This window comes from Rhodamnia argentea, chromosome 2, assembly GCF_020921035.1.
Source record: "Rhodamnia argentea isolate NSW1041297 chromosome 2, ASM2092103v1, whole genome shotgun sequence".
NCBI lineage: Eukaryota > Viridiplantae > Streptophyta > Magnoliopsida > Myrtales > Myrtaceae > Rhodamnia > Rhodamnia argentea.
In genome coordinates this window covers 35,411,930-35,514,086 of record NC_063151.1, presented here as the reverse complement: position 1 = coordinate 35,514,086, position 102,157 = coordinate 35,411,930, and the positions used below count along the sequence as shown (strand labels likewise).

Genomic DNA, 102,157 nt, shown 5'->3' with positions numbered 1-102,157 from the left:
GAGTTTTAGTCGAGCATCATCTTCGACGAGTCCCGACACATATTTCGCCTCTCGCCACCCAACAACGCCATTGCTTGCCATTTTCGACGACAGCCGCGTTCTTCCAGCTCCGAGATCTTGAAGGGAACTATAACGTGTATGTGAGTAAGATTTTGTGTAATAGAAGGTAATCCTTTCCATCTCGATCTACAAAAATGTAATCGTTTGGTTTGAACATTTGTTTGTTTATTTTAGACACGCCACGTGTTCCAAATTTTAGCATTATTACATGTTAATTTATTTTTATAAATACTCGTGACTGGCTGCGTTTTCTTTCTTTCTAAATCACCCATGGTGTATATCGTACAAAGTTCAATGTTTTACATCCCCATAAAAAAGAAGAAAAAACCAAAAAAATTGCATCTTTGAATTTCAAGTAAAATCCATCAAAATTGCCAAATCAAATATTTTTCATGAAAATGGTACCGAAAGGGCGTTAGAGTAATCTAGCGTAACCAAATCCCCGAATTCAAAATCTCTGGTTCGCGGAAATAAGATAGTTTTCTCCCGCTATTTTATTTAGGTTTCTAATCAACCTACCGAAAATGATTAGTGGCGACTCCAAATTCAAAACACATTGCATGTTAATTATTTGAACCTTAAGTTGCGATTTGGTATGGACTTGGGAGAGTCCGAGTTAGGTTAGTTAATTAATTAACCTGATAATCCATTAGCCCGAAAATTTAACTTGTTTATTTTTTAGGTCGCGACAGCTTGGCGACTCCACCGGGGACCCAAAGAGGACTTAGGCCAGATAATTTCATGAAAAAGAAATCACTTGATTTGGTAAACTTTGGTTGAATTCTCATTCTTAGGTGTTAAATGTTTTTGCAGATTGGGAGTTATAAGGGGAGGAGCGATCGGCTAACCCTTTGTTTTGCGAGCTTGGTGAATTGGAATTGTGATTTAACTTTTGAATCATTGAAGCGGTGTTTGCCTTTAATTGTTGTGCATGATTTATCGTATTTGCACTACACCGCACACAACCCGTGACCGGACTCGAGTCACACTAATAGTTTTAAGATGGTATTTAGATGGTCCTTTAACCTTGGCGGTAAGGCTTCGCTAAAGGTTATCCCATCCGGATCCCGAAAATTTTTTCAAAAAATGGCTCAAGGGTCATTCTTATGCACGTGAGGCTACGATGCATGAGAATTGCCCTTGTCGACCGAACCAAGCCGAAGTGATTGAACCCGACTAGTCATGACTATTGTACGCGAGGCTGCGACTAGTCATGATGATTGCGCGCGAGGCTGCGACATGTCGTTTCGTTCATCATTTCACTTTGCAAAAGCCTTTTGGATAGATAGAATAAGATTTAAATTCACAATTCATGCGCATGTCTTTGTGATTGGCATTTTCTTCGTATGAGAGGTAATTTCTTGTCTCTTGTACCCTGTTATCTCATTTTTATTTTGGGCCGGTCCATGGTTTAGGTTGATTGTTTAGAAGTTTCATTGTCTTATTTTCAATTTCGCACTTTGCTTCCGTAGCTTTTACAATTTCATCGTTTGTCCTCAATTTTGATTTGGCTTATTCCTGTTGTGTGATTTTTACTAAATTCTACGATCGAGCTTTGAGTAAGTGCCAAACACGAAAGTTGTAGACCTATGTTTCAACTAATATTTTGCAAAATTTCAGAATTAAATTCATAATTTAAGATGGCCCTTCGTTTTTTCAACAACATGCGGTTATAACAGTTTTCTGAACGTGATTGTTTTGGAGAGACACATTAAACTGATTTGATCCGTGCATTTCTAGTCTGATTGGCCAACATAAAAGTTGTTCATCATCTTCTTAATTATAAGCTCGTAAAATTTGGACATGTTTTGATCAACGTGCAAATTGATACGGATTTTTTCGTAAAAGCGGACAAACTGAAAATTACATGTTTCAATCCTTTGGTTATGATCACTTTGTTCGTTTGAGTCTAGAGGGATGCCATGGACCGGCTCGCTGTTCTTACTCCCCGTACTCATTTTGCGCTTGTTACTGCGTACGGGTAATTTATCACGGATCCTCCACATATTACTCGATCGGTCGCGAGGAAGATGGCCGACATCAACGCCACCGTCGGTGCTGCCCTAGACGAGAAACTTGGCTCCTTGACCGAGCGCTTCGAAGGGATGATGTCCCGAAAGATGGAAGAAATGATGGCTGCCTTCGCCGCCAAACTTCAATCATCCACCGCCAGCCCGCCGCTAACCATTCCTGCTCTAATTCCTCCTATGGACAACTCCGGTAAAGCCCCGGAAACCGCTCCCAATCAGACAATGCCGCTAGAGGATGTGATCATCACGGGCGTGAACTCGAGCACGCCGCCCGTAGTCCCAATCCCTCAAGCCAACCCCAGTGGGCCCCGGGTTGAATGGTGATACGGTCAAACTGTTGGCCCAAATGGAACAGAGGATCCGAGAGGTTGAGGGGACTCACAACATACCCCAGATTGACCCGTCTGTCTTTTCAAAGGTCACGGTGCCGGAGAAGTTCAAGATGCCCGACTTTGAGAAGTATGATGGAACTTCCAACCCGGTTCAAGCACGTCCGGATGCACCGAGGCAAGAATGAATAAGCATGCGACCAACGGTCCCTTAATGGTTCGAGACCTTCCAAGCTAGTTTAAAAGAAGCTGCCATGAGATGGTATACGAGACTACGAGATCTACCGGATGGATGATTGGGAGAAGGCAGCTAATGCTTTCATCAAACATTTCAGCTTTAACTTGGACGTGCTCACCACCGAGAGAGGACCTTGAGCAACTTGAGATGAAAAAGGAAGAAACAATCAAGCAATATGCCACTAGGTGGAGGAACGTGGCATCTCAATGAAACCAGTCCCTCCCGAAAGGGAACTCATGAAATTGTTTGTTTCCACCCCGCCGCCGATTATGAGAACTCGAATTTTGGGATCTGCTTTGCCACGTCATTCAGCCATCTCATCGCAATGGCTGAAGAAATCGAGAACGGCATGAAGAAAGGTTGGTACGGTGATGTCGCCATGACGACTAAGAGGTTTGTGGTAAGGAAAGACAAGGAGTCGGCCCCACGTGTCAACATGACCTACGGCCAAAAACCCACGACCCGGGCGCCGGCCGTCGTGCATTCCTAATCGGCAGCGAGGCTAATTTCGGCATGCAACGACAAAGAGGGAATCAACGGTCTCCTCGGCGGTTTACCCCTCTACCAGGAACCCCGTCGCAGGTACTTGCGGTTCCGCGTAAGAGAGGTTTACTGACTTCCGAGCCTCTACGACCCAAGAATACGAGCTTGCCGAGATATGATCCATCGAAGAAATGTGATTACCACTGCGGGGAGCTTGGACATGACACCGATGGCTGTTTTGTACTGAAGCATCGGATTCAAGATCTCCTGGATTCTAAAGCATTCTCATTCCAAGGCAACAAACAGCCAAATGTCCAGAATAATCCTTTGCCGAATCATTCCGGTAAAGTTAATGCTGTATTCGAGCTGGGAATCAGACAGGTTGGTGCTAGTAAGGATGAAGGAGTCTTCGATATCGCCGGTTGTTTTGATGATGTAACCATTGCTGCTATATCCGAAGACGGAGCGCATAAGGAGGAACCTTACCCGGCGCCTAAACCTTCCAAATCATTCATTAATGCCATATGTGATGATCCACTGGAGGGTTTAGATTCAGAGTAACATCTTTATGTTTATGCAATCCCCTACGTGGGACATTTTCTGTTTCCTTTAGGTTTTGGATCGCATTTGGATTTCTATTCTGTCTTGCACTCTTGGATTTTCTTTCCTAGAAGATGTAATTTCATATCAATAAAATTGCACCATTTTTTGAATCTTGTTGAAGTATCCCAAACCAACCCGATGACGATAACCAACGACCAACAAGTTTGTCATCATGGTAAGAACCGAGGGTTGGGCTTCTTCAAGAATTCATGTCCCACGGTTTTGAAAAATAAAAATAAAAAAAAATAAAAAAAAATAACAAAAATAAATAAAGTTCTTCAAAAAAAAAATCAAAATCACACCGCAATTAAACCCCGTTTGTTTTTCCGATTTTGTTACTTTATGTTTCAGGGGGATACATGAGGAGGGAAACCTAGTGGATTTAGAAGTATACGACCTAGATGAGTTCAGTACAGATTATGAGGAAATTCGTCGGGATTTCGAACGACATGAGGAGATCAAGCCATTGACAGGTGAACAAACTATCTCGGTCAACCTAGGCGATGCGGAAAACCCTAAAGAAGTTAAGATCGGGGCAAACCTTTCCAAAGAGATGACTGAGCGCTTGATTAAGCTCCCGAAGGATTACCGGGACATTTTCGCCTGGTCCTATGCGGATATGCCCGGTCTTGACCGTTCCATTGTCGAACATTGTTTGCCAATCGATCCTTCGGCTAAGCCGATAGTGCAAAAATCAAGGCGACCGGACCAAAGTTGATTGGAAGATCAATACCGGGAAAACCTATCGAGCAAAAGGTACCCGGCCACTTCCCAATCAAGAATACAGGCCATACCAACCTTCCGCTGGTGGTTCTAGCAACAGACCGGTTGATCATCCCTACAAGTTTCCGAGCAACGGCGGAAGCTCAAGCTCAAGGAGTCGACTCGCTCACGGCGAAAACAAAGTGGGAAATGCTGCCGCGTGTTAGCAAGTAACACCGCCCAATTCGAGTATCAATTGCTCGAAAAATCAGAAGATTACTTTGATGATGAGCCCACCACCTTGATCAGCCGGTTCGGAGCCGAAAGACCTCCAAAGTTGTGATCCGAAGCAAGTGATTATGGATCCTCAAACAACGATCGTTGGTGTATGATCCAAGACAAAATCGATCGATCATTGGAATGGCCAGCAAGAGAGGTGGAACCAATCTCGCATGAATACTTCTTTGATTCCATGTATAGTTCCCCTGCGTGGGATATTTTTTTACTTTCTAGCTGTCTAGAATTTACCTAGAGTTAAAAGGTGAATTTTCTCCTCCCTTATCAAATGCGTGAGTTCCTTGTTAAGCTAGGCACGTAGCAAATCAATTTGTGGACGACGCCCCTGAACGCCCGTAAAGAGAGATTCCGAATAGCCTTACTTGGGAGAATACGAGTAAAAGGCCAAGCGGGCTCAAAGATGGGTAACTCCGTATCGTCCCAATTGGCTCTCGGTCATTTCAAACTCTGATTTAAGCTTATTTCATTCTCGACGGGGGATTGCCAACTGTTTTGAGAACAATATAGCAAAAAGCGAACCAACCGTGGACGCCAACATCACCACGGCCTAGTGGTTGGGGGAATGACAGTGGTCCGAGGCGTCCCGGGTTCGATCCCGGGATTTGGCATCAATGTACAAAGACTAATAAAAAACCTTTTTTGCTTGGCGATCTAGTATCGGTTGAAGTTTGGCCCGGATGGTTACAAAACTTGAAGAGATAACATCCCGGACATACAACCCGATCTAGATGAGCCGATCTTTTCAATTCAAAGTTCGCAAGAAATGCATACAAGGGTAAAGCGGTATCGTTTCAACTCATTTAGAACATGAGGACATACATTGATGCTTTCCCTTTTGATTTTTACGAGGGTCACTGCCTTTTCGGATAGGAAAGTATCCATTCTCCCTAAAAAATTAATGAAATGAGAAATTCCTGGAGCCTTTGACAATCTCATGTCTTGAACCAGATAATGAAGTTTTGCAACTCATTTGCATGAGCGAGGGCAACTCCCGATCCACGCCCCTAAGAAGTTTCTTATGTGCTTGCGAATTCTGTCCACCAAGATAAAAAGTTGCTGCATTTTAGATGCTCAAAAACACTCATACATTGCATAGTTTGCGCATGACTGTTTCTCATGTTTAATTTACCAACTCTGAATAAGGAACATGAACTACATAAGATACATCGAATGTGTGGAATGGGGCAGGGCGGGATGATGAAAGGCAATCCTTTCCCAAACACGTCCCATTTTTTCGGGAGAGTTGAACGATGGCTAAATTCCGCATTTCTCGAGGTTATCCGTTGATTGACCCATTTGAGCGGAGGTTTCACTTCTACAACCCTGTCAAGAACCACCCCACATTGGGGCAAAACAGAGGTGATTCCATTAGTATCACGAGGCAAAATGGTTAGAAATTTTCTTGTTTGGACTAACATTAATCTTCGGATGATTCTTTGCATTTATACTCGAATTTTGATTCAAGTGCCTTAGGATGATGAAGAGCATTCATTTCTCTATCCTACACACTATGTCTTTTGCATAGCCCACTTGAGCCTGCAAATTCATTTCTTGAACCCTTGTTGGTGATCATTTGCTCATTCCAAAGACGAAAATAGCATTTTCCCAAGGATTAGAATTGGAGATGGTCGGGTCAACAGAGAATTCCCGAATGGACTCATTTCTTGTATGCTAGATTTTTTATGTTTACATAATTTTTCTTTGTAAATGTTTATGTTTGTTGTAATTCCTGGTTCAAAATCATGGGATTGTAAAAAAAAGGAGAGGCAAACTCAGCTTAAAGGAGAAGGGCCCGCTCTCGAAAAAAAAAAAAAAACAACAAAAAAAAAAGTAAAATAAAGAGATGTCGAAGAGCTCTCAAAGAAAAAGGAAAAGAAATCTCTTCTCGAAAAAAAAAAAAGAAGAAAAAAAGAAAAATGAGAGTCGGGAGTAAGAAAAGCAAAGGCGATCTCATACGAAAATTTCAAGCATAGGAAAAGCAAAGTGCCTACCAAAAGTAAGGCCAATGCACATTCATTTGTAAAGTACTTCTGAATTTTGAATGTACGTTTTTGCCATTAAGTTGTAAATTCCATGTACATGTTTGCATTGTGTCTCTTGCAAATCCTTGACAGACACTTGTTATGAAGAAGACTCCCCAAGAAATCGGTTTGCAAAGTGCAATTTTCGGTAGAAATCTACCATCCCTCATTCAATGATGGTATTCTTTACGAAGACATTTCCAGAAGACCAAGATCGGTGACTAGTCAACGATGATCACCAACGTCAAGCCCCTTCTCATTTAATTTCGAGCCAAAACGAGCCTTTTCGTTCCTCGGTCCCCAATCCTAGCCTACGTTATAACCCTCCAAAGTCTCTTCGATTAGGGCACTTGAGTTAACGTAGAGTTAAATGATTTTAAGCATCACTCGAAGAAGTTCGAGCAAGATTATTTCTCTCTCATTTTTGCAGGATTCTTGACTTGTAAATCCGGAGCAAATGATGAAGAAATTCATTTCAGCGACCTTGACTCAACTGGAGTCCCCTTTGTAAACCTTTGACCTAGCTCTCATTACGGTCCTAATCAAGACCTCCCGGATCGACTCGGTCGTATCAATTGCGAGATTACTTGGATCCTTATCGAATGCGATGATGGAAAGATTGAGTGATTTCTCTTGGATCCTGCAGACAGGATAAATAGCTTTTCTCGAGAGTGAGAGAAAGCCCTTTCGGACCGAAGTCCCCCCATTCAGCTCACATTCGAGGTATTCGTAATGTGAGAACCTCCCTGGACAAAATTGGTAATGCAAACTTGACAGAATGGTTATGCATGAACCATAGTTTGAGTGATTGCATTATACTCATTGTTGAATATGTTTGTGTGTGTTACCTCTGACATTCTATGATAGGTAATACATTCCCGATGTTCGAGTTCCCTCCCAAGGTCTCGAAATTCATCCAAGGATTATTGAATGAGCAAGTTTTGCTGGCAAATGTCCGCCAGGTAATCTTTCAAATCCTCGGGTAAGTATATCTTCAACCCGAACCTTTCCATGAGATTGAGTGGAAGTCCTTTCTGATTAAAGGTTCCTCATTTGATTTGATCAAACTCGTCAAAAGGATTAGATTGCTTTCCTCATTGACAAATTCCCGGTGGAGCTTTGCAATGTAAACAAAAAATTCAAGAATTTATGGACGTGTCATGTTGCGTTAACAATTGATCATGTTCATCTCAAGTGATTAAACAGGTGCGATACAAGCAATCTACCTCGTTCCTTGGTTATTCGTTTGGAGAACCCAAGCAATATGCCTCTTCTATCAGGTCGCGAAGACATATGCACTGGCGATCTTGACATCTTATCAAATCATAACGACGTAGCTCTTATGATTTCGGTCTCGAAAACCCGGGTAAGTTTTCTGAACCCCTTTTCAAATTAACAACTCTTCTGATGATAGTTGTTATGATTCAATTCGAGCAATATGCCCCTTTTGTACTTATCGATTCCATTCGGTGGTACTCCTCTCAAATATTGTTCAAATCGGGCAATATGCCTCTCCTCTCAGATCGTGAAGACATATGCACTGGCGATCTTGACATCTTATCAAATCATAACGACGTAGCTCTTATGATTTCGGTCTTAGATCACGAAGACGTATGCACTGGTGATCTTGACCTTTAGTCGACTCATAATGACATAGCTCTTATGATTTTCGGCTCCTTTATCAAATCATGAAGACATAAGCACCCATGGTTTTGATCCAAACCAAATCATAATGACGTAGCTCTTATGATTTTGGTTCCCCTTTATTGAATCGTGAAGACATATGCACTGGCGATTTCGACATTTAATCAACTCACAACGACGTAGCTCTTGTGAACTTGATTTCACTTCTTTCGACTCACAACGACGTAGCTCTTGTGATCTCAAACGACACACATATCTTGCGCTGTCTTGCATTAGGGAGAAGTCTCTGATAACAGATAGGCCAAATACCTTAAAATCCTTGCATCCGCAAAAAGAAGCTTGGAAATTAAGAGAACCATTAGCTTACGAGAAATTTGGTAAAACAGGTATTCTTGTATGCGATCCATGTGCAGGTTTCTCTAACATGAAAAAGGGAAATTATGACACATGTTATTTACGATCTTGCATATCATGCATCACTTCATAAAAATGGGATTAAAACTCCCGCCAAAAAGTTCATCCATAATTTGCACTGTCAAAATTTAGGATTCAATTTTGTCTTTGAGCGGAACCTCTACGAGCCTCCACTCAAAGAGGGGCAGCTGTTGACGCCTAAATTTTGATTAATCTATTTTTTGCATAAAAATTATAAAAAATCATCTCACATATTTATTTTTAGCGTACATTGCATTGGCATATAATCGGGCAAAGCAGAACACTTAATTTAGCATGCGTCTAGACTAGGCACGGGATGGAAAAATACACCGAGAAGATTTGAAACTTCAAGGACTGTATTGCAAATACTTAAAATTTCGAGGGACCGTATTGCAAATACTTGGAACTTCGGGGACTGTATTGCAAATACCAAAAGAAGATGAAGAAGGGAAGATGATGAAGGGAAGATAATGAAAAGAAGATGAAGAAGGGAAGATGATGAAGGGAAGATAATGAAGGGAAGATGAAAATGGAAGGTGAAGAAATGAAGATGAAGAAGGGAAGATGAAAATGGAAGGTGAAGAAATGAAGATGAAGAAGAGAAGATGAAGATGGAAGGTGAAGAAATGAAGGTGAAGAATGAAGGATGAAGAACTTTGCCTATAAAAGAGAGAGCTCTTGAGAAGAGTTTTAGAAGGGGGGGAAGTGGAAGAGAATTTTTGTGATAGAGAAGGTAGAGAGCTCTTGAGAAGAGTTTTAGGAGGAGGGGGAGAGTGGAAGAGAATTGAGAGAGTTTTGAGAGAGTTTTTGAGAGGAATTTTTAGAGAGGAAAAAGAGAGTTCTTGAGAAAAATCAGAAGAGAAAATTCGAGAGTGAAGAAAAGAGTTTTAGTCGAGCATCATCTTCGACGAGTCCCGACACATATTTCGCCTCTCGCCACCCAACAACGCCATTGCTTGCCATTTTCGACGACAGCCGCGTTCTTCCAGCTCCGAGATCTTGAAGGGAACTATAACGTGTATGTGAGTAAGATTTTGTGTAATAGAAGGTAATCCTTTCCATCTCGATCTACAAAAATGTAATCGTTTGGTTTGAACATTTGTTTGTTTATTTTAGACACGCCACGTGTTCCAAATTTTAGCATTATTACATGTTAATTTATTTTTATAAATACTCGTGACTGGCTGCGTTTTCTTTCTTTCTAAATCACCCATGGTGTATATCGTACAAAGTTCAATGTTTTACATCCCCATAAAAAAGAAGAAAAAACCAAAAAAATTGCATCTTTGAATTTCAAGTAAAATCCATCAAAATTGCCAAATCAAATATTTTTCATGAAAATGGTACCGAAAGGGCGTTAGAGTAATCTAGCGTAACCAAATCCCCGAATTCAAAATCTCCGGTTCGCGGAAATAAGATAGTTTTCTCCCGCTATTTTATTTAGGTTTCTAATCAACCTACCGAAAATGATTAGTGGCGACTCCAAATTCAAAACACATTGCATGTTAATTATTTGAACCTTAAGTTGCGATTTGGTATGGACTTGGGAGAGTCCGAGTTAGGTTAGTTAATTAATTAACCTGATAATCCATTAGCCCGAAAATTTAACTTGTTTATTTTTTAGGTCGCGACACTTCCTCTCTGCATCAAAAGTTAAAATTTGTGGTTAAGGGTCGGTTAATCACCGTCCATGGCGAGGTGGGACATCGAACGGCTTTAAAAGGGATGGTTCCATACATTGAACCTTCAAAGGAGGAGGAGCCGAGTTATCACACCTTCGACATTGTATCAGTCATGCATGTATCACCGGATGCAAAAATAGCTATACCGGAGCTTTCGAGACCTGCGACTATGGCGGGGAGAGTGCTACTCTCAAACGGTTTTATTCCGGGTGCCGGATTAGGGAAATATGGTCGGGGAATCCTTAACCCTCTGGATTTGAGCTCAAATGACCACAAGGTCGGTCCGGGTTATAATGGAATGGTAAAGAATAACGCAGGTCGAGGTCGAGGTCGAAACAAGTGTTATGGAGACCGTGGACGCCGTGGACGCCAAGATGGCCATTTTATAGGCACCGATGCATGGAAGGCCAAAGGGAAGATGTTCCTAAACCCCTTATTCGAGGTATTCTCTAAGGGAGGCAAATGGCTGGAAGATGAGGACATCTCTGAGGATGCAGAGTCGGACTTATTCAACCCGTTCCTAGATAATCGGGTGAACGTGATAATTGAGTGGGTTGGATGATGATTTCCCCACCCCCGAGTAAAAGGCTCTTTCTGAACTTTATCTTTTAATGCATTTTGATTACTCGCATTTGTTTTTGAAGCTTTTCGCTTTTTAGCACCTTTTGGGTCACATCTTTGTGATCCAGGAAGTGCGATCTTGTATTGCTCTTAATTGTATCTATTAATGAAAATCATCACAAATTTGATTACAGACATGTGGAGCAACGGATTGGTCCGATGATGACAATTGACTCTACCATGAGACTTGAGGCCCGATCCGCCATATGATCTTGGGTTTTAAATAGCTTTTGAGAACCAGGATGTCCGGAAGATTATGGACTAGTTCTCTTCCCTTTTTCTTCAAAATTGGAATTTGAAAAATGTTTTCATGATAGAAATCATGCATCCTTCAATTTTATCATCTTTGAATACTAACCTTTCATGGTGCATTTCGGGCATGTCATCCCACCCATACATAACAAGTTAATATGTGACTCGGATCAGCTCGATGACTATGCGTGCGAAGTTGATATAGACGAGGTTGATGTGAGCGATATCAAGAAAGAATGGGATTGTTTTGAAGAATCTAAACCCCCTATTTCGAAGAACCCATCACTATTAATGCTGGGAGATTCATTGCGTCAAGGAAGTGAAAATAGGAGGACACCGTCCGCAGCGGATGTTTTAAGAATGACGGTATTGCTCAAGGAATATCAAGATATTTTCGCCTGGTCATATGTTGACATGCCAGGTTTGGATCGTGAAATTGTAGAGCATGCTCGCCCACCAATCCTTCTTGCACACCGCAAATCAATCACCCGGAAGAATGAATCCTGAATCGGGCGGATAAGATCAAGGAAGAGGTCATGAAGCTCCTTAAAGTTGGATTTATCGAGGCTGTCCCATATGCTGATTGGGTCGCCAACATCATACCGATTAAGAAGAAGGATGGGAGAATTAGAATATGTGTGGATTATCGAGACTTGAACAAAGCTAGTCCGAAGGATGATTTTCCCTTACCGCACATTGATGTACTCGTCGACGATGCAGCGCGGGCTTTGAATTATTCTCCTTTATGGATGGATTCTCGGGATATAATCAGATCATGCTGAAGGAAGAAGATAAAATCAAGACCTCATTCACTACACAATGGGGAACTTTCCGCTACAAGGTAATGCCTTTTGGATTGAAAAACGCAGGGGCAACGTATCGGAGGGCTATGGTGACCCTTTTTCATGATATGATACATAAGGAGATTGAGGTCTATGTGGATGATATGATTGCCAAGTCCAAGCCTGGAGAAGACCATGTTAAAGTGCTGAAGAAGTTATTTGATCGATTGAGAAAGTATAAGCTCAAGTTGAATCCGGCAAAATGCGTATTTGGCGCAAGATCCGGAAAGCTGCTAGGGTTTGTGGTGAGCAGTTGTGGTATTGAAATCGACCCTTCCAAGATCAAGGCTATATGGGAAATAGGGACTCCCTCTCTTGTCAAAGAAGTAAGGGGTCTACTGGGAAGATTAAATTATATATCCAGATTCATATCTCAACTATCAGAAACGGCGAAACCTTTCTTCAAGCTGTTAAAGAAAGGCGCAAAAGTAAAGTGGGATGCGGAATGCCAACAAGCATTTGAGAAGATCAAGGAATACACTGTACAACCTCCAGTGTTGGTACCTCCTATCCCTAACGTTCCTTTAACTCTATATCTGACGGTTAACGATGAGTTTTTGGGAGCTTTACTTGCCCAAACTAACCCCAAGGATCATAAGGAACGGGCCATATATTATTTGAGCAAAAAGTTCACAACATCTGAAGTCAAATACCTAGCAGTGGAAAGGACTTGCGTAGCATTGGTTTGGGTCCTCCACAGATTGAGGCGATATACACTTTGCATTATCATATAGAGCTGGTCACCGAAAATGACCCTATCAAGTACCTTTTGGAGAAGCCAACGTTGCTAGGAAAGATGGCTAAATGGCGATATCTTGCTTTCGAGTTTGATATCAAAACCTCTCCCCAAAAGTCTGTCAAGGGAAGAGCAATTGCTGACATGCTAGCCGAGAATCCTCCTAAGGACGTTTCAGAGCAAAACAAGGAAGGTCAAATCCTGAATATATCTGAAGACAAATGGACAATGTATTTCGACGGCGCAGTGAACCTCACTGGATCGAATCTTGGGGCGGTTACGATATCCCCCGAAGATCAACATTATCCGGTTTCAGCCAAGTTGGTATTCCCCCGCACCAACAATATTTCGAATATGAAGCCCGCATTCTTGGGTTACAATTGGCCATATCATTAAAGGTGAAGAAGCTCTTGGTATATGGAAATTCCATGCTGATTATTTTACAAACTCAAGAAGAGTGGAAGACGAAGGATCCCAAGCTTATTCCTTATCATAAATACCTAGAAGAGCTGATCCAACATTTTGAGGAGATTACCTTCGAGTATCTACCAAGAACCCGGAATCATTTTGCTGATGCTCTGGCCACATTATCGGCAATGTTACAAGTGCAAGATGGCCTTGAGATAGAACCGTTGAGAATTGACATCTTGGAGCAACCTGCATCTTGCATGGTCATTGAAGAAGAACCCGATGAAGAACCGTGGTATCATGACATTAAGAATTACCTACTGAAGGGCGAATTCCCACAAGACAGTCAACCAGAAGATAAAAAGTACATAAGCAAGATGGCATCTAAATTTTTCCTCGCCGGACGGATCCTATACAAGAGATCCTTTGACTCAGTCCTATTGAGGTGCGTGAATTCGAAAGAAGCGAATCTCATTATGAAAGAGATTCACGAAGGAGAATGCGGACCGCATATGAATGGCCACCTCATCGTTAAGAAGATCATGAGACTCGGGTATTCTTGGATGACTATCGAGTCGGATTGCAACCAGCATGTTAGATCCTGTCATCAATGCCAAGTGTACAGCGACAGGATAAATGCGCCACCAACCGAGCTACATCAAATGTCAGAGCCCTGGCCATTCCGCATGTGGGGAATTGATATGATTGGCCCTATCAACCCAAAGGCCTCAAACGGACATCGCTTTATTCTGGTGGCTATTGACTACTTCACCAAGTGGATTGAAGCTAGCTCGTATGCTAATGTCATTGCGAACAGCGTGGCTAAATTCATCGGGAGGGATATCATCTCAAGATATGGAGTGCCAAGAGCCATCATTACAGACAATGGCTCAAATTTGAACAACAAGGTTGTCGATCAACTATTGGAACAATTTAAGGTACGACACCTTAATTCTTCACCTTACCGCCCACAAATGAATGGAGTCGTGGAAGCGGCGAACAAGAACATCAAGAAGATATTAGCTAAAACCGCTGAGAAATATCGAGATTGGCATGAGAGATTGCCATATGCTCTCATGGCCTACCGAACTTCGATTCGTACTTCAACTGGGGCAACTCCCTACTCTTTGGTATACGGTATGGAAGCAGTCCTACCGGTAGAGGTGGAAATCCCCTCTTTAAGGATTCTATCTCAGATAGAGCTCACAGAAGATGAGTGGAGCCGACAGAGACATGAACAATTAAATTTGATTGATGAAAAACGATTAAGGGCTATTTGTCATGGTCAAAGTTATCGGAAAAAGGTGGCCAGAGCTTTTAACAAGAAGGTTAAGCCCGTAAGTTTTGAAGCGGGGATGCTAGTTGTGAAGAAAATGCTTCCAAATGCACAACACCCAGGAGGCAAATTTATGCCAAATTATGAAGGCCCCTATGTGATTCGAAAAGTCTTATCCCGGGGAGCTCTTATACTTGTAAACATGGATGGAGAAGAATTGGCAAGTCCAGTGAATTCGGATGCCGTGAAGAGATATTTTCCTTGAAATAAATTGAGCTTCGGAGCGATTGATGAGCAGATCCGAGTCACATAAAGATTTTGCATTCGCATGACATTTGCATACATACATTCGCATACGTTTGTATTTTGTAGGTGGACCGGGAGTCATGAAGAACTTTGCAGAGCAATTGATCAAAACAGGGAAGTTATCTCTTATTTTGGATTACTGATTTTGTATATCTTGAACTGATTTGTTTCCTTTTGTTTTTACGGGAAACGGGAGTCGACATCCGAAGGAGGAAGAAAGGAGTCGCTCCGGGATTTGAAAATTTTGAATATCTTGAACTGATTTGTTTCCTTTTGTTTTACGGAGAAACGAGAGTCAACATCCGAAGGAGGTAGAAAGGAGTCGCTCCGGGATTTGAAAATTTTGAATATCATTAACCGATTGTTTCCTTTTGTTTTTACGGGAAACGGGAGTCCACATCCGAAGGAGACAAGAAGAAATCACTTCGGGATTTGAAAATTTTGAACATTTTGAACTGATTGATTCCTTTTGTTTTTACAGGAAACGGGAATCAACGTCCGAAGGAGGTAGAAAGGAGTCGCTCCGGGATTTGAAAATTTTGAATATCTTGAACTGATTTGTTTCCTTTTGTTTTTACGGGAAACGAGAGTCAACATCCGAAGGAGGTAGAAAGGAGTCGCTCCGGGATTTGAAAATTTTGAATATCATTAACTGATTGTTTCCTTTTATTTTTACGGGAAACGGGAGTCCACATCCGAAGGAGACAAGAAGAAATCACTTCGGGATTTGAAAATTTTGAACATTTTGAACTGATTGATTCCTTTTGTTTTTTTCGGAAACGGGAATCAACGTCCGAAGGAGGTAGAAAGGAGTCGCTCCGGGATTTGAAAATTTTGAATATCATTAACTGATTGTTTCCTTTTGTTTTTACGGGAAACGGGAATCAACGTCCGGAGGAGACAAGAAGAAATCGCTTGAGAACTTAAAATTTTGAACATTTTGGACTGATTGTTTCCTTTTGTTTTTACGGGAGACGGGAGTCAATATCCGGAGGAGATGAGAAGAAACCGCTTCGGAGCTTAAAATTTTGAATATCTGGACTCGATTGATTTCTTTTGTTTTTACAGGGGACAAAAGTCAATATTTGAAGAAGACAGGTTTGAGGTTCTCCTCTTGCATAAAGTACATTCACATGCTGTCATTGAAAATTCGGATTTATGAGGCCACAATGCCCCCTTCGAAGAAACGTTCCTTTCAAATTTCAGAGACGTCTTTTGAATACCCCTTTTGATGAAAACTTTTGCAAACGATGAATTTTGATGAAAACACCCCGAGTTTTTATAAAAGGGCATGTTTTGAAAGCTTTTCGAAAGAATGATCCTTCAGATGAAAAGAGGCAAACATTACCCTCAAACACGTCCCCGATACACTTGAGTGATGAGTGAGAGTGTCGGAGCGAAGGAACTTAATTTTGGGACGTAGGGATCATTCGCGGTGATTACATGGATTGAAATGATGAAAAGGCATTTCAATTTCAAAATTATCCATACACATTTACATCTCTTGATAACCAATCAGAGCCAAAAAGGAAGAATTTTCTGAATATAACCCTGTCAAGAACCACCCCACACCGGGGCATATTTGGAGGTTCATTGGATGATTTCTTGGAGAAAAGATCGGGTAAGACTTTATTGTGCTAACTTGCATCAATCTTTTTGTGATAGCTTCAGGTGATTTACGGCAAAGACTCGGAACACCTCAAAGTGAAGAAAAACACTTCATTTCTATATCCCCAAACACTTACCTTTTGAAAAAGCCAATTTGAGCCATTGAATATTCATTTCTAAACCCTTGTTGGTGATCACCTCCCTACACTAGGGCAAGCATAGGAATTACCAGCAATAAGTCAAAATGCATAATTTGGAAAAATTCTTGATACTGGCCTCAAAAGAGCCGGTCGATGCAAAAATGATGAAGAATGAAAGGGCTAGAAAAAAGCAAAGTGCCTGGTAAAAGCAAGGCCAAAGCCCATGAAAAGAGCACCCCGAAAAGGGGCAAATCCTGAAGAAAAATCAGCAAGATGAAAAGAGGAAAATCCTCAAAATCATTGAAGAAAGAACGAGCATGAATCAATTGCAAAAGCAAATGAATGCTGGAAAAATGTTAAGGTGATCACCAAAGTTCACCCCTTTTTGAAAATATGGCCGTTCTTAAAGAGCCCACCTTAAGCCAAAATACAACCTGTCACCAAAACTTTTCGATCTAAGAGGTGTTTCGAGTTAATGCAAGAAATCATACGGAAAGCTACCGCTTAAAGAGGTAAGTACAATCCTGTCTTATCATGACTTCGGGGTTCTTGACTTGTAAACCCGAAGAAGCTATTGTCGATCAAGATACATTTCTAAGCCTCAAAATGAATATCCTTTGATAATCCTTTGACCTGGCCCGAATTACGGTCCCTTTTAAAATGCCTTCTCCGATTAATCGGATTGTATGCATCTCGAATGATCCCGAAACCTCAAGGTTAGGTTTTACGTGGAGCGATTTGAATTTCAAGAAAAGCCTTGCCAAATGGTGAGAAGCCCTCTTGGATGAAGGAAAACCTTTTTGAAAAAACCTCTAAAACAACCTTTTTTGTAGAACACTCGGGATGTGTCATTTAAAATCCATCCTCAGAGGAAATTTGAATTTATGATTGGATACATTTCCTTCGCAAATACACTTTGAAAATTTGTTTAAGAATTCTTAAGTTTCTCCCCAGAACTTAGAATTGCCATTCTGATGATGTTTGATTGAACTTTCTGCATGTTCCTTGGTGATCCCAAATCCTCGGAAAAGTTACATTTTCAAGATTTGATTAACTTGGATTTTCTGCGGGTCTTCCGGAGTCCCCAGGTCCTCCGATCCTCCACTTTGAAAATTTGAAATAGGGTTTGAGCTTACGTAGGTACACTAGTCAACCTAGGTCCTCAGATGGCACCCTCTCGGACGGTGAGTAGTTGGAGAGACGAAAACCGATCTGCTTATTTGAAAATTTGAAATAAGGTTTGAGCTTCAGTAGGTATACTAGTCAACCTAGGTCCTCGGATGGCACCCTTTCGGACGGTAAGTAGCTGGAGAGACGAAAACCGATCTGCTTATTTGAAAATTTGAAATAGGGTTTGAGCTTACGTAGGTACACTAGTCAACCTAGGTCCTCAGATGGCACCCTCTCGGACGGTGAGTAGGCTGGAGAGACGAAAACCGATCCGCTTATTTGAAAATTTGAAATAGGGTTTGAGCTTACGTAGGTACACTAGTCAACCTAGGTCCTCAGATGGCACCCTCTCGGACGGTGAGTAGCTGGAGAGACGAAAACCGATCTGTTTATTTGAAAATTTGAAATAGGGTTTGAGCTCTGTAGGTACACTAGTCAACTTAGGTCCTCAGATGGCACCCTCTCGGACGGTGAGTAGGTGGAGAGACGAAAGCCGATCTACTTTTTAGATGGTGAGTCCCCGCATGGAGGATAGCCAATCTCTTTTAAATAGGTGAAACCCCTTTGTTACAAGGGTGAACCTCCCTTTCAGACGGTGAGTAGCTGGAGAGACGAAAGCCGATCTGCGTTTTAGATGGTGAGTCCCCGCATGGAGGATAGCCAATCTCTTTTAAATAGGTGAAACCCCTTTGTTACAAGGGTGAACCTCCCTTTCGAACGGTGAGTAGCTGGAGAGACGAAAGCCGATCTGCGTTTTAGATGGTGAGTCCCCGCATGGAGGATAACCAATCTCTTTTAAATAGGTGAAACCCCTTTGTTACAAGGGTGAACCTCCCTTTCAGACGGTGAGTAGTTGGAGAGACGAAAGCCGATCCGCCCCCTTTTAAATGATGAATCCCCAGTAGATAGTCAAACCCATTTTGAATAGGTGAAATCCCTTTGTTACAAGGGTGAACCTTCCCCACAAATCTTCAAACCATCACTCGACACCGGACGGACGCTGACCATTGCAAAATCGCGCCAAACCGTCCACAGGTAATTCCGTGCATTCAATTTTTCAACTTCGGATCAACAAATCTCAAACCATAGACAGGTGAGCTACGGGTAAGTCTCTCTCTCCTTATTTCTTTTTCACATAAGACGAGCATGAACTGAAATAATTCCCCACGGAGTTAGAACTTTAAACTGCGAAGGTAAAGTAATCGAATGTCAAGACTTATTTTCTTTAGATTTTTTCTCCCAAATAGAGTCGATTAAGGATTCAGGTGTCACCTTGTCTTTGAAAGCAACCTCTAACCGAGATTACTTTCAAAGAGGGGCAACTGTTGACACCCGAATTTTTAGTCGGTTTTCCTTTAGTTTTATTTTCCAAAATTCATTAAAAATTCACAAAAAATTAAAAAAAATTAAAAAAAATTATTAAAAAATCAACATTGGTAGCCTTGGCCAAGCTTAAGGAACCAATTTGGAACAAAAAATAATTTTTCATATTTTTCGCATTTTTTAATATTTTAGGAAAATAGGAAAATACTTGAAAATTCATAAAAAATACTTTTCGAGGTCACAAAAATACAGAAAAATGTCCAATATTTTTATCTTAATTCCCTTTTCATATTGACTTCAAGAGAAATTGAAAATTGAGTTCAATTTTAGGTGTTTCTTCACAATGCCTAAGGTTGAATTTGCACAAAAAATACCAATTGAGTCTTTTTATTTGCAATTTTTGCACATTTGGAGTTTAGACATTCAATTGCAGTCCCTTTGAACTTCAATTTGATCAATTGCACCCACAATTGCGCGAATTGCACGAATTAGGCCAAATCCCCAAAATGTTTGCAATTTAGTCCCTCAATTGGCCAATTTTTGAAATTACTTTTAATTGAGGGACTATTATAGTAAAATTGAACTGTTACCCTATGTTTTCATACATTTCAAATTGATTGGCATAGGTCTCATGGTCCAATTTTATCAAATTGACATCCAATTGAACATTTCCCTAATTTGGGCAAATTGAAAAATTTGGGGTTTTTATAGAAATTGAAGTGAACTTTTGGGCAAAATTGCATTTTTAGATAATATCCAGGGCCCTAAGTCCAATTTTGAAGATTAATTGCAGAAATTCCAAGTCAATTTTGTTTAATTTTGAAAATTACGCGAAGTTCATTATGCGAACCGGTTCGGACCGGTCTGACCGCCGGTCGGACCGGTCGAACCGGTCCCGAACAGTGCTTCGTCTTCCTCAGAACGCCCGTGCATATGAACAATGAATGGCATGATTTGGACGATCAAATTGACAGGCCAATTGGTGATAATCGAAGCAATTAATTTAGGCGTTTTGTTCCCCAGGTTGATACGCGTTGATTGAGCCAAGTATCAAGATCAATGGCCGCCGGAGGAGCTCCGGCGAGCCGATCAAAGCCACGGTGACGTGAAAAAGTCAACGACCCGCAAATCAAGTGCAATTCGCGCGTAATTAACATCGCCGGAGCACCAAACGGAGTCCAACGGAATTGCATTCCGTTCTTGACGCCGTTTAGACCATTTGGCACACTTGAACACGTGTGGAGGAAGCTCGGCCAGCTCATACTCGACGCGCGCAAATTCGAAAGTTGGTATAAATAGGCTGGAAGCTTCGCGAATCAAAAGGAGGCTCATTCGTGCTCGTCCCGTAACCGAATAGAGAGAGAAAGCGAGAGGGATAGAGAGAGAAGTTCTCGTGCAAAGCTTGAACTCAAGTTGCGGACCGAGGATCTGCAACTTCGCCGCCGCCGATTCAGGCCAAATCGGGCCGTCGGACCACCACGGGAAGCTCGCCGGAGCCACCGGGAAGCGATCGCGCCGACCGGATCAGCTCAAGACCTCCAAAATCGGTGAGTAGACTTCTCAATCATTCTACTGTACACTAATGGCATCTCATATTCACGAACTTAATCCTTGCAATTAGAGTGTGCATTTTGCCTTTGGAACCTCACTAATCACGATCGCGTCTTGTTTGTGCATTGATTCCCCTCAAAAACCTCGAGTCGAACCTCCTACTCATCGCGGTGCGGTCGGACTTCGGCCGAGCAAATCCGGCGATTGCGGGTTCAATCCCGAACCCGAGGTAAGTGTTCTCAACTTAATTTGAGTGTGCTTGAAGCTTTAATTCAATAGTTATGCTCTACGTTGCTTGATTGAGTTCCGAGAAACCGAGTCAGCAAATAGCTCATAGCTCGAGATTCTATGGATGAAATGGCTTGATTTTTGGATATGTTAGTCTAGAGGTTCAAGCGAGTCGAACGCCGTAGGTTTCATGTCATTCCGGCGAGATCTCACCGTTGGATCTCGCCGGAGAAATGTTAGCCGTCCGTTTGTCGTCGTCGAGAGGTAGGAGACGAGTCTATGTGGCGATCAACGTGGTCGGCGGGCTGATGTGTCGAAAGCTGGTTGGTCCAGCTCGTCGGCGACTCGGCTCGGCCGTTGGCGCGAATGAGCCGAGTCAGATCTCATCCAACGGCCCGGTTTATTAGTTGAGTTTGATTACGGGCCGTTGGATCTTCGTTTAGTATTTTCGAAATTTTGATATATTAGATAGAAATTGAGAAATGGTGAAACGGTGCCGTTTTAGTTAGTGTTAGGCGACGTCGTTTAGGGCATATAGGGATTGAACGGCTCAGATTGAACTTAAGTTAGATCGTAGCCGCCCAAGTTGTTAAGTGATGCGGTGACGTTTTGTGTAAAAGACCGAAAGCGGCGTCGTTTTGTGGTTTAGGAGTTTTAACGGCCCGGATCGGTTCTAGCTTGAATCGCGGCCGTCCTTTAGATGTTTAATGCGTCGCCGTTTCATGTAGTGATAGAGCAACGGCTGAGATCGAATCCGATGGTTTAATCGTGACCGTCCGCTCGTTTGATAGATGCGACGCCGTTTAAAGTAGAGACCGGGCGCGACGTCGTTTTGAATTGAAGGAGAATTGATGGTCTAGATCACGTCCGAGGACCAAATCGTGACCGTCCGTGAGATATACTAAATGCGACACCGTTTTTGTGAGACGAGTCGGACACGGCGTCGTCTTATCCTGGTCGAGTCGACGGTTGAGATTAACCTTAGGATTGATCTCATCCGTCCATTCCTTTTATGCATATTTCGAATATTATAAATAGTATTAGAAAATAAAAAATAAATAGATAAATACGTATATCTTGCGTCGTATAGGGTTAGAGTGAGTCCGAGTCGGGTCAGACCGGGTTGACCCGGTCCGGTTTATTAATAAAAAAAAATAAAAAATAAAAAGAAATTTCCAGAAATTAAAAAAAATTGCAAAAATACTTAGAAAATTCATAAAAATTTCCAGTTTTTCACAAAAAAATTTCTAAAAATTTGTAGATCGATTCGGGACTCATAAAGTCTGAATCGAGAAATTTTGAGACTTCGAGGGTCGATTAATTTCGATCCGAAAAATTTCCAATATTTTTTGAAAAATAAATAAAAATTCCAAAAAAATAGAAAAATTAGAAAAATTCAAGAAAATCACAAAAAATGGGAAATTGTCACATTCAACTGGCCAAATCGAAATTTTGTGATTTTCGGGTCCCGACCCCCCAAAAATGACCATTCTACCCTTCCGGGCCATTCGCCCCAAATTTTCACCAAATCACCCTAAAACCCAATTTTGATTTTTTTGTAGACCGATAGGGCCATTTTAGACATGTCAAACCTTGATTGATTGATTTGATCATTTGTAATGATTTTGATTGCGCATTAAATTTCTTAATTGTGATTGATTAGGATAGAAAATTCCCATCTGCGTGAAAATTTAGAACTGTTAGGACCTACCTCACCCGATATCGCATCTGCATGAATTCTTAGGTTAGAAAAACACTCGACATCGGTAATCGAAAGAGCGTCAATTTAAAATTTGGCGTAACCAAGTCCCCGGACCCAAAATCTCCGGTTTTCGCGGAACCGAACGGTTTCTCCCGACCGCTCGGTAAGGTTTTCCGATCGTACCTTCCAATAAATCGATCGGTGGCGACTCCAAAATTGCATGTACACATCGCACATGCCACCCGACCACACAAGGTCAATTTCGATATTTGATAAATTCTACCCGACATCGCGATTCGAGTAATGGGTCTTGGGAGAGACCCGCGATCCCCTATATACATATAAAAGGGGGGAATCGGCTCGTTAACCCTTCTCACCCCGCCGGGACCGACCGACGACGGAGGGTCGCGACGGACTACATGCTTGAAGATATAATATTAGCATTAACACCCTTAAATCCCCAACTAATTTCCCACCGGCCTATCCCCATGCAATCATAGTGACAATCGTTGCAACTCGAGCTCGTGATTTTCAATCATGTGGGATGACCGGTGTCCACGTCGATTATTTTTGATCAAAATTGACTTGATTGATATCAATACGAAAATTTTAAAATTAAATTGATATAAATCAAATATTTAAAAAATTGAATCGATATTAATACAGTAAGTTTAAGAGTTTTTTGAAACCTCTTCCTGATACACAAAGACAACATTTCCTCATTCGCACGCCTCGAATTTCTTGGATCCTTGAAAAGTAGAAATGGACATCTGTGGTCCAAACTAATTCGATTGAAGTAAAAACACATCGTTGCTCCCACACACACAGACTCCATGGCTGCAGATTTTGAAGCTTCTGCTTTAGCAGGAAAGCTGCAAAATCTGCGAGATGGCGACATAATCATCTATCCAAGGCTCAAACGCAAGATCAACTCCTCCATCTTAGCTCTGCAACAGCTCCTGCGCTCCTCCGACGACTCAGACGTCACCAGCTCTCGGGCCTTGCCCTTCATTTACAGTGCCCAGGACACCGTCGACACGTACCTCCTGAGCAGAGCACAACAGCGACGAAAAGACTTCATCGAGACATACCCTTCGTGCCAGTACTTGGCTCCTCTATGGAGCCAAAAAGACTTGGGCAAAGGGTTGAAGAAATTCTTGAACGATCTCAAGGCCTTGCCTTCTCACTCTCCCGAGCAGGTCAATCCCGAAAGCAGAGTTCTTGGCAAGACCCGAGAAAAGGATCGCTGTTTAGTGAACGCAAGGCGGTTTGGTCGCTGGGATTCGATTGCTCATCTTTTGTACGAGGAATCAAACATTGTTGGTCAGAAATCAGAGATGGACGAGATGGTCTCCGAGTTGATGGTGACTTCTGAGGGCGCACAAGGAGAAGAAGCTTTGAGAGTCGTATCTGTTGTCGGCTCAGGAGGCTCAGGTAAGACAACGATGGCGAGGCGTGTTTATAACAGAGTGGATGTGAAGAAGCACTTTGAGTGCTGTGCTTGGGTCCGTGTGTCCAGAGAATTTGTGTTCAAGAACGTTGTTATGAGCATAATGGAACAGGTTTGCATAAACAGGTTGAATGATGTGGACCACATGAATGAAGAAGTTCTTGGGGAGCAGCTTTTCAAGGAGCTGATTGATAAGAGGTACTTGATTGTCTTGGATGATGTTTGGGATGCCGAGGCTTGGCACCGGTTGACAATTTCGTTTCCGGACTCAAAAAACAGTAGTAGAGTGATTCTCACTTCTCGTGACGATAAAGTGGCGAAATTGGCCGATCCGTGGAACCTCCCATTGCATATGTGCAGCTTGACTAATGAGGAGAGATGGGAATTGCTGTGGAAGCAGATGAAGGAACATGAAGTTGGCCTAGCTCAGCACAAGGACGAGATCATGGCAAAGCTCTATCATGGTTCTCCTCTAGAAATTGTTCTTCTAGGGGGGATTCTTTCGAACACGGAACCGAGTGAATGGTCCAGGAAAATAGACAAATTCCCATCTTGCCAGGACAATTCGGCCTTGCAGGAGATCTTGGCCTTGAGCTACCAAGAACTACCTCCTGAGTTGAGGCCTTGCTTTCTTTATTTGGGTATCTTTCCAGAAGCATCTGAGGTACCGGTTCGTAGGTTATTGTGGTTATGGCTTTCTGAGGGTTTCCTAGACGTGTTGCCTGGCGAAGAACAAAAGGAGCGGGAACCTGAAGATCTGGCAGAGTCGTGCTTCGAAAGACTGGTTAGTAGAAACTTGATTGAGGTCACAAAGTGGAAATTAGATGGATGCCCAAAAATGTGCCGAATGCCAGGAGTGGCACGTGAATTTTTCTTTCCAAAATCGGTGGATTCAGGTCTTTTTTATGTTCACGAGAAGTCGAGCTTTGGGCCAAGCAGCCCTCCTAAAGAACATAAAATCCGGCGCCTCATGGAGCATTTAGAAATCAAGGACTCCCTGGATTTGTGCATTGATCACAGTCTCCGCTCTTATGTATCTTTTGACTCCGCATCGAGGGGCAAAGCCAATACAAACATAGGTATGGTTCTCAAGAAGGTCATTCACAAAGTAGGCTTTGGATTGTTGAAGGTTCTTGACTTAGAAGGTGTGTACAAGCCCGTGCTTCCTGAGTCTATGCGTAGTCTGCTGCTTCTACGGTTCCTGGGCTTGAGGTCAACAGTACTGGATTCGATCCCGTCTGCCATTGGAGATCTACCATGCCTGGAAACTTTGGATTTGAAGCACACTAATGTCACCTCTATTCCAAGTTCCATTTGGAAGGCGAAGAAACTCCGGCATTTCTACATGAACGAGGTACACATTGATGCGTTTATCCATAAGCCATCAAAGGGGTCTCTGACCAACCTCCATACATTGAGTGGGCTCTTTGTAGGTGACAAAAAGGCGGGGATCAATGGACTTGATCGATTAGTGAACCTCCGGAAACTGGGACTCACATGCCACACAAACTCTTTAAAAGCAGTAGCTAAGTGGATTGAGCAGCTGCCTAATCTCCATTCTTTGAAGCTAAGATCGATAAATGAGTTTGGTAAACCGTCAAATCTCGAGGTGATATCCATGGCTCAACATAGCAATTTATGCAGTTTGTATTTGCTTGGTTCGGTGCCGCCTGCCAACAAGCTCTCCAGTTTGCTTCCACCATACCTCAGGAAACTCACATTGTCCATGTTAAAATTGGAGGAAGATCCGATGCCAGTGCTGGGGCAGTTGCAAGACCTGAGCATCCTTAGGCTTTTTGCTGATTCGTACATGGGACCTCGGATGACATGTGTCAGCGGCGGATTCCCTAAGTTACGCATATTAAAACTGTGGATGCTTGAGGAACTCAAGCACTGGACCGTGCAGGACGGGGCTATGCCTCTCCTTCAAGAACTAGAAATCAGGCGATGTAACCAATTGGAGAATTCAGATGGACTTCAACAATTGCCAAACCTGAACGAAGTTGTCTTAACCAATATGCCACAGAGTTTTGTAGAGAAAGTCAGGAGGAGCAGTGGGAATAATGTGTTTGTCAAAGTGAATAATTGGGAATTCTCTCGTTATCAGGTAAACTTTTCTTACCTTTCAACTCTCGAATTGCAACTATCTTATGCTCGACTTCAGGAAACTTTTAGTCATTGTCCACATTTTTGTTCTTGGACATCTGCATTTTTCCCCCTCTCAGGCGAAAAGAAGATTAACGAATCAGTTAGGAACATGAAGGGTGCACCTTTCAGGATCATTTTCTACTAAATCTTCATGCTAATGCTCTTTTATTATCTTGACCTGCAGGGCAAATGAACCGTCCGGGACGCAAGTGTTTAGGATGAAACATGGTCTGCAGAAGTAAATGTCAATCCTATGTAATGAAGAATCTTCCTACCTGAGGAGATGTGTGAGTGCGGCCAGAGCCTGGTGTGAGTGTGGTGTGAGTTGAGTGTGCCGTGGTGAGTTTTGTTTTTTTGTTTTTGGGTCTGATGCTGTGGTGAGTTTAAGAGTCTGAGTTTGTTAGTGATTTGTGGAGAGTGCACTCAATTAAGAGTGTGGCATTGTATTTGACATTATTGTTGTGATAAAATTTGAGTTCCGAATATGAGAAAAAACCATCCATCAAGGTACTGAATCTTACCATGATGGCAACTTCTTGAAATGTTATCACCACTGCTTATTAAGCCACGGCCAAAACTCTAGTGTGACGCAAAAAGAACAAGGAAAATGCAAGGCGGAGCATAGGGGAAAGGAAAATATATATATGATTTTCCATGTTACTGCTGATCCATATTGCAATCACGATCTGGGCTTCTTCCTTTTCTCAAGCTAGAAATTGTTATACTAATGCTAAGTAGTAAGGCAGAGATAGTATCGTTCGTTAAGTGTTTTACCACATGCAAATTAGGGAAATACGAAATCCAAAACTAGCAGATATGTTTTGTCAGGAGAAATTATAATGTCGGGTCACACTCTCATCGGTCCACCACTTTTATCTTGACATTGTGGTGTTGCTTTTACTCTTATCACCGCAACGTGTTTTTTATTTGGTCTCTTCCCAGCATTTAGTAAAATGACCAACCAGTAGTACCAGCCCGTGATCTGTTCAGCTCATGCATCATTATTGCTTCTTCCTTCAGACTTGACTTTGCCTCCTACCAATGTTCCTTCCCACATGGGTAGGTTGAGATGACATCTGTTTCCCCGGTTCAGGGTTTGCCAATTCAGGCTGCAAACCTCAACTCCTGTCTTTTTTTTTATGAAATAACCCGCCGCATGTCCAAGTAAAAGCTGAATTGGTTAGGTATCCATAGAAAGGTAAGGTCACTGAATTGGTTGGGTGTCCATAAAAGATGAAAACGTTTTGTGTCTTGGCTTGCCAAAAGCCAAAAACTAGAACATGGAGGAGCTGAAACACAGTTGAATCATCCAACACTTCTCGCCTTTTACCCATTTGCACGTGATTTTCCATCTGGTACGAGCTTGCACTAATGGATAAAACAGGAGAGGGAAAATTTAAGGATCTGTTCGACGGGAATTTGAGGAAAATCTGGAAGGAGTGGGAGCTGATAGCCATGGTGCTGTTCACACTTGGTGTCCAAATAGTCCTCCGCCTCCAGGGCAACAGAAGGAAGTCCAGCCACAAGGTTTGGCTCAGAGTCCTTGTATGGTGTGCCTATTTGACTTCAGCTTCTGTAGCAACCGTTGCTCTCAGCGTCCTCTCTAGCAAACTGGGAGAGGTGAATGAGAAATCTGGCCAACTTGATGATAACAGCAAGCTAGTTGCTTTGTGGGCACCATTGCTTTTGCTTTTCCTAGGTCGCCTGACACCATCACTGCTTATTTCCTGGAAGACAATGAACTTTGGCTCAGGTATCTTCTTGGCCTAGGTGTTCAAGCAGCAGCAACAGCTTATGTTCAGTTCGTGGCCTGGACAAGCTCTTCTCTGACGGTTTTGTCACTTGTAATGATCTTGGTTGGGCTAATCAAATATGGTGAGAGGACATGGGTCCTGTGGTTGGCAAGCAAGGATAAGCTCAGTGAATCTATGCTCACTTCACCTGATCCCAGCCCTAACTACCCAAGATTCATGGAGTATAGCCTAAAGCAGGCCGTGGGGTACCACGTCACTGCGGATGAAGTAATTGAAATTCAAGTCTCGGCTGGTCTTTATGCTAACAGTTGTCCGTCTAATATTGTTGATGCCCAGGATACCAATGTGAAAATACTGTCCAACTTGCGGTTAAGGACTATGGATTGCTTCAAATATTCAAGTGTCTTTTCATCGATCTGATACTTAGTTATGACCACCGGGATTTGAGTCAGTCCATATTCAAGGATATATTGTGGAAAGACACTTTTCAACTGATCGCTATCGAACTTGAATTCGTGTATGATTTGCTTTACGTGAAGGCGATGTTGTTGTATAGTGTTTGGGGATTCCGACGCCGGTTTATTACTTTCTCCCTCACCCTACTCGTGCTCGCACTCTTTTCTATCACTAAGAAGTGCCCCCACTGCTCGACAGTCGACCTTTATATAACTTATGCGTTGCTGGTCAGGATCCTTCTTCTTGAAATTCACTCCATCTTGATACTTCTCGAACTTCGAAAAGGTACCCCCCAATTTGAAAGAAAAGATCTTTGGATATGTGAAGGCTAAGTCCGATAAGCTTGAAAAGCCGACAGATACCAGCCATATTGGCAGAGTACTCTGTGGTTATGGACATACTGATGAATTGTGGAGCACTGAGGCGGAGTTCGACCAAATTATCCTCCCTTGACATGTATGAGATTTCATTTGAATCTCACAGATCGAATCAATGTAAAATGATTCTATTAGTGCTGACACAACAGTGAGTAAAATCAGGCCAGTTGTCTAGTAACGTGCTCTTGGATTGAAGTGCACCGCTCTCCTTGGAATGAAGTGGGAGATGATCTCGAATCTTTGGGTGGAGGTCTTGCTGTACGCAGCGAGCCAAAGTAGAGGGGATTGCCACGCTCATCTGCTGAGGCGAGGAGGCGAGCTTCTCACTCATGTCTGGCTCCTGCTCGCCCATTTCGGGTTGACCGATCACTTCCAAATGACTCAAGGCCGTGCAACTGCAAAGCTCATATTAAGATAGAAATTTTACAGCGATCAGCATGCATCTTTTAATGCTTTCTTAATCTTTGAATAGAGTACCACATCACTTTAGTGACTAAATCATCTCCCCCAATGTACAGATAGTATATTGTTTAAGGGTTCCTCTTGCTTATAAGTTGCGCTTCACATTTGAAATGAACTCACATAGTAATACTAACGGCCATACTTTAAAGTTGAAGTCATCGGATGAAAATGTGATTTTTTATATTATATACTTTTGCTTTCCTTACCAAAGTATCCATATCGCTTATCTACAAGATTTATATGTCCATTATCAAAACTAAGTTTTTCAATTTGAATACTCTAACCCTTCTTCTCACGTCTAAGTAGAATTTTGATACGAGATTAAAGCGTGAAACTATATAATAAGAGAGATAAACAGGATCGGGGAAAAGAAAGTTTGATCTTTAACAGTTGAATACTTTTGATATATACTGTCACATCGCATAAATAACAAAAAGCCTATGTCCAATCACAAGGAGGAAACTAAAATAAACAAGAAGCGTCACATTGGACACTCTTAACCTTCACAGAAGCTATCTTAATCGTGGTTGCAACATAACTATGGTTGCATTTGGTTCGGTATTTGGAGAAAGTCTTTAGACAAATGCAAAGACTTTAGGTTAAAGGGTGTTTGGTAAAGTGAAATTGAAAAGTGCTCTAGAGATTTAGCTACATATTTTGAATAAATAAAATCTAATTGCGATGATCGAGTATCGGCAAGCCAAATCTGGCATCGGTGGCGATCGCTTGGGGTGATACGACCTCGAGTGAGGGCCATTGGTGCAAGATCTTGCTCGCAGGGTTGTATTTCTCTCATTGGCCACCAAATCTGGCAAAGCATTGTGTTGGAGGAGAGGGGGAGGAGAGAGATTGGTGTGTGACGCGAGCGTAGAAATAAATTCAGGTAATTTACGAGGGTAAGATGGGAAGAAAAAATTCATTAGACCTTATAACGCGAAAAGCTCAAGACAACGAATTTTGAAGGACTTTAGAAATGTAAGCATTTCTGAAATATGCTCCTATAAGTAGTGTGTATAGTTGCCGACAGTTTCAGCATTTTTGAAGTCGAACCAAATACACTGGTCATGAATCGCGCTGTTAAAAAAAGTGAACCTCGGACTTCGGTCGACCAAATAATGAACCTCGGATCGTAGGCACATGGGTTGGTCACGCACGTGGTTGCTTTTGCTTGTCAGATCAACGTCAACGTCAACTTTCCACGGACGGTCCTGTGAAGGAATGGCACTGAATATGCCTTTGTTTTATTCTTTAGAGTGTTGAAATTAAGAGCGATAGCGATGGAAATTTTACTTGACTTTTGAAATCACGCATGGCTGGTATACCACTCCCCCCCCCCCCACAAAAAAAAAATACGTCAGTGGAAATTTTACTTAATTTTTCTAAGTTCCTTTTTTTTTTTTCTAATTAAGATAAAAAAATAGTGAGAATAAAGCTATGCCGTGACGTGGTTATAAAATTTCATCCCAATCACTTTGTTATGTGAATACCAGATCTTATGGTTCCAAGATAACATCGAAGTTATAGCATGTCTAGTTCGATTATATCTTTCTCTACTAGCCCAAAAAAAAATGTCGTCTTAAGAAAATACCTACATATAGGTATCAAATATGGTAATTTGGATATGTGGTGGTAGGCATAAGATATTCTCCTAAGTTGGTTATTTCATTTAACATTATAGTGCGCGTCTCAATACTAATATGATTTTCATCAAAGTTTCATGCTATTTGCTATGTGCCCTTTCTCCAAATTACATGTAATAATGAATTCAAGTAAAGCAAGAAATGACATGGATAACGACCGGGGTCAATGGTGGCTAAAGTGACCAAGAAGAAGAAGATTCAAGACAGTCGTGCAAAGTACTTGAGATGATGATTTTGGTATCCTTCACTATGGAAAGTAGTGGTGAGGCGGTAGAGAATAGTCGTGGGCAACTCAATTTCAATGGTATAGTTATCGGAACAAATACCATAGGACCACTTCAGCATGGAAAACCGCCACTACCTCATAACTAAGGTGTAACGCTCCGAAATAAATCGACTATTCATGTCTAATGTACGATTTGTATCAAATTTCAATCTGCACGAGCCAAGACTTCACCGGACATAATTTTTGCACCTCCTTAATTAAAAGCTAATTTAAGATACCACCTCATCCTCGAGCCGGATCCGGCATCGGTGGCAATCACTTAAGATCACGCAACCTCAAGCGAGGGCCATTGGTGCCGGATCGTGTTAGAATTATCCTAGTATGATATACATTAATTGAAATTAAAGTATAGGTTAGTCCATTAAAATATGATACATATTCTTAATTAGTTATAATATGGGCTGGCATAGTATAGGTCGAAGATGCATGACTTGTGACGAATATTTAAGTGAATGAAGATGCCGTACTATAGGAGAATGTAATTTTGTCCTTGATTAAGGTTATATATATTATTCTAAATGAACAAGATATAATTGGAAGATTTATTCCCAAATTATTGCAAATGGCATAAGAAAACTCTCTAACTCTAATATTCAAATGGAAAACATCCATCTCCATATAAAATCGAAACACTCAGTAAGAATTACTCAAATCTAATTAGTGAATCAATATACAAAATAAAACTATTTTCTGGGGATAAATACTACCAATTAATGAAGAAAAAAATCCATGGTCCTTTCCAAAAAGTTTTTTTTGTTATTTTGTTTGTCAGAAAGGACATGGATGGATGCATGTCCATGGTGAGATGGGATGATGATGGATGGTGATGATGAGGATGATGTGAAACGGGGAGGAATGTGGACGGTGGGAGAAGAGAAGTGGGATAGTGGCGATGATTACAAATGGGGTCATCATGATGGCAACTCTCTCTCTCTCTCTCCCTCTCTTACAAAAATTATAAATGACAAAAAAATGAAAAGGAAAATGCCCGCGAGACTGCACAGCCATAACCGCCATTTAACTAAGTTAAATGAGAGGGTCCGCACTGAAACTCTATATAAACCGCCATTTAGCTAAGTTAAATGAGAGGGTCCGCACTGAAACTCTATATAAAGGCTCAAATCCTCCATCTAGCCCTAATTGTCAGAATTTCTGAACGTACCTTTTCATTTAGAAAGGTGCTTGTCTCATCGGTCAGCGTTAAAAAGAGGGAATAGAGGAGAAGCGCTCGAGTCTCAATTCGTTGACGTTCTGCATCAGCTTTTCGACGGATTCTCATAAAGATGCTATCGTTTTTCTTTTATATGTGTAACGTTTCGATTCCAAGTTAGACGATTATTGAGCGTGCCACATTCGTGGCCTTACGGATCGAGCTCGCCGTCGTTATATTTGTCTCATTGGCGATCAAATCTGGCTCACCAGAGATGGTAAAGAGGAGAGAGAGAGAGAGGAGAGAGACTGGTGTGTAGCGAAAGTGTAAAATTCAAATTTGGATAATTTATAAGGGGCAAGATGGGAAGAAAATAATCATTAAATTTTATAACAACGAAAGCCCAAGACAATAGATTTTGAAGTACTTTAGAAATGCTAGCATTTCTCAAATAGGCTCTTCTAAGTAGTTGCCAAATGTTTCATAATTTTCATAGTCGAATCCAACTCGGTCGTCGTGAATCACGCTCCTAATAAAAGCGAACCTCGGAGTTCGGTCGACCAAATAATGAAGCTCGCACGGCGTTCAAATCGTAGGATTATGGGTTGACCATGTCAGTCGTTGCTTTGCTTGTCAGGTCAATTGTAAAGAGAGGGAGAGAATGGATGTCTTAGGCTCACATTTTGGAATCCAGCGATGCCTTTTTTTTTTTTTTTTTGTCGAGAGAAAGATTTTAATTTATTAATTGGGATAATATTCAGAGGTACATAGAATACTTTCAAACTTTTAGAAAAAAAATTAATAAGAGACAGTAAATAACAAAACATATCCGTAACTACGAGCACATTCTCATCCTCCAAAAATAAATCTGCCATAATAAAATTACGACAACCAATCACCAGATTCAGTGATGAGCACACAACTTGTGGTGTGCGTCTAGGTTCGATATCCCCATCACCGCCAATCGAAAACACTAATATCAGTCATGTTGAAAGAGCACCGATCAAATACCTATAGGGAGCTCTAAGATCTATATCTAAATCTAATTCGAAAGAGTAAAATCCCCGAATCTAAACCTAAATCTAAATCGGGAGACGAGAGCGGCATAATCTCGGAGGATTTATAGAGCCGTGTCATGAACATTCTCATCGGCGATCGTCACTTGGACGAATGGCCGAACTTGTCTTCACATTCATCCAAAATAAGCTACGGAAAATTATTCACACTTGCAAGCTCCCAAAACATAGTGAGAGAGAAAAAGAAAGATAATCCAAGCAGAGAAGAAAAACTTGAACCCAAGATCAGCAAAGATGAGAACCGTAAGGGAGGGGGAGAGGGAGTGGGAGGGAGAGAGTTTTTCTCTTCCTCAGAATGTGCGGCAGTTGAAACCCTAGGGAGGGAGAGAGAAAAGAGTCATAGTTCTAGAAAATTATTATATTATAGTCATTCTGGCTAATGTCTTATCATAAAGTACTAGCTATTTTGCACTTTAAATACTCGTAAGAAATTAAGTAAAAATCATTTTATCCGGTCCTTACATAAATATCATGTTGCACTGGCTAATCACCTGTGTACGAACATAAGCTCGAATTTTATTTGCAAGACTCTATTCGATGGCGATCGAGACGGACCAAACCCGAATATGGATTTGTCATAGACCGGAACCAAGGCCTATTTCAATATGAGCTTACCAATGGCCTGGCCTTGGGTCATCTGGAAATGATCAGTCATGCCGAAATGAGCCATCATGAGCCAAACATGGGTCAGAAGCTCTCCCCCTCGCCTCAGCTGCCCAGCATGACGATCCCCTCTGCATTGGCTCGCGGCGTACATCAATATCTTCACCCAGAGCTTCGCGATCGTTTCCCACTTTATGCCTATTTCCCTCTGTCTGATGTCGGCCACGATCCTGCATCCATCGAACAACACTGACTTGCTCTTTCCGCCCTTCACTTTACTTGGAGGAACTTCGGTGTTCACTTCTAGCAGCATTCTAGAAGCTCGCTGAAGATACGAGCTCATTTCATTTCTCTTCCCTCTATTGATCACTAGATTTTTTATCCACCAATTGGGCTCTCCATTCAGTTCTGAACTGGGTGCTAGGCGATCCTCAAAGAACTTTAAAGCCTCGGCGAAGGTGTCGCGTAGCCTTATTTCTGTGATTCCTCCGGGTAGCATAGAAGGGTACATGACCAGAAGATAAAACATGTACCTGGAGAGAAGCTTGCTCACCCGAAAATGAGGGAGTTCGGATTCTCTCCGCCCATTCTTTTGATCTGAGTAGTATGATAGTTCGGTGGCAATGTGCCAAGTTAGGACAACCTGGTCGAAATCCCCCTCGGTGGCCCACTTAGCTTGAGGGAGCTCATAACCTTTGAGTAGCTTAGCGAGGGACTCGTGAATATCCGTGCGGACTGGCGCGTCATGCTCCTCAACGTAGAGCAGATCTTCCTTGACATGACGGAAGATCCAATTCCTCATCTCGTCGGACATGTCTTCATGAAGAGTGTAGTGATATTTCTCTAGCTTCTCCCTGATCTTCAAGAACTCGAGCACATTTTGGCAAACCAAGGGCCTTTCTTTACTACAAAAGCTGAGCAAGCTGAATTGGCCAATTGAATGTGACCACCTGGGTTGTCTAGGCAATCTCATGAAGGTCACGGCACGTCCAAAAACACGGGTCTTGTTGTGCTTGCGCAACCAAACGTCGCACCAATCCGATGAAATCAGCATCAATATCGAATAGGTCTCGAAGAAAACAATGGCGGCCAGCAACAAGTAAGTGATGGAAAGATCGACCCTTGAAAGGTGCGACTTCTTGGCCCAAGAGAAGAGCACCAAAACCAACAGAGTGGTCGAGAAAGTGAACAAGCGGAGTCGAAGTCCCCACTTGGTGTAAAGCACCATTGCCTTTGTGTGGAGCAAATCATACATGAACCCGAGCTCGATCTCAACGATCTTAAAAGCTCTCTTCCAATCGATCGCCTTGAATATGGACTTGCTAGTATTCCTCTCATCATGGCTGAGTATCAATTCAACAAAGAGGCACTTGAACATCTGAAGCAGGTCATAGGATTTCACAATGACCTCAGAATCAATCATTCTGGCCGGATCATCACCACTACTATAAATACCTTCTGGCACTTGGTCCTCTATCACCTCATCGGCCATGACGTAATACCCCTCGGCCTGCTTCAAAGTGTACTCATCCATGAAACGGGAGTAATTCGGGCTGGGATCAGGTGGGGCCAGGGCCAGCATCGACTGCTTGAGCTTGTCGTTGCTTGCCGTCCAAAGAGCCCACACTCTCTCCCCGTACTTGACTATCCCAACCAATGCCATCACTGATGAGAGGTAGGAGAGATAAGATCTTGTCCAGGCCATGAAGATGATATTTGTGGTGGCTGATGTTTGAACCACCAGGCCAAGGCAGTGCCTAAGCCAGAGAGCATTGTCCTCCAGAGAAAAGGAAGTGATTGTGTCAGGGCCCCCCAAGAGAAGTAGAAGCAGCGGGGACCAGAATGCGAGCAACTTGTCGTTGTCGCTGAGACGACCACCATTTCTCTCATCCACGTCACCAAGCTTGCTGGAGAGGACGCCGAGGGCGACGGTGGCCACGGAGTTCGCAGTCAGGTACGCACACCAGACGGTGATCCTGAGCTTGAGATTGTGGCTGGACTTTCTCTTTTGGCCGAAGAGAATGAGTAAGATTTGGACAGCTAGTGCGAACACCACCATCGCTCTTAGCTCCCACAAGTTCCAAATTTTTCTCCAGAATTCCGCACGAAGCACCTCCATAATGATAGGCTTTGTGTTTCTCTGAGAAAGAGACAGGGATGAATTGCTTCTAGCATTAGGTTGGGTTAATTAACAATGATGACAAATTTCCGCAAGGTATCCCAGAAACATTTACCATAATGTCACTGGAGAGAGCCAAAAGTAAAGTCTGGAACACGACGGACAAAATGTTGCGTACTATTAAAGTGAAAAGACCAAAGTTACAAGGATAAAAGAGAAATGCAAAGACAAGCAACAAATGAAAGTACTCCAGATTGAAGAAGTGCTTACACATTATTTTGAAAAAAATGAAATTGGCATTTCAATAGATGAGGCATATTCAATCACTCCTTGGGAACTTATCACATCGTTTTATAAATCTATCCTACCAGGTAAATGTCTCTAAATCTTTGTTATTTAAGTTGAAATAGTGCCAGACTTAGTCTCGGTCATTGGATTGGACGGATAATATGACAATTGATTTGGACCTGACTTTCATGGGAAGAGGAAGGCATTTTTTTTTTCTTTTTTTTTTCTAGGACAAGCTGGTGATTCGGCAGAGGTAGACATTGGCCAAATGAAACTGTGATCTGGAATTGGCCGTTAACCAGACCTACTGTTCCGATCCGTTTATTTAAAAAAAAAATAGTAACTATGCTAATTAACTATTACTAAATGCAATTAGCGCCTTAATCGGGATTTAGGATTTCACTCACCAAAAATCGGCGATCAATCAAAGATGGGTCGGGCACTAGAGTTTCGGATCGGCCGGTATTGTTCACCAAACAGTATTTTTGGCGGCACGCGCTCGGGACGACGACGGGTCTCGGCGGCTCACGGTGGCAGTACGGCTGCTCAGGCTCGCTGCGACTTAGCCGGCGGACGAAGGGCGGCCACGGGTTTGGGTGAGGCCGTGGTTCGTTGGGGCACGGCGCGGGCTGGTGGCGTCGGGGACCTCGGGCTCGAGGGGCTGAGCTGGCGACGTCGGCGTGCGGTGGTGGAGGGCTGAACGACGGGCTTGGGGCTGGTCGAGTGGCTCGGGTGAGGGAGAAGCCGAGAGGGATGGGGCGGGCCGACTGGTTCAGGCCGGCGGAGGGCGGTGCGACGACCGCGAGGTGGAGCGGTGGCGGCGAGGCGAGGCGACGAGCTGGCACGAGGTCAGCGGTTCGCGGCGGTCCTAGTTCAGGGCGACGAACAAGGGAGGCCGGGCTGAGGGGCTCGGGCCGGCGTTGGGCTGACCTCGGGATAGCATGGCAACCGGCGAGCGTGGACGGAGGTCGAGAGGCTGGTGGCGATGTGGTGGTGGCGACGGTGACGCGAGGTGGAGCAGTGGCGGTGGCTGTGAGTCGGCGAAGCAGCAGCAGATTCGGTTGGGGGGGGCGGGGGGGGGGGGGGGCGTCGCAAAAGAATACCAGAGAAAGAAGGAAGAAGAAGAAGAGGAGAGAGAGAAGTCACGTCACTGGGGGAGCAGGCGCAGAAGGAGAGAGAGAGAAAGAGAGTGTGAGGGAGAGTCACCGTGGTGGGGGAGAGGTGGGGCTGAAGGAAGAGAGAAAGGAGGAGGAGAGGGAGTGAGTGGGTGGGGGAAAAGGTGAGTGGGCGGTGATGTGATGGAAGGGGGGGAGTTCCCGTAAGGGGGGAGGGGGAGAGGGAGAGAGAGGTTGGTAAGTTGGTGGACGAGGTGAGAGAAGAGAGGGGACAGAGAAATAGGTGATAGTGATGGATGGGAGAAAAGGACACGTTGGGCTTATCAAAGTCAAGTCAAGATTGAGTTTCTTTGACTTGCAGTGTAAATATTAACAGGTAATTTGATAACTTAGCTCACGGGATAAATTAATCTAATGATACTAGAAATTGAGGGCCAATTAGTCATTTCGCAATTAGGATTCGGTCAGGGCTAAGCTAAAGCGCGAATGGTCTCGGCACTACGATTTTAAGATTGACTACTCTAGCTTGACTTCCACTTACCGACATCACAGAGCAATCCGATTATGGTCTCTTAAACTCTCGAAAATCCAAATTTATTTATCAAGGCAAAGTTCGTGATCAAAATCCCCCGAATCTGTTTTTCTTGCAGATGTCGAAATTTCGGGACATCACAAGTAGAAACTCGATTGAGGTCCCAAAGTGGAAATTAGATGGATGCCCAAAAATGTGCCGAATGCCGGGAGTGGTACGTGAATTTTTCTTTCCAAAATCGGTGGATTCGGGTCTTTTTTATGTTAACGAGAAGTCAAGCTTTAGGCAAAGCAGACCTCCTAAAGAATATAAAATTCGGCGCCTCATGGAGCATGTAGAAATCAAGAACTCCCTGGATTTTTGCACTGATCACAGTCTCCGCTCTTATGTATCTTTTGACTCCGCATCGAGGGGCAAAGCCAATACAAACATAGGTATGGTTCTCAAGAAGGTCATTCACAAAGTAGGCTTTGGATTGTTGAAGGTTCTTGACTTAGAAGGTGTGTACAAGCCCGTGCTTCCTGAGTCTATGCGTAGTCTGCTGCTTCTACGGTTCCTGGGTTTGAGGTCAACAGTACTGGATTCGATCCCGTCTGCCATTGGAGATCTACCATGCCTGGAAACTTTGGATTTGAAGCACACTAATGTCACCTCTATTCCAAGTTCCATTTGGAAGGCGAAGAAACTCCGGCATTTCTACATGAACGAGGTACACATTGATGCGTTTATCCATAAGCCATCAAAGGGGTCTCTGACCAACCTCCATACATTGAGGGGCCTCTTTGTAGGTGACAAAAAGGCGGGGATCAATGGACTTGACCGATTAGTGAACCTCCGGAAACTGGGACTCACATGAAACTGTCACGTCACGATCCCCGGGCCCGCAACAACCCTACCAAAACGCCTCGGGTCAAAAAGGACGACGTCTCGGGCACGTCATCGACCCATTATTTTTATCTTTTATTAACGCATGCGGAACGTGTAATTTTTTCCAAACAAATATAAAATTTACGGAATAGAAAAGTAGGATGTCAAACAAACAGCCATATCAATTAACAACACAACGCTCATTTTTATCTAATTATCTTGTTAATCCCGGGAAGTACATACATACAAGCCCTACCTCCGGGTCACTTTCTACAAACCTCAAAAATACTAATTCGGGGTTGAGGGTTAACACTACTCCATGCTACTCAAAAAGAAGCCACGCTCACTTCTAGCTTCCCACAACTAAGACCCGAAAAATGGTTAATAACAACGGGTGAGATATCAAATCTCTATGAGTCAACGCCTAGGTCCGAGTAGGATATTGACTCGCTCAAGGCAACCTAAACATACAAGATAATATCAATAGCGGATCAATAGCGTGCGACTCTTGTCACGCTTTAGCTACCACACGATTAAGTATAATATCACAGTGAATCATCAATCACATGCAAACTTACCCCACCTTGGGCCACACGACGAACAGTTCATATCATAACAGCCAACAACATATAAACTAAGGCACTCAACCGGAACACCCATCACAATCTTATTCATAATGTATCACACGCGTTCCGGTTATTAGTGACCATCGTGCCCCGCGCACACGATTGGTGTGGCTTAACACTATGATCGACGGTGTCTACCGGCATGACCATGCTTCGTCCCTTACTTCCGGCGACGGCGTCCAATAGTCCGTAAGATTCGTACGACCGGCACGTCACGAAACTACCGAGAATTCCTGTAGGAGCTTCAGCCCTTCACAAGCCGCGACCGACATCTAATAAGTCATGTCATTCCGTACGACCGGCACGGCACGAACTTACTAGGAAACCGTACGACTAGCACGGTATAATCTCCTCATATGACCACGCAAGCACACGAGACAATCAAATCAGTTCTTATCTTTGCATTTAATTCAATGCACTTACAAGCAATCGTGCTCAAAACTTGGCTTGAAGCCATTTTTATGCTCAAAATTCAGTCCACACGTGGCCACATAGATATACAAATCATCCACAAGATTTTGCAACCATAAACAGGGTGATCACTCACATCAATTTAGACAAGTAGCAGTCATTATACAATCACCCAATAATAAATACAATAACCGCACAACAATAATAATTGTACATTAATAACTAATTATATCGATCACATTTAATTAATCCGACCTGGTTAATTATTCCAAACTTCCATTAATAATATCAAAATATTTAGCTGACTCGGCTTCACGCAAGTAATTCGATCTCGGGCACTTAAATTGTCCGGCCCCAACTAAATAATCTAATTAGCAGTTAATAATATTAAATCTATCCTTAAACGCAGTTAATTCCCTATTCAGAATTTAGGGGTTAACTCACAACTCTTGCGTTTGATGTCGAGTCGGGCGCGAAGCGATGTGAGTTCGAATTTAAATCCACATTCAAGTTTGTGGCAACCAACAGAACTCGCACGTTGGATCCTCGAGTTGGCGCGGCGTTACGGGTTCAATCATCGGTCCGGGTCGGTTCAAGCTCACGGGTCGGCCTCGGTTCGGGTCTCGTGGTTACTGTTCACGTCCCCAAGGAGCTTCGGATGGCTAGGTGGTTCATCGTCGGGGCTAAGAAGAAGCTGGGAGTGATCGGGCGGACGTCGAGGACTCAAGGTAGTGGCTGGCGTTTGGGAAACTCGGGATAGCGGCGTCGGGAAGTGATCGGGATGGAGCACGGCGGCGCGGACCGTGTTGGCTCACTTTCGTGGCCCGCGGTTAGCGCGGCAACTTCGGGTGAAGCGCGGGCTAGAGGTGGAAGGCGACGGGATGAAGCAGAAGGGCGGTTGGCGAAACTGCAGGGTTGGGTGGCAGCGGCTTCGGCGATGGATCGGGACTGGCGATGGCTGGATCTGGGTTGGATAGAGTTCGGCGCGGCGGCGCAAGCCACGTTGGCCCTTGGGCCAGCGGCCTCGCAAGTATCAAGCAGACCAACGGCGTCGAACCGAAGTTGGCGCGGCGCAAAACGACAGCTGGGTGGTGGTCGTGCAGATTTTGGAGGGGTCTGCTCGCGCACGAAAGGAAAAGAAGAAGAAGAAGAAGAAGAAGAAGAGGAGGAGAGAGAGGAGTGGGGTCACGTCGTGGGGGAGGGGAAAGCTGAGAGAGAGAGAAAAAAAAAACGTGGGGAGGTGGAAACTTGGACAGGAAGGGGGAAGAAAAGTCAAAAAGTTAAATAAAACTTGGGGAAGGGGTTGGCTGACGTAGGGGGAAGGTGATGTCAGCAAAAGAAAAGGGTGGTGGTGGGGCCGGGGGGGGGGGGGGCGGGCGGCGGAGGGGGGCGGCGTATAGTAAAAAACAAGAGGTGGACAATAGACTTCAAAATTCAATTTTTTATTTTTTTATTTTACACACATAAAACGTAGAGGCAAAAAGATAATTTGACAAATGGGCACCATATGGTCATTGGCTCGATCGTCCGAGGGCAAAAATGATAATTTGGCATTTAGGGTTTGGATAAAATTGGATTTGCGCTCGACGAGTCGGTGGTATAACAAATCAAAGTTTGACTATTTAAACTTGACTTTTTCTTATGGACGTTTCGGAACGACTAATCATCGTCTCTTAAATCCTCAAAATCCAAATTTACTTTCCACGCTGGAATTTATAATTTTCTTACAAATGTCGAAATTTCGGGACGTCACACAAACTCTTTAAAAGCAGTAGCTAAGTGGATCGAGCAGCTGCCTAATCTCCATTCTTTGAAGCTAAGATCGATAGATGAGTTTGGTAAACCGTCAAATCTCGAGGTGATATCCATGGCTCAACATAGCAATTTATGCAGTTTGTATTTGCTTGGTTCGCTGCCGCCTGCCAACAAGCTCTCCAGTTTGCTTCCATCATACCTCAGGAAACTCACATTGTCCATGTTAAAGTTGGAGGAAGATACGATGCCAGTGCTGGGGCAGTTGCAAGACTTGAGCATCCTTAGGCTTTTTGCTGATTCGTACATGGGACCTCGGATGACATGTGTCAGCGGCGGATTCCCTAAGTTACGCATATTGAAACTGTGGATGCTTGAGAAACTCAAGCACTGGACCGTGCAGGACGGGGCTATGCCTCTCCTTCAAGAACTAGAAATCAGGCGATGTGACCAATTGGAGAATTCAGATGGACTTCAGCAATTGCCAAACCTGAACGAAGTTGTCTTAACCAATATGCCGCAGAGTTTTGTAGAGAAACTCAGGGGGAGCAGTGGGAATAATGTGTTTGTCAAAGTGAATAATTGGGAATTCTCTCGTTATCAGGTAAACTTTTCTTACCTTTCAACTCTCGAATTGCGACTATCTTATGCTCGACTTCAGGAAACTTTTAGTCATTGTCCACATTTTTGTTCTTGGACATCTGCATTTTCCCCCCTCTCAAGCGAAAAGAAGACTAAAGAATCAGTTAGGAACATGACGGGTGCACCTTCCAGGATCATTTTCTACTAAATCTTCATGCTAATGCTCTTTTATTATCTTGACCTGCAGGGCAAATGAACTGTCGGGGACGCAAGTGTTTAGGATGAAACATGGTCTGCAGAAGTAAATGTCAATCCTATGTAATGAAGAATCTTCCTACCTGAGGAGATGTGTGAGTGCGGCGAGAGCCTGGTGTGAGTGCGGTGTGAGTTGAGTGTGCCATGGTGAGTTTTTTTTTTTTTTTTTTTTTGGTCTGATGCCGTGGTGAGTTTAAGAGTCTGAGTTTGTTAGTGATTTGAGGAGAGTGCGCTCAATTAAGAGTGTGGCATTGTACTTGACATTATTGTTGTGATAAAATTTGAGTTCCGAATATGAGAAAAAACCATGCATCAAGGTACTGAATCTTACCATGATGGCAAATTCTTGAAGTGTTATCACCACTGCTTATTAAGCCGCGGCCAAAACTCTAGTGTGAAGCAAAAAGAAAAAGGAAAATGCAAGGCGGAGCATAGGGGAAACGAAAATATGCATCTGATTTTCCATGTTACTGCCGATCCACATTGCAATCACGATCTGGGCTTCTTCTTTTTCTCAAGCTAGAAATTGCTGTGCTAATGCTAAGTAGTAGGGCAGAGATAGTATCGTTCGTTAAGTGTTTTACCACATGCAAATTAGGGAAATACGAAATCCAAAACTAGCAGATATGTTCTGTAAGGAGAAATTATAATGGCGGGTCACACTCTCATCGGTCCACCACTTTTATCTTGACATTGTCGTGTTGCTTTTACTCTTATCACCGCAACGTGTTTTTTATTTGGTCTCTTCCCAGCATTTAGTAAAATGACCAACCAGCAATACCAGCCCGTGGTTTGTTCGGCTGTCGCATCACTATTACTTCTTCCTTCAGACTTGACTTTGCCTCCTACCAATGTTCCTTCCCACATGGGTAGGTTAAGATGACATCTGTTTCCCCTGTTCAGGGTTTGCCAATTCAGGCTGCAAACCTCAACTCCTGTCTTTTTTTTGGATGAAATAACCCGCCGCATGTCCAAGTAAAAGCTGAATTGGTTAGGTATCCATAGAAAGGTACGGTCACCGAATAGGTTGGGTATCCATAAAAGATGAAAATGTTTTGTGTCTTGGCTTGCCAAAAGCCAAAAACTAGAACATGGAGGAGCTGAAACACAGTTGAATCCAAAACTTCTCGCCTTTTACCCATTTGCACGTGATTTTCCATCTGGTACGAGCTTGCACTAATGGATAAAACAGGAGAGGGAAAATTTAAGGATCTGTTTGACGGGAATTTGAGGAAAATCTGGAAGGAGTGGGAGCTGATGGCCATGGTGCTGTTCACACTTGGTGTCCAAATAGTCCTCCTGGGCAAACAGAAGGAAGTCTAGCCACAAGGTTTGGCTCAGAGTCCTTGTATGGTGTGCCTATTTGACTTCAGCTTCTGTAGCAACCGTTGCTCTCGGCGTCCTCTCTAGCAAGCTGGGAGAGGTGAATGAGAAATCTGGCCAACTTGATGATAACAGCAAGCTAGTTGCTTTGTGGGCACCATTGCTTTTGCTTTTCCTAGGTGGCCTGACACCATCCCTGCTTATTTCCTAGAAGACAATGAACTTTGGCTCAGGTATCTTCTTGGCCTAGGTGTTCAAGCAGCAGCAACAGCTTATGTTCTGTTCATGGCCTGGACAAGCTCTTCTCTGACGGTTTTGTCACTTGTAATGATCTTGGATGGGCTAATCAAATATGGTGAGAGGACATGGGTCCTGTGGTTGGCAAGCAAGGATAAGCTCAGTGAATCTATGCTCACTTCACTTGATCCCAGCCCTAACTACCCAAGATTCATGGAGTATAGCCTAAAGCAAGCTGAGGGGTACCACGTCACCGCGGATGAAGTAATTGAAGTTCAAGTCTCGGCTGGTCTTTATGCTGACAGTTGTCCGTCTAATATTGTTGATGCCCAGGATACCAATGTGAAAATACTGTCCAACTTACGGTTAAGGACTATGGATTGCTTCAAATATTCAAGTGTCTCTTCATCAATCTGATACTTAGTTATGACCACCGGGATTTGAGTCAGTCCATATTCAAGGATATATTGTGGAAAGACGCTTTTCAACTGATCGCTATCGAACTTGAATTCGTGTATGATTTGCTTTACATGAAGGTGATGCTGTTGTATAGTGTTTGGGGATTCCGACGCCGGTTTATTACTTTCTCCCTCACCCTACTCGTGCTCACACTCTTTTCTATCACTAAGAAGTACCCCCACTGCTCGACAGCCGACCTTTATATAACTTATGCGTAGTTGGCCAGGATCCTTCTTCTTGAAATTCACTCCATCTTGATACTTCTCCAACTTCGAAAAGGTACCCCCCAATCTGAAAGAAAAGATCTTTGGATATGTGAAGGCTAAGTCCGATAAGCTTGAAAAGCCGACATATACCAGCCATATTGGCAGAGTACTTTGGTTATGGACATACTGATGAACTGTGGAACATTGAGGCGGAGTTCGACCAAATTATCCTCACTTGACATGTATGAGATTTCATCTGAATCGCACAGATCGAATCAATGTAGAATGATTCTATTAGTGCTGACACAACAGTGAGTAAAATCAGGCCAGTTGTCTAGTAACGTGCTCTTGGATTGAAGTGTACCGCTCTCCTCAACTCATCTTTTTGCCTAGACGAAATATAAAACGCGAAAATTGTAGAAAGTCAATCTTCTTACAAGCTGAGCTGTCTCAGTTTGATAACCGATATTTGACCAAACTTGGCTTTTAATGCTTCACACTTGACTTTGGTATTTTCAAAATCTTTGAACTCTCCCATGCTATCATGTTATATGTTGCTCAGCAACGTAAAACGAGCAGTAAAGTCATTTTTCTTTCAAGCAGCAAATGCTTCTTTATCCTTCTAAGTTTTGCAATATTTTCATCTTTACATTCTTCCATAACTAGGTTTCTAATGCTTCATACTCTTCTAGCACATATTGAATTTTGATATTCTAGATTTCATAATTCTCGCCGTTTAATTTCTCTTCTTTATTAAGCTCATCTACGATATTCTTAGATGTTGAAGCCATTATATTTGAATACGAAGTTATTTAGACAAGTTTTCACGAATTATTAATGCCCAATATTTATGCATCTATTTTATACTAACCAAATTATATCAATGAATATTTCCCATAAGATTTTAGGTTCGAAAGGTCACTATGTTCCCGGAAAAATTATCAAAAAAGTCCTATATCTATTATAATATGTTTTGAATTATTTATCTATTTTTTCTTTTTGTTATTTTTTCTTTTTCTTCCTCTAGCCGGTCACCAAATCGGCGAACAACCAAAGGTCGAGGGCCGGCGAGGTCGAGCCTCATTAGGTCTAATGGGGTTCAGCCTGGCCATAGCTAGGCAAGGCCAACCGAGGCCAACCTCGCCTTGCAACGGCAAGGGTAAGGTCGCCCTCGCCGGTGGCCGATGACGCCTCACCTGCGGCCGATCGCTGGCACCTGGAAGAAGAAGAAGAAGAAGAAGACGAAATAAAATAAATAAATGATTAATTCTAAAAGATATTATTAAAAATGACACGTCATCGCCAGCCGGCCAAAGTCAACTGGAAGTTATGAATTAAGACAAATGCAAAATTTTTATGACTAAATTAGCCACAAAAAATAGATTTATTACTAAATTAGCACAATTACAATATATTTATGAGTTTTTTTTGATAATTTTTACCTAATATGGAAAGTCGAAATGTCCCAACGACTTGAAGTATGGTTGTAGTTTTTATTTATAGTTTTAAGGGAAAAAAGAAGAAGAGACGGAACAAAAGAAAAACAAACAAGACTGCAACATGACAACCTCAGTAACGAACGCTCACATGATGCACCAAATGTATCGTACAGCAATGCGTCATCTTATCATAAGTACAAAAACTTCGTAAGCTACTGTAAAATTGATTTATGACATTATTGACAAATCGTCATAATCAAGCGTAAAAAACAATTGTAGAGAAAGTGGGAGTACTAAGGTATAAAAATTCCCCGTGAATCCCCTTCGTAATAAAACCGAACTTTGAAATTCGAATGGACCAAATTATAAAAGCCTCACAGGGCGTTAGATCAAAACACAGGGCGTTAGATCAAAACACACTCATGACTTGGCCATCCACGCTTTGCTTTGCTTTTGTGATGCTTAACACGGACATGAGGCCCATGTCTTAGAATCCGAATGCTGCTTTTGTGATGCTTGTCGGACAAGGATGGCACTGAAAATGATGGTCTCTCAGACAAAGTATATTGCTTTATTCGCGAGTCGAAAAAGAGTTGGGAATCAGGTACATCACTGCCAAACCTAGAATCAATATCTTTTCGAACCAATTTTCCTTCCATCCTGTTGGCTTTGAAAGATTCCTTTGAGAACTCAGAAAGGACGACTGATAGGGAGAGAAGTTCGGAATACATCTTACATCAACCAAAGGTCTTCTTTTATATCATGAGTATTGGAACCTTACGACTAGACCAATATCCTTGGATGTACATAAATCGCATGTTATCCATGTGGGCTTTGAGAGCTTCCTCTTAAGACTTAGAAATGAAGATGGGTAGAAAGAGAGAGAATTCATCTTTTTGCGTAAATCAAAGGTTTTTCTATAACATGGGTTTCTAAACCTTGCAACGCGATTAATCCCACGGAATAAATATAAACCGTCCATCCCTATGTATCGGGTAAGGCTCCACCTATAAAGAGCCGCACATGACCCTAAGGTTAATATGAGTGGATGAAACGCCACTCAGCCAACTCGTTGAGTGTTTAAACCAAGGTTTCAAGCTATCATTATCGAGCTAAACGATAAATTCGAGAAAAACAAGTATTAACGTGCCTCACAAGTTACAACATGAGCAACAAGGTAGGAAGAAGACTTATGGGTACCCGCAAACATGCGCGAGTCGAGACAACAATCCATATAAAGGCTCTTTTTTTTGCAGTTTTGAACATAAGAAGCAATAGCCAAAGCCTCACCCACCAACTTCAGTTCTTGGGTTGAAAAGCAACACCCTTGACGAGGAGCCCCTGTTTCCAATTACCACTGTATTCGGATATACAAAATGTGATTTCTCCGATATTTTCGGATGACGTCGTGAATTTGCCCATCCAAATGTTTCTCCACTTTCCTCGGGGCATTTCCTGCAAACTCTCCGCGTGTTCCAGCTTCGACTTGTCCGGTAAAGTAAGGTTGATGTTTACGGGAAGGCGCCAACCCCGACTTGACTCAGTCATGAATGCCACCAACGACACTTCATACAAGGTCTTTGGAGAGAGCATGATCGTTCGGAACTTCCCACTGATTTCCAGCCAGCACACACTTCTCAGTTCAGCTACCTCAACATCCACGTTACTGTGAAAATTGAAGTTCAGCGTTAGGAGTTGGACTTTTGCAGCAGAAGAATCGCTGATGTTTTCATTCCTCAATCGAATTAGACGATGAAATGAAAGAAAAGACAAATAGCTACCCATGAGCTGCTTCAATTGATTTTCCAGGTGCAGATAAAATTGCAAATGAAGTGCATACCGGAACGAAGGGACACTTGTGTTGCGAGTGGAATAAAATAGTGAGGAATGAGATTAGCAAGAAACCACGTACGAAATGAAATATTAAAGAGACCATATGAAGAATGCAGAATGCAGAATGGAGCGTCGATACTACATTAGAATGTCCACGCCAGAAACTTGAACCAATAGGTAAAAGGAGACTACATGTACATAAAGCTCACTATAATCCCGTATAAAGAGATTCAAGATACACTTTAACAGTCAATTCGGTTCAGCAGTTCGCCAGCTATTATTTTTCATCCCATTGAAGTCGACTTTGTAAAGATGCATGTCTTAAGATTTATGCAGAATATATTAGAAACAATTACATGCTCGAAAGGCTAGGTGGAAGGGAATAAGAGCAAGAGACCTCGTGAAAAGGTCCTTGACGGTTGAAATCGTTCATATGATTCATCTCAATCACCCATCTCGACTTCGCATTTCTTTTTAACGATATGTAGAATCTCCTTTATTACTCTGGCTCCTTGATCATCTCAAAATGGTGGATAGATTCTATTCTTGAGGGTACCTCGATCCCTCATGCTCAAATTGTCATCTTAAGCAATTAAGGATCAAGGAAACATGTGCCGAGATCCTATGTACTGCATGGATTGGTGCTCAATAAAAGGATAGAATATTGGAGTGCCTCTCAAAACACTCCATCACCGGTTAAAAGGCGAAAATAATAATAGCTTTTATATGATGAACAATCTGTCATAAATAGTTAACTTCACATGCCTGTGAGTTTTAAATTGCAAGTGCATTGACCAACTACCAGAATTGAACTGAAACATCCATACTTGTCGATTAAGAGTTTGTGTACTTCATGTTTTGCACAGGTTACAGATGAACATGAATTATTCAAATGAAGCAGCGAGGAGCTAAAAACAAGCTTCTAGCCATTGCAACCTCTGACCTAAACGCGCACAAGAGGTGAATTTGCTTTATTTTGTCCTAGATAAAGAAAATTTGATAACAATGAGGAAATGAATTGTTTTTTATTCTCTTTTAGCAGATTTTGTCCAAAAGAAATGAGGATCTCGTTTTGATTTTTTTCCCTTTTTTTTTTTTTTTCAATATGGAATCTTACCCGGACTCTTTGACGGTCCTCCATCCCCAGTACCGGTTGTCGTCGCCCCATGTAATAGCAAGCTCCCTCGCAAACAGCATGAAGCAATTCTTGTTGAGATGCCTGTCGACCCAATACTTCTGCGAGGATGAAATTTCAGATTCATTTCTGCAATTACAGCATATAGCCATATCAAAAGCTCCTTTTCTTTTTTTCTTTCAATGTAGAATGAAGGTAAAAAGATCGTGCGAGCGAGCGAGCGAGAGAAAGAGGCTTACTCTCTTCCCCTGTTTCAGAACAACTCCGTCATAGAGCTGATGGCAGAGCTTGTGGAGAGAGGAAGTTTCAGTGGGCACGTCGGAATCTTTGACAATGGCCACATAATTGTGGGGAGGTCTTGTTACTCTTGCCTCCACTGTTTGCTTAGGCTTCTGTGAGCCCATCTCTTTGGCTTCTTCATGGATCTCGACTTCAGCTTCTTCATGGATCTCAACTTCAGCTTCCATGTCAGGAGGTGGCCAATAATGCTCCTGTTAAGGGTGTAGAGACAGAGGGAGAGGAGCTACACAGGTTTCTTTACCGAAATTATATTGATGGAGGCCAGTATTAATAGTTGTAAAAGTAATAATTCAAAAGTGAAGCCAAAGGAAAAAAAAAATGTAAGAAAGAAAGAATCTTTATGTTGAAAAGGGCCTTGTGGCAGCCCAATGTGATCCCTATGGCCCATGTTACATGGCTCTACGATTTTCTTTTCTGTTTCAGCTTTAACTTTTCCTGGAAAATACACAAGCTTTGCACAGAGATTGATCAAAGAGAGAAAGAGGGAGGAAGAAGAAGAAGCGGAGGAAGATGATATACCGCAAGTGGAGTCTGCTCACTGGTCCCGCCGCCATACTCGGTGGCATCGTGGCCACTGTGGTCGTCGCCAATTACATCTTCATCGAACACGTAAACCAAATCTCTCTCTCTCTCTCTGTTCGATTTCTATCGATCTCTGCTTGTTTCATTAGCTTGCCTTGTGCTTTCGATTGCCTTCCTTACAAATTTCCGGTTTTTCACTTACTTGATGGATTTTTCGGCGGATTGCATGTGTAGGTTGCACCATATGCGGGTTCATGTGTCTTTTGTTCATTGTTCCTTTGATTGGATTGTGTTCGAAATCTGGCCTCTTTAGGGCGCCCACATAACCAATCGGATTGGGATCACAACAGTTCCCCGGTCCCATTGGTTGAGACTTGAGCCAATGCCCCTCTTTTCCTTAGGGGCGTCGTGTGGCGTTACACGACGTTGCCGGGGTTTGCTGTGTTGAATGTAGCAATTCGTGGACAGTGATATGTAGCTCGATTGCATTAGGCACTGGTTTAGCTGCTCGCCAAGTAGTAGCATTGATGCTGCAACAGGGCCGTCATCGGCTGTTATTCGGTCTGAATCTTCACCCTGAATCTTCACCAATTTCCTCACTTCTGGCCGCAGGCAATAACAATGTATCCCTCTCGTTGGATTGGCTAATCAGCTCGCCACTGTAAACCCCTGATTAAGATTTAGGACAGCCTTGCACAAGCTAGAGCACCGAAATAATCCTGTTCATTATGCCGGAGTTAGGTATATTTTCCTTGCCAATGGTATGATAAATATGAGGTCGAGTCAGATAACCAACTTGTTAAATCTTTGTCCTTGCATAAGATGAATCCACTGGATCATAAGAACCCAAATGCTTCTATCATGCAGAATCTTTCTCCAAGCATGTATCCATTGGTGGAATCATCTGTTTGTGAGAGATTCTGGGCCGTACAAAATATATCTTTGAGGTCTAGGATGTTTAGAAATTGCTTTAAGACTCGATGGTTAGGGGGTTGATCATTGGGCTCATTCTTAGCTCCCGCTTGAATAAGTTTTCCACACCGTCGAGTTGGTTTTCTTTCTTGTCACCTCCCTTAATTTTACTATCTTGCAAGTACCTGGCTTTCAAAACCTTAACACCCAATTGTTTTCATCAACCAACATCCTCCAAACTGAGTTTGCTGTTGGATACTCCTGTGGAGTAGGTACCAACACTCGGACCGAATCAAATAAATCTCTGGTGTTCTTAATTATTCATTGTTTATTTTTTTTATGATTTTACATTGACTTAATTGCAAGATTCGTTAGCATTTTCGTGTTATACCACAACGAAGGCAATGCAACAGATTGGAGAATTCAGATGGACTTCAGCATTTGCCAAACCTGAATGAAGTTGTCTTAACCAATAGGCCGCAGAGTTTGAAGAGAAAGACGGAAGGAGAAGTGGAAATGATATTTTTTTTTCAAAGTGAGTAATGGGAAATTTTTCTCATTATTAGGTAAAATTTCCTTCCCTTTAACCTTCAAATTGCAATTATCTTATGCTCAAAGTTAGGAAATTCTTAGTCATTAGCCACATTTTTGTTCTTGGAGATATGCATTTTTCCCCTCTCAAGCCAAATGTAGATTAAAAAATCAGTTTGAAACATATAGGGTGCAGCTTCCACGATCATTTTCTACTGAATCTTCAAGCTATACTCTAACCAATCTTGATGTGCAGGGTAAATGAGTCATCAAGGAAGCAAGTGTTTAGGATGAAACACAGTTTGCAGTCATAAATGTTCGTCTCTTGGCAAAAAACATGCTATATGAGGCCAAGAAGCTAAGTTGCCAGAGCCGTTCACTTCCAAGATGTTTTCCCATCGTAACGAAGAATCTTCCTCCCTGAGAAGATGTGTGAGAGTGGCGAGAGTGAGGTGTGAGTGCCCTGGTGGGTATGAGATCGAGTTTGTTAGTGATTTGTACAGGGTGAACTCGATTAAGAGTGTGCCATTGTACTTGAGATTATTACTGTTGTAAAACTTGAGTTACTAATCTAAAACTGAATCTTAGCATGATGGCAATTTCTTGAAATGTTATCACTATTGAGGTGTGGTTCATACTCCTCATCGATCAGAAAACACGGGATCCCACTCCCGGGTAAGAGGTGGTCATAGGGGACAGTACCCCTTAGACATTAGAGAACTTTTATGATTTGGGCCTATGAATAGCTACTAAGTTTATATATAATTTTATTCTCTTATAATTGAGAATCGTAACAGAGAGGTGGGAGGTGCTAATTCTAGTGGAATTCTCTACTGGATGTAACCTTAATTTAAGGGTAAACCAGGAAAAACCTTTGTGTCTCGATTTATCTTTCATGCTATTATTTATTTCTTTGCGATTATGCGCCAAACCGTAACAATCACCACTACTTAATATTGAAGAGGCAACCAAAACTCAAGTGTGAAACAAAAAAAAAAAAAGGAAAATGCAAGGTAGACCAAAGGGAAAAGGAAAATATACATATGATTTTCCATGTCACTGTTGCTCGATATTACAATCACGATAAGAACTTCTCTTTTTTTCGCAAGCTCGAAATTGCTACGTTGATGCTAAGTAGTAGGGGTGAATATGGATACAGGGTAAAACTAGGAATCTGACCGAACCGGTTTGATACCGGGTTTCCAAGATTATCGGCCCGGTTCCCGATTCCAAATAAAAAGTGGAATTGGTACAATGCTGTTGGGCCCTCAAATCTTGGGTAAGAACCGAACCGGCAACCGAGAAATTGGGCCGGAAACAGGGAACCTACACACAACATAGTTTAATTGCATGACGATTCGAAACAAAGAAATTACCGGAAGACAGGTTGATAAGACTCCAAATTTGACTAGTTTGTGGTACGAGTTCTAGCCTGCACACTTGATGCTTTCGAGCTCGTTTCAGCCTCTATTGATCACCTGTTTGTAACTCATGTTATTAATTATTTTATGTGTTCATATTTTATAGATTGTTGCTATTGATAAATGAAGATTTTTGTGGTTGCACTCACTTTCATTTTGCTTAATTACAAATAATAATAAAAAAGAACCAAACATAAAATTGGCCGATTCCCCAGTAAATCCTAGAATCGACCCCGAAATCAATTAACATAATATGTTTCAAGTTTAACGGTATGCATGGTATATTTTTTGTTTCAAAAACTAAGGAACCGATCTCGATGGGGTAGATTTCAAGTGAAATCGGGATCGATCCATAAAATCTCACTGCTATAGGACAAAAAATTACTATGATCATAAGTGTGTTACCACTTGCAAATTAGGGAAATACAAAATCCAAGTGGTGTTACCACTTGCAAATTGGCCCACCACCTCATCTCGACATTGTTGTGTTGCTTTTACTCTATCACGGTGTTGAGATTATTATTGATCTCTTCCCAGCATTTAATAAAATGACCAACCAGCAGTGCCAGCCCGTGATCTGTTCAGCTCATGCATCATTATTGCTTCTTCCTTCAGACTTGACTCTGCCTCCCACCAATGTTCCTTCCGACACGGATAGGTTAAGATGACATCTGTTCCTTGGTTCAGGGTTTGCCAGTTTAGGCTTCAATCCTCAACTCCTGTCCAGAGTTGTCATGAAATAACCCTCCGCAGGTCTAAGCAAAAGCTGAATTTGATGGTGGATGTCCCTTAGGAATGCAAGGTCACCAACTATTTCCTCGGAGAATATTCGTAAATGTGGTATGGATGCACTAATCTAAGGTCTTTAGTGGTATTACTCATAAGTATTTAATGTTATAATGGATGTGTGGTGGTTGTCTCATTTCTTATATATTTCATAGTTAACCTTACATTAATTTTTCTATTTATGAAAAAATCGTACCCACTGAAGTCAACTCATTAAGTGGCCATTCATCCACTCTAGTAACCATCGAATTTCAACAACAACAACAAAAAAAAGTAACCATCGAATTACTTCTAAATTCGTTTTTTCTTTTCTCTTTGGATATAATCACTCAAAATTAAAACATGTGCGTCGACACTAGTAAATATTTACTATTTGATTATATCAAATTTAATGTATGATTTATTCATCTTTTTTAATGCATCAAAGTATCGTGCTAGTTGCTATGTACCCCCTCCCAAAATTAGTTTGTATATTTATTTTAATATGACGAACGTTGGTACTTCAATCAAATTATGATTTGTAAAAATCATTTACTTTAAACGTGTTCGTGAGATACAAAAATAGATATTGGTAAATCATTAAAGCAGTTGGTAGTCTCGGAAGTACGAAGAAACTTTGGTACTTTTCTAAATCGAGCAAGATAAAAAGTTGATAATCAACTAACGTATTGTAATGTGAAGAATGTTGGTACATTAGTCAAATTAAGGTTGGTTATTTGGATGATAGTTAGTAACTTCAAAAGAGTTGGTAAGCCATAATAAATTATTGTACATTGTTAAAATAGTTAAAGAAATGTTGATACTTTCAAAACCAAGAAAGATAAAATGTTAGCAATGGTTAAAATTAGTTAGTATCTTGACAAATTTTGGTAAACTAATCAAATTAAGATTGATAAACTTCATGGAAATAATTCCTGTCAATCTTTTGAGTTGCGATGTCAAGATGTTGGTGGTAAATTTGGCACTTAAGATGGTTAGAACTTGAAGGATGTAGATCGTGGGTTTTGAGCATTTTTCCAGCATAGTTGCAGAAAAACTTATCAGTCTCCACTGTTGTCTGGTTTAAAATTATGTTTCCATCCCACTGATTTGGAACATGGGGGAGGTACTCAGAAAAATCATCAAAGGTTCAAGATCAAGAGCTTCAATCTGAATTTGCTGATCCATGGTCGTAGAATGTCGCAGCTGATTCTTGAACAAAGATTAGCAGATATGCAATCCTTAGATTCCTCATAGAAATATAAGAAAACCTGCCATTGCTCTCTGTATAGGATTTTGGACATTATAAGACGAGATACAAATAAAACAGTCTAATGAAAACTTAGATCAGCAACTGAATTGGCTTTCATCAACTCCTAACTACCATTTTACATCGACTGATCACCTCACCTTTGTGCGAAAAAAGTGCACGTGCATAAGCTCGCATCTGTGCTGTTTTATCCGCAAGACTCTATTCAAAGGCAATCGAGACGGACCAAACCCGGACTAGGGTTTGTGATTACTCGGAATCAAGGCCTATCTCAATATGAGCTTAGCAATGGCCTGGCCTTGACTCATCTTGAAATGATCAGTCAGGCCTAAATGAGCCATCATGAGCCAAACATGAGTGAGAAGCTCTCCCCCTCGCCCCAACTGCCCAGCATGACAATCCCCTCTGCATTGGGTCGCGGCGTACATCAATATCTTCATCCACAACTTCACGATCACTTCCCATTTTGTTGGTATCGCTCCCTTTTTGAGCTCGTTAATCGTCGCCGCGATCATGCATCCATAGAACAACACTGACTTGCTCTTTCCGCCCTTCACTTTACTCGGTGGAACCTCAGTTCTCACCTCGAGCAGCATTTCGGAAGCTTTCTGAAGATAAGTGTTCAGTTCATTTCTCTTCCCTCTTCTGATCGCTAGATTTTTGATCCACTGATAGGGCTCTCTATTTGATTTGGAATTGGGTGTTTGGGGATGATCCTCGAAGAACTTAAAGGCCTCGGCAAAAGTGTCGCGGAGCCTTATTTCTCCGATTCCGCTGGGCAGCATAGAAGGGTACATGACCAGAAGATATAACATGTACCTGGAGAGAAGCTTGCTCTCCCGGAAATAACGGATTTGGGATTCTCTCCAACCCTTCTGTTGATCCGAGTAGTACGATAGTTCGGTGGCGATGTGCCAAGTTAGGACAACCTGGTCAAATTCCCCGTCGGTGCCCCACTTAGCCGGACCGAGTTCATAACCATCGAGTAGCTTAGCAAGAGACTTGTGAATATCCATGGGGACCGGTGCGTGGCGCTCCTCCACGTCACTAAGTTCTTCCTTGACATGACCAAAGATCGTTTCCCTAATGTCGCCGGACACGTCTTCGTGGAGGGTGTAGTGATACTTCTCAAGATTCTCATTGATCTTCAAGAACTCAAGCATATTGCGGCAAACCAAGGGCCTCTCTTTAGTGCAAAAGCTGAGGAAGCTGAATTGCGCCATTGAATGGGACCACCTGGGTTGTCGAGGCAATCTTACGAAGTGCACAGCACGTCTCAACAAGGCACTGCTCTTGTTGGGCTTGCGCAACCAAACGTAGCTCCAATCCGAGGAAACCAGCATCAAAATCGAATAGATTTCGAAGCAAACAATGACGGCCAGCAAAAAGTAAGTGATGGGAAGATCGATTCTCGCAAGGTGCGACTTCTCCGCAAAAGAGAAGAGCACCAGCACCAACAGAGTGGACAAGAAAGTGAAGGAGCGGAGCCGGAGTCCCCACTTGGTGTAAAGCACCATTGCCTTGGTGTGGAGCAAATCGTAGATGAACCCGAGCTCGATCTCAACGATCCTAAATGCTTTATGATGGTCATTGCCGATCTTCTTGAATATGGACTTGCTAGCATTCCTCTCGTCATGGCTGAGTATCAACTCAACAAAGAGGCGCTTGAACATCTGAAGCAGGCCAAAGGCTGTCGCAATGTCCTCAGAATTAATCACGAAGGACGGATCATCACCGCTACTTTCAATACCTTCCGGCACTTGGTCCTCGATCACCTCGTCCACCACGACGTAATACCCCTCATCCTGCTTCAGAGTGTACTCCTCCATGAAGCGGGGGTAATTCGGGCTCGGATCAGGCGGGGCCAGCATGGACTGCTTGAGTTTGTTTTTGCTCGCCATCCAAAGAGCGCACACTCTCTCGCCGCACTTGATGAGCCCGACCAATGCCATCACCGACGAGAGGTATGAGAGATAAGAGCTTGTCCAGGCCATGAAGATGATATATGCCGTGGCTGCTGCTTGCACCGCTAGCCCAAGGCCGTGCCTGAGCCAGAGTGCATTGTCCTCGAAAGAATAGGAAGTGATTGTGTCAGGGCCACCCAAGAGAAGCAGAAGCAGTGGGGACCAGAATGCAAGCAAGTTGTTGTTGTCGCCGCCATTCCTCTCGTTCGGTTCTTTGAGCTTGTTGGAGAGGATGCTGAGGGCGACGGTGGCAAAGGAGTCCGCGGTCAAGTACGCGGACCAGACGGCGATCCTGAGCTTCAGATTGTGGCTGGACTTCCTCCTGTGGCCGAAGAGGATGAGTACGGTTTGGACCGCGAGCGTGAATACCACCATGGCCCTTAGTCTTAGCTCCGACGAGGTCCAAATTGTCCTCCAGAATTCCGCGCTAAGCGCCACCATTTCTCTGAGAAAGAGAGAGGGATGATTTGGTAATGAGAATTCGGAAGTGATGAGCATTAGACAGAGAGGAATTCACCTTTTTTCTTAGTCAACAGAACGATCCACTCCCTATTAACCCGGGAAGGACTGCGAGGCGCCTACACCAGTCCGTACTAGGTACTAGGGGTAAGCAAATCGGACTGCCGGAACCAGGAATCGCCCGGACCGGACCAGACCGGTGGTCCAATTCCCGGTTCTAGATAGGTCCGGTCCGGTTCCCCGATTCTTAATATTGGAACCGATAGCCGAACGATCCAGTTCCCGTTTTCGAGGACATAAGACCGGACCAAACCGCCCGGATCGGATCGATCGAATTTAAAAAAAAAAAAGTAACCGTAATATTTATTGTTTAGGATTTGCTTCTTTCTTTTGTTGTTTTGTGATTGTCTTCTTCTGTCACTAAGAAGGGTAAAATCTTGACGAGTAATCAAATCACATCCAAGAAGCTAAAACCAGAATAAAGAAATAGCGATGAATCCTGGAAAAGGAAAAGATCTGTCCTAAGCACGTGCAGAAATTTATCGTGTTATTGGTTCCTTGAAATCGACCAGGAACCGGACTGAACCGACGGTCTGGTTTGGTTCTTAGTTCCCAGGATGACCGGTTCGGTCCCCAGTTCTAAAAAATGAGAACCGGGAGCACCGATTCAGTTCCCAGTTCTTGAGAGGAATCAAATCGGATCGGGAACCGATCACCCCTAGTCCGTACACGTCACAGGACTTGTCATGGAACACGTGCCTTTCGTCAGTTCACCCAGCTGGGCTTTACAGATGCTCCAAAGCATTTGTTCATGTGGCATTCAATGTTTCTTGATCAAATGATCAATAGGGTGGGCGTGGCGTGGCGTGTTCCATCTGGACCGAGCCGAAAGTGAAGTCCGGAAACATCAAGGACAATAATTGCAGTACTATCAAAGAGAGACGACCAAAGTCTCCAGAATTATAAAGTGATATCCTCATTTCTCTACCAAGGCATATTCAATCACTTCCTAAGAAGTTATCACACCGTTTCATGTGCATATTTTCGAGTTGAAATACTGTGTCCTAGGCTTGTATACTTCATGAAAAATGAATAATTTAAAAAAATACTTTTTTAAAAATAATTATTTATAATGATTGAAAAAATTAGTATAAGTCTGCCCTTAAACTTTTAAGGTAAAAGCCACCAAAAAGTTTAAACTATGCATATTGTGACGTATTTATCACAAACCTTTTTTTGCGGCACTAAAAAAGTCAAATTTGTATCCGTGTGATATATTTACCCAAACTTACACTTGTATGGCACATTTATTTCAGATTTTTTGTGACACAAAAAATCCTAAACTTGCATTCATGGGAAATATTTACTCCAAACTTTCTTTATGGTACAAAAATCCTAAACTTAAACCCTGGCTCATGTTTAACCTCCATCAATGTTTTTATTTTCCTTTTCCTTTTTTCTTCCTATTTCATCTTGGCCGCCGCTGCCCTTACCGTCACCATTGTTGTGACAACCAGGCCGTACTAATCGCAATTCCATTATATTATAATTTCGATTAATTAGCACAAGCAAAAGAGAAAACATACAATTAAAAGTAAGCTCTTCATTAATTAAGGTGAACTAACGCATGACAGGTACACACTAGGCTGTCACAGCCTAACACACTTCAAACAAGCAACTACCACCTAATCCCCCACCACTTCTTTAGATTTGCTCTCTTCTTACAGCCAGGCTTCGTCGTCCTCAACATCCTCCTCCGTCACTCGCTGCCACCATTACTGTCGTCCTCATGTGGGAAAGGAATCGGGCCATCTGAACGTCCACCATATCGAGCATAGATTGACACAAAGCGGTACGGGATCCGTTCCATCCTTAGACCCACGTCAATCCAAAGAGTGGACCTAACCCTCACAAATTCTATACTAGGAAAAGTGGGGTCGATAAAGTGATACACAGACGCCTCAAAATCCACAGGAGTGCCATAACGAGCTATCGAAATAGTGGAGGTAGCTGCCATATTACTAGGGCTTTGAAAATATAGCAAGAGTGAGCTATAGCCCAACAAATAAAACATCTAAATATTACATGGCATGATTTAAATATTGCATGCCACCAATTTATCCAAAGACATTTATTTTCTTAGTGGGTCTTATCAAAATGAGTATAGTTGAAATTAGTTTAAAAAAACATTATTTCAGGCTTCACCAAAAAGTTTTCATTTATTTATAATACGACAACGACTTTCGGGATTCGATCCCCAGTCATCCTTGGACCTTTTTCATTCTCATACCACCACGTCAAGGCGTTGGCGGTGTTAAATAGTACCATTTTCTTTTTATTTAATATCCGATACATGACAATTTATTCAATCAAAGGGTAGTCACAACAGGAATGAATTTCACACAGATGATTATGCAATGCATTCACCGATATGCAAGTATGCATTTATCTCAGTTTTAACCATTTTTCCATTCGGATCTCATAGTATTTCTTGCCAAGAATCCACGGACTCATCCCCGACATCCCCGCATGGCACTACCAAGCTTACCGTGCTTGGGCATCTCCAACCCCGGAGGTTTCCCCGATCACACAGCAGGGGCAACCCGGATTACATAGCGGGGGCTTCCCAAACACCTAGGGCTCCATCTGGACTCAATCTGATGGGAATTTCTTTGCAATCATTTTATTCCATGACCAATGCATACATATGTTTAAATGATATGTCACATGATCATGCCATATGCAATTTTATTGAATTTATTACCATCTGTCATTTACAGGACATTTTCTCATATGACAACTTTTTTTATCCCAACACTAAAATCAGGGCAGATTTAAGCCTGATTGACCATTGTGATTAACATACTAATTAAAATCATAAAATTCCCAACTTTCATGGAATGGTAGTGCATTCAGTAAGGATCAATTTTTGTTTGAAGCTTGTGAGCATCTCAGCCTCATATCAAGGAGTTTTATCTCAATTTCGTGATTTACCTCTCCAGGGACAGACTTACCCACTGAACGAATTTTACACTTTTACCCAAATAAATCAGTTTAAAAAATTATCAAATTTTATTCTGTTGTAGTTAAAACTTAGATCTACAACTTTTGTGACCAGCTCCTGAACATCCTTCTATATTTTTCATGAAAATTCGTAGAAATCACACCAGATTTCAGACCCAGAAATAGAACACAGTCAGTAAAAAGAGTAGTCTTAATACCAACTTAGATTGTTCTAAAAATTCTCAATTTAATATATGTTTTAGCTTAAGATGTTAGCTCCAACTTTCATATTTTTCCCTTTGAGTTGTGCATATCCACAAGAAGAGATACAAAAATGTTAAGCTTAAAGGTCAGATCGGGCACCGAATGGAACATGTAGACCCGTGGGAATAGAAAATGGTAAGGTTGGTCCCATATAACTTCAAAAATTATAAATTAAATATATGTGGTAGTTCAGGATGTTAGGAGATACTTTTATGTTCATTGGGATTATTTATAGTTCACAAAGGACGGTACAGAAATGGTAAATTCGGAGGTCAATGTGGTCCGAGTTTGAGCATAGTTTAGAATCATGGAAAAATGAGGGATTTTGACCGACATATGAACTCCAAAAATTCTCAAAATAATATATGTTATAGTCTAAGATGTTAGCTTAATCTTTTATTGGAACATTTGAAGCCCACAAAAATTAGTACGAAAATAGTAAAACAGTGGTTCAGGTTATCTCAAAATAGAACAGCTTACAAGATTCACTCTTTTGATAAATTTCTCCAAGATAAGCACGAAATCTACCACACACACACACACACGCACACACACATAGGCATCTTATACTTCACATAAATCAGGCTTGGCAACATTGAATCATAAAATGTAATAAGTAGATGTTGAACTTGCCTTGATCTGAAAGAACACCCCAAGAACAACTCTTTCTCCTTGCGATTTCTTGAGAGTGTTTGAATGAAGTGAAAATTTGAGTTCTAGGAGTGTGAGAGAGTATATTTTCGTGCAAGAGGGGTAAATGAGAGAGAAGAAGGGATCATGGTTGAGTGCAAGTCATTTTTTTTGTCATAAAATCTCATTGGTTCTCATGGATGGCATGAATAGTATCATAAGGTGAATAGTGTTCATGAATAGTGAAAATTTGGGCACAATTTCCCTAGGTTGACCGGTCATGATTATGGGGTGAAATGTCCATTTTGCCCCCCATAAGCTTAATTATGTACATTAAACCTTAGTTTAGACCATAGTTTTCTCTAAACTAAATTAGCATTTCGATAATCATGATATTATTAACTTATTATCACATAATTAGTCACGTGACATGTTAGCATTATTAGAATACTCAATTGATTATAATATCATCTATTAAGCTCTTGCTAATTTTCTTAGAGATTAATGTATACAGTAGTTCTTTTAATTGATTTCTCAATGTAATTGACTTAGCAAAAATAGAAATTCAATTCATACCATAACCGTACTCAAATGGCAATGTAACATTTTTAGGGTGTTCCCTTCGTATGATAGTTACCCATAATTTCTCGTTCGAGAAATTGAGCTCATATTGCCGATTATTGAAATAGCATGATATTAGTCAATTCTAAATCAAGTAATTTAATTATAATATATTTATCGCCTTTAATTAATTAGGTGAAAAAAACGGGATGTCACAATCGCCACCGTCCTAAACATCGCCAAACAAAGGAGGAAGTTAAAAAGAAAATAAAAAAGAAAAGCATACAATAAGTTGATATATTTTTGCCGCGTGAGTGCCACGTGAGTTCCATTTGCTTTTCATTGTCCATATAGGCAACCGCATAAAAATTTTAGCGGCGTTCTCTGGCAAATTTTAATGGAAAGTAAATATGTCATACGGGTACAAGCTTGAGATAGATGTGTCACATGAGTACAAGCTTGGAGTTTTTTGTGTCAAAAAAAGTTTGGGATAAATGTGTCACAATGATACCGGTTTGAGGTTTGTGGTGTCATAAAAAAATAGTTTATAGTAAATATGTCCCAATAGACATAGTTTGGGATCTTTTATGACTTTTTCCCAAACTTCTAATCCTCCTGAAACTTAAAATTGTTACAACCAATGACCCTCGTTATTTTTCCATTAGAATGTGCAAAGCGCATGACTTTCAAGAGTCAAAAATGTATTTTCAGTTCATGTTTTGAATGAAATCTCTCTTTTACCTTTAATCGTTTTAGAACATTGGAAATATATATATAAAAAAAAAAGCAAGAGAAATGAATTAACTGAACTATTAATAACATATTAAAAAAGTTGTTAAAATTTGAAGAATATGTAAATAGAAATAAATAAGATGTTATAAGAAGAAGAAACACAATTAAGTGAAAATGCAAAAGGCCTCAATGACAAAATGTCAGATTATGAAAATTAGATACTGATTATGTAATTTTTTAAAGGATGATTAATGTAAAAATAATTTATCAATAAGAAATAATTTAAAGAATCACCTTATATTTTGCTTAATTATATCCTTTTACGAGTTAAGATCATTTTTACACATTTTTTTTCATAATAAATCATTTTTTACATTAATTAACCATTTTAAATGTATTTAACGACTAACCAAATCGCGTATATTCCTTTTCTAGAAATATCTTATTTAGTTCTATTCATTTTTTAAATTGATATTTTAGTTAATTTAGTTGTCTCCTGTTTCTTATATTTCTTTCATTAAAATGGAAATTAAGGGTAATATAAAAATTTATTTAAAACGTAAGGTGAAAATGTACTTGTATTTCGTAAAAGTCATGCGCATTCGACATGCTGGTGAATAAAAATAATGGATGGTTAATCGTTATAAAAAAATTGAAGGTTTAGGGGATGGCACGATAAAAGTTCGAGTGTAAATGCGTACTATCCCAATAGTAGAGTTTGTATAATTTCCCCCTCCCCTTGCACCCCCGCGCCAACCCCAACAGAACACACCACCACCACCCCCCCCCAAACGACGACGTATAGGTGTATTGTGTCTATTCTTTTGAGTAATATATCTGACAAAATCCCTTGATTCCTTATTAAGACCAGATCGTACATGGACGGTAGTTAGAGCCGGCGGCTCTCTTAGGGTTTCTTGAAACCCAAACCCAAACTTTGCCTTTTGTACAGGTAGAATTTTTCAAAAAGTCTTAATATATCGTGCGGCGGTCAATTTATCAAAATTTTCAATTTGACTAATTCAATTCTAACCCTTTTGACGATTTTGCAATATAGTTTTTCCTGCCCATGCCTGCCTGAAATCACTAACATGGTGGTCCAATCAGAACTTGTAGTCCTATGTGGCACAGCCAGAGCTAACGTATATGATTTTTGATTTTTTGTTAAATTTTCTAAGTTTTTTCTCTTTTTCCATTCCTTTTCTTATTTTTTTTTATTTTTTGTCTATTTTCCTTTCCCAGTCGTCGGGGCCTCCGCGAGGAAAAAAATAAAATTTCAGAAAATTTACAAAGAAAATAACATAAGTCCTCAACTTCAGCAATTTCCCCTTCTGCATATTACGTTGGAAGACGTAATCTTTGACTCTGTTTGTATCACGAAAAACACCTTTCAGAAAAAAGTTTTACGAATTTTTCAGGATTTGGTTTACAAAAAATAAACTAGTCAATGAAAATATTGTTTTACCAATGGAAAAAACACCTAAGAAAGTGAAGAAAGTGATTTCAAAAGAGGAAATCATTTTCCCTCCTCTTTTTTCCTTGCACACCTCCACCTTCCTTTTCTTTTTAATTATTTTTTGTTTTTTGTTTCTTTTTATTTTTGAATTTTTCAATATTTTTTTTCTTTTTTCTTTTCTTTCTTCCTCTACCCGTCGCCGGCCATGGAAACGATCAACGACCTGCCGAAAGCAAGGTCGAGCTCGAGGCTCGTCGGCCTCAAGCGAGGCTCTATCTCGTCAGATCTAGTGAGGCTCGACCTCTCCGGCCTTGGTCAAGCTCATCCCTCGCTTGTGGCTAGTCACCGGCAACCGGCCAAGGGAGAAAGAAAAGGTAATAAATTATTAAAAAATTTAAAATTATAAAATTTTTAAAATTTTTAATTTTTGATTTGAAAAAATTGTCTACGTTAGTGCTCGACGTGCCACGTAGGATGACAAGATCCACGTCAGCAACATAGAATATTTTCCAATTCATTTTCAATTCTCATCCAAATAATGAAAAATATTGTCATTTTTCTAGAAGATGACATTCCGGAAAATATTTTCCAAAAACGCCGTATTTTTCGTGAAACAAACAAAGCCTTAGTGTTAAGATTCTTAAATCCCTAACAAATTTCACCAGGTCACGGTAGTCCCCCTTTCCCCATGCGATCAATTAATGACCAAGGTTGTAGGTCATAAGTTTGCCACAATTGTGTCCTGAGGCCAATGCCTTCACTTTGAGAGAGAGAGAGAGAGAGAGAGATGACATATCATGAAGCGTAAGTTGATGGTAAATCATCGTCAACACAAGATTCAATACTCGGGATATGTCTTTTTAATCAATGAATGGGGATATGAGATAGAACTCTCATCATAAACACAGTCAAGGATGTTGGGGACATTAAAGTGATGTTGGTAAATCATCGTCAACACAAGATTCAATACTCAAGATATGTCTTTTTTTTTTCCTTTATAACTTGGATGCTCACTTTAAGTAGATAAATCTTGAGCCATAAAACAGTATGATGTTTTTTTTTTTTTTGGTTGAAAAACAGTATGATGTTAGGTTGGTGATATGCGTATGTTGGGAACATTAAAATGATCACTTTATCAAGTTCATTGATGGGAGCTGACTTGACCAAATGGCCATGTTAGCTTAAATATTCTTGTTTTTTTAACAATTTCATTACTTTAAGAAGATTTTTATTCAATGAAGTTAGTTTGAACTAGAGATGATCGATTTCAAAGTTGGTCGATTCACGTACTGAAATCGGTCCGATTCTCATTTCAACCCGAGACTGATGGTCACACCTAGTAAATTTCACTAGGTCACGGTAGTCCCCCTTTCCCCATGTGATCAATTAATGACCAAGGTTGTAGGTCATAAGTTTGCCACAATCGTGTCCTGAGGCCAATGCCTCCACTTTGAGAGAGAGAGATGACATATCATGAAGTGTAAGTTGATGGTAAATCATTGTCAACACAAGATTTAATACTCAGGATTTGTCTTTTTAATCAATGAATGGGGATATGAGATAGAACTCTCATCATAAACACAGTCAAGGATGTTGAGGACATTAAAGTGATGTTGGTAAATCATCGTCAACACAAGATTCAATACATAGGATATGTCTTTTTAATCAATGAATGGGGGTACAAGATAGAACTCTTATCATAAACACAGTCAAGGATGTTGGGAACATTAAAGTGATGTTGGTAAATCATCGTCAACACAAGATTCAATACTCAAGATATGTCTTTTTTTTTTTTCCTTTATAACATGGATGCTCACTTTAAGTAAATAAATCTTGAGCCATAAAACAATATGATGTTTTTTTTTTTTGGTTGAAAAACAGTATGATGTTAGGTTGGTGATATGTGTATGTTGGGAACATTAAAGTGATCACTTTATCAGGTTCATTGATGGGAGCTGACTTGGCCAAACAATTTTCATCCCGTTGATGGCCATGTTAGCTTAAATATTCTTTTTTTTTTTTAACAATTTCATTACTTTAAGAAGATTTTTATTCAATGAAGTTAGTTTGAACTAGAGATGATTGATTTCAAAGTTGGTCGATTCACGTACTGAAATCGGTCCGATTCTCATTTCAACCCGGGACTGATGGTCACACCTAGTAAATTTCACTAGGTCACGGTAGTCCCCCTTTCCCCATGCGATCAATTAATGACCAAGGTTGTAGGTCATAAGTTTGCCACATTCATGTCCTGAGGCCAATGCCTCCACTTTGAGGGAGAGAGATGACATATCATGAAGCGTAAGTTTATGGTAAGTCATCATCAACACAAGATTTAATACTCATGATATGTCTTTTTAATCAATGAATGGGGATACGAGATAGAACTCTCATCATAAACACAGTCAAGGATGTTGGGGACATTAAAGTGATGTTGGTAAATCATCGTCAACACAAGATTCAATACTTAGGATATGTCTTTTTAATCAATGAATGGGGGTACGAGATAGAACTCTTATCATAAACACAGTCAAGGATGTTGGGAACATTAAAGTGATGTTGGTAAATCATCGTCAACACAAGATTCAATACTTAGGATATGTCCTCTCTCTTTTTTCCCTTTATAACATGGATGCTCACCTTAAGTAGATAAATCTCGAGCCATAAAACAGTATGTGTTTTCATTTTTTTGTTGTTGAAAAACAGTATGATGTTAGGTTGGTGATATGTGTATGTTGGGAACATTAAAATGATCACTTTATCAAGTTCATTGATGGGAGCTGATGTGGCCAAACAATTTTCATCTCGTTGACGGCCATGTCAGTTTAAATATTCTTTTTTTTTAACAATTTCATTACTTTAAGAAGCTTTTTATTCAATGAAATTAGTTTGAACTAGAGATGATGGATTTCAAAGTTGGTCGGTTCACGTATTGAAATCAGTCCGGTTCTCATTTCAACCCGAGACCGATGGTCACACCTAGTTTGAACCCCTTGCTCGCCTTGCGCAGTCCAAGCTCCACCAAGCTTGGTATTTTTATGTGGAAAGCACAATAATCATCAATCAATTCAATGATCTTTAGGCTTAATATTAGTCTAAACCCATTGATCTTGTTTTGTACCGTCGTGAACATTTCGTTAAGTAACTCATTCCAAGTGTAAATACTACTCATTGAATGTATTTAGACATTCATTATCTAATAATGGATTTTGCAGTAAGGGTGTCAACAGTTTGATTCGGCTTTCCCGAAAATCCAAACCGATCGAATATGAATCAAATCGAAAATCCGGTTCAATTCAGTTCAATTTGATTAGATTCGATTTTTCAGTTTTCCTTTTTCCTCTTTTTTGTCTTATTTTCATATAGGTGTAATTCTCCCCTTAAATTGGTAATATTAAGAAGGAGGGAGACTTTTATTCGGACTATTTCGGTGGAAACCAAAATAATCTGAACAAAAAGAAACGGTTTATTCTTCAATTACTCAAATCGAAAATCGAACCGAATCGAAATGCATAAATTTTCGTTTCAATTCGATTTGGTTTTCGGAATCAGTTTTTTTTTTCTGATCTGTTTTGACACCCATTTTTTGCGTTGCATTATTATATTGTGTAAAAATTTTACATCATTGATAGATAAAATATCAATTTCCTAAGGAAACGGAGCAAATCTTAAAATGCATGGTGGAGCCCACACCGTTCCTAATAATGTTGCTGTCGTCTTCGCAATTTCCTCCTCCGTAATTCAATTGAAATAAAAGAATAAGTGTCTTGCGAAGTCTTAAAATTTATCACGAAAATATAATTAAATTTTAAAATTTATTAGAAAGTGTGATCGAGTTTTAAATTTTTTTGAAAATGTAATTAAATGTTAATTTTTTTCAAATTAATGAAATCACATAAATTTTAAGACTTAATTAAAATTTATTGGTAAGTTTTTGGATTTAATTGTAAGTTTAGAAAGTTTCAGGAATAAGTCGCGGACTTGCGGTGCACTTGTCCCTAAAATGAACAAGCAAAATCTGTCGTTGCTCATTACTCACATACACGCCCACATACGCACGCAGACTCCATGGCTGCTGAAGTTGCAGCTTTCCTGCTCACGCAGAAGCTTCAAAATCTGCGAGATGATGACATAATCATCTATCCAAGGCTCAAACGAAAGATCAACTCCTCCATCTTCGCTCTGCAACAGCTCCTGAGCTCCTCCGACGACTCAGACGTCACCAGCTCTCGGGCCTTGCCCTTCATTTACAGTGCCGAAGACACCTTCGACACGTACCTCCTAAGCAGAGCACAACAGCGACGCAAAGACTTCATCGAGACATACCCTTCGTTCCAGTACTTAGCTCCTCTATGGAGCCAAAAGGACTTGGGCAAAGGGTTGAAGAAGTTCTTGAACGATCTCAAAGCCTTGCGTTTTCACTCTTCCGAGCAGGTCAATCCAGAAAGCAGAGTTCTTGGCAAGACCCAAGAAAAGGATCGCTGTTTAGTGAATGCAGGGCGGTTTGGTCGCTGGGATTCGATTGCTCATCTTTTGGACAAGGAATCAAACATTGTTGGTCAGATATCAGACATGGGCAAGATGGTCTCGGAGTTGATGATGACTTCTGAAGGCGCACAAGGAGAAGAAGCTTTGAGAGTCGTATCTGTTGTCGGCTCAGGAGGCTCAGGTAAGACAACGATGGTGAGGCGTGTTTATAACAGAGTGGATGTGAAGAAGCACTTTGAGTGCTGTGCTTGGGTCCGTGTGTCCAGAGAATTTGTGTTCAAGAACGTTGTTATGAGCATAATAGAGCAGGTTAGCATAAACAGGTTGAATGATGTGGACCACATGAATGAAGAAGTTCTTGTTGAGAAGCTTTTCAAGGAGCTGATTGATAAGAGGTACTTGATTGTTTTGGATGATGTTTGTGATGCTGAGGCTTGGCACCAGTTGACAATCCCTTTTCCAGACTCGAAAAATGGTAGTCGAGTGATTCTCACTACATGCGATGATAAAGTGGCGAGATTGGCCGATCCATGGAACCTCCCGTCCCAGATGTGCAGGTTAACTAATGAGGAGAGATGGGAATTGCTATTGAAGAAGATGAAGGAACATGAAGGTGGCCTAACTGAGTACAAGGACAAGATCATGGCAAAGCTCTGTCGTGGTTCACCTCTAGGAATTGTTCTTCTGGGGGGGATTCTTTTGAACACAGAACCGAGTGAATGGGCCGGAAAAATAGACAAATTCCCATCTTCTTGGCAAGATGAACGGGCCTTGCGGGACATCTTGGCCTTGAGCTACCAAGAACTGCCTCCTGAATTGAAGGCTTGCTTTCTTTATCTGGTTATATTTCCAATAGCATCCGACATATCAGTTCGGAGGTTACTGTGGTTATGGCTTTCTGAGGGTTTCCTAGATGGGTTGCCTGGCACAGAAAGAAAGGAGCGGGAACCCGAAGATATGGCAGAGTTATACTTCCAAAGACTGGTTAGTAGAAACTTGATCGAGGTCACAAAGTGGAAATTAGATGGATGCCCAAAAATGTGCCGAATGCCAGGAGTGATACATGAATTTTTCTTTCCGAAATCAGTGGATTTGGGTATTCTTCACATTGACGAGAACTCGAGCAGACCTCCTGAAAACTGTAAAGTTCGGCGCCTCATGGAGTTTTTAAAAAAGCAGAACTCCCTGGATTCTTTCATTGATCCCAGTCTCCGCTCTTATACATCTTTCAACTCCACATCGAGGGGCACGGCCAATAGGGACATAGGTACGTTTCTCATGAATGTTATTCAGAACGGAGGCTTTAGATTGTTGAAGGTTCTCGACTTAGAAGGCGTGTACAAGCCTGTGCTTCCCGAGTCGATGCGGAATCTCCTGCTTCTACGATTCCTGGGATTGAGGTCAACTGTACTTGATTCAATCCCATCTGCCATCGGCCAGCTACCATGCTTGGAGACATTAGATTTGAAGCACACTAATGTCACCGCAATCCCAAGTTCCATTTGGGAGGCAAAAAGCCTCCGGCATTTCTGCATGAACGAGGTACACATTGATGCGTTTGTCCACAAACCATCCAAGGGGTCTCTGACCAACCTCCATACATTGAAGGGGCTCTATGTAGGTGACAAAAAGGCCGTGGTCAACGGACTCGATCGATTAGTGAAACTCCGAAAACTGGGGCTCACATGCCACAAAGACTCTTTGAAAGCAGTAGCTAAGTGGATCAAGCAGCTGACTAATCTTCAATCGCTGAAGCTGAGATCGGTAGACAAGTTTGGTAAGCCATCAAAGCTCGAGGGGATATCCATGGCTCAACATCTCAACCTATGCAATTTGTATTTGCTTGGTTCGCTGCCTATCCGTACCAACCAGCTCTCCAGAGTGCTCCCATCGTGCCTCAGGAAACTCACACTGTCCAAGTCAAAACTGGTGGAAGATCCGATGGAGGTGCTGGGGCAGTTGAAAGACTTGACCATCCTTAGGCTTTTTGCTCATTCCTATGTGGGATCTCAGATGACATGTGTTAGCGGCGGATTCCCTAAGCTACGCGTATTGAAACTGTGGATGCTTGATGAACTTCAGCACTGGACCGTGCAGGACCAGGCTATGCCTCTCCTTCAAGAACTAGAAATCAGGCGATGTAAGCAATTGGAGAATTCAGATGTACTTGAGCATTTGCCAAGCCTGAATGAAGTTGTCTTAACCGATATGCCGCAGAGCTTTGTAGAGGAAGTCAGGAAGAGCATTGCGAATGATGTGTTTCTTAAAGTGAATGATTGGAAATTCTCTCATTAGCAGGTAAAATTTTCTTACCTTTAACTCTCAAACTGCAACTATCTTATGCTCCACGTCAGGGCATTCTTAGCCAATGTCTACATTTATGTTCTTGGATATTTGGATTTATTCCCATCTCAAGCCAGATGTAGATTAAAGAACCACTTAGGAACATAAAGGGTGCAACTTTCATTATCATTCTCTACCGGATCATCATGCTAATGCTCTTAACCAATCTTGACGTTCAGGATATTTGAATCATCAGGGAGGCAAGTGTTCAAGATGAAACATAGTCTTCAGAAGTAAATATCAATGTATTGGCAAAAAGCATTCTATATGAGGCCAAGAAGCTTAGTTTCCAGAGCCGGCCACTTCCAAGATGGTTTCCTATGTTACCAAGAATCTTCCTACCTGAGTAAATAAGTGAGAGTGGCACGACCCTGGTGTGAGTGCCGCGTGATTAAGTGTGCCGTGGTGAGTTTGAGAGTCGAGTTTGTTAGTGATTTGTAAAGGATGAACTCAATTAAGAATGTGTCGTTGTACTTGAGATTATTATTGTAATAAGATTTGAGTTCCGAAACTAAAAGAATCGTCCATCATGATACCGAACCTTCGCACAACGGCAACTTCTTGAAATGTTATCCCCACTGCTTTACTACATTCAAGCGGTAACCAAAACTCTCAAGTGTGAAACAAAAAGGAAGAGGAAAATGCTAGGCAGTCCACAGGGGAAAGGGAAATATACATCCGATTCTTTTTGTTCTGCTCATCGATATTGCAATCAGGGACTGAGCTTCTCATTTTTTTCTCGAGTTCGAAATTGATATGATAATGCTAAGTAGCAGGACGGAGATAGTATGAACCATAGGTGTAATACCACATGCAAATTAGGGAAATACAAGATCCAAAACTAGCAGATATGTTTTGTCCGGCAAAATTATAATGGCGGGTCAGCCTCTAATTGGTCCACAACCTTCTATCTTGACATTGTTGTGCTGCTTTCACTCTATCATCCTGTTGCGATTTATATTGGTCTCTTCCCAGCTTTAATAAACTGACCAACCAGCCCGGGGTCTGCTCTGTTCCACCTCATGCATCATTACTGCTTCTTCCTTCAGACTTGACTTCTGCCTCATATCAATGTTCCTTCCCCCATGGGTAGGTTAAGACAGCTAATTGTCCCTTGAGCATTGCTGCCTCTTTCTTTCTTTGGAGGTCGATTAGATTATTCCGTTCAAATGCATTGAACCTCTTCCATCGTTGGGATGATAATGTTTCTTGGTTGAGGGTCAGGCTTCAAACATCAACTCCCTTCTAGCTTTCTGATGAAAGAGCCCTCCACAGGTCTAAGTAAAAGCTGAATTAGTTGGTAGATATCCCTAGGAAGTTTAGTTCACCAACTTTTTTCCTCGGAGAATGTTAGTATCCTAAAAAGCACCTTGTTAAATATGTCTTTTAGGCAGCCAAAAACGCTTTCAATTTGCCCCAGGCTGATATGTTATATGGCCAATATGAATCTTTGTTGATGTCGTCATAATTCTCAAATCGGATTTGGTGATGCAAATATTTTTCATTAACTAATTATTTCACAAGATAAATTCGATTATTTTTAAGAAAATATTTTCAAATCATTCTTTTTTTTTTTTGGAAACAAATTTAAAATTAAAGTTATAGGGAGTCTGATTCAACCAAACATTTCCCTACTACCCCCCCCTCTCAAAAAAAAAAAAAAAAAAGCAGGCCTTCCCTTGTCATTGTAAGGTATATATAATTATCGTCCTGAGAAAGTACCTACATATATAGGATTCAAGTATGGTAATATATTTAATACTATGGTTGTCTCATTTCTTATACATTTCATAATTACCCATACATAAAAAATAAAAATAAAAACTATCTACTAAGTCAATTCATTAAGTAACCATCAAACTCACGGATATCCTAGGGCTACTAACTACATCCATTCTAATAAGTAATCATTGAATTTCTTCTAGATTGATTTTTTTTCTTTTCTCTTCGGATATAATCACTGAAAATTGAAACGTGTGCCTCGATACTAGTAGATATATATGATTTGATTAAATCAAATTTAATATATGATAGATTCATCTTTTTGAATAAATCAAAGTTTCTTGCTAGTCACTATCCCTCTCTCAAAATTAGTTGGTATATGTATTTAATTTGGCAAATGTTGGTACTTTAATCAAGTTATGATTGGTTAGCTATTTCAAGGGCGTTCATAGCATACAAGAATAAATGTTGGTGACTCGTTAAAGTAGTTGGCAATCTTCAAAGTGGGAAAAATCACCAAAAAAAAGTCATAAACTTATTTTACTTGTGTCCATTCGATCCTAAATTTTTCAATTTGGCCAATTTAGTCCTAAACCTTTTGACGATCATTTAAAAAAAAAAATGCCAAATCAATCATTGTCTGCTAACAAACGGAGCTTTAGGCTGAAGGGGTTTTCCGAAATGCAATTGCATTTGGTAAAAAGTGGAAAAGAGTTCAAATAAGGCACATTAATTCTAGAGGTTTTGCTTTAGTCTTTCCTTTTCTTTTTTTTTCCAAGCTCAAGGAGATATTTTTTTTTTATTACTTGATATAAAAAAAAAATCTAGCAATTTGTCGATGCTACTTCTTATAGTTCAACTCTTAAAATATTTCTCTATTTTTGGGAATTAACGGTAGTTTATCTTAGATAAAGTAAACTTGGAAGGTGGTGCTCTTTGAAAAACAAGAAATACATTATACATAGTCTGAGGAAGATGACTAAACGTATATCACTCAAGTACGATGCGTCTAGAGATGAACATGATTAATAAGCCTAACGTAGAATCAATATCTTTTTTCAAGCGACTGTCCTTCCATCATGTTGGATTTGAGAGCATCCTCTTGAAGCTTAGAAAGGAAGGTTGATAGGGAGAAAAAAAAAAAGAACACATCTTCGTGCATAAACAAAAAGTTTTGGTACTTGAACTTTGTGAGTCAAGTAACTTCTATGAATACACGCAAACCGTCTTCTTAGCTTACGGTACATATAGGTATAAACATGATTAATGATTCGATGTAATAAATCAATATCCTTTTGAACCAACTTTTCTTAGCCTATCAGCTTTGAGAGATTCCTCTTAAAAATGATCGGTGATGAGAGAATGAGAATTGATCATTCTACATAAGTCAAAGGTTATATATATATATAATGTGTCTTCGAATCTTGCGACTTGACTAATTCTCACGGATACATACAAATCACCTGTCTATGTGGATGAGGTAGGGCTCCCCATAGGGTGCCAAGCATGGCCTCTAAAGTTAATACAAACTATTCATTTGATGTTGTGATTTGAGTGCAAGTTTCGCTTGATCCAAATCGAGTATTAACCTCTTAGCTAACCATTAAGGGTTGAATAAATCGAAGGTTTTAAGAAATTATTCTCGAGATAACAATAAGTTCAAGAAAAACAAGAAACAACATACCTTACCGGCTACAACATAACCAAGCAACATTCTAGCAGTACCCAAAAGCATACGCGATGCGATCAACTACCCACTTCGGCTTTTGGGTCGAAAAGCAACACCCTTGACGACTAGCCCCTGCTTCCAGATAGAACTGGTTTCGGATATACGAAATTTGATTTCTCCGATATTTGTGGACGACGTCACAAATTCCCCCATGAAAATGTCTATCCACTCTCCTCGGCGCTTATCCTGCAAACTCTCAATGCATTCCAGCTTCGACTCATCCGGTAAAGTAATATCGATATTCAAGGGAACGTCCCAACCCCGACTTGACTCAGTCATTGATGCCACCAACGAGACTTCGTACGAGGTCTTCGGAGAGAGCATGATCGTCCGGAACTTCCCACTGATTTCCAGCCAGCACACACTTCTCAGTTCAGCTACCTCAACATCCACATTACTGTGGAAATTTGAAGTTCAATGTCAGACGTTGGAGTTTTGCAGAAGAAGAATGGCTAATGTGTTCATTCCCCCGTCAAGTTAGACGGTGAAATGAAAGGAAAGACAAATAGCGACACATGAGTTGCTTGAATAGATTTTCCTAGTGCAGATCATCTTTGCATATGGAGTGTTGCCGGAACGAAGGGACGATTGTGTTGCAAGTGGAATAAAATAGCAAGGAATGAGATCCGCACATGAAATGAAATATTAAATGGGATCCGAAGAGGCTCTAATGCTTCATTAGAATGTTCAAGCTAGAAGCTTGAACCGATGGGTAGAAAAAGACCGTACGTATGTAAAAGTCATTATAACCTTGGATAAAGCCATTCACGAAATTTATTTGAACAATCGATTTGGTTTTGCTTAGTTCATTTTCACCTTAGAAACAAGTTTTTGGGTCCAACACTTCGCTGGTCATTATTCTCATTGAAGTAGTCGCCTATGTTAAGATGCACGTATTCAGATGTTAGCGATATAAAATCTCTAATAAACTGAAAGTGTCTTTGGGTCTTTGATCATCTCAAAATGGTGGATAGACTCGAGGGTACCTCGATCCGTCATGCTTAGAATGTCGTCTTCAAGACTTCAACAATTAAGCAGTGAGGAAACATGTGTCGAGATCCTATGCACAGTGTGGATTGGTGCTCGCTAAAACGATGAAAGATTGGTGTCCCTCTCAAAACACTCCACCACCGGTTAAAAGGCGAAAATGGTATTAGCTTTTATGTAATAAATGGTTAACTTCACGTCTGTGAATTTTCTATTACGAGTGCATTGACCAATTACCAGAACTGAAACATCCGTACTTTTTGATTTAGAGTCCGTGTACTTCATGTTTTGCAAAGGTTGCTTACATACATATGAAGATAAATTATTCAAATGAAGCAGCGGGGAGCTAAAAACAAGCTACTAGCCATTGCAGCCTATGACCTAAACGCGCACAAGAGGTGAATTTGCTTTAGTTTGTCCTAGATAGAGAAAATTTGATAACAATGAGGAAATGAATTGTTTTTTATTCTCTTTTAGCAGAATTTGTCCAAGAGAATTGAGGACCTCGTTTTGATTTTTTTTTTTTTTTTTAATATGGCATCTTACCCGGACTCTTTGACGGTCGTCCATACCCAGTTCTCGTTGTTGTGGCCCCATGTAATTTCAAGCTCCCTCGCAAACAGCATGAAGCAATTCTTGTTCAGATGCCTGTCGACCCAATACTTCTGTGAGGATGAAATTTCAGATTCATTTCTGCAATTACAGCATATAGCCATATCGAAAGCTCCTTTTTTTTTTTCTTTCAATGTAGAATGAAGGTAAGAAGATCGTGCGAGCGAGCGAGAGAAAGAGGCTTACTCTCTTCCCCTGTCGCAGAACAACTCCGTCATAGAGCTGATGGCAGAGCCTGTCGAGAGAGGAAGTTTCAATGTGCACGTCGGAATCTTTGACAATGGCCACATAATTGTGGGGAGGTCTTGTTACTCTTGCCTCCACTGTTTGCTTAGGCTTCTGTGAGTCCATCTCTTTGGCTTCTTCATGGATCTCAACTTCAGCTTCCATGTCAGGAGGTGGCCAATGTTGCTCCTGTTAAGGATGTAGAGAGAGAGAGGGGAGAGAGTAGAGCTACACAGGTTTCATTTAATCACATGATGATCTGTACCGAAGCAAAAGTCGTTCATGCATTAAATAGAGAAGCCATAATCTTATTTCTTTCAAAAGGGCTTTATGGGAGCCCAACGTCGATCCATGTGGCCCAAGTTGCATGATGGGAGCCCAATGTGGATCCATGTGATCCAAGTTACATTGGCTCTTTAATTTCCTTTTTCTTTTTCCCACTTCTCCTTTTCCTGGAAAAAAGGAAGCTTTGTATAGAGATTGATCGCAGAGAGAAAGAGGGAGGAAGAAGGAGAAGCGGAGGAAGATGATATACCGCAAGTGGAGTCTGCTCACTGGTCCCGCCGCCATACTCGGTGGCATCGTGGCCACTGTGGTCGTCGCCAATTACATCTTCGTCGAACACGTAAATCCAAATCTCTCTCTCTCTGCCTCTGTTCGATTTCTATCGATCTTTGCTTGTTTCATTAGCTTGCCTTGTGTTTTGGATTGCCTTCCTTACCAATTTCCGGTTTTTCACTTACTTGATGGATTTTTCGGCGGACTGCATGTGTAGGTTGCACCATATGCGGGTTCGTGTGTCTTTTGTTCATTGTTCCTTTGATTGGATTGTGTTCGAAACCTGGCCTCTTTAGGGCGCCCACATAACCAATCGGATTCAGATCACAACAGTTCCCCGGTCCCGTTGGTTGAGACTCGAGCCAATGCCCCCCTCTTCCTTAGGGGCGTCGTGCGGCGTTACTACGTTAGCGGGGTTTGCTGTGTTGAATGTAGCAATTCGTGGACAGTGATATGTAGCTCGATTGCATTGGGCACTGGTTTAGCTGCTTGCCAAGTAGCAGCATTGATGCTGCAACAGGGCCATCATCGGCTGTTATTCGGTCTGAATCTTCACCAATTTCCTCACTTCTGGCCGCAGGCAATAACAATGTATCCCTCTTGTTGGATCGGCTAATCGGCTCGCCACTGTAAACCCCTGATTAAGATTTAGGACAGCCCTGCACAAGCTAGAGCACCGAAATAATCCTGTTCATTATGCTCTAGTTAGGTATATTTTCCTCGCCAATGGTATGATAAATATGAGGTCGAGTCAGATAACCAACTTGTTAAATCTTTATCCTTGCATAAGATGAATCCACTGGATCATAAGAACCCAAATGCTTCTATCATCCAGAATCTTTCTCCAAGCATGTATCCGTTGGTGGGATCATCTGTTTGTGAGAGATTCTGGGCCGTACAAAATATATCTTTGAGGTCTAGGATGTTTGGAAATTGCTTTCAGACTCGAGGCTCAGGGGGTTGACCATTGGGCTCATACTTAGCTCCCGCTTGAATAAGTTTTCCACACCAACGAGTTAGTTTTCTTTCTTGTCACCTGCCATAATTTTACTATATTGCAAGTACCTGGCTTTCAAAACCTAGAAACCCGATTGTTTTCATCAACCGACATCCTCCAACTGAGTTTATGTAGCAAACACGGCATGGTTTTAGAGCTAGGAACCGGGTCTTCTCCTGAGTTATGAGGGATGTTCCACCGAAACTTACTAACCACAGCATCTGTTATACAACATACAGAATCTGGACGATGTAAAGTTGGGATGTTGTAAATCAGTATTGCCTGAGGCACATATCTGATTAAGGTCCATCCAACTGCCGAGAGGTAGTAAGTCCATGTTATCATGAAAACTGAAATCGTACAAGTGCTATCTTGTTTGTTTGAAGCTAGACTTGTCTGATCTTGGGAAACCATATTGCATGCTTTGCATTTTCTCTCCACTTGAAAATGGTGTCTTTCATAAGAATTTCTCTCTGACTTGACATGCAGTAACGTAACATAACCCCGTCTCTGTCTATTCTTTGTGGTCTGAACTGCACTGTATGTTTCTGCATCCTTAGGATCCATTCCGCAAACAAGAGCAGAAGCAGACTGATGCACAACCATTGGCGAAGTAATTATGGGGAGATGAACTTCACTCATTTCATTTTCTTCTACTGTGTTCCAAGTTTGGTTCTGGGGAAATGCATATGACTTGGTAATCTCTTACCAGATTCTGCGGGACAATCTTTAATCCGGTTTGTCAACATTCTTGAACGTTGTGTTGGAATAAAAGGCTAAAATTAAAACTCATTGGAGTACATGCAGCCATAACCGCTATAACCTGCTGGCTTGGTTACAAGGGTAGAAGTAATCAGCAGATAAACAGGGGCCCCAAGGCTGCTGGAGGAGAGTCGAGGATGAGTATGGGCAAAAATGTGTTCTCAGGACTTGCACGACCACAGGAGCATCCAATTCATTAATCACTTCCGAAAAGCGCCTAATTCTTACCAGCCTTCTGGTGGTGGGGAAGCACTGTTCTTTCCCGTCATTAGGAGGGGCTTTCGTGATGATACTGACTTGACAAAGTTGATTGGAAGGTATTAGAGTTGGAAGACACAGATCAATTTCATGTCTTACATCAAAAGCACCATCAAACATTAACATCTGCTGATGAACTAAGAAAAAACCAGCTTTGACTATCATAAAATATCTGCTGATGCTCTGACTCAGATCTCAATTTTCCTTTTTATCATGAAACATGACCACTACTTACATAACATGGCAAACTACAAGAAATAATACAACAAGCGTATCGTCTATTTGCCTATGTGAATCATCTTCATGGATGCTGTAGCAGGAATTCAGAGCGAGGAATGAAGTCTCTCAGGGTCTGTTATCACGTGGCCCCTGGTAATATCCTTTAGGGTAGGACATCCAGATAGTGCCATCGTAAGCTCGAGCTCATCCTTCAGCATCTCAGTGACCCTTCTAACTCCAGTTTCCCCTTTCACCGCCAAGCCATATACTACAGGCCTTCCTATCTGTAGTAAGAAAACTATTATGAGAATGTCGACAATGGTCTTAGGCACTTGTTAGGTTGTGATTCAGGTGCTTTGGTAATGTGAAGAGATAGTTTCTACAAATTTCACACGATATTATCACCCAAATATGTCAAGGGTTTGTTCCGATACCCGTTACTAATATAGCAGATAGTCCATATCGAGAAACATCAGGAATGTGCCAAATTAGTCGAAAGATTATACCAATACTGCTTGTGCCCCAAGGGCCAATGCCTTGAAAACATCTGTTCCTCGCCGCACTCCACCATCAACGAAAACAGGGACTTTCCCTTTGACTGCATGAACAACCTACACACGAAGGTTTAAAAACAGTGATGACCAAAATGCTGTTTGATATAGATGACTTGCCGCAGCACAAGCTTTCATGCATTTGTATAAATAGAGGGAAACAGAATCCCACTGTGCTTTATTTTCAGGGGGCGAAACCAGGTGTATTTACTCTGATCCAATGTTTACAAATGCTCCAAAATCTAGAATCTATTATTAAACTCACGGAACAAAGGAGTTCAGGAAATAGGCACCTCTTCCAGAACTGATATAGTTGCTGGAGAATAATCTAGCTGTCGAGCTCCATGATTCGAGACAACTATCCCAGCAGCACCTGCTTCCACAGCCTTAATTGCTGCCAATGAGCGGATACAAGTTTGTTGATAAGGTCGTCGTGCATGCAACAACCGATAGTAGTGAAAACAGACAGAGTATAATGTGAAGCAAAAAATAGTGAACTCCAATAGAAGAATACAATGCTTCAACCCCATATCAGAGAACACGAGGTCTTGATAGCAGCGAGGACAAAATGAAGAAAGGCAGTATCCTGTTACCATCAAAATTCCTAACTCGTAGTATGAGTCTCAAGCCGTCCGTCATTCATGACTTTCCTTTTATTTTCCTCGTAAATGCGATGACCCCTTGGCTCATGTATGCATATGTAGTTAACCATTTTATAGATTAAAAGAACCAATGCCAAATTAGCTCAAAGACAGGTGGTCTTGTGAGTTTCTAGCTATAACCACGCTACCTGAAAACTGGTGCACAGACTAATTTGAAGCAAATACTGAAGTGCAAAGTAATATCTTCTCGACTTTGGTATAAAATTAAAAGGATCCTTAAAGTAAAAAATTTTCCAGGTCTTAAGCAATCTTAAAGTAACCCTTCTCATTTGCGCTAGTGTTTTTAAAATCAACCAGAAGGTTTTGGCCAAAGGTTTGGCCGATGTTGATCAGTTTAACCTGGTATGGGACAGCAATTCGGTTGGTTCAATCTCTGATTTTGTTTTCGAACGCTGGTTTAAGCAATGAATATGCTAAGTAAGCTACAGTTCAAAATAGGACACAAAACGGTGGTCGGCAGAAAAATCCTCAACCGTTTTTCTTTGAGAGTACAACTTACCATCTTCGTGTGTGAGAACTCCCTTGATCAGAATTGGCAATTTTGTAATAGATCTCAACCATCCGATGTCCTGCAGCATTGTAATTTAGTTGCATGACCAACAAGATACCAAATAAAGCAAATAGAGGCATTGTAAAGATCCAGTTATCATTTGCAGGTCACGGCCACAAGTGAAAATTGAATTAGAAAAGTCATTGTAAGATGGCTATTAGAATTATTTCTGCACTGGATGACACTTCCTCACACGTCTCATCTGTTCATAAAACCCAACACTTTTGATGAAACATCATCCCAGAAAAAAAATTCAAGGATTTAATTACAAAGTAATTTTAGATGGTATGGAGGTTCACCTTCCAACTCAAAGAAGCATCAATAGTTGAAGCAGCAAACGCTTGTAGGTTTGAACCCTCATCCTGCAAATTGGAACGAAGGCAAAGGAAAAGGGGAGGGCGAGTGAGAGATATGTTATGCCTAATTTCTGCATTTACCAAACTGTAGAAATTTGAGATATCTCTCTAGAGTTTATTAGGCAGTGAAAATGTCTTCATTGGTCATGTATTGACCGTACATTTCCTGTTGCCTGACGTTATCCGAGCCCTTTGGTTCTTCGCCTCAAGATACAAGGGGTAAACAATTACGTGCTTTAAGCAAAATGAACCACAAAAACAACTCCTCCAGAAACAGATATGATATAATCAAACTGAACAGTTAAAGAGAAAAGAGCGTCAATTATTACAGTACTCTTTGCCCCAGGGGCAAGCTTTGCATTAGAGAAGCACAGAACTCATAGACTAAATTTGCTCTAGGCTAATCCTAATACCATGATATCCACATAAATCAACGCCATGGTGAGGATTTCCTTTTGTTATGCTACCTTGCTAATGTCAAAGAGTTACAGACACCCAAAAAACACAGCAACATAGACGAGGGTATGAAGATAGTGACAAACACAGCCTCCATGCCATCAAAGGAGATTGGTGGATGAGATATTGAGAACATAGATATCTCCCCATGCATGCATCCCTATTGAATAGGTAAAAGTATATTACTATTGTCAGATCCTCAAATAGAAAAGAGTTCATTCACTCACAGAGACAACTTGAGTTGCCAGCAGACCTTCAAAATTCTTCAACTGAGGCGCTATCATTCTGTCATAGGGAAAGAGAGAAAGAGAGAGAGAGAGAGAGTTTAACTGTACGCAAACTTTATTTTATGACCATGATTTCCATGCCCCAGGGGGGTGGGGGAGCAAGAGGGGAAGAGGAAAGCACTTTACTTGTTCTTTATGTCCGGCTCCCTTCTGCCAAGTCTGGGAACATCAACAGTAAGAACAATAGCTTTGTATCCACTTCTTTCAGCTCTTTGTACTAGCTGAGCTGTAACATCTCGTCTCTTGTACACCTGCATAAGGAGATGCGTTGATTACTGAGATGAAATCTTAATGGAGAATGTACAAAGCCAAGAAACCTCGAGATTTTTAATCAATAGATTCTTACATATATTTGGAAGAATCGAATGGCATTGCAGCTGGACGCAACCTCTTCCACAGTGCACATAGACACATATGAAAGAATCTAGAGTATAAATGTGAATTGAGTATGTTATAGCAGCAAAATGGAGATTAAAAATATTTGGTAATCTATTACCATGATGACATTAGATGCAGCAGCTGCTCTTGCCGTAGCAACCTCTCCTGGAAGATGAAAAATTCCATCACTAAAATCAAAAAAGCAAACATGCGAAAGAGTTCCTCCAAGAAAATTCAGGTTTCACACCTTCAGGATGTGCTAACTTATGAAAAGCAGTTGGGGCAATCATAATGGGGGCAGAAACATTATAGCCCAATATAGTAGTCGACAAATTAATTTTGCTCACATCTCTGAGGATTCTTGGCCTAAACCTGCCAGAAGTACATGTGTTGAGAATTCACAAACAAACATAATTTGCTGTATATTTTAATCTGGCCAGCATTCATTAGGCATTACGTTATTCTGCGAAATGCTTCCATGTTTTCTTTAAGCGTATGCTGGTCTTCCGCTCCCCCTGCATAAAAATCATAGTACATTTTTGGAAGGGCTTGCCTAGCCAATTCTTGATACTCATTCACGTTGACAGGATCCTCAGCCATGTTTCCTGAATGGAAATTTCAAGTGTTACTAACTCAACAGCTTAACAACTTCTCCTACATGTGACTCCACAGATTTTTAACGTCAACAACAAGGTGAACACAACAATAGCCCTACAAATACTCTTCCCTTCGTATACGGTCCTAGAATCAAGATGCAACTTTTAAACAAATACCAGCATAAATGTGCCCACACGAACTCACAGTAAATCTAAACAGAAGAGTGAAAAGTATGGAATAGCGACCGTCATGCATCCACATCCCTCGACGTATCTACGGCTATAACTACAGCACAAAAACACATCAAAACGTAATCAACATCAAAGCCACACACAGCTCATAAATTTAGAACAGAATCAAGGCTTTTTTTTTTATTCTGCCAGTAATCAACCCAAGTCATTTTGCACATGGTACCATACTTAATCACCATGCTTGCCGTTCCTCTGAAGCTCGCCTAACTCGTAAAGTCACACATAGCTGAACCTGAAACTACCAGCACACCACGACGATCTCCAGAACAAGTTTAGCCCAACCAATTCAGGATCTTGCGCTAGCCTAACCACCCACATATACCTTTATCCCAAACTCCTAACACGACGGTCCATAATTTTTCGCTAGTTATGACTGCATGCGCACAAAAAATGCGATCTTCCTGCATCGCAGACGCTCAGCTATACGGATGCTCAAAAAAGTGCAGAGCAGAGGAGTTACTTCACGCACTCGAATGAAAGAATGGTACGACGTTTCGTAAAATTACCAAAATCGAACCTTTGGGTTTTCACGCGATCGGAGCAAAATCTCTGGCTGAAGGACGAAACTCGAACAAGGACAGTGGTGAGTGATGCGAGGTAGTAGACTGGTCAATGATGGGGATCACTGATTAACAAGTGATCGCGTCCAATGAAATGCTGCCACGTCATTTTGTCTTTTTCCACTTTTTTTTTTTTCAAAATTCTCTAAGCCGAGCCGAGTAAGAAAACTTACGTCTTTTTGTTTTTTTGCCGCGCTTTTTCCAATCCTCTTTTAGTTTAGAAATTCCTTTTGACCATACTACAAGTTAGATAATGAAGTTTAAGTAAGAATTAGCACTGTCTTTTTTCCATTAACATTTACATTGCGTGGTTTTGCAGGTTCACATGAAGACGTTGGGATGGATTCGGAGGAGGGCAGAGAGATTGAAAACAGAGAACACAACGTTGATGTTATTGGAACGATGGAGACAAAGTGGGGCTCTTTATTTTGTGGAAACTACATCGACCAGGTATCAGTCCGGCATTAGTGGATTTGTAGAGCAACCAAAAACCATGACCTTCACTGTCCAAGAGGTGCTTGTGGGTTCAAGCGATGATTACACGACCCATTGTAAATGATCTCGATGGTGGGCATTGCGTCGGCAAAGAGTTTGGTGAAGAGGAGAATAAGCTCAATGGCAAACAGAGGATTCTCCCGAGACAGATGGCTCTGTTCAAAGCATTGGAATGGATGAAGATAACAAGGTAAGGGAATAAAGCTTAGTGAAAAGGCGGAGGTTGTTCATCAAAAGATGATGACGGCTAATTCAGAAAATTCCTGGGAACATGATGACAGAGTAGATGAGCTAAAGATGGAACTTGAAATTGTGAAAACCGGAGGACTTCCCACGATGTTCGAAGAATCCAAAACGAACTCTCCAACGATGGTGGGGGACGCCGATCTCAAGCTGAAGCCACTGAAGATCGATTAGAAGCTCCAGCACAAAGATCTGCTTCCGGAAATTCAGAAAATGTACAAGAGTTATGCCCAGAAATGCAGAAATTGGACATCTCGAACCACCAAGCTCTAAAACATCTTGAACAAGTTTTGCGTTATTGAATGAAATAATCTTCTCGAACGAAAAAAAAAAAAAAAAAACCTACCAGACTCTACATGTTATTGATAAGTTACTCGCCAAAATCTTGATTTTTTCACTCTTGTTTTGCTACAACTCTCATTCACGTGGGACAAAACAATTATTAGCATAAGTCACTTTGACAAACTGGTGAATAATTTGGAAAAATCTTGATTCTTTCACTCTGATTTTAGTACAATTTGTCATTGACATAGGTGTATTTAGTATTTATGGGAAGGCTCCGACGAACCGATTCAATTTATCCTGTAAATAAAGCATGTTCTTGAGAGCTTTTGTCTCTTGTATTTCTTGATTTTCTTGTGTCTCCTTTATTTGGGAGAGCAAAGTGAGACCCGCAAGGAAAAAAAATAAGAAAAAAAATAAAAATAGTTGACCATATAATAAAAAAGAGAAGTGGTAGGCCTCATGAGGGATAGTATAGTCAAAATACCAAAAAAGATTGTCTAAGCCAAAGAATGAGTGAAAAAAGCACCCCTTCCCCACCCTTTTTTTCCCTTTTTGGTCATATGGGAAACTTGTAGTAATGGTGTCAATATACATCTAGGGATATACAACAGACCAGTCAAGAAAGTTAAAAGTTTATTCCTCTGTCGAATTAATGACTCGATCTATTATAGACATGATTCGTCATGGAGTGAATCGATCGCATTCTTACATGATATTAGCGAGGGTAGGTCTCATGTGGATCTTCCATGTCCTAAGTATTTGTACAATACTATAAAGACCTGATTCAGAGAGTGCATGAACTCTTTTTTTTTTTTGGTCGGATGAGAGTGCATGAACTCGAACAAAAGAAAAGAACGTGAAAACGATGTACTATCCGCGACATTCTAATTTTCTTCACCAACTTAACCTATCGATCCTAGACGTTTGGTTTTATGGGAATGTGATTCATACCCAATAGCTATCATTGAATTTCCAAATTTAAGATTGCATAGAGGTCTTAACTCGACTCCAATCGTGATCTGTTTACGTTGCTACCACTGTGGAAGACTGCTTACCGGAGTGAAAAGTACTTTGACCACTATGACAGACAAATTTAAACTCAAGGCATTATAAGAATATCAACTTGCATCATAAAAATGGCGAGGTAATTTTTAAGTGACAATATTACTAGATCAATATATTAATGGATTTGGATGGTTGATCAATTACTAAGATGTGACATCAGTGAATCAACATTATAAAATGGTGTGGGCAAAAGGTACTTATAGCATAGTACTCTTAGCACTTAGTTCTTAACGTCCTGAAGGTCAAAGTACAAAATGAATTGAAATTCATGAGGTTTTTAAAGTTCATCATCCTTTATAGTTCGTACTCTTTTTACAATATAAAGGAGAGATGTACACAAAAAAGGCTGGTTATGAACCTTGTTGGTGTTTGTATATCATACTTAGGATATTCTTTTTAAAATTTAATAGTAAAAGTATTTAAGTAAAGAGTAAATATATACAATTTCACGTTGAGTAAAAAAAATTAAAGTAGGAATTTTACAAGTAGGTGAAAGAATCAAGCTCTAGTAGGGGTAAGCGGTTCCAGGTTCCGTACCTATAAGCTATAACTTATCCTGTGACAGGAACATGTCAATTTTTTTTTTTTTTTTGACTAAGCAAATTGAGAATGAATGCAACAACCGCTAATGAGGTCCGTAAAAGCAGATTGCGAATCATAAGATTTTAGCAACCGCGGAATAACTTAGGAAACATCATCCCTGATAAGTAGTGACTCGAAAAAAAGACCATAATGCACGATCAATGAAACAAGTCCAGTGTGGTATGAGCCTTATGCGAATGCGAATTTACTTTGCTGCCATGATGAATGAGACGAACATGAAGCTTGACCTGTGGGCAGTTCGGTCTAACATTTGAAGCCCAACAGCAACATTTCATCTTGGTCCATGAATCAAGTCATCTCGGGCCAAACTCTAAGGCCCATTATGAGCTGCGTATCGATACTCATATTATTTCGATGGAAAAAATGAAATAAAAAAAACAAAACGAAAATAGATTCTCGAATAGACTCTGAAATTGACCGAAAAATAGGGTCGGTTCCAAAACAGATTCCAGGACAAACAAGATAGATTTTCAATTTCAAAAACTAGAACCTGGTTATAACAGGGTCGGTTTCAGGTCTAGTTCTGAACCTTACACCCGGTCATGCACACCCCTAGTATCCCAATTGCAGCCTCACATCCCCACACTACAGGACTGACGAGAACATTCCTTCGACCAGGTGCTTCGTCTTCGCTCTTTACGTCTCTTGCCTGCTTCTACTCGCTTCTTGTTGTCTGTTTCTATTATAAAAGTTTGTTTCTATTTTGCCGGTTCCGGTTCCGGTTTCGATTCCAGTTCTTGATTCCGGTTCGGTTCCACCGGGACCCAAACCCGAAACCGGCGATTCCATAAAAAAAATGAAATCAAAAACCGGATCCTGGAACCGGACTGGAAATCGGGATTCGTTTCTCCTATGACAAGTTGTCAAGTGCTACCTGAAATCATGCTCACCCCGGGCCCTAATAATTTTCGAGGCGCGCGCATCCAGTTGCCCGAGCTGAGGAACTTGACCCAATAGATCTCTCTCTCTGTTTGTCTCACGCAGGAACGCTCTTGTCACTACAGTCTGATCTTGCATACGGCATCTTCGCTTTCAATTGAGCCGATTTCGGACACAATCCCTCAGTTTTATCTGCATTGGACCTCGAAACTCTGCAAACTCCTGCACATTTTTCAAGCTTGAAGAAACCCATACGAGGTACCGTTCGTATTTTTATTCAATATCAATCAAGTCACAATTTTTATGCGCGCCCATGTTCTCAAATTTGGTTAACTCGCGGACTCGACAGAGTTGATTAGTCAGCTGCGCGGTGTTGCTGATTTGGATACTTCGTTTTCTGAATTATTTTAATTCTGTTTTACTTTGGTTGCCGTTGATTACTGTCTCATTTATTCATAAACCAAACTTGCAGTGTTGTTGAATAATGCATTTTCTCCTGGTATTGTGTGGTTTGGTTGCTTCTCCGTTGCTTGATTTTGGATGGGTGAACTCTTCCGAGGATTGGATAGATTGTGTCTGACGTGAGGTTTGCTGGATGTTGAGATTTTTAATGTTGTGAATTAGGTGTATTGCGATCTTGCCTGTGCTTGTTGGCACAGATAAGAAGGCAAGCCGAGTTAGTCATGAGAGGCAATGCCAAATTGATATGATGAGCGATTAAATTGTTACACCTTTTCGTGAGGTTGGGAATTGCTGTTATTAATACGTGAAATGTTACTGAATTGCGTGTATTGCGATCTTGCCTGTGCTTGTTGGCACAGATAAGAAGGCAAGCCGAGTTAGTCATGAGAGGCAATGCCGAATTGATATGATGAGCGACTAAATTGTTACACCTTTTTGTGAGATTGGGAATTGCTGTTATTAGTACGTGAAATGTTACTGAATTGGACCCTCGGATTTGGTGCGATTTTGATGTTATGAAAGACTTTCTGTCCATGAAAACATTTTTTCCTTTACCGTTTTCATGACTTGGAAAAAAACACTTTTAAGCTTTTGTCAAAATATTTAAACTAGTGATGAAGGGTGTTATTCATGGTGACTTCAGGTGGGACATATGGAAAATGTCATCGTGCGTAAAATGGGTGGGAAGGTCTAACTTGTAACTCAAGTATGAAAATCCCTTAACCTTGATTTAGATGGGCAGATATAGTGGCAATACAGGGTTAAAAAAAAAGAGACTTGGCTGGTGTTGGCTACACCAGCTAATTGATCCAGAATATATTCATGCGAAAGTTAACTTATTACTTTCCTCTTCTTTTGGTTTGTCCGTGAATGTTGGACGAACACAAAATCGCTTACATAAAAAGTGTCCCTTGGTATCGGTGTTGGAGTAGGGAAGAACGATTAGTCCGATTGTTTCATAAGTTAGCACTTCTTTTGAACAAAAAAGTATCTCTTTTTTCTGTGAAAATATCTACTGGATATACTAATTAGGTTTTTAATAAGCCATCATTATGGGTTATACTTTTTACTATTATTCTGTGTGTTTGATAAGCAAAACCGAATTAGCTAAATGTGCAGGAATTTTTTTACCCTTGCTACAGTTGACTCCAACTTCATTGGAAAGTTTCATTGAAATTCTCCTCCTACTCCAAGAAGTCCATATTCGCAACTCTTTTACCATTTAGGAAATGTCTGAGAGACAAACTCTCGACCAGCAACACCAAGTTGATCCCCAGCTGCAATCTCCGCAGCCTCCAAAGGAAGATATGCTGGCTTGCGTTACTGCACTGGAGGAAGCTTTGCTGCCATGCCTGCCAGCAAGAGAGCTTCAGGCTATAGACCGCTCTCAACATCCTTCACATCAAAGTTTGTCATTGCTTAATCTCTTATCCAATCTTTGCCCTAGGGTGGGGAATGCTTGGTGTGCTATAATCTTCTTTTTGCTACTTGAGATTGCTCCATATGCATTATCAAACGAGGATTATTCTTTTCATTGACGAACTTGCTTGATTGACAGCTGTTACTTTTTGTCTACCTTGATGAAAAATGATATCGTTCGTCTATGTTTTTATGATGTTGCTCCCTCCTTTTGAAGACTTCCATCAGTTATATTGATAACTATGTTGTTCATCTGTTATTTCCCATAATGTCAGTTTAGTATTAGGTCATAAGTGCTATTATACTTGGTTCTTGTGAAAATTTTATTGTGATTACATAGCTAGTTCTGACTTGCTGAGTAGTATAAGGGTTAGCTTGTTATTGATAAAGATTCTAGTTGATGCTTCTCCAAAAGTGCATCTCAGTTAGGACTAAGAGGAATGTCTGCATTTAGAGTAGTTGATGAAAACTATGTATAATCTGATAAAGAAGTCATTATCATAAATGTATGAGAATCCCATGTGTCAGTCAAATAAGCAGCACAACACACATGTCCACAGCTATGTATCGATCTGTAGTGGGGGACGAGGGCAGGCAGAAGTAGACATGGTAGTTTCTTTACCACCACGATACACATCAATAGCCCTAAGAGCAGACAACGAGAGATCGTTTATTACTTGAACATGCGATGTTCTGTGAACCTCTGAAGTTTTAATTAGACATGTCATGATGGAGCTGGTTATCTGGATTCTAAACCAGAAGAGCATATGCTGTAGGCTTTCTCTTGCAATTGAAATCAAAAGTAATTTTAATGAGTTGCCTTTCTAGTATTTATAAACTATAAAATCATATGCTTTATAATCTGCGAGTTTCCCTGTAGTTGTGTAGTTTGAGACAAATCTGTTGGAGGAACTTGACCTCTCATGGAGGACACTTGGGTTATTGGAATTCTTAAGTGGAACGTACTGGGTAATATTAGTTGGTATGTAGAAAGTGTTCCTTTTTTGGTCTTGCGTGGAGGAAGCTTGAGGAATGAAAGATCCTTGACATCTAAGCACGACCGCATTCTCGTGCTGTTTTTTCATTGGATACAAAAGGGACAGCGCACTCAACTTGTAATGGGTGTTTGTTTGGTGCTCCTAGGAGACCAAAAATGATCGTGATATCTCTAGACTTTCTGGGCTGAATAAGTTTTTTTGTGTTTTTATCGACATTTTAAATCTAAGTCATGTCTGAGTTGTTGCTCGTGCAATATCATGCTCATTGGATATGCCTTAGTGTGCTAAGTTTGCTAATATATTCTAAGTTCAGTTCTTTCATTCGTACTTGCCCCACATGTATAATATGCGGAGAATATGTTTCTGTTCGTGTAGTTCTAACTGTTGAGATTTCATATCAGTAAACGACCGTTTCTTATCAAAGAGGGGATAAGATATGTGTAAGCATTTTTTGTTTCTCTCTCATTCATCACTCATGCTTCAGCAAACAAGAAGCCCTGCTAAACAAAGGTGTTCTGCTAGCCATTTTTGAAAGAAATTAGTAATCTGGGTTTCCTATCCCCGAGCGCAATTGCTGCGCCCCCACTTCCTCCTCTCCCACTCTTTGCTGGTTAAGTGTCATGACAGCCTGGTCACTGAGAAAGTGCTTCTAATTTTTTAGTTGATGTTGAGAGGCATGCTAGAGATTTTATGGAGGCTGCCAAAAAACTTCAAGTTTACTTTATCAGCCTTCAGCGTGAGGATCAGCCAACCGAGGCTGAGAAGCTTATGAAGGTAATGCTAATGAAATAGCTGGGACAAGAGTAAATGGTTTGCTATTTATGTTTGGAGTTATTTGATGGCATTTGCAAACTTTAATTCCCCTATGGAAACAGGAGATAGCTATGATGGAGGAAGAACTAAAAATAAAGACCGAGCTCATCAGGAAACAGGAGAGACTGATCCAAGGGTGGAGGAAGGACTTGAAGGACCAATTGGACAAAATCAACTGTGAACTTGAGAAGGTATAGGCAATTTCCGGTGGACTCCGTCTGTGCCCAATTTGTAGGTGGACAAAAGATGGATTGCTTTTTCTGCTCCTGGTTATCTTGACATGAAAAGAATTTTATTATTTGCCTCATGAGTGTACAATTTTTTTCAACCACTAATCTTTTCTTTTATTTAGTGGGTCTTGTATAATTATAGGGTATTGCATCAAAATACTGCAAAAGGGGAAAAATCACCCTTCGCAGAACAATCTGGGGGTTAACCAGGATCCTTGATGCCTTATTTTAGCATTTGTTATTCTGATTGTCAGCTTTCGAAATAATGTCTTGAAGAAGTTGCTATTCGCAACTCGTTAATAGGATCAGAGCCTCCTTTTCTTCCTGGGGGTTTGGGTGTGGCAAGTTGTCACAAGAAGGAAATTTCAGATATATGAATGGGTGGACTTATTTTAATTTCATGGGCAGTCACCTGAAAAGGGAAGGGAAAAAAAGGAAGAACATCTTGCACCATAAGGTCTATAAAATCCAAGCTCGATAATTTCTCGACAATTAGCACTTTGGGTTGAAAAGAATCTCAGAGATAAGCTTGCTTATGCCACATGATTCATGCAGGTCCTGTATAGCCATGTTTTGGTCTTTTTGGAAGAAAAATCCTCAGTACTGTGGCGATGTGTCCCCATCTTTCCCTTAAGCTGGGACAATGTAGGATGTAAGGGCGTGTTCGTTAATTTGGGGATAAGGTGTTTCGCATATGATAAAATTTGGAGCCACACTTTGTATCGAATGGGTTCCAGTAAGGCGCGTTGTGATATTATTTTTGGAGGAGAATTCCATAAGTGAGGCAATGGCCTTAAGCTAGGCCAGGGTTTGCCACTCCCACTATTCGCTGTTTATTTACCAGGATTTGGGAAAAAGATGAGTTTAGTAGATAGACCCGCTAAAAATGCAGAACAAATTTTCAAGTCAATCTCAAACACGGTTTGCTGCAGAGAATGTGCTTGGAAAGAAAACTGATTTTACAAATTCTGAGCTGCTCTACAGTTTCCAAGTTGGCTTGGAAACCAAAAAATAATCTTTCCTCTTTTCCCTTAAAACCTTTACACATGTTCTCCATGCTCATGCAAAAACTTGCAGTTGTCCCCAAAATAGCATCTTCCTTGTTCAAAGTAGCGGCAGCGTCGTGGCTTCCTGAGGCCTTGCTCAGTTCCTCCCACGAAGTTCCTTGGATGTTGATTCATAATTGCCAATGGCCGCCTCTCATGTACCCAGTGCGCTAACGTGAATGCAGTCAAACCTTCGTGACCAGAATTTGGCTCCATACAGAAGCTACTCTCTCCATTGCTACTTTGCGGGCGTTGTATTTGCATTGCTCCATTTGTATTTGAATAATTACGATTAGGTCTCTGATTGCCCAAATTAGCATCAGTCCCAGAATGCCAAAGTTCATGCTTAGTTCTGTTCATAGAGCTCAAACTTTTCCCCCGGTGCTGTGAGTCCCCACGTTTCTCTTGAAACTGGTCACCACTCACCTGTATAGGCCGAACTATTGGCTGCCCAATACTGGCAATAGATGATCCTCTTAATTGCCCCGCTTCAGTACCTGTTTTTGAGGTTGAGATTGACATTGGCAGAGCCCGGTTCTTCTTAGTGTTCTGTTTTCTGGAAGCCCCGGACAGCATAAAAGGAAAATACTTTTGAGATCCAACATAATATCCATTCAGAGCAACAGTGCAGCAAAATTTGTCTACTGATTTTTCTAGACCACACGCAACATGAGAATCATTTTCTATCGTGATAGTATCCAGGAATTACCCGGGATTATCTGGCCATATTCTAGAGATAAACATACGTACCTGATTTCCCTTAAAAGTTTCCTCCTTTCCTTCTCTTGTAGTCGGGCTTCCCTATGGGACCTTGCTAATGAGCCCCTTGAATGCTTTTCCATCAATGCTTTGGTCCTCTCTCCTTCATCTTCCCATCTCTGAAATTAACACCAGAGTTAATATGCCTGAATCGGTACATTATCAGCATGAAATCAGAGAAATCTCCCATATGGTTTGGACCTGTCTCATAGTGTTGTAACGGTAAAGATTTCGGCCCTTGATAAGCAGGGGATGAAGGGGAGGGAGTGGTTTCTCTCCTTTGCTCCAGAGAACCTCTATCTGATCAATGAGTCCAAAAGCTTTTAAACAATACAAAAAGGAAATGAAAGAGAAAGAAGTAATCTATTACTTTGACATATAAATCACCAATGGAAAAATAGAGAATCCTTCGACAAATGCCTACAGTCCACGAGATGATGTACTGAATAAGTGCAATGAAAGACAAATTAATGCAATAAATAAACAGCCAATGATTTCCCATTAAAGAATAATTCTGCAGACAAGACAAAATGCTCAGTGGACACAAATAGAATTCACTATATTTTCCAATAGTCTACATTGATTCTGGAGTGAAAAGAGAACATGCAAACTCTGGTGGTGTTCTGGAGTTAAACCTAATGGCAAAATCCCATTGCATTGGGATCATTCCATCATAACATACTGGGCAGTTAATTTCCTTTTTACCAGTCTACAATGATATGACTAATCATAATCAAAAGTCGAGTGGAAAAGCTTGAGTTCGCTGTAATGATGTATCACATCTCGTATGCAGAAACTCACAGTGAAAGTGTGCTGTTGCTTAGCAGCACCATAGCTTTCTTTGAGTATACGGCCTGCTACAATTCTCTTTCCACATGAAGGACCACTGGCACTCCGAGATGCTATGTTAAATCTGAGAAAGGAAGTAACAATAATAAGTCGATAACTGAGGAGGTTAGGGTACAAACCATACAAGTACTTCCACTGAAGCAAGGCTGGAACATAAAATAGACAAACTGGGCAGATCATATTTACGATTCACCAAAACAGAACCACATGTTCAATTTTGTAATCAACTTGAGCCAAAGATAGGTTGAGGTAGACTTTGAAACCAACAGAATGCATACGCACATGCATCGTTTTCAGTTATCACTAGGCAGTCATAATCACAAAAGCAGACGAGATGCCATAGCAAGAAGTTACAGAGTCCCTTTTGTCTGATATGCAGCAGATGTAAGGTTTAGAGTAACCAACAACGGATTGGTCGAATATATCAGTACTTGCTATTAAAGCTAAATACGTCCATACTTACTATCAAACCGACTTCGCTAATGTCAACGTAACACCAGGGGAAACCCAAAGGGCCAAGTACAAAGACCAGGAATCATTACTATATACAACTATGGAACTCATTCTTATAGGTATTTTTATCCTGAAAAATTTTATTAGATGAGGAATGTTTATATTCTGGTTAAAACTTAGGTTAAGATAGAATAACTTACGTGGGTACATGGACAAAAACAGGTCCTTCAATGACTTTGAAGCATTTCAGATGCATGATAACTAAAATTTATGAACCGAATTAAAAACAAAAACAAAACATAACAAAAAAGAATTGTATTGCTTATGTACTTCAGTATCGTATTTAAACTAGAGAATATCCAAATAAATACTAGTTGAAATTAAAGCTTCTACAACTTCTTGCACCAACTGTGCACAATCCTAATGAACACTTCGGTATGAGTTGTTAGGACAGAGAACTTACAGTTCATAGACATTCTGTTCAAACATGACAACATCGCCTGTGCATGCATCGCCTGCATATACCAACTTCATCAGGCCGGATGACACAGAAATACAAAGGAAGCTATTTTGTAGCATCATTGGACTGCCACCCACACACCAGTAAGCTGCAACTTATAAAAATTTAACTAACCAAAGAAGTAAAATAAGAGGTGATGAGCAGCACATTACAGCAACGTTTCTTGATATTCATATTCTAACAGATTCAAAAGAAATGTGTTTGATGGGAGCAGAAAGGCATTTTTCGGTTGGTGCTATGTACAGGACATAAGCTATGAACCATGCCAAGATCAGCTGTAATTTAACAATACATAAGCTCATGCTATTTTTACCGAGCAATTTCTAATACAGGTACATTGGCTTGAAGAGAGAGCTTCACCTTTGCACTTCAATACAAAACTAGACACTGGATACTTCTCCGCCCCCTTACCGGTGACTATCCTGCAAAATAATTATGCATTTACCAAAAGAAATTCATTAAGTCTTATATGCAACAACATATTTCTTAACTAAGAGGGTGAAATTACTCTATATGTTCCTTGATCCGCTGAATGAGTGTCTCCTTGTTTCCCGTCAACCTCAAACCATTCTTCCTCAGATAAGCTTTACACTGCTCCACTTTCAGTTTCTCAAGTTGCCCAGCTACAACAAAAAGAAGAATAGAGCAGATCAGAAGCCAGCTTAAAATCCGAGACAACAACATACTTCCCACATTTTACATGCCTAAGATAGTTTGAATAAAAAAAGTCAATTTTGCAAGTGATGCAATGTCCAGAACCAGAAGCCAATCCAAAGCAGAAAACTTGAAAATGAAGTAGAAACGTGCAACTATTCAGCTCACCATATATGAGCCGCAGAACCGTCTTTGAGCTATCATCATCTTCCTCATCAATCGCCATAAAGCTCGCCTCGTGCTGAGGCTGGTCAGCATCGTCATTAAAATCAACATTTTTTCGGATTCTGCAATTCCCAATCCGCGACAAGGAAAGTCACTGCAGCCCATTCAAAATCGCAGAACCCAGAGTTAAAATGAAAAACTAACCGAGATTTCTCTGCGTTCTTGATCGAGAGCTCCGAGAACTTAGAGTGAGCGTCGGCCAGAATACCGCCGTTCCGATCGGCGTCGTCCGAATCGTCCGGGTCATAGTCTGAGTCGGAATCGCTATGACACTCTTCTTCTTCCTCTTCGTCGGTATCGTAGATTTGGTATTCCATCGACGAGTGTTGCCCTGAGATCGCCATGAATGAGTTTTGCTTTGTCTCCCAGGTGCTTTTGCCCAATCTCAGAATTTATAGCGTAATTTTCTCCAATTTCTTATTTTTGTCATTCCAAACGGTCAAATTGTTTAAAATGGAATCCAACCTCTTCCTCCTATGGGTCAAATGACGAATTTGCCCCCCCCTCCCCTTTGTTAACCAGGATTGCCTCATCTTCGCCCACGAAAATGCTAGCAGTGTCCGAGAGTAGAAGAACTCCGTTATTATCACGTACGCTTGACATGGTCAACAGAAGAAAAAGACTAACAAAAGAAATCGAATCTTTCAGACTCGATTCGCGAGTAGTTTTGGCCGAATTCGGACAGAGATAAAACTGTAACGAAGTTTGAATCCGAGGCAAATTGACATGATCCATGGCGTCTGAGAGGGGAAAAATTGACTCACCTTGGTGTATTACTTACTGTCTCTACCTTGCACACTTCTTTATGCAGGTGGTACTAAAGGGATAGCATAACAGCCATTCTACCTCTCTGTTTCTATTCCAAAATCAGTTCCCTTTTGCTAATACCAGAGCGACCCATTTTCTAACATGGGCTTCTACTTGCTCGGCGCAGAGCATGGGTAGAACGTCGAGCTTCACAAATTAGTACATCAAAATGCGATTTCTTAAGAGTACTCACAGTGAAGCACAAGGCAAACAAATTTTCTGCCGCAAGGTAAAAAAATAATAATATTTATCAACCTATTACGTTGGTACAAATTGAGTTAGCAATCTTTCGGTTGAATCAATTTAATCCCAAACATTTTATGTTTGTGTCGGTTGAATCTATCCAATCAAGTTTGATCGAAAATCACCGATGTAGACTCCAACCTTCTTATAAATGTTATAATTTAAAAAAAAAATTCAGATTTTTTAATTTTTTTTCTTTTTTTTATTACAACTCTGGCCAATCGACCATCACCGATCACAGGCAAGGAGCATCGCGGCCCTAACCTGTATTTGGGCAAGGGCATTGAGGCTCCCTCTCCTAGACTAGTCGAAAGTCGCCCGCTTGAAAAACAAAAGGAAGGAAAGAAAAGAAATTATCCAACACCAATCATGCCACTTAGGACGACATCATCCATGTCAGCAATTTCCAATCAAAATAGATTTATGACTAAGTTAGTCTAGTTAAAAGGTTCATGATTAAATTGATACCAAGACAATATATTTAGAGTTTCCAGTACTTTTCTCAATTTATTGTAATTTTCTGCAGAAAAGATACGGCTGCTACGCATGATCAACGCATAATCTAACAAGTGAAGTGTGTTGATTATGCGAGGATGATACACTTAACCTTCTGATCAATAGGATTTCTCATCAAAATACACTTGCAAACCATATTTTGACGGGATGATGGAGGAAGCATTTGATACACAAGGCAAAGCTAGAGACAACTCGAGAGTAATAGAATAGTTTGCACGGTGCAAAGGGAATGAGACATTCACAAATCTTACACCATTTCCACAAACAAAGTCAATGAAGAAGAACTACCGCGGTAAAGGCACATCGAAGTAGGGAAAATTCTTGGAGAGTCATCATGGTGAACGACAAAAAATGAAGTCTTTCAAAGGAACTTAGATTGCAAACCAACCTCAAACTGCCTGCTTACGCCTTCTGATCCAGATGCAAATAACAACATGAAATTGACATTAAACAATTATATGTAAATGGAACTTCACTCTTCATCTTAGCCAAAAGAAAACGACATGCATACCTGAGTCCTATTCACGAAACAAAACAATCTAAAAGATGCATTTTCTTAAAAATGAGGCTCACAACAGAATCAGATAGAAAAGCAATAAGAGAGAAGACAATTTAAATTCATCAACAGGTACTCTAACCAGTGCTGCACAAAACATCTGTTTGGTGGCATATCTCATGTAGATGTAAGAACAAAAGAATTGACATACCAAAACAAAGAGTGTGGGAAAGAAAGAGAGCGTGAAGACTAATTTAATCATGATATGATAAAGCTGTAGCCAAAAGTACTATAAGAGATGATAATAGGTGTAGATGAACAAAAGTTATATGCGGCCTCCTGTACGGAAAAACACTCTACTAGTTGTCAACAGTAAGATTTGATCTTGCTCCAGTCTTAAGGGAGGGTTCTCTATTCACTACTTAACATGGTAGACTATTGCCGCCACTGCATAAGGAATGAAGCATCCAATACAAAATGCAATTAGAAAAACTACACTAGCTTTCGAACACATATGATTCTCTGTAAAAATCCCGTGCCCATTTAAAATCGTTGAGAATGAATATCTCAGCAACACAGCAGCCCATTGCAGTAGAGAACAAGTACAGGCAAGGCAATCGCATCACCATATCTTTGATTTGACCCAGAAGAGAAGGAAGACCACTCCCAGAACAATGGCAACTGGGGCCCATTTCCGAATTAGCGCCTGCAGTAAGTGGTAGATTTCAGCAATAGATCTGTCATTAATTATCTAAACGATTGAAATAATAGCAACGGGCACAAAGCAACGTAATACCAAATGTCAGAGGAATGTACACCATTAGAATCCTTATCTCTTTTTTATTAAGATTAATGGGTTAGGAATTCGTAGTGTTCTGTTCTTTTCATAGATCCTCAAATTTGATCTCCTTCCATACTTCACAAGCAGCGGCTAGTACAGGACTCCATTTGCTAGAAGTCACTCAACTTAATTAATATCGCATCTTCATATGCAAACGCTCACGGCAATTCAAATAAAAATCAACCTTGTTTGTCATCCAACCAACCGCAAGTAACCTTGGAGGTTGTAACAAAACTAGTCAAATGCAACAACACAAATAGAAAGTTTCAACATCAACAAATAAGATTACCTGTCGATTCAAGTCTCTGGCCTTGTCGGCATATATGCGAGATTCTGATGTTAACCGACTAGACATTTCACTGACCTCTGCAAGAATTTTGGAAGCAACTGTTACATGTATATACATGAGAAATCTCCAGACATCCGATAATGAAATGCATTCTAATGCGTGTTCCCTAGTATCGAACTACATGTGAAGTAGTCAGAAAAGTTAATCAGGAGACGAAAAGTGTTGCAGAAAGAGAGGCACTTGCACTGCCTACAAGGCTACAACGCACCAGCTGCAAAGCATACTGCTGAAGCATGAGAGCATGGACATCAGCATTCGTTGTTTCACCACATATGTACCAACTACAAACGGTGGACTAAAAGGCAAGTTTCTAGGGACCTCTGACCTAAGCTGCTCTCTTTCAAAATCAAATTACAGTAAAGGCCCCTCAACTAGGCATGCGAGGTTATTTTGGAATCGGCCCCTTTCAATGAAGATTCAGCAAGATCACATGTTACCCTGACGGGATAGAGAGAAAGAGAGAACTAAACCCGCTGCCGGATGTGTCTCCGTTATATCAGCTGGAAAACGAGTAAGTACATGCTAGAATGCGATGCATCATTCCAAAATTCAACCTTTTGAAACCAAAAACATGCATTAACGAATGCTGGAGAGAATTTTATAATAGAAACTTACGGTCCAATTTTTCGCCGACACCAAGTACCTCTTGGACATTGCGTGTCATAATCTGGTGGACCTCATAGAGTTCATCATTCAACTTTGAAATGTTCCTCTGGGTACGAGTGTCCTGATACAGTTTCTTTGTTCTCTGTATAAACGTATCTTTTAACAGCAAAAGAGAAAATCAAAGCACAGTATGACGTGGTATAAGAATATGCATGACTAGGAATCAGGCCTGCGATTTCAATATCACCAACAGATAAAGAAAACAAGAGGATTACCAAATTTGATGAAAGCATAAGGCCTAGCCGCAGTTTCGATCTGAGCTCCATTTACGCGCTCGAATTCATTCTTGAGATCCTCCAGGTACTGGAATGCGAGCTTCTTGGGGTAAGCACGATCACACATGGTCAAGTAACAGACACGCCCTTCAATGATGTAACTGAGATAACTCGGGTTAAGGAGACTTGCGGGAACCCCCACTTGGAACTCGGAGATCAATGCCCAAAACACTCGCAATTCATACTTCCCACCCACCCACACACACAAACACAAAAGAACACAAATTAAACATTGGATACTGGAAGTAGTAAGGGCCGGTCTCGATCGACATTCTCGAGGGCTCATTTTGGCCTTTGGAGAGATTCTTGAACAGGGCCTTGACTTGCTGCTTGTAGAACTCGGCGTCCTGCAAATCGCGGCCATCGTCGAGTCCCTCCGCGAGAGGAAGACCGTCGGTGACACGGGCGATCATCGTGAGCTTCACCATTTTTCCTCCTACGACCTCGAAATCGATCCCAGTAACTGCCGGCAAAATGAGCAAACAATTACCCCCAGATCCAATCACGCAGACCTCGGGCCAAATCCTGATCGCGGTTGCGGTGGCGACGATTCGCAATCTGTCAATCAATCTCTGCAAGCTTCGACCAAATCGATCGAGAATCGCGACTCAGATCGGCGATGAGCCGCTCTCGTTGATGAATTCTGTTGTCTCCGTCTCTCTCTCTCTCTCTCTCTCTCTCTAGGTTTTCAAGGAGGAGAGAAAACTCACGAAGCAGCAAATTGGCTAATTAATGAAAAATGCTTCCCACAAACATGCCGTTCTCTAAATTGGGAAACAAAAAAAAAAAAGGAGAAAATTTAAAACCATATCATTGTCAATCATAATATCTAAAATTAATAGGAACTTTGAAATTGTATAGTTTTTTGCCGTCTTTGTTAAAAAGATTATTCTAATGCAAAAAAAAAAAAAATCAATCAAAACAAATGTATACGTCTTGTTGTTGCTATTAATCGTCGTGCCATTGGCACAAGGCGATAACCAGGGGAAAATGGTATGATAATTTTCGTGCGCGTCTCGCTTTGATACCATCACTTATGAAAAACGTTCACCCGAGTGATGTCGGCGATTTCCCTTGCCTTCAATTCTAGCATTTAAAAATTTATAGTGCTTATTATTAATATTTTTACATGTTATGGCATTCAAGTGCTCTTTTAAAAAAAAAATTATGGCGGGCGAGTAAACGATTATCAAATCATGGCAACAAGGTGAGCGTCGTACTAAAATTTTGACGCAAGTCATCTTAATAATTTTGTCTTTTCTTTTGAGTCTATTTATTCTCCCTAGTATTGAAAGAAACGTGTGGGATATGATGGCGTTTTCTACAAAGAAAAATAAATGTCTTTTTATTCGAATGAAATATAATCAGTTCTGCCATGAATTAGTTAATGGTTATGAATAAACGAACTAATTCTTTTTTTTTATTGGGCCAGTTTTGGTATGCACCATCCTATTATTTCTATCAAAATAAAGTAATGGTGAAGTCATTTTCCTTGATAATTTAGTTATGAACCTATATATATATAGCAATTTATAACGGAAGAACAAATGGAGTGACCCACTAATGTTTATCCGATTAAGTTGCCATGAGTGTTACATTAGTAACTCTAAATTTAACACTTATCAATTATTATTTGATCCTGACCAAAAAAAAAATTATTATTTGATTGTTTTGAAATTATAAACTTTTTAAATGTTTACTAGTTTTTATTTGTGCGGCTTCCTGCCATATTACTGTTGTCAACTCTTGCTCGAATAACTAACCAACATTTACTTGATTGTTAAATTTGAGAGACACCGTAATAGTTTGTCGATTTTTATTTTGCGTAAATTATCAACTCTATTTGCTTTTTTACTTATAATTTTCAAGTTATCAGCTTTTATATTAAACTAACAACCTCGATTTTGGTGACTTATTAGCATTCATTCGATTAATTTGTGAACTGGTATTAGGTTATCAATTTTTTAATTGAATAGCTTTCAACTTTTGTCAAAATGCACCATTCATTTAGCGTATAATTTACCAATGTTTGTTTCCATAGCTCTTAAGGGGGCAAAATACAAAAGCGAGAGGGCCATAAACCTATTGTAATTATATCGATTCAGTCCTAAGCCTTTTGCATTCATGCCAATTCAATTCGAAACCTTTTATATTCATGTCAATTAGGTCATTCCGGCCAATTTTGATCAGAAGTCGGCGACGTGGCCAATTTTTAATAATAATTTAATATTTTTCGAACTTTTCGTTTCTTTCTCTATCTTCTTTTTTCTTCTTCTTCCTCCAACAGGCTACTAAGCCCGATGATCAGCCCGAGGCGCCCCCCTGCCGGCCAGCAACAAGGGTGAGCCTCGCCTATGGCC

The 102,157-nt window shown here is 40.9% G+C and overlaps 9 protein-coding genes and 2 long non-coding RNA genes across 18 annotated transcripts; 6 read left to right on the top strand and 5 right to left on the bottom strand.

Moving 5' to 3' along the window:
- The first annotated feature begins 23,433 nt into the window (after positions 1-23,433).
- LOC115730768 (putative inactive disease susceptibility protein LOV1) lies at positions 23,434-26,623 on the top strand. The gene is made up of 2 exons (XM_030661373.2): positions 23,434-26,244; positions 26,470-26,623. The coding sequence occupies exons 1-2, from the start codon at positions 23,521-23,523 to the stop codon at positions 26,476-26,478; spliced, it is 2,733 nt and encodes a 910-aa protein (XP_030517233.1). The 5' UTR covers positions 23,434-23,520; the 3' UTR covers positions 26,479-26,623.
- Positions 26,624-34,081: 7,458 nt separating this feature from the next.
- LOC115730769 lies at positions 34,082-36,148 on the bottom strand. The gene has a single exon (XM_030661374.2). It carries the CDS (start codon positions 36,146-36,148, stop codon positions 34,082-34,084), a length of 2,067 nt encoding a protein of 688 aa, XP_030517234.2.
- A 5,766-nt stretch (positions 36,149-41,914) lies between these two features.
- On the top strand, positions 41,915-71,110 carry LOC115737851 (putative disease resistance protein At1g59780). 3 transcript variants are annotated; one of them, XM_048274448.1, is made up of 2 exons: positions 41,915-42,403; positions 71,069-71,110. In XM_048274448.1, exons 1-2 carry the CDS (start codon positions 41,915-41,917, stop codon positions 71,075-71,077), a joined length of 498 nt encoding a protein of 165 aa, XP_048130405.1. In that variant the 3' UTR covers positions 71,078-71,110. The 3 variants fall into 3 exon arrangements, with proteins under 3 accessions (XP_048130405.1, XP_030526084.2, XP_048130404.1); XM_030670224.2 differs by lacking the exon at positions 71,069-71,110 and adding an exon at positions 51,790-51,804; XM_048274447.1 differs by lacking the exon at positions 71,069-71,110 and adding an exon at positions 42,629-42,785.
- Positions 47,414-76,408, bottom strand: LOC115753433 (lectin-like). Of its 4 annotated transcripts, none has more exons than XM_048274444.1 (4): positions 76,298-76,408; positions 49,508-49,727; positions 49,251-49,369; positions 47,414-47,966 (listed from the first exon to the last, which is right to left on the bottom strand). In XM_048274444.1, the coding sequence occupies exons 1-4, from the start codon at positions 76,327-76,329 to the stop codon at positions 47,600-47,602; spliced, it is 738 nt and encodes a 245-aa protein (XP_048130401.1). In that variant the 5' UTR covers positions 76,330-76,408; the 3' UTR covers positions 47,414-47,599. The 4 variants fall into 4 exon arrangements, with proteins under 4 accessions (XP_048130401.1, XP_048130400.1, XP_048130403.1 ...); XM_048274443.1 differs by having other exon boundaries at positions 49,508-49,732; positions 76,303-76,405; XM_048274446.1 differs by lacking the exons at positions 49,251-49,369; positions 49,508-49,727 and adding an exon at positions 75,874-75,992 and having other exon boundaries at positions 76,126-76,382.
- On the top strand, positions 49,734-50,881 carry LOC125313833. Its single transcript, XR_007197498.1, has 2 exons — positions 49,734-50,177; positions 50,325-50,881. It is a non-coding gene; the product is annotated as an uncharacterized LOC125313833 (long non-coding RNA).
- Positions 68,121-70,841, top strand: LOC115737836 (putative inactive disease susceptibility protein LOV1). The gene has a single exon (XM_030670197.2). The coding sequence runs from the start codon at positions 68,127-68,129 to the stop codon at positions 70,839-70,841; it is 2,715 nt and encodes a 904-aa protein (XP_030526057.1). The 5' UTR covers positions 68,121-68,126.
- A 225-nt stretch (positions 76,409-76,633) lies between the features above and the next one.
- LOC125313848 lies at positions 76,634-78,539 on the top strand. Its single transcript, XR_007197523.1, has 2 exons — positions 76,634-76,789; positions 78,280-78,539. It is a non-coding gene; the product is annotated as an uncharacterized LOC125313848 (long non-coding RNA).
- Positions 78,540-78,813: 274 nt separating this feature from the next.
- LOC115753030 (peroxisomal (S)-2-hydroxyacid oxidase GLO4-like) lies at positions 78,814-83,579 on the bottom strand. 3 transcript variants are annotated; one of them, XM_048274569.1, is made up of 13 exons: positions 83,564-83,579; positions 83,289-83,383; positions 82,656-82,803; positions 82,446-82,570; positions 82,317-82,363; positions 82,167-82,244; positions 81,947-82,071; positions 81,761-81,818; positions 81,021-81,083; positions 80,671-80,740; positions 79,803-79,903; positions 79,465-79,569; positions 78,814-79,242 (listed from the first exon to the last, which is right to left on the bottom strand). In XM_048274569.1, the coding sequence occupies exons 2-13, from the start codon at positions 83,362-83,364 to the stop codon at positions 79,063-79,065; spliced, it is 1,176 nt and encodes a 391-aa protein (XP_048130526.1). In that variant the 5' UTR covers positions 83,365-83,383; positions 83,564-83,579; the 3' UTR covers positions 78,814-79,062. The 3 variants fall into 3 exon arrangements, with proteins under 3 accessions (XP_048130526.1, XP_030547403.1, XP_048130527.1); XM_030691543.2 differs by lacking the exon at positions 83,564-83,579 and having other exon boundaries at positions 83,289-83,475; XM_048274570.1 differs by lacking the exons at positions 82,656-82,803; positions 83,289-83,383; positions 83,564-83,579 and having other exon boundaries at positions 82,463-82,570.
- A 3,682-nt stretch (positions 83,580-87,261) lies between these two features.
- LOC115753765 (mediator of RNA polymerase II transcription subunit 28) lies at positions 87,262-91,175 on the top strand. The gene is made up of 4 exons (XM_030692596.2): positions 87,262-87,434; positions 88,865-89,045; positions 90,717-90,829; positions 90,931-91,175. Exons 2-4 carry the CDS (start codon positions 88,868-88,870, stop codon positions 91,063-91,065), a joined length of 426 nt encoding a protein of 141 aa, XP_030548456.1. The 5' UTR covers positions 87,262-87,434; positions 88,865-88,867; the 3' UTR covers positions 91,066-91,175.
- Positions 91,176-91,996: 821 nt separating this feature from the next.
- On the bottom strand, positions 91,997-96,030 carry LOC115752900 (zinc finger CCCH domain-containing protein 62). The gene is made up of 9 exons (XM_030691347.2): positions 95,749-96,030; positions 95,548-95,666; positions 95,234-95,348; positions 95,086-95,147; positions 94,669-94,720; positions 93,705-93,816; positions 93,105-93,203; positions 92,895-93,022; positions 91,997-92,709 (listed from the first exon to the last, which is right to left on the bottom strand). Exons 1-9 carry the CDS (start codon positions 95,946-95,948, stop codon positions 92,139-92,141), a joined length of 1,458 nt encoding a protein of 485 aa, XP_030547207.1. The 5' UTR covers positions 95,949-96,030; the 3' UTR covers positions 91,997-92,138.
- A 1,888-nt stretch (positions 96,031-97,918) lies between these two features.
- Positions 97,919-100,536, bottom strand: LOC115753699 (25.3 kDa vesicle transport protein). The gene is made up of 5 exons (XM_030692472.2): positions 100,038-100,536; positions 99,738-99,898; positions 99,472-99,618; positions 98,797-98,873; positions 97,919-98,372 (listed from the first exon to the last, which is right to left on the bottom strand). The coding sequence occupies exons 1-5, from the start codon at positions 100,223-100,225 to the stop codon at positions 98,289-98,291; spliced, it is 657 nt and encodes a 218-aa protein (XP_030548332.1). The 5' UTR covers positions 100,226-100,536; the 3' UTR covers positions 97,919-98,288.
- Positions 100,537-102,157: the final 1,621 nt, after the last annotated feature.

Coding starts and splice junctions, on each gene's coding strand:
- LOC115730768 (XM_030661373.2), top strand. CDS start 23,521: ATGGCTGCAGATTTTGAAGCTTCTGCTTTAGCAGGAAAGCTGCAAAAT.
- LOC115730769 (XM_030661374.2), bottom strand. CDS start 36,148: ATGGTGGTGTTCGCACTAGCTGTCCAAATCTTACTCATTCTCTTCGGC.
- LOC115737851 (XM_048274448.1), top strand. CDS start 41,915: ATGGCTCAACATAGCAATTTATGCAGTTTGTATTTGCTTGGTTCGCTG.
- LOC115737836 (XM_030670197.2), top strand. CDS start 68,127: ATGGCTGCTGAAGTTGCAGCTTTCCTGCTCACGCAGAAGCTTCAAAAT.
- LOC115753433 (XM_048274444.1), bottom strand. CDS start 76,329: ATGGAAGCTGAAGTTGAGATCCATGAAGAAGC. Junction 49,728..76,297: donor GTTGAGATCCATGAAGAAGC/CAAAGAGATGGA, acceptor TGACATGGAAGC/TGAAGTTGAGATCCATGAAG. Junction 49,370..49,507: donor TTCTGAAACAGGGGAAGAGA/GTAAGCCTCTTT, acceptor TCATCCTCGCAG/AAGTATTGGGTCGACAGGCA.
- LOC115753030 (XM_048274569.1), bottom strand. CDS start 83,364: ATGTGGGTGGTTAGGCTAGCGCAAGATCCTGAATTGGTTGGGCTAAAC. Junction 82,804..83,288: donor GAGATCGTCGTGGTGTGCTG/GTAGTTTCAGGT, acceptor ATTTCCATTCAG/GAAACATGGCTGAGGATCCT. Junction 79,570..79,802: donor CTATATCAGTTCTGGAAGAG/GTGCCTATTTCC, acceptor CTTCGTGTGTAG/GTTGTTCATGCAGTCAAAGG.
- LOC115753765 (XM_030692596.2), top strand. CDS start 88,868: ATGTCTGAGAGACAAACTCTCGACCAGCAACACCAAGTTGATCCCCAG. Junction 89,046..90,716: donor TCAACATCCTTCACATCAAA/GTTTGTCATTGC, acceptor CTAATTTTTTAG/TTGATGTTGAGAGGCATGCT. Junction 90,830..90,930: donor AGGCTGAGAAGCTTATGAAG/GTAATGCTAATG, acceptor CTATGGAAACAG/GAGATAGCTATGATGGAGGA.
- LOC115752900 (XM_030691347.2), bottom strand. CDS start 95,948: ATGGCGATCTCAGGGCAACACTCGTCGATGGAATACCAAATCTACGAT. Junction 95,349..95,547: donor GGTTCTGCGGCTCATATATG/GTGAGCTGAATA, acceptor TTTTTGTTGTAG/CTGGGCAACTTGAGAAACTG. Junction 95,148..95,233: donor CGGATCAAGGAACATATAGA/GTAATTTCACCC, acceptor ATTATTTTGCAG/GATAGTCACCGGTAAGGGGG.
- LOC115753699 (XM_030692472.2), bottom strand. CDS start 100,225: ATGGTGAAGCTCACGATGATCGCCCGTGTCACCGACGGTCTTCCTCTC. Junction 99,619..99,737: donor TTATGCTTTCATCAAATTTG/GTAATCCTCTTG, acceptor TGCTGTTAAAAG/ATACGTTTATACAGAGAACA. Junction 98,373..98,796: donor CCAGAGACTTGAATCGACAG/GTAATCTTATTT, acceptor CACTTACTGCAG/GCGCTAATTCGGAAATGGGC.